At 36.8% G+C, this 105,095-nt stretch overlaps 3 protein-coding genes across 5 annotated transcripts; 1 reads left to right on the forward strand and 2 right to left on the reverse strand.

Annotated features, from left to right (window-relative positions):
- Positions 1-2,398: 2,398 nt before the first annotated feature.
- LOC145588592 (uncharacterized) lies at positions 2,399-5,442 on the forward strand. The gene is made up of 5 exons (XM_081645221.1): positions 2,399-2,621; positions 2,684-4,188; positions 4,287-4,544; positions 4,663-5,287; positions 5,357-5,442. The coding sequence occupies exons 1-5, from the start codon at positions 2,399-2,401 to the stop codon at positions 5,440-5,442; spliced, it is 2,697 nt and encodes an 898-aa protein (XP_081501347.1).
- A 7,160-nt stretch (positions 5,443-12,602) lies between these two features.
- LOC145589451 (ABC transporter G family member 28-like) lies at positions 12,603-69,983 on the reverse strand. Of its 2 annotated transcripts, XM_081646025.1 has the most exons (18): positions 69,688-69,983; positions 56,873-58,518; positions 56,468-56,791; positions 56,242-56,389; positions 24,670-24,752; positions 24,503-24,579; positions 22,914-23,189; positions 21,696-21,759; positions 21,460-21,606; positions 21,248-21,282; positions 19,460-19,533; positions 17,941-18,857; positions 16,901-17,197; positions 16,248-16,724; positions 15,512-15,660; positions 14,592-14,881; positions 14,260-14,393; positions 12,603-13,276 (listed from the first exon to the last, which is right to left on the reverse strand). In XM_081646025.1, coding segments are annotated over exons 5-18 (3,096 nt in total). In that variant the 5' UTR covers positions 24,672-24,752; positions 56,242-56,389; positions 56,468-56,791; positions 56,873-58,518; positions 69,688-69,983; the 3' UTR covers positions 12,603-13,119. The 2 variants fall into 2 exon arrangements, with proteins under 2 accessions (XP_081502151.1, XP_081502150.1); XM_081646024.1 differs by lacking the exons at positions 56,242-56,389; positions 56,468-56,791; positions 56,873-58,518; positions 69,688-69,983 and having other exon boundaries at positions 24,670-25,946.
- Positions 69,984-77,726: 7,743 nt separating this feature from the next.
- LOC145589452 (protein ENHANCED DISEASE RESISTANCE 2-like) lies at positions 77,727-89,746 on the reverse strand. Of its 2 annotated transcripts, none has more exons than XM_081646026.1 (21): positions 89,232-89,743; positions 88,652-88,726; positions 88,506-88,559; positions 88,345-88,410; positions 88,202-88,263; positions 87,678-87,808; positions 87,535-87,581; positions 87,359-87,459; positions 85,836-85,931; positions 85,659-85,723; positions 85,481-85,552; positions 84,116-84,262; positions 83,734-84,023; positions 83,084-83,144; positions 82,787-82,962; positions 82,118-82,219; positions 81,953-82,003; positions 81,704-81,844; positions 79,042-79,137; positions 78,458-78,559; positions 77,727-78,209 (listed from the first exon to the last, which is right to left on the reverse strand). In XM_081646026.1, the coding sequence occupies exons 1-21, from the start codon at positions 89,385-89,387 to the stop codon at positions 78,120-78,122; spliced, it is 2,181 nt and encodes a 726-aa protein (XP_081502152.1). In that variant the 5' UTR covers positions 89,388-89,743; the 3' UTR covers positions 77,727-78,119. The 2 variants fall into 2 exon arrangements, 1 of the variants encoding a protein (XP_081502152.1); XR_014101682.1 differs by lacking the exon at positions 77,727-78,209 and adding an exon at positions 79,224-79,279 and having other exon boundaries at positions 89,232-89,746.
- Positions 89,747-105,095: the final 15,349 nt, after the last annotated feature.

Genomic DNA, 105,095 nt, shown 5'->3' on the forward strand with positions numbered 1-105,095 from the left:
AAATTTATGGTCAAATTTCGACATAAAAAATTGTAAAATAGTCCGTATCAATTACTTAGTAACATTGTTGTCAAAATAGCGATCCGGATCGTAGGATCGTGCGATTCTACGATCCCATTTTAGCCAAACGATTCGGATCAGATGCAGTCGCAGAGCAAGCAGGATCACTGTAGGATCGGTCAGGATCGCATAGGATCGGTCAGGATCGCATAGGATCGGTCAGGATCGTACAAGATCGGACGATCCTGTTTTTCGCTTAAATTATTATTGGGGTTGTACAGGATCGGTTAGGATCGGACAAAATCGTGCAGGATCGGTCAGAATCGAGTAGGATCGATCAGGATCGTACGATCCTACTTTTTACTTAATAAAATGAGCCTAAAGCAATTAAACTTTTCTCTAAGCTAAGAAAATTACTATCTAACTACTAAACCTATAAATGTTACCATTTTTATGGCTTAAAAAATGTTATCTAATTATGTAGCAACCTTTTTATTACTCTTTTTATCAATTTTATAGGATCTTACGATTCTACGATCCGATTTTACCGATTCGATCCTAATCCTCTCACTGATCCAAAGTAGGATCCCGATCCTGACAACCTTGCTTAGTAACATTTTTTTTTTGAGGAAATTTATTTAGTAACATTATCTAGAATAACTAAAGCAAACACTTAATTATAAAATAGCTCCCTCAAAAAAAGGGTTTTGCTCTCTACTTGCCTAGGGTTTTGCTGCCGGTTTGCCGGATCTTCCTCCATTCTTGGTTGTTCTCTGGGCTATGGCGGAGGAAATTGTGTCTCGTTATGCCAATCTTCGTTTAGATGAGGATGAAGGTGGTGTTGTGGATCTTGGGGCGGTGGATTCAAATCAACTGCCGGAGAAATTTGACCTTATGCTAATTGGTAGACTTGTTACTGGTAGACCCTATAACGGGGAGGCGTTCAAATAAACAATGACAAAGGTTTGGACCCTGCCGGACAAATTAATTATTAGAACTTTAAGCCCTAATCTCTATGCATTCCAATTCTTCCATTGGGGGGGATAAGAAAAAGGTTTTGGCTGGGCGACCGTGGTGTTTTGATAATATGTTTCTGGTGCTTAAGGAGGTTGGGGGCAGCGAACAACCGGAGCAAGTGTTGCTGTTTCATTCTTCGTTTTGGGTGCGATTGAAAAATTTACCCTTTAATTGTCGTTATGACAATGATGTGCGAGAATTGGTGATGAATTTGGGGGATTTGCTAGAAATTGAAGAAGATGCTCTTGGTCTGGATAGTTTTCGACGAGTGAAGGTGATGATCAATAAGACGAAACCACTGCGTCGCATTCAGAGAATCAGAGATAAAGAAGGGAGGGAAGTCATAGTCGAATTCTCTTATGAGAGGCTCCCTTTTTTCTATTATGCCTGCAGTGTTATTGGACATTCGGAGAGGGATTGTGTTATGGTTTCTGAAGAAAATAAAAAGAAGCAATTGGGATGGGGGAGATGGCTAAAGGCCTCTCCTAGGAAGGGACGTATGAAGGAGCTGGAGGAGGTGGAAGCAGTAATGTTGATGAGAAAGAAACTTTTTATCACTCGTGACTTGGTTGAAAAAGAGGATGCTGCCATTAACAATGAGTGGGGGGGGGGGGGGGGAGATGGACACTGGAGAAAGGAGTGATGGGGAGGGAGTGCTAGTTGTTGCTGGGCAGGGGATTCATAATGGGGGGGGGGAGGTCGTGGTGGCTGAGAATTTGGGTGTGACATTGCAGTTAGGGGAGGGTATTATGGCAGGGTGGAAGGGGGAATTGGCAGAAAAGGGAAGCAGACTGTTGGAGGGGGTAGGGACTTTGTCTGGGGAAGTTAATGATAGGGGGACAGGGGGGAGTGAAGATGGCATGGGGGAGGGATTTATGATGAACATGTTGGGGCAGCAAGGAGTGTCGTTTTCCTTGGGGAAGGGGGGACTGGTGTTAAAGCTACTGGGAAGATTATGAGGAAAAAGGTGAGGGAAAAAGATGGAAAGGATGGTCGTGCGATGGAAATTGATAAGATTTTTGGGAAAAAGGATAGGGAGCATGAGGTAGGGGAGGAGGGATTGGTGATTAAGAAGGCTATGGTTGGTAATAATACTGATAGATGGCGAGGGGCGGAGGCTGCTAATGAGCAGTCCCGCCGAGGCCAATGAGTGCGTTATGTATTCATTGCATAGGGTTGGGCAATACCTCTGCATTTAATAACCTCCGGAACTTAGTACGGAGGGAGGCCCCGTCTCTTATTTTTCTTATGGAGACGAAGTTGAGTAGTGAAATTACGTTCGAAGCTTGTGGCATATGATGGATTAGCAGTTGATAGTTGTGGTAGAGTGGGTGGGATTGCGTTGTTTTAGTTGAAAGACATTAAGGTGGAGCTGCGTTCTATGTCTGTGCACCACATTGATGTGACGGTGGGGAGTAGGTTGGGATCTAAGAGTTGGAGGTTTACTGGATTTTATGGATGGCCAGAGGTGCATAATCGTCATTTGTCATGGAGTTTGCTTTTTGAGTTGGCTCATTCAGATGATGTGGAGTGGATGTGTGCGGGGGATTTCAATGAGATTCTCTCTGTATCGGAAAAAAGGGGGGTTGAGATAGAGCTATGTGGCAAATGGAGGACTTTAGAGAGGTGGTAGATTTCTGTCAACTCCGTGATGTTCCATTTACAGGCTACACTTTTACTTTTGACAACGGGCAAAGTGGAGAGGATAATGTGCAATGTAGGCTCGATCGTGCCTTAGCTAATCAAAAGTGGATGAATATTTTTCCGCGGAGTAAAGTGTTTAATTTAGACCGTGAGTGGTCGGACCATGCATCGATTAAGATTGTGTTGGATGAGCTTGAGAATGATAGTAAAAGGGCGGAGGAGAAGATTTTTAGGTTCGAGCAATTATGGACGGAGCATGATGGGTGTGAAGAGGTAATTTCGACAGCCTGGCAGCTTGGAGGTGTTTCTGTTGGGCATAAATTGGAGAGGTGTGCGGTTGAATTGAGCAGTTGGAGTGATAAGGAATTTGGGAATCTTTTCCATGAAATTAGAAAAAAGAGGAAAAGGCTTGGGGTGCTGAATAGAGGAGGCCGAAGTGTAGCTCGGGTGAATGAGAGGAGAATGGTGGTTCGTGAAATTAATGATTTGCTCCATCAAGAAGAAATCTATTGGAGGCAGAGGTCGAGGGCCCTTTGGTTGGAGGCAGGGGATCGAAACTCGAGTTATTTTCACAGGAAAACAACTCATAGGCGCAGCAAGAATAGAGTTCCTTTCTTGATGGCTGATGACGGGAGCAAATATACAGATGATGAGCATATTCGTGGGGCTGCTGCCTCTTATTTTCAATCGTTAATTGCTTCTTCGATGCCCGATAATTTTGACGATGCTTTAGCTGGTGTGGAGCGCAGGGTGACGGAAGATATGAATGAGGGGTTGTGCGCTCCTTGTTCGAAGGAGGAGGTTCTAGTTGCTCTCAAACGAATGCATCCCTTGAAGGAGCCTGAACTTGATGGTATGTGTCCCCTTTTTTTTCAGACTTATTGGCACATTGTTGGCCCTGCGATTAATACTTTAGTTATGAGTGTGCTTAATGGTGCTGCTATTCTGGAGAGTATTAATAAAACATTTATTGTGTTGATACTGAAAAAGAACGATCCGGAAAATATGTCAGATTATAAGCCAATTAGTCTTTGCAATGTGGTGTATAAATTGATTACAAAGGTGCTAGCCAATCGATTAAAATTTTTTCTCTCTGATATTACTTCGTTTAATCAGAGTGCTTTCACTCCTGGGAGGTTGATTACAGATAATATCTTGGTGGCGTTTGAATTATTTCATCACATGAAAAATTCAGGGAGTGAAAATGGGTATATGGCACTTAAATTAGACATGGAAGAGGCGTATGATAGGGTGGAGTGGAGTTTTCTAAGAGCGGTGATGGAGAGAATGGGGTTTATGCAGTGTTGGGTGGACCGTGTTATTCATTGTGTGTCAAATGTCTCATTCTCGGTCCTTATAAATGGTGCACCTTCGGGGGAGTTTACTCCGGCTAGGGGTTTACGGCAAGGTGATCCACTATCTCCATATCTCTTTATCTTGTGTACGAAAGCTTTATCTGGTCTTCTGAATAAAGCGGTTCTTGATGGTAGACTCCATGGTATTAAGGTTGCTCAGACGACTCCAGTTGTATCACTTTTTTTTTTTTTTTTTTTTTTCCTGATGATAGCCTTATTTTCTCTAAGGCTAATGAGGATGAGGTGAACACCATTAAAGAAATTTTGCAGATTTATGAGTTGGCTTCGGGACAAATGGTGAATCTTGGAAAAACGACAATGTCGTTTAGCAAAAAGGTGTCGAATCAGAGAAGATTGAAGTTAGCGAGCATTCTTGGTGTTAATGTGGTGGATGTTCATGACAAATATCTGGGTCTGCCGACGGTTATTGGAAGGTCTAAGAGAGTTCTTACTAGAGGTGTTAGAGAGAAGTTGTGGAAGAGACTTCAAGGGTGGAACGGGGGATTTTTATCTAAGGCGAATAGGGAGGTTTTGATAAAGGCGGTAGCCCAATCTATCCCTACCTACGCGATGAGTGTGTTCAAATTTCCCTCTTCCTTTTGTGATGAATTTTGCAATCTTAGTGGCTAAGTTTTGGTGGGGGCAGAAGAAGGGTGAACGGAAAATTCACTGGATTGCGTGGAAGAAGCTTTGTAAGCCTAAAGCGTCGGGAGGGCTGGGATTTTGTGATTTTAAATCATTTAATCTGGCACTTTTGGGGAAGCAGGCATGGAGATTGATACAATATCCCAATAGTCTAGTGGCCCGGATTTTAAAATCAAGATATTATGCTCAGGGCGATTATCTAAGCTCAGAACTTGGTAGCTTACCAAGTTATACCTGGCGCGGAATTTGGGGCACTAAGTGGGTGGTTCAGCGTGGAATGAGGTGGCGTGTAGGTGATGGTCTCAACATTCCGGTGTGGGGGAGTCCTTGGATACCAAATACACAGTCTAGAAAAATCATTTCTCCTAGGGGCAGTATGTCGAAAGATCTTCGTGTGTGTGATTTGATTCACCTTCCAACTGCTTCTTGGAATTTGGGCATGATTAATGAGATTTTTCTACCATTTGAGAGGGAGCGTATTATGAGTATTCCACTTAGTTGTCGCCTTCCGGAGGACTCGATTTGTTGGGACCTTGAGAAAGATGGAGAGTATTCGGTGCGTTCTGCTTATAGGACTATTTTTGGGGAACTTGATGCTAAGAATGTTGCTGCTTCTTCAGGGCGAGGTAATTTCTAGAATAAGCTTTGGCATGCCAATACATTACCAAGGGTGAATCTGTTTGTTTGGAGGGCAGGTAAGGGTGCATTGCCTACGATGGTTGGACTTAGGAAGAGACCGCTAGAGAGGGATGATATCTACTCTCTTTGTGAGGTTGAATAGGAAACCAAGCTGCACTGCTTGAGAGACTGTGTAATTGTGCGTATAATGTGGGATGCTAGTGGATTGGGGGGAGATGTGCAAGGTGTGTTCTGTAATTTTGGGGACATGACTGCAGCTTGCTTGGAGCGCTTACCAACAACTAAACATGGGCTCTTCATGACTGTGTGTTGGGCGATTTGGAATGCACGAAATAAGTGGATTTTCGAGGGAGAGGAGTGTGACCCGAAACGATCAATGGAGTATGTCAAGAAGCTTATGTGCGAGTTGAAGGGTGAAGAAGCTTGCAATGTAGGGGGTGGAAGAAGGGCTAAAGCTAAGGCTTTGTTTTTGGGGGTGGCTGTTGACTCGGGGTTTCGACGGGTTGTGATTGAAAGTGACTGCCTCAGCTTGATTAATGCAATTACATCACAAGAGATGGGGAGAAGTAGTGTTGATTTGATTCTAGATGATGTTCATCATTTTTGTTGTTTCTTTGATCATGTTAGGTGGAGTTTTGTTCGTAGGAAGGGAAATAAATTAGCACACGAAATTGCTCATTACTTGCCAGGGGCAGTGGGTAGTAGTATTTGATTGACGAGTTTTCCGTCAAACTTTGTAACTTTGGCTTTAGCCGATCTCCCAATTAATGAAAGCTAGTTGCTCCGTTGGAGCTTTTCCTCAAAAAAAAAAAAAAAAAAAAAAAAAAAAGCAAAAGAAGTGGGCTGGGCTCCATCGAACTCCCATCCAAGAACCATTCATCTTCACTTTCTAAATCAAAGACCCACTATATTTCTTGAAAGAACAAACCCACTATATTAAAATCAGCAAATCCATCAAACTCACATCAAAGTCCATTCATCTTCAATTATGTATAAGCATTTAATACATTATCTACATTAGTATAGATTTAGTAATTTATTGCAAAAAGATGCATTTACAGATGTAATTAATACTAATACTCCATATTTTGGCCAAAATATTTCACTTTTTTGGTCGAATTTCGGTTAAAGGTGTGTAAAACCCACTTGAAAGGTGTTTTTTTTTTCACAAAATGATTTAAAAGGAGTTTTTTCATAAAAAAAAAGAGAAAAAAAAAACTTAAAAGGTGCTTATTTGCAAAAAAATCCTTATTATCATAAAATGAGATCTTGAGATTAACCTGTTGTAATTTTTTCAAAGTACAATTTGTTGAGGTAGTGTGGAGATAACACGAAGGAAGTAAGTAGGAAAGCAGGGGACACAAACGTGTGGAAATGGACACATCCGTGTTGCAGGGAAAGCATGCAGGCAGTAGCGCATCAGAAGTTGCAGGAGCTCAGGCTAACTTACCTGTGTTGGCTAACACACTCGTAGTCTTTTTTTAGTTTAATTTTTTTTAAAGTTTCTTTAATTTGATCTGGATTTTTTGATTTGATCTAAGCATTATCACTATTGATTTTGTCCAAATTATGCAAAGACAAAATAGCCTCATTTTGTCAAATGATTTTATCATTTTATGTGATCATGCGACGCCTTGCAGGCCAAGTAACAAATTCATATTATTAAGCAAAATCAACTTTTTATAGAGATTAAGTAAAAATTAAAATCCAATCTTTTAAAAATTAATTAATTAATGAATTATTAATGCATTGCAAAAAGTGCATGTACTGTGTAATTGTGTACAATAAACCTTTCTTCCCAAAAAGTGACATCCCTGATTAGTGATAAAGGTTTTAATTACAATGTCTCATCTCCATGCAAGTTTTCTGTGTTCTCTATAATTTTGCATGAATCGTTTTTCGTGTTTAAGGGCCATTAATTAGTACTTTATAGCACTTTTGTCACTCGTTATGCAGCTAAAAAATGACCAATTTATGCAGGTCAAACATCTTTATATTCGTAGTCAGCTAGCATGACAGTCTCTTCCACTAGACCTCTTATGTGATCCTCTAATACAAGGTAGTCTTGAAACACATGAACAAGTTGCCCTTGTGGTTTCGCAAATGTGTACATATTGCCTTTGTATGATTTCGATGACGATGTTATCTCCTCCTCCCCCTCCGTCGGCAATTGCTTCTTCCTTCTCCACTTGCTGATTAGGGCCCTGACCCTTTGCCTGACCCAAAACACCATTCTCTAAAACACTATTGCCTTCTTCCTCTACTTGAATATTAATTGCATCATTTATTGCACCATTCTCGTGCACTCTTGGATTTTCGCTAAGATTAGGCTTCTGTCCATAAGAGTATAATCGATAAAAAGATGCATTAAATAGGACAACATTCGTATAAAAATCAACCCAAAAAAGATAATATGTCAAAATCAATCAATTTTGGCTAACTTTAAATCACAATTCGTTCAGTATCTTCAATCACTTCATTGTAACGTATCAGAATCTTCCTGAAATTATTCACGTTCTCTATGTTGTGCTCCAGTTGATATTCGTAGTTGGCTAACACTAATTCATTAGCAGCTTCATCCACTAGAAATCGTATATGATATTCTAATATAAGAAAATCTTTAAAAACATGACAAGCAACCTTTGACGTTCCTTGTTCCCCTACTTCTAAAACACTATTTACTGCATTATTCTTGTGCACTTTTGGATTTTCGCTTAGATTAGGCTTCTGTCCATAAGAATAAAATCGATCAAAAGATGCATTATATATGACAACTTTCGTATAGAAATCAACCCAAAAAGGATAATATGCCAAAATCAATCAAATTTGACTAACTTTAAACTTAATCTGATTATCTAAAAGATATTATTTGCATATATTTCATCTTAAATAAAATTAAATCATAATTTTATACTCAAATTGAATCAAAATTAAATAAATTATATTATAATTATTTATAAATTAACAAATTACATGAAATTACATATATATTATACTAGTTTTGTGCCCTGAGCGATGCCCGGATTGTCCTAAACTTATTAGCGTGAATGTTAAATACTATATGATCATATAACCCCTTCAGACAACGTAAAAATATTTAGGCATATGACATCATATCGCTTATTTATATTTTAGTTTACTTTTTGTAGTTTTATTTGTAAATAGATATATATAATTATTAATTTTGATATTGATTATTGCGCTTAAATTATTTCTAATGAATTGAAAGTATTTTAACCATAACAAAATTATTTTTGATTAAAACTTATTTTTACTGATTTCCAGTTTTTTTATTAACACATATTATAAATGGATCTCCTTTTAAAGAACAGAATGATGTCCATATTATTAATAAATTTTAGGATAAACTTTGGTTTTTTTTGTAGTTTTGTTTGTAAATAGATACCTATGTTATTGTTGACTAGAAATTATTGTTATTGAACTCAAATTATATTTATTGAACCGAAAGTATTTTTATCATACCAAAATTATTTTTACTAATTAAAACTTAATTTTAACTTATTCTCTATTATTTTTTAAACTAAATTAAATATATTATAATGGGATCTTATTTTAAAGAATATTTTTTAAGCGAATTTTATGATGGAAAATAAAACTGAATTATTGGATATTTATTAAAATTTATGATTAATTTTGTATATATACATATAATATAAAATTAAAGTGATAATAAAACTATATAAAACATTTTATCTTTAAAAAATCAATCCAAGAATATGTGTCACAATAATACTTACATTTTATCTTACTTACATCATATGTGTCACAATAATACTTATTTGTCACCTACGTGGCTCAACACTTGGCGAAAAATTAGAATGCCAAGTGTCGATGTCTCGTGGCCTGGTTGCGAGATCGGCTTTATATATTAGTGATATGATATGATATGATATATTGTGTTATTATATAGATTAACACAAATTTTTATATGTGGTTGGCCCACCGTGTGGCCGCGATTACTTATAAGTAACCCCTGTAAGTAACCCATGACCGACTGAGTAACCCCTATAAGTAACTCCTAAATGACTGAATAACCCCTGAATAAGTAACCCTCATAATAAAGTAAACCCTGATCGATTGAGTAGCCCCTAAATAAGTAACCCCTATAATTAAGTAAACCCTAATCGATTGAGTAACCCTTGATTAAGTAACCCCTACAAGTAATTCCAATCACACGTTGTGGCCAGCCACACAGAAATAATCCGGGCATTACCCGGGGCACAAAACTAGTTTTGTATAAAGTCGATCAATGAAATTATATATCATTATGTAGCAAACCTTTTTTATTTTCTTTTTTTTTTCTGGTACGGTCAAATTGAAATTATTTATTTTTAATGAAAAATAATGATAACAAAAAAAAAACAATGTTTTTGGCGGGAATTTTTTTGTGTGGTGTTGACATGTATAATCTACGAATTTTTCTAAGGGATTACTTTAGAATAATACTATTTTTGTGTCCTGTGCGATGCTCGGATTATTTATTGAATTTTAAGATAAATTTTTAATCTATATGTCAAATTTTAAAATATATCATTAATACAAAATTAGTTAGGTTTTGATGTGCTTTTGTGACGATTTGGTATCTACTAGGCATGTAATGACTAATAATAATGTTGGTGGAAATGTTCGATTTAATACATTAAAAAAAATAAAATAAATTAGCAAAAAATAAATTAAATAAAATAAATGTTCAAAACCCGTTGGGGTGACTCGAACTCAAAACTTTGGGCAAGGGTTGAACATTTCTTAACTCTTAACCTAAAGTGACCTAATCCGAGATGACTCATGACTAAACCCTAATTGACAGGTCTATATAGTAATAAAATTCTATTAGATTGTGAATATATTATTTTAACCGATTAGTATATATTATAAATGGATGTTTTACGCTTTGAACTACTTCCTTTGTTCCAAAAAATATTATGATATAAAAAATAAATTTATATGATAATTTTTAAGAATTATAATCTAACAGAGCCTTTTTGGTGCAGCAGGCCACACCAAAAATAACGGATCCATACGCGCACATAACGGGGTTACTATTCACGCGCATAACGGGTTACTGGTATTTTTTTTTTCAGGGGTTACTTGTATGGATTACTTATTCAGGGGTTACTTGCATTTTTCAAGGTTTACTTGTATTTTTTTTTCAGGGGTTACTTATATGGATTACTTATTCAGGGGTTATTTGTATGGGTTAATTCAAGGGTTATTTGTATGAGTTAATTATTCAAGGGTTATTTGTATGAGTTACTTATTCAAGGGTTACTTGTATGAGTTGCTTATTCAGGGGTTACTTATATGAGTTACTTCAGGGGTTACTTGTATGAGTTACTTGAGTTACTTTTTCAAGGGTTACTTGTATGAGTTACTTGAGTTACTTTTTCAAGGGTTACTTGTATGAGTTACTTGAGTTACTTTTTCAAGGGTTACTTGTATGAGTTACTTATTCAAGGGTTACTTGTAGGGCCCATACCAAACTAGTAACACCCTACAAGTAACCCCTGACCAAAACCAGTAACACCCTACAAGTAATCACTGACCAAACCAGTCGCACCCTTCAAATATTCTACAATCTACTCATATTACTATTGTTGTTTCTATTGCTGAATTTTTGACGAAGAATGTTTGATCTAAGATTCCATGAAGAAAACGAGCTCACATTTCTCCGGTTCTCATCGATTTCACTACTTCAAATGTTGTTGATGATCTTAAGGTTAATTAATCGTAATTTTTCACAGCAATTTGACACCCAATTTCTACAATTTCAGGCTTTAATTGCAGCAATAATTTGGCAAAGAGGAGAGAGAAAATGGGTGGAGTAGAGATATGGTTATTGGTGATGTGTGGTCTGGCTTGGAGGAAAAGCTAAGAAAAGAGGAGAGAGAAAATGGATGGAGTAGAGATATATTGTTGGTGATGTGTGGTTTGGCTTGGAGAAGAAGCTAAGAAAAAAGGAGAGAGAAGACTTGTGGTATTATAAAAAAAATAATAATAATAGAAATTATGACTGGCCACACCGTGTGGCCAGCCACATACAAAAATTTGTAATAGTCTAATATTTTTTTTTAAATAAAATTATAATTCAATTTATACATATGAAATATTGGTATTGTATCAAAAATAAAACTCTAACCTAACAATTTTATCCTAAAATTCTATCTAAATAGAATTCTAAACTAACTTTTTTTTTTTTTTTTTTTTTTTTTTTTTTTTATCTTATGAAGTCTATTTAAATATATCCAACGTGACGCGACATTTGGCGAAAAGTTGGAACGCCAAGTGTCGCTGTCTCGTGATCTGGCTAAAAGTTTAGCTTTATATATTAGTTATATGATATATACATTATACTCCGTATTCAAGTTGACTTTATAAACAAACTTTTTTTTTTTTTTTTTCATTATATGACTTTTTCTCATAAACAAGTTGACACTTAAAAATCTCAAAATAATGCATACATAAACATAGAATTCGCTATTAAAAAATATACATCTATAAATATAACTAAAGTAACAACCACTGACATCATCCCCTATTTAAATTGTACAGATATCAAGTTGTGGTAAAAAAAATTTCCCGCCTAAATCTATTGCTGAGATCATATTCTTATTTTTATTTTTACTTATTTTTTGAAACCTTCTTATTTTTTTACCTTAAATTATTAAATTATATATACGGAGTATACTTTTTTTGAAGACAATTATTATAATATGTTATTTCTATTTTTTAATTATTATGGATTTATAGAAAACTATCTGGATTCCAAATATAATTACTCTCGATTTAAGAGTACTCCGTATTGCATAATTTGGTTAAATTTTTACTATCTTTAAAATTATTTAGATCTAAATACCATTGCAATTAATGGTTATGTTTCTATATTTTTTTTCTCGTATGAGGTACATATATAAAATATATTTATTTCAAAGAAATTTATTATGTCATGCATCGCACGGGGCTAATTTAGTTTATAACTATAGATCACCGTGCATGGCACGGAATCTAACCTAGTTTACTTGTATAAATAAGAGGTTCACGTCTAGCGTATTATGTGTTTGGAAAAATAATACTTTGTATAAATTATTATTCATTTTATACTCGTTAAGTTAAAAAGCTATAATTGATTAATTAAAATTAAGGTTTTTTTCTTTTTTTTTTCTTTTTTCTTTTTTATTTTTTTGACAAAATTTAAAATTAAGATAGCTAATGAGAGTTTTAACGAAATTTTGTAAAAATAGAAATAAATTGCAAACAAACATGGGACCGAGGGATTACTTATAATCATAGTGTTGCTCTTCTCAAAATGGATGGAAATAGAGTTTACAAATATGATAATGAGTGCTGATTAAGATGCATGTACAACATTTGAAATTTTTAGCAATAGAATTAGATGCATATCTGTACACATAATATCACATATATACACAAATCCTATGATAACATTGATAAGACATGATATCTAAAATTAATAGTGTGCGCATGTTTCTTACATAAACACTATTACCATTGTTGTCAATCTAGGTAGTCTTTCCATACGTTTGGGAGTTGGAACAACAAAACAGAAACTGATAAATATAATTCAATCTTTCAGTCAGCTTGTTGGGTGCTGCTGGTTCCTTACTTCCTTCTGTATGTGTCCTTGTCGAAACAGACTAACCACCAGTAAACCACATCTTTTTTCGCCCTTCCCATGAAACTTTCTTATTGCATAAAATCAATCATGATGTAACTTCTAGGATTAAACAGGAACACTTTTCATGGGCAGGGGAAATGTATATATCATGAGGAATCGACTGCATTATTTCCTTTGAAGGAGTATCATGAAATTGAACGCAACAATTCTGCTTATTATACCAGTAGCAATGAGGAAACATAGGGCGAGTCCCCAATTATTAACATCATAACCTTTTTCGTAAAGAGCACCACAACGTGTTACCAGCCAAACTCCCGAATACCTGAAACTCAAAGAAGTATGCAAGTTACATTAAGAGATTTCCAAAATCATCACAAAATTCCGATCAGATACAATTATGCTGAAGATATAATGGCAGGCTAAAAAGTTTGTCATATAAGGACACTTCTTTATGGAAATCGTGATGGAAGAATAGAGGGTACAGTAGATGGTATCGTGTATGAGATTGCAAATAGATCAAGCTCTTCTTTTATCTCAAAAGTGCATGCCATCAACATCAAGTCTCTTTTATTTTGACAGCAAGTATACAAATGAATATGAATGGAAAATTAAAAAAAAACTGCTTCAGCATTTTTGAAGCAAAAGTCAGTATGAATAGGTTTCTCTATGATTCTATATTTCTATGGCTATGACTACTTTTCTCAGCCTTTTGAGAATAGCTAAGATCAAGTATGGTGCAAATATAGACCTCTTATCAAAAGAACTTATGGTTGGATGTTGCTTATGTTCTAAAAAAAAGTTGAGTTTTATAAAAAAAAAAAGTTACAACTTACGAGAGTATTACTCCTTTCTTATAAAATAAAAGTCTCATGTCTTTTGCAGGCATTTTAAGGAATATATATTAGAAAATAAATTAAAATTAACAATGTAGTTTGGTTGATTAAAAGGTAAAAAGTGAGGTTAGTTGCTTAAGAAGAATATATAAATTCATATGGTTTATTAAAAGTGAATAACATTTAAAAAAAAAAGAAAAAAAGAGAATTTGGATTGGAACTAATATTTAGAAACAGGTTTTTTGGGTGAAATGAGATTTTTTTTTTTATTTTTTTATTTTTAAAGAGACATGGATTTATCAAGCACACCCTTACTCTAATTGTCTACGTCCCAACTGTGTCGTCCTCTAGAAAAAATTTGAGTCACTTGACATTAGGAGGCATAATTTTCAAGACTAAAATTTGAAAACACAAGCCTAAATAGAAATATTAAGAGAAATTTAGAGGGGTGTATAGAAATAGCATCTCGAACCTTTGCGCATTTGCAATTACAAATGCCTCCAGGGCCCACTTTGTATAGCACAAAGTTTGTAGCTTCTTAAGAAACCCACTTCCATTTTCTTGACTTGCAATCAGAGTCAAGACAATCGGCAGCAGGACTGACCACTGCAACAGAAGAGAACCACCATAATTGCACAGAATGATCTTTAAAAACCACCAAATTTAAATTTGTAATCTACAAATCCACAGATAAACATGTAAATGGTTTCAAGGAAATGTAAATTAACAATTAAAAAAAAAGTGTTCAGAAGTCCCACATTCAATTAAAAATTGTAGCACTTAGGAAAGTAAGAAAAGACATACCAGTTGAGCTTGACCAGGTGCAAAGAAGATAGCAAGTACGTATGCTATTCCAGTTACACAATACACGAGACAAAGCAAAACAACATAATTTTCAAGAACGGAGGAACAAGGGTTGTTGAAGAAGTAAAACATTGATAAATAAACCAAAGGCTTGACAATCGTATTGAAATGGTCGATAGTGTCCTTAGCAAGAAAGAAAGCCAGGCTGCTCATGCCAGAAGCGCTCTCCCTCCAATAATGCAACTTATCTAGAGAAAATGATCTCAGGGCTGCAATTTTACATAGTAGAGCTGAAAACAGCAGTTCAAAGTGATTAGATTCTATATGACGGAAGGAAACCAATCTTATTAAAAGCAAAAATCATAACATCTAATGGAAAACTTCAAAGCAACAGAAGCAAAAAGACACAACAGGATAGAATAAGAGGGCTATGTAGTCATAAGCTTGAGATAAAGAACAGCTAAGAATTTACCACATCACACCAAAATGTCAGGGATGCATCACTTAAAGTGAGCTTTGAGATAACACATCTTTTCCCATTAAATTTTATTTTATACATGTTAATTTTAAAATCATTTACCACATAAATTTGTAATGGTACAAGTAAGGCCAGTTAAAAAGCTCGGATAGATCAAGACAAGTCATAAGAATATAAAATGTTAAAAAGAACAGTGAAAAAAGCAGCTGAAGATAAGTCCATAACCTCGGATTCATTTTTCACAGTGCAACCAGTTAAAAGCCTAGTTAAAAGAAACGATTGAAAAAAGCCATTGAATTAGTCTACCAAATGACAATCAGATAGACTTTTTGACTTCTTTGTGTCCACAGATTTGGATCACATTCCACAAAAAAATAATCAAATCAAAATTTTTCTACCCCTACATTTGTCAAATAAAAGAGTCTGGGATCGGTGAACTTACACACAGCGATAACAGTGTATGTGTAACCAACCACGCCAAATGTCACATCACTCACTTTTGCAAGGGTACCCAAGCAAGCTCCAGCTAGAAGCAGAATAAGGTAGTCCACAGCTTGGATCCTAGCTTCTCTTAACCGCTGCTTGCCAGCTCTGAAAATTACAATAAATTACACTTCGTATGAAGCTATGAGCTAAATCACTTTACCTTAGCACTGCACAAGATTCTAGCACTTAATGGCCATTAGCTAATCATATTCCAGGGCATGGAAACCCAAATTGGTTTGTATGTCTATTAATAAAATCTTAAATGCAAAATACATACACAATGCCACTGATTACTGTCAGTTATTGTTTTGTTAGCTTAAAAAGTTAAATTTTAATCATATACTGAAAAAATGTCCAAAATAACATCATTTAAGAAGTCCTTGATAACCCATGATTACAGAGTTGATCAAGCCTTTGAAACTGGACTCTTTCTTCCCTATAAATTCAACCAATGTCCACGTGAACAAAATACTTTGATTTTATTAATATATTTTTTCTTGTACTTTGGTATTACCAAATTTTTTTTGTTCCTGAAGATAGAAAAGCTGTGTACCTACTAATTATACATTTATACTCCAATTTCTGCAATAATACGTATAGAATAGGAAGCAGGAAATAACAGCAAAGGGATGGACCTTTACACTAGAGACTAGACCTATACAGGAAAAACAGTGAAGTGGATGGTTACTTACCGTCCAAGGAAGTATCTATATTGCTGGAAAATACCAGGAGTTTTTCTATTTGATTGGTCATTCAATTTTAGAAAATTATGCAGCATGTAGTCTTTTTTTAACTGAACATTACACTTCATGTCCTGCCAAAGGTCTCTAGCAAAAGACTTTCTTTCAGCAGCAGGCTTTTCATTGTCACCAGAACTTTCCCCTTGTGAAGATCCGGGAAGACCAACCTCACTCAGCAAATCAAGGGGAACAGGATATCCATTATGAAGCATCCACCTAATAGGAAGTTCTCTATAATTTACATCTGAGTTTGGCTTCACAACTCCTTCTAAGATGTCAATATAATGGTCTGGAGGATTGACACGTTCAGGGACAGTGATTCCAATGCTGGAAAAGTACTCTTCTACCTTCTTTGCTGGTCCAAGATAAGCAACAAGACCACCTTTTGCCAGAAGTATCAACACATCAAACATCTTGAACAAAGCGTAGCTGCCAACAAAAAAAAAAAAGAAAAAAAGTGATGCTATAAATAATGAAGAAAAACAGAATTTGCAATGCTACTTACCCAATATGGTAACATAAAATTAAAATATAAAAAACCTGAAAATATCAACTTATAATACAGTCTTTGTAAATGTGATAAGTGTCACAAATCTTTTAATTACCTTGGTTGGTGAACCACCATACAGATATTTACACCTTCGAGTGCTTCACGACGGAGCGCTCTTAGCAGCATCAGCGATGAGGAACTGTCCAATCCAGATGTAGGTTCATCCAAGATCAACAGTGAAGGCTCCATAACCATCTCCAGCCCTACATTAACCCTTTTCCTCTGCCCTCCTGAGATTCCCCGTTTCTCAACAGTGCCAACAAGGCAATCCCGTACAGTCTGCAACCCCAATGACTCAATTACCCTCTCCAAAACTAAGACCTTTTCCGCTTTTGACAGATCTTCCGATAGCCTACATAAAATTAATACAAGAAATTTTCATAAACACCCGTTTTGGGTTATAAAATCTACACAGATTTTAAAATAGCAACAGTTATACAAAAAATGAGCATATCCTCTGTATGATTCCTAGAATTCAAATTTCCACTTTTCATGAAAATTGAAGGTCAAGTTTTTAACTTGTTTTAACTCAAGAAAAATGGAATAGAATGAGCAATTAACTCTATATTTTTTTTTTTACTGCTTCCTGTCCCTAAATAAAATCCCTATTTCACCTGAGCACATAGATTAAAGATATGAGTGGTAGTGGGGTATACTGTTGATTAAAGTTAAGTACAAAAGGAAGACAGAAGAAATAATTTTCATCTTTAGGGGAAGTAAGAGAAAAAATGGAGGGGTTTCAGAGGTTTACTTGATTATAAGAGAATAAAATAAGAAGCTAGAGGATGATGAACCCCGCCTAAATGAGAGGTGGAGCTTTTATTAGAGACGTGAGTCTGGAAGAAATGGGGCTTTTATGACAAAGGGACAAGGAGTATTAATTATCTGAAATTCGATATTCTAACATAAAACACTGTAAAACTCAAATCCAAAAACAGAAACAAGAATTCCTACCTAGCATGACATAAATGTTATTTACATTGCCAAAGTTGCTGTTAATATTGACTTAGCATTGAAGAAAAACGAAAATTAAAATAGAAAATATTTTGGTATCTTAAATAAAAGTCACTCAAGATGATAATATATGATTCTTACCTACATCTTGCACTGAACCATAAATTCTCTTCAACTGTTAAATTTCCATGCACTATATCATCTTGAGGAACAAATCCAATAATTCGTTTGTATGAGTGGGTCAAATCAGCTTTTCCATTAATAAGAATCATGCCAGTCCTTTTGCAGCCAGTAGCCTTCCCAGCCAAAGCAGAAAGAAATGTTGTTTTCCCAGCTCCTGATGGTCCCATGACAGCTGACACTTTTCCGGGAGAGATTTTCCCTGTTACACATCGCAACAGAAGCTTCTTTTTCCCCTTTAAGGTAAGGGTTAAATCTTTGAAATCCACCTCAAGCGTGGGTCTCTTCATAATTTCTATATTATTGGCAGCTGAAAGTATTCCCGAGAAAGTGAGGTTATTATTCTGCTCCTGCAGAGCCTTTTCCTTCTCAATTTGACCATATGCATATTTAAAGATCTGGCTATGAGTATGAAATTGATTAGCCTTCACATTCTTCAGATTCTTATCTCCAATCTCAAAGTTGAAACCTTTATGGCCATCACGATCCTCCTCAGATTCAGTCATTATATTTGCAAGGTCACTGCACTCATGTTTTTTCCCTTTTCCAGCTTTTGACAATTCTTGAGATGAATTTGGTGTGTTTAAAGTAGTAGGCAAAGATGCATCTGTTTCAGGATTAGTTTGAGGAAGAGCTCTAGGCTGGTTTTCCAGCTTTGCAGATTTTTTCCTGGAAAATGTATGCGACAATTGTCTCTGTAGTCCAACTGCATGTTTTTTAGCAGCATCTTTAGCAGATTTCCATCGATCTCGTGCTTGAGCTGTTTCTCGTGCACTTTTTGCAGCAGCTTCCCTAGATTTTGCTAGTCTTCTATCTCGAGTAGCAAGAACTTGATCAGAGCAATTATAAATAAGCAGAAGTAAAGAGGTTAATCCAACCTATAAGCACATACAGACTATGTATCAGGGAGGTGAATAAAAGATTACCTAGAAGATAAATCTCTTAACTATGTTATGTTAGAAGCATAAAACTATTCATATCTAGAAGCGTACATAAAATATGTGGAAGACAAAATCTGCTCTGGAAAGAAGAAATCAACACAACAAAAATTACCATTAAATTTAATACATAAAAAATCAAGTGAAGTTCAGTGAATCTCATTAACAAGAAACTTAAGTGTATCTTATGCAACAGTCTTTGGCTCTGAAGGAAAGAGCCAAATCAGATTGCCAGCAAAGACTTCAGTTCAACTTTGCATGTCAAAAACAAAATCATTCGAAAAAATCACAAGGGAAAACAAAATGCTCCCAAGCATATCATCATTATCTGCGACATCAACAATAAGCATGAAAGCTAGTTCCCCCATGACTACATGCCATATAAAGAAGAAAAAAAATCTTTCTCAGGATCCCTCAAATTCATCATTGTTTCTAGCGAAGCAAAGAAGAAAATAAGGCTCTTCCCAAAACAAACTATCAACTAGCTCATGAACTTTGTAATAAACAGGTGTTGGTTAGATCTGTAAAATGAGTAAACTTACAAAAAGCAAGACCCCATAAACAGTAATATTTTGGTTTGAGCTTCCTGCATCACATTTAGTCATAAGCAAACATCCTGCATACGTTAAAAGGAACTTTATTACCATTAATAAGAAATAAAAAGATATATTATTACTACTAACAGAGGTAATTCAGAAATTCATCTAAGTGAACTTTTTTTTGGTCAAAATACAAGACGTGACAATGAAAACTACTAATTTGGGGAATATTTTAATTTTCTTTAATGTGGAGAAAGACCTCTCACAAGACTACTAGCCAAAGTCGCAACCAATGTAACAAAAAGGGAATCTTTTCATTTACAATACTTCATAATTACTAAAATGGTGCACATGCACCCAGACCGCAAGGTTAGATGCACTGACCATCACCCAACTTTTAAGTGGAATATCACAGTGAGTCAGATAAATTTGTTCATTAAGCACAGCAAATCATCTATAATTATGAGTATCTACAACTAACACAACTAAATGGAATTATTGCATCCCACATCCCAACAAATCAAGACAGAGTATCATCACACACTAGACTCATACAAAAAGCCACTCAAAGCAATATTTGCTTCCATAAAGATGTAACTCTAAAGTCCATTAAGAACCTTCCCACCCTCCTCCCACCCACCTTTCAATACAAACTTCTAACATAGGAGACCTCAACAAATATAGTCTCTGATCCCTTAACCAACTAATGTCTCTCAAAAATGCTGATTTCTCGATATAATGTCCATCAATCTTATAAATAATCTTAAAGAAGAATTTACAAGCTTTATCTCCCTCCACAACCCATTTAATTTTCACATTTGCTCTATACAGAAATACTCTTTTTCTCTTAAGACGATTCCGCTATCTAAATTATCACCCTTAGCTCATGAGACCAAGGACAATTTCTCTAAAATTAACATTTGAAAGATGTATTAGTGTTTCTTTGTGCTACTTAAGTCATTTATGGCACTTAATAGAATCTGCAAACAATTTGAGCCACCCAATAATCTATTCTCATTAATTGAATATGATGTATGGTACGGGAATTTCCAAGGCCCAAGGAATTAGAAGGTGGTTTACACAGCTAAACATAGCAAATGAGATTATAATACATGCCTGTGTATATTAATACTTGGTATACATAAAAAATCAAAAACCTCGAACTACTTTGGTCAGCTGAAGCCACAAACAGCACAAACAGTAAATTCTGAATAAGACTTTCAATCAATGATTTCTACAGAGCACCTCATAGCAAAACAAAAAAATAAGACACTGAAATTCTTAGCAATATCCCGATGATGCAAATTAAACAACAGCCTAACTGGTACGTAAATTATCATCCTCCATGTATGGTATGGGAATTTCCAAGGCCTAAGGAATTAGAAGGTGGTTTACACAGCTAAACATAGAAAACGAGATTATAATAACATGCCTGTGTATATTAATACTTGGTATAAATAAAGTCATAAAAAATCAAAAACCTCGAACTACTTTGGTCAGCTGAAGCCACAAATAGCACAAATAGTAAATTCTGAATAAGACTTTCAATCAATGATTTCTACAGAGCACCTCATAGCAAAACGAAAAATAAGACACTGAAATTCTTAGCAATATCCCGATGACGCAGATTGAACAACAGCCTAACTGGTACGTTAACTATCATCCTCCATGCGCTAACCAATAACTGGAAATTTAAGAATATTATATTATAAATTAAAAATAAAATATGTGTAATAAATAAATGCTACTTCAGTTTCTCATTCAACGAATAAAACAAGGAACAGAGCTTACGTAATTGAGATGTAGAGCCTGATCGGCAGTAATGCCTGCCATAAGATGATCAAACAGAAAGATCAGCATCCCACAACCTAAAGAAATCAGAAATCAAATGATGAAGTCAATCTATGTGAGAAATGCTACAGGTGCTAAGCCTAGGAGCTAGGCACACAAGTGAAAATCCTATTGCCCCAAAATTTTCGAAGAAATAGAGTAATAATCAATACCCACGACTGCATGGTACTTTCTCAGCAGTAGTTGGACAGTATGATCCTGCTGGACAGAAAACCTCTCCACTACTGCTTATATCAGCCCAGATATCAGCTCCACCACAAGTGTGATTAGGTTGCCCCTGGGGAAGTTGGTAATGATACCTACAATTGGTTTCCATGAAGATGTCAGCATCCATTACATAAAGGCAAAAAAGGTTCTGATAACAATTTAGGCTTTGATCTGAACTCACGGGTCACAAGCACCTGTAGTCTTGTTGAACGATCCTATTGGACAATACGAACCGAGTGGACAAGCTTCAAGTACAAAATCACAGGTAAGGATGCAAGCAAAAAAAATTTGAGGAGCCTCCTTCATGGAAGCAGATGAAAAGAAATGGGAACAGTAAAATCACACAACTTAATATCACTAAATTCTTATGCTAAAATAATCTGTGAATTCTAAACATGGAGATTAGACACTTCGAATGAAATACACACACTCCTATAGAGTAGGTTTCGGTAGAATTTAATACGGAGTATAAGAATCGTGAGAACCACATAAGATACACGTTACAAAATTATAAGGTACAAATCCAAAATTAAAAAATTTAATCCATGAAAAAAAAAAGAAGAAAAAAGTCAAAAACAAAATTAACTTCAAATTTGTTAGTTTTGAAGGTATGTTTCTAGCACCTTAATGTACCTAAACTTCTCACACTTCTCACATTAAGCAAGCTTCTCACCGGATCCAGCTATACCACAAGGAGTAGCTTATTGGTAAATGGAAGAAATCCAGCTAGTTGATATAGGTGTAAAGATGGAAGACATGTGGCGAGCCTATTGGCTGAGATAGAACTACATGTTTGTAGAAACTTATCATAAGTTTAATGTAGGGCTATTCATCAGTTGGACAAGACCATATTGAAGATCTGAAATTAATAATTCAAGACTTGGAGACTGGACCCAGTCAAAAACCCAGACCAAATCAGTTTTAGAATTTTTTTTTTTCTATGTTTTTATTTATAAAAAATAGGGAAAAAGAAAATTAATTGTTTATTATGTTTAATGCCTTTTTTGAATGCCAAATATAGAATAGCTTATGATATACTTCTTTTCCACATTAAAGCTAAAAATTTGACATTCTAGAGGTTTATATGCATAATTCAAAACAAAATTCTGGTCATTCCAAGGTCAAATTTTAAAGGGTTTTGGACAGGACCAAAGAGCCGATAGTCAAATTTCTCGACTCGGAGTCGAGTCCGGTCCAATCCAATCCATTTTTCTGTCCGTAGACCAGATCGGTTTGAACACCCCTAGTTTAGTGCATTAGCAATATAGACAAGAAATGGGAAACGTAGTTGAGATAACTAAATAGAAGATAAATATTGTAACTTGACACAAGCAATAAACAAAAGGCAAAACTGGTATAGCATACATTCCAAAATAAATAAAGGAGTATAGAAACTCACGTAACATGCAAGTTAATCCATGAGGGCAGAAGAACCCTTCACAACAAGGCTGGCAATTATCTGTTCTATCTGGAATATCCTTTGAATTTCTAAAATTGACTCTCTGTTCATTACCAGCACTACAGGCCCATCCTGGCTGACACCCAGAAAGCCATGTGGTCAAGTTACAGTTGCGGTTTAACTTCATGGGAAGAATGCCCGTGGAGCCACTTTCACGGAAACTGGAGAAATAATACTTTATTTCTGCTGCTGTGCACAAGCGCTGAACCAAGTCCCCTATCATTTGACCAGTTTCAGCATTAGCAATTTGTAAATTATTACATGGTCAAATTTGAACAAAGACATAGCCATATCGGATCCTCCTACTTGAGTCCTGCTAACATGGTGTTTGTGTAAAATCTTTAGGAATAATAAAAAAAAAAAAATGAAGAGAAATTTACCGAACTACAGCCGTGGTTCTTTTAAAAAATCATCAGCCATCTAGAAAAATAAATTTAAAAGAAAAATGCCCGCACAATTTTTGCAGGTTATGCATATTTTCAAGAAAGCTACTAAGTAAGAATAATTAAGTTTGACTCTATGACAGAAAACCACTTTCTGCAAATCTCTTCCCTCTATTCAAGAACAAACATCAATTTCAACGAATCAATAGCTGGCTCATTGGGATAATTTAAATGACCTATATATACCCCAACCCACCCAAAAGCAGACGTTAAATATGCTTGTTGTTTCAGCTGGTGACATAAACAACTATATGTTGTCTAGAATGGATTATATACACTGATTATTAGTTGGTACCTATGAAATGAAATATTTATAGTGCGATGAACTATCGATTTAAAATCCCACACCAATGAAAGTAATACAAACAAATTATCTTTTTACCACAAACCTTCCAACACACCAATAAACTCTTAGGGTTCTCAATAATCAACATAGAGAATATATGCTGAAATAGTGTGGTAATGAACTTTCCATCCACTTTCACTAACCCACAAAATCAGTAAGCTAGATGACTTTAACCACCAGGGATGGAGGGAAGAAGCTCCAATCATGCAAAAATTCTTTAAAATTTCAAACATAAATAATACCATATACAAAAAAACTCTCTAGATGAGAAATTGCCTACAAAATATAAACGAGCCTTAATTACTTAGAAAGTTTGACAACCCGAGGCCCTTCCCTAGTTACTCAAATGTGACCAAGAGCCGGGATCCCCTTAAATGTGTAAATATTCAAGAACTTATATTAGTAAGTTATCATGCTTAGGCACTCAGTCTTCAACCAAGCACCCACGTTCTCACAAAAATCTCATATATTTCTGATACTCCTCCATAATGATACAATGTAGCCATAAGAATCATTACCGAGAATAGAATTTTCAAAGTTAATCTTTGAAATGAAGACTTGTGATAGAACTGCAACAAAGAACTATATGAAACTTCAATACTTCATAGGTAGCGCACTTCAAGAACTGTAATTGACTTCTCAACAATATTTAAACTACCACATCACATTCAACAGCCTATTGTTACTGGACTACTTCATGTATTAGTATCCCATGAAAGTGAATTAATCAAACAATGTACCTTTGGTTTTGATAATGCAATTGGACAAAAAACTCAAATTCCTCGAGAAATCGAATGCGGAATTCCATTCAGCCTCCCTAAAACCAAATTAAACTTACATTAGTAAAAAAAAAAAATCACAACACATGAATTATATGATCAACAGGATAAATTGCAGATCAACTTACATATCTTTGATGCAAAATCTGAATGTTTTAGTAATCTCAGGTGTCAAAAACTCGGTGCTATTAGCAAATCGATCATAAATAATCTGCGTAACATAATCAACAGCAGCAGTATTATCAAGATTATCATCAGTAGAATTATTACTCCCACCATTATCTCCTTGGCAATTTATGGCGCGAAACAATGTCGTCAATATTAATGGCAACAACACGAAGTAGCGAATCAAGAAACCCATATTGCCTTTCGATTTCATGATTATCATGTTAATAAACCCGAATTTGAAAAAATGGGGTTGTAGAATTCTGAATTCGATCGGCTGAGGGTTTCAGTTTCACATTCTTCGAGTTGCGAAAATTAGGGTTTGTGATTAGAGTGAGGATTATTGAGATTTTGGAAGCCATGGTTGGAAGGAAATGGTTTAGGGATGATTGGGAAACCTGAATTTTAGGGGGAAGATGAGGTAGGGAGATGAAGGTGGCGAAGTAGCAGAGCTTTGTTGTTTTTTTTTTTTTGGAAATTATCTCCGCTAATCACGAACTTTTATTTTTTCACGGTGGTAAAGTTTGAAATTTTTTATTATTAATAGTAATCACAAATTAATATTACTAAGCAAATGGTAATTTAAGTTAAATAATTTATTAATCCTTAATTATAGTTTAGCTACTAGACTACAAAAAGACAAAAATACCCCAAAAATGACCCCCTTCTTCCTTCACCTGTTTTTCTTCCTTTCTCTTTCCTCCTTCCAACATCAATGGCAGCACACCTCCTATAACAAAAACACAAAGTCCATAACATCTTCGAAAATGAACCTATCTATACAAATCCCTAACTTCTCATTTCACCAATCTCCAACAATCAATCAATTCCAAAACCTATCCCAAGAATCAAACACCCAAATACTCGATTTTACCCACCTGAATTTCTCGAAGACCTCCATTAACGCGAAGCTTCAATCTCAGATCGATAACCTCTATCTAACTCAATTAATCAAAAATCCACCAAGTTAATCGTCCTCTGAAAACTACTATTACCCAGAAATGGTTTGGTAGAGAGTGGGCTAACAACCTGTAATTCGCTGGAGAATGATTATCAAAGTGTAGATGGCACAAAATCGAAATATGTTGATACGAGATTGAAGGGGTTTTGCAATTATTTCAAGGATTTCGTTCGGGAGATCCTCCCATTTGTTACTGATTATGTTGGATGAAATGCTCAATTCTACGCTTAGCATTTTTTTTATTTGTGGGGGTTTGTTTTTATGGAGAGATTAATTTGGATAATGTATGGCTAACCATGAATCTAGTACTAATTATCCATGGCATATTGTCGGATGTTTTGAAAACTCGAGGAGGGGGCGTTTTCTAGGGGAAAGGGAGGAGGTGGGAAGGAAAGGAAGAGGGATAAGGAGTGGTTCAGGTGGTCTCTACGCCAACGGTTCAGGTGGGTGGCGCTGGTGGTAGTTAGGGCAATGTGGAGGAGAGTGAAAGTAATAAGGGGAGAGAAAGAGGGGAAGCAGGGGAAGGGGTTTCGTGGGTGGTCTCTACGGCGGCGGTTCAGGTGGTTGACTGCCGGTTGGGTGGGGGTTTAGAGTTTTTGTTTTTTTTTTTAAATATTTTGAAGGGTATTAATGTAAATTCATTGTTACTTAACCAAGATTAACCCTAGTTAATAGTTTAATAATGTTTTATTATCATTAATGTTACCATTGGCTAAATAATATTAATTCGTGATTACCATTGATAATAAAAAATTTCAGACTTTACCACCGAGAAAAAATAAAAGTTCGTGATTACCAGAGAGAATTTCCCTTTTTTTTTAGAAAAAAAAAAAACTTATAAACATAATATTGATTATAAAAAAAAAAAATTTATAAACATAATATTGATAATAATAATAAAAAAAATAAAAAAAAAAATCATCTAATACTCCCTTAGACAGAAAATACAAGTTTCTTAACTTGAGAAATATTTTTTTAAGCAACTTGAGAAATACTTTACATATTTCGAAGAAGCAAATTTGTCATTTTTAGTCAATAAGGGCATGTTCACTTCAGCTTAATTTCCGTTCAGTTCAGTTCAGTTCGGTTCAGTTAAGCTCTAATCAGTTCAGTTAAGCTCTAATCAGTTCAGTTAAGCTCCAATCAGTTCAGTTTGGTTCAGTTCAGTTCAACTCCTAATTTCCTTCTCTCATAAAATATTCAGTTCAACTCGGTACATTTCGGTTCAACTCCAATCAGTTCAGTTTAGTTTAGCTCAGTTCAGTAAATGTGAACATGCCCTAAATTGGATTAATGTTGTAATTTTATTTTTAAAAAAGTGTATTTTCAAGCAAAACACACAAGTCTTTAATGGAGAAATGAAGAACTTTATTCGAAAAAGGAAGATTTTCAATGGAGAAATCGAAGACGACAAGTGGCTTTAATGGAGGAGGCGCAACCCTCTTTGAGGGCTACCCAAATCCTAACCTTGAAGCTTATTAAGGGGTAAATTTGTAATTGTATAGTAACACCCATCTTGCTCCCTTAACAGCTAGCAAATGATATGGATGAAAAGTCTACGTTTTGTTAACGAAGGGTAACGATGGATAACGTTACTAACTTTGAATTTTTGGGTCTTTTTTAATTATTTTATACAATACAGAAGTTCTTTTTATTTTCATATTTGTCACTTGATAAGTATATTCAGTGTTAGAAGTTAGGAATTTCCTCAAACCTTTCTAGTAGAGGCTAACAATGCCCTTCATTTCTCCGTTTTTGTTAGGATTTTCGTTTAATACGAAAATATGGTGGTGAAAGTCATAGTTCACGAGCCACTTCAATTGAGGAGGATGAAGAAGGAAAGCACAAAGAAAATGGAGGAGGAAGAAGAAGATGAAAGATGGAGCAAGAAGAAGGAAATGATTAAAAAATACTATCTATGTGCAACAAACTTGGTTGCACAAACCCCAAGTAAAAATTTCTTAAGAAAAGATGAGGAAATAAGGGGCATGGGGCAAATGGGGGAGGGGCCCAATTATGTGAGAAGTATTATGAGAGTACTACTATTTTATGTTTGGAATATGTTTCCCAAGAGGTCAAGAGCACCTATAAGAGCACTTACAACAAAGAATCTATTTTCCTCTAGAATTTATTTTACTTTTTTTTTTTTTTTTTTTTTTTTTTTTTTTTTTTTTTTGCCTAGAATATTACCCCACCAATGAAATTTCTCATAAAAATTCTAGACAATTTGGGATTTTTTTCCTCTTGGAGAAAAATTTCTCATATTTAATCTTACTGATATTTGCTGACAAATGGTGGGGTAGGTGCGCAGGTTTTTTTTTTTTTAAAAAAAAAATTAATTTCATGGGGGCCTCACCAAAAAAGTAACCAACATTTATTCAACAGTATAATTGCAAAGGTTGTAGTGAGATTAAATGTTAGACAATGATCTTCTTACACGTGTTACTTTTTGGAAGAGATTTATTCTAACAGTAAAAATGCTACCGTTTTAGTGTAAAACAGCTATTTTGTATATAGTAATTTATTTTTTTAAATTTATTTTTCAAAAAAAAATTCTCCATAAGTAGACACCCATTTTTCCATATTTTGATATAGATGCAAAAATCATTTTTCACTCTTTAATTCCTTAACTGTATCATTCAAGTGTTTAGTTAAATACTATTTGTAGACACCTAAAAATGTCTTCCCGAAACCAAACCCGATGATGAACAACCTTTCACCGCCATCATTGGTCGGGTTAAGTATTTAATCCCGGGAATGCTTAAAGTCCATGTTTAATTAAACTCAGTTCACAAAATAGTCAACGGATCATTCCTAATGTTTAGTCAAAGCATAGTCCAATTTGTATTTTGGCCCAAACCTTTTTTTATTCATTTCATATGATTTATTAATTTAGCCCAATCAATGAATAATAAACCTAAATAACTCGAAATTGTGAAACGACACTTAAAAATGCTGAGTGTAATTAGGTTAAAAATGAAGTTGGACGCAAATATGGAAAAAATGTACACCGTGTCACGGTGCCACATGCCGCGCCATGATGGAAATTGCCGCATCGCGGCATTTTCTGTCGTGTCACGGTACATGTGCCGTGTAACGGGACTTTTCCGTGTTTTCTTCGCGTATACTTGCACGCGCTTTATCCATCTGAACATGTTTTAGGGAAAATAGTGTCCCGCGTCATGGTACATTATACTGTGTCATGGCAGTCATTGCCGTGTCACGGTGCCCCAAAATTAGGGTTTTATCTTTTTAGGGTTCCGTGTATTCCCTCTACTCATTTCCCCTATAAATACGACCCTCATTTCTACAGTTTGGGGCATCAAATAATCTCTATTCTCTCCTCTATGCTCTAGCCTAAACACTAACCTACCTTATTCTTTCACAATACTTCCTTTAAGCACTCCAAGGAGTCCGTACTTTACCCAAGGTTCTATCCTTAAACCAAGGCGTGAAAGGTAGAACTGTTTGAGGGTTTGGCCCCAAATCAACTTTATTTAATTTAATTTTAATTATTTTTTTATTGATTTCCTTGAAGTTACTAACGCGTTTATTATTTTGTATTTGCAAGCAAACAAAATCAAAGTAAGGAATCATGTTCCTTTTATTTCTATTATTTTTCTAACAATTTTTATTACGTTTGTCATATATTAATTGTTGGATTATTGTTGAATTGCTTCCAATATTAATGTTTAATTTTATTATATTTATTGATCACCATATTGCATGTTTAAAGGGAATATGTAATTGAAAGTCACGCCTAATAAGATAATTTGGACGACCGGTTTAGATTCCTTTTTAATCTTGTTGTTTAATCAAATGATCACTAATATTTTAGAATTATGTGTTGCATTAATATTCAACCAATTTAGCATAATAATAGTTTGGAGTGAATTGAATCTTTGTTTACATGCTTTTGAGATCGCAGGAATACTTTTCACTATAAGAATCGAGTAGAGGCCAATATGGGCGAATGTGACTCCATGACTCACTTCGTACCATCATCCTCGATCCTCCTTTTGTGGTTCCGAACTATATGGAGTTAGTAATCTCATGGATTATGAATGGGGTGTAACCTTTACGGGTCAATCGTTGTTGCCTATCGTTGTCCCTTTATTCGTGGTTGCCTTTTATGACTCGTGAACGGTTTACAAGTTCCTTAAAAACTTGTTGGCGGCTCCCTAATTTATTTTTTCCTAATCGTATACGTCAATTCCCACTTTCTATGAGTGCCAAGCATATTCACACATGCTAACGTAGGCGCACTTCGAACGACGCCTACAATTTGACGACTCCACTGGGGAGGATTCTTGGTTATTTATCGATTTGAGTGATCGGTATTTAATTAAGATGAGTGGATGAGACTTGAAAAATTCTTGAAAAGTATTCTTATGATTAATTTGGCAAATTTGCATAGCATAGACGTTTCTAACATCGCATTCAAGTCTGTCCCGTAGGAAAAATTGGATAACCTGGTCGTGAACGAAGAAAACAGGGGCACCAGTCAGATTTCTAGACTGCCGCACCACGGCAGAGCTTGCCGTGTCACGGCGCAGGGCACTGTCATGCGGTGTTTAGCACCGTGACACGGTATATTTTGTCGTGTCGCGACAGTCCTGAAATCTTTCCAGTGGCTTTATTTCTCTTCTCATAGTCGGCTTCCTTCGATTTTTCTGAAAAAACGTGTGTGTTCTACATACGTATTAGCCCCGGGGGATTTAAGCTCTATCAACCTAAAAACGTGTTGGGGTTTGGTGAGTCCGACTCACCGCGGAAACAAACCCAAAACCAAGACCGCACTCGCAATAAATAAAACCATAAACATAATTAAATTAATCACAAGATTAAGATAAGCTAATTACCCTTGACGCGTGCTTCGCCCCAAATGAGCTCTTACTTGAAAGCTTCAAGTCCCGCTCGCACGGAGACCTCCAACGAAGTCCACCCGCACCAACAAAACCGACTAGGTCCAATGTCTTGGAGTTAGCAAGACCCGACCAACAAAACCCGAGTAATAATATTGAGTTCAAAGGTTTTCACTAATTGTGATGCCTTTTCCAACTCTTACTCAAGCATCTTTCCCAATGCCCATACTTGGGTATTTATAGGAAATGATTGGAGTATCATTTACTCTCCCATCAATGTGGGATAGTATGATTTTTCCATTTTATTTTAAAGCTAAAATAAAATCAATAATCAAGCTAGTAATAAATCAACAAGTGGCAAGCTCATGTGAGTGGTTAGGTGAGGACCATTTGGAAAGGGGGGGGGGGGGACCAAACTTGCTCCCCACTCCCTCTCCCATAACCGGCCATCTCACTCTCCACACACTCAAGGACCACAAGCCACATGGCACCCACCCTTGGGCACCAAGGCAGCCAAGGTGGGCTGCCATGTGCTGTTGTCCGTGGCAGCCATGCCCAGCAAGCCCATCACTTGCATGCGGGCTGCTGCTGCTGCTGGCCAGCACGCCCAGCATGCTTGTGCGGGCTGCTGCTGCTGGCCTTGTGCCTCGGCCAGCGCTGCTAGGCAGCAAGCAATGGCCTAGCCATGCTGCTGCTAGCTGTTGCGAGCTGGCGCGCCTAGCGTGCTAGCTCCAGCAGCTTGTTGCGGCATGGCTTGCTAGCCATTGCGCGCACAAGGCTGCGCCTAGCATGCTAGCACGCACTAGGCAGCGCCTAGCCTTGCGATGCTAGCATGAGTGCGCTAGCACGCACCAGCCAACCTAGGCTCGGCTTGGTGCGCATGCTAGCCACCATGCTAGGCCATACGCCCTTAGCACTCGGTTTGCTTGGGCATTCCGATGCTAGGGGTATTTTGGTCTTTAGTTGATTTATTACTATTTCTCGTCTCGTCTTTCACTATTTTTCGACTCGACTTCCGACGCTCGGTTTCGACGCTCTAAGCTCGAATTTCCGACGTCTAAATAAATATTACTCGGTCGACTCATTAATTCCTTCCGAATTAATTCGTCGTTTCGGTTTGTTGAATGCTTGGGTGTGACCCGAAGGGTTCAGTCAAGATTAAGCTGTAACATTAATTATCCATTAATATTACTGATCGGAAGCGGCCTCCACCCAGGCATTCCGATCACTTGACCTTACTGAATATATTAGCTTTCTAATAATTCTGAACCCGCTAACGGAATAGTACACTTGTTCGAAGGACACCATTCCTTTCAATCTCCCACTTGTCCTTCCGGACAAGTGCTCATTTTGTGTACAGCCTTTTCCTATGTCGCTTAATGTCTCTTCATGAACTATAAGGTAAGATTTATTTTGTCATCCTTATTACGTCCAGAAGTGTTTCCCGATTCCGAGTCCGACTGTCAATAAACAGATGATTTCTAAAATCCATCCGAGCACGGCCATGCATTTTACAGTCTCGCGCTACGAGAGGCCTTGTATACAACAAAGACATCTTCCCTATTTTACTAGGGGGACATTCCCAGTCTTGTAATGTAGCTCCTCTTACTGAGAGGACCTAGCTGCCCGAGTGTTGCCGTTATAATCCCCTATTACGGCAGACGTTTGACAACATCAAAGCGAACTAGTACTCAAACAAGAGAACTCACACTACTCATGGTCGAGGAAATAGGTTCCGATAGCCATAATGAGAAGTATACTTATGACAAATTTTTAATTTCTTAAAGTATTCTCATAGGTCGATCCAGTATGGTTCTAAACCAATACCTGTGCAAATGATTTATGACAATCATGTCCTCGTAGCACATGAAACGGTGCTATAAATCAGACTACACATTAATCTCAATTGGTCATTAATCGTCCATCGTTTAAATGACCTTGATTAGGGATAATTTTCGATTATAATATTCAATGTTCACTTAATAGGTGTTTCCTTACCAAGACTGGTCTTGATACCCTATTTTGAATATTCTCAGAATCGAATGGACTCATTATTTAATCCTAAACCACAATTAAATAGCATAACGGAGTAATAAAATGTTGCATGAAATTTTATATTACTCCAAAACATGAATGGTTTTCCTTAGTGTCTTACATTAACTTTTCTCAAAATTAACTAAAACACTAAACAAGGAAATCAAAGCCAGTCTCCTACATGCTTGATTCCCATTGCCTCAACGTGCTTGTTGTGTTTCACTTGAGGCAAAGGTTTAGTAAGTGGATCGGCTACATTGTCATCCGTTCCAACTTTGCAAATTCTGATTTCACCCTCTGATTTCCATTCTCGAATCATGTGAAATCGCCGCTTGACATGTTTGACCTTCTGATGTTCTCTAGGCTCTCTGGCCTGAGCAATAGCTCCATTGTTGTCACAATAGAGGGCTATTGGACCCTTTATAGAGGGTACAACATCAAGTTCGCCAACGAACTTACGAATCCAAACAGCCTCCTTAGCCGCTTCAGCAGCTGCTAAGTATTCGGCTTCAGTTGTAGAATCTGCAGTTGTACTCTGCTTTGCGCTCTTCCAACTAAACGCCCCTCCATTTAGACAGAACACATATCCAGATTGCGATTTGAAATCGTCTCTGTCTGTCTGGAAGCTTGCGTCGGTATAACCTTCCACAACTAAATCCTTTGTACCACCATACACCAGGAATTTATCCTTGTTCCTTTTCAGGTACTTTAGGATATTTTTGGCCGCAGTCCAATGCGCCTCTCCTGGGTCTGATTGGTAACGGCTCGTAGCACTCAAGGCATACGACACATCTGGCCTAGTACATATCATGGCATACATGATAGATCCAATAAGCGAAGCATATGGAATCTGATTCATTCTTACCCGCTCATCAGGTGTCTGTGGACACTGCTTCTTGCTTAGGGTTATGCCATGTGACATTGGCAGGTGACCTCTTTTGGCCTCCTCCATACCAAATCGAGCAAGTACCTTATCAATATAAGTACTTTGACTCAATCCAATCATCCTTTTCGATCTATCCCTATAGATCTTGATGCCTAGTATGTACTGAGCCTCTCCCAAGTCTTTCATTGAGAAGCACTTTCCAAGCCAGGCCTTTACAGACTCTAACAACGGAATGCTGTTTCCAATGAGCAATATGTCATCGACATATAAGACTAGGAAGGCGATGTCACTCCCACTGACCTTCTTGTAAACACAAGATTCATCTGGATTCTTGATAAAACCAAACTTACTGATGGCTTCATCGAAACGCAGATTCCAACTTCTGCTTGCTTGCTTTAATCCATAAATGGACTTCTTAAGCTTACAAACTTTCCTAGCATTGTTTTGGTCGACAAAACCTTCAGGCTGTGTCATATACACAGTTTCTTCCAAATAACCATTAAGGAAGGCGGTTTTGACGTCCATCTGCCATATTTCATAGTCGTAATATGCAGCAATCGCTAGGAGGATCCGAACGGATTTAAGCATTGCGACTGGTGAAAAGGTTTCATCGTAATCAATACCATGAACTTGTCTGTAACCTTTTGCCACCAATCTAGCTTTGTAAATGAATACATTTCCATCTTTGTCGGTTTTCAACTTGAAAATCCACTTACATCCGATCGGTGTATAACCTTCGGGTAAGTCAACCAAGTCCCAGACTTGATTTTCAAACATGGAATCCATTTCAGATCTCATGGCCTCTTGCCATTTAGCAGAGTCGGTGCTTGCCATCGCTTGCTTGTAGGTTGCCGGTTCATCTCCATCCATAATTAGGATGTCCTGATTCTCGGTTAATACTAAACCAAGATATCTATCAGGTTGAGATCTCGGCCTCAGAGACCTACGTAGGGTAATGGATTGAGCATTTGCATTGTCGGTTCGACTTTGCACAATTTGATCATTTTGACCTGCGTCAATAGATGCTGTTTGAGCACTTTGACTGTCATTATGATTTTGTTGCTCATCCTCACGAACTTCGTCGAGTCCGATTTTCCTCCCACTTGTCATTTTGGAAAGGTGCTCCTTCTCCAAAAAGACACCATCGCGAGCAACAAACACTTTGTTCTCCGATTTGTTGTAGAAGTAATACCCTTTGGTTTCTTTTGGGTAGCCCACAAAGTAAACCTTGTCAGATTTGGGATGAAGTTTGTCAGAGATCAATTTCTTGACATATGCTTCGCATCCCCATATCTTTAGAAAAGATAACCTAGGAGGTTTCTTCGTCCATAATTCATATGGAGTCTTTTCTACAGCTTTTGATGGAGCACGGTTCAGTGTTAGTGCCGCGGTTAGAAGTGCGTGTCCCCAGAAAGAGATAGGAAGATCACTAAGACCCATTGTTGATCGTACCATGTCTAACAAGGTCCGATTTCTCCTTTCGGATACTCCGTTCCATTGTGGAGTTCCTGGAGGTGTCAATTCTGAAAGTATACCCTTTTCTTTCAGATGGTCATCAAATTCTTGGCTCAAGTATTCACCACCTCGATCCGATCGAAGGGCTTTGATTTTCTTGCCAAGCTGATTTTCAACTTCACTATGAAATTCTTTGAACTTTTCAAACGATTCAGATTTGTGCGACATGAGGTAGACATAGCCATATCTACTATAGTCGTCTGTGAAAGTGATGAAATATCGATGTCCATTTCTTGTGGTTGAGCTCATTGGTCCACATACATCGGTATGTATAAGACCCAATAAGTCGCTTGCCCTTTCTCCCAACTTGGAGAATGGCTGTTTAATCATCTTGCCTAATAGACATCCTTCGCAAATCTCAAACGATTCTAAATCGAAAGAGTCAAGAACACCTTCTTGTAGAAGTTTCTTGATGCGTTTGATGTTAATGTGGCCAAGACGACAATGCCACAAGTAAGTCTGATTTGACTCCATGGTCTTAGCTCTTTTGGTATCATTATTCACATTATAAACTTGTTTGTCTAATGAAAGCACATAAAGACCATTTTCAGAATGTGCAATACCATATAAAACATTATCGAGATAAAATGAACATTCTTTGTTCTTTACTCGAAATTCAAAACCTTTGGCGTCCAACGCCGAAATTGAAATAATGTTTTTGGTAATGTTAGGAACATAATAAACATTATCGAGTTCCAAAACTAGCCCGGTGGGCAAAGACAAACTGAGAGTTCCTACGGATACGACACCAATTCTGGCTCCATTGCCGACCCGGAGTTCAATCTCTCCCTTCTCTAGCCTTCTAGCGTTCCTTAGTCCCTGGGAATTGGAACAAAGGTGTGAGCCACATCCGGTATCTAATACCCATGATGTTAAGCTAGTGAAGTTAAAGTCTATAACGAATATACCTGATTCAGAAGCAACGGTTCCGTTCTTCTTATCTTCCTTGAACTTGAGGCAATCTCTCTTCCAATGTCCCTTCTTCTTACAGTAGAAACATTCGGAATCAGATTTAGAAGACGCTACCCTCTTATCCTTGGTAGCTTTAGACTTAGGCGGAAAAGTTTTCTTCTTACCTTTCCCCTTAAAGCCTTTCTTCTTCTTGCCCGAAAATTTGAATGGCTTGCCCTTTTTAATCATGAGCATATCATGCTTTCCCTCATCCTTGAGCGTTTGCTCAGCTTGCTTCAACATACCATGAAGCTCGGTGAGGGTTTTCTCCATGCTGTGCATATTATAGTTCATCTTGAACTGATCATAGCCTTTGTGCAGCGAGTGGAGAATGATGTCAATTGCCATCTCGGTTGAATACCCCGCATCAAGCCTTCCCATGTTTTCAAACAATCCAATCATTTTGAGCACATGTGGGCTGACTGGCTCTCCTTTCTTGAGCTTGCTCTCAAGGATCTGCCTGTGGGTTTCAAACCTTTCAGTTCGGGCCTGCTCTTGGAACATATTCTGCAATTCAGAAATGATCTCAAAAGCCGTCTCCTTTTCAAAGAAAGTCTTTTGAAGCTCAGGAGACATTGTGGCCAACATGATACATTTGACATCTCGATTGGCACTTTGCCATCGATTTAGGGCAGCTTGAGTCACCTCCTCATTGGGAGTCTCGGGCATTTCCTCATCAAGGACATATTCCTTTTGCTCTTGCATGAGAACAATTCGCAAATTCCTTTGCCAATCAAGAAAATTTGGCCCACTTAGTTTCTCCTTGTCGAGAATTGAGCGTAACGAGAATTGGTTGTTTGAGTTATTTGAAGACATGATTCTACAATTGAAAGAATTTAAAATGAAAAACCATTCATTATACTTAAATAAGATTGAAATCATGCATTTTAATCAAACTTATTTAAAACGTCTTATTCACACATTAAAGATTGTCCCCAATTTTGGTGAGAATAAGTCGATTCCAAGATCCAAAGAAACAAAGAGTGGTTAAGCATGCTTTGGCTTGTCTTAACACTCAATCTCCTAAGGTAAGCAACGCTTTGCTAATGGCTCCAAGCCACTCTTGGTTGAATAAATCGTCGCATCCCATGCTCTCTAAACAATTTATTCACTTTGCCACGACATGTTAGGACTCCATCACTCATATCGTTGAGTATAACCAAAACCACTTGCATACCTAGTATGCCTTACGTTCCTTGGAGAAGTAGTGATGCCTCGCTTTGGCGTAGCCCACCACTACCCTCGTTCGGTTGGTAAGTGTGTTTTGGAATGGCAAGTTTTACTCAATTTTAAGGGACCTAGGGTTTCTATGTTGGTTGATTTAAGTGAACTTAATTAATCATCTCAACATTCGAAATCCTAACCATGCATCTAATATATAATTCAAATATATAAACATAAATATATATCGAAAACATAAATAGAGATGCATTTGGCAACTAGCATGACCCCTTGAGATCTTCAAGTCTTCAAAAGGTCTTCTTTTGCAACTTCATGGCTTCGTCTTCTAAGAACCCCGTCTTCAAGACTTGACCAAATAATATAATTGCTAGTATCTACGATTAGGACTAATCTAAATATTAAGGTACAAAAATACTCAACGGTTCGCAGACCGTATTTAGATTTACAAAATACATCACGGATCACAGTCCGTATTTTCTATCCTAATCGGGCCCCACTAGTTGCCATTTCATAAAACCTGTGAGAGAATTTTACATTCCATTCATCCATTCACTATCTGTGAATGGCCCATGCATTTTACAACGATCAAACAAGTAACAATGCATAAAACCGCGCGAGAACTAGTAATTAATCTAGGTGGTTAATTCAATTAACACGCCTAATTAAACTAGTCAAAGTTGTTTTAACCGGTTATGGTAATAACTAAGAGACGCTCCCACTAAATTCCGCATCCAATCTTAACTAATCCAATTAATTAAGTCGGTGAACCCAAATATTTGTCAAAATTAATTTTGCAAATGTCGCTCAAAAACCCGAGGCCTATCCTCCAAAATTTTAATTAAATAAACAAAATAATTAAAATAATTAAAACGACAAGTTAAGCAAAATTACGTATTCCATAATGTCTAAGTGCCTAGCACTAAGACTTGGAACCCAAAATTACCCTTATTTACATATTAAGCAATGCTAAAATTAACTTTAAAATAGCATCGCCTTAATAAGCCGGGGTTATTGTGCCAATTATGGGATCGTACGTACCGTACAACAAGCTCGTAACATACCCATTCGCACTCCCGCAACACCAAGCATGCCCATGGGCTGCTTGTGCTCGCACACGCCACGCCCAGCCAAGCCAAGCGTAGCAGCACGCACAACGCGCACAACACTATGCTGCTGTTGCGCCATGCTGCTGCTTGCTGCTGGCTGGTGCGCTATGTGGCTGGCAGCGAGCAGCAGCCCACGCCCTTCCTCGCACACACAGACGCACAGCACCACGCACCTAAGCACGAAGCACCCAGCAGCCTCGGCAGCCACATATGGGTTGCGTGAGCAGCCCAGCTGGCCGAGAGCTGGCTCGGGGCTCTTAGGCCTCGTGTTGCGTGCTAATGCTTCGAAAATTATCGAATTTTGTGTGTGACTTTATAAATCAATTCTAAATTAATTTTAGAATCAATTTTGAGGAAAAATGAAAAATAACAAGTCCAACTTAAATAATTCATCCAAAGCAATTAACCAAATTTATTACCAAGAATCATTCTTTAATAAAATTGGTTTAACTTGGTGTAACAAAATAAATTAGGGCAATTCTCACTATTAATTTAATCACTTTAAATTAATCTTGAGATTTTGACAAAATAAAAGGGAGTTGGAAAAATGAACATAAGTTCAATAAAGACTCCAACTTTAATACTTGTGACTCCATGAAAAATTATATCTTCCAATATGAAGATAAACCAATTTCTATCACAAGTTTTAAACTTTATGATTCCAATCAACTAAAAAATGATTAAATCAACAAAGTTTAACCAAAATTCATGGAATTTAGTAACTCAAAGTTTCAATCACTTATCATAAGTAAAGATTGAATCTTTAATACTTGGAAGCATCAAAGAACAACTATTTCACACTCAATGCAATTAATTTGCAATTATGTGAAAAATAAAACCAAACTTTCAAGCACCAATTACTACCAAGTAATCATGCTTAAATTGGTCTAAAATTGCATATAAAATAAGGAAAGAACCATTTACATAACCACCATAAATATGCAATCAATTTTCAAGGTTAGAAAGACTTAAAATTTTTCGTCAAAACGAAAAATCCCTCGAAAAATGCATTTCTGGTCGTTTTCTGGCTAAAAACCGAGCCCTAAAAGGGTAAAACCATTTCCAGAACACCTTTTCCACCCAAAATTCACTATTTTTGGGTCGAAATCTGGGTTCGGGGCTGAAGATAGCTCTAATACGAGGTAAAATTTGAAAAACGAGTTACTAATCTAATTAGCAACTTAAAACCAGAAAAAATAAGCCATAATTACACCTTGAAAATATTATGATTTTAAAAATAAACGAGCGAGGCTCCGATACCGCTGTTGGGGTTTGGTGAGTCCGACTCACCGCGGAAACAAACCCAAAACCAAGACCGCACTCGCAATAAATAAAACCATAAACATAATTAAATTAATCACAAGATTAAGATAAGCTAATTACCCTTGACGCGTACTTCGCTCCAAATGAGCTCTTACTTGAAAGCTTCAAGTCCCGCTCGCACGGAGACCTCCAACGAAGTCCACCCGCACCAACAAAACCGACTAGGTCCAATGTCTTGGAGTTAGCAAGACCCGACCAACAAAACCAGAGTAATAATATTGAGTTCAAAGGTTTTCACTAATTGTGATGCCTTTTCCAACTCTTACTCAAGCATCTTTCCCAATGCCCATACTTGGGTATTTATAGGAAATGATGGGAGTATCATTTACTCTCCCATCAATGTGGGATAGTATGATTTTTCCATTTTATTTTAAAGCTAAAATAAAATCAATAATCAAGCTAGTAATAAATCAACAAGTGGCAAGCTCATGTGAGTGGTTAGGTGAGGACCATTTGGAAAAGGGGGGGGACCAAACTTGCTCCCCACTCCCTCTCCCATAACTGGCCATCTCACTCTCCACACACTCAAGGACCACAAGCCACATGGCACCCACCCTTGGGCACCAAGGCAGCCAAGGTGGGCTGCCATGTGCTGTTGTCCGTGGCAGCCATGCCCAGCAAGCCCAGCACTTGCATGCGGGCTGCTGCTGCTGCTGGCCAGCACGCCCAGCATGCTTGTGCGGGCTGCTGCTGCTGGCCTTGTGCCTCGGCCAGCGCTGCTAGGCAGCAAGCAATGGCCTAGCCATGCTGCTGCTAGCTGTTGCGAGCTGGCGCGCCTAGCGTGCTAGCTCCAGCAGCTTGTTGCGGCATGGCTTGCTAGCCATTGCGCGCACAAGGCTGCGCCTAGCATGCTAGCACGCACTAGGCAGCGCCTAGCCTTGCGATGCTAGCATGAGTGCGCTAGCACGCACCAGCCAGCCTAGGCTCGGCTTGGTGCGCATGCTAGCCACCATGCTAGGCCATACGCCCTTAGCACTCGGTTTGCTTGGGCATTCCGATGCTAGGGGTATTTTGGTCTTTAGTTGATTTATTACTATTTCTCGTCTCGTCTTTCACTATTTTTCGACTCGACTTCCGACGCTCGGTTTCGACGCTCTAAGCTCGAATTTTCGACGTCTAAATAAATATTACTCGGTCGACTCATTAATTACTTCCGAATTAATTCGTCGTTTCGGTTTGTTGAATGCTTGGGTGTGACCCGAAGGGTTCAGTCAAGATTAAGCTGTAACATTAATTATCCATTAATATTACTGATCGGAAGCGGCCTCCACCCAGGCATTCCGATCACTTGACCTTACTGAATATATTAGCTTTCTAATAATTCTGAACCCGCTAACGGAATAGTACACTTGTTCGAAGGACACCATTCCTTTCAAAACGCTCATGGAAATAAAGGGTTCGTCCGAGTTATTAAATCCACCCAAACCATGGAGTCGAGTTCGATTTCATCACGAACTCGCGGAGCCGCCCGTTGGCATACACCCTCAAGGGAGGCTGCCTTGCCAACGCGTCCAAACTATTAACCATGGTACCCTTTGACACCAAAAAGCTTGACCATAGTTGAACATAGATCTTGACCTTAGGTTGCGAACTTTTTTTTATTTTTTTTTTGTATCATCGTGACTAATGCTACGTGGTTTATTTGGTGCTAACCTCACATGTGTGTTGTTCATTTTGTTTTTGGACTAACCTGTGACCGAGGGTTTTTATCCACATATAATTTAATACGGACTTAAATCGAATAAAATCTGGAAAAATCACAAAACTTGACCAGGAATTGTGTACCGTGTCACGGCAGATATGCCGCGCCACGGTGGGCAGTGCCGTGACACGGCGCTTTGTACCGTCTGACGGTATGTAGCACCGTGTCACGACAGTTAGCACCGTGACACGGTGCCCAGGAATAGTGCTCTGTCAGTCCTTTTTTTGGTTTTTGTGCGCACTTATGTGGTTCGTATGTCCGGTTTAGTACCATGTCTAGCTGTACGGTTATAACATGCGTCCATAACCTAACTTAAACACTCACAAGTCATGTTGAGTTCACACACTTTTTCTTGATTCGTGCACCATTTCATTCATGACCGTACATTAGGAAGGTCTTGGTTTTTTTTTTCCCTTTTTTTTTAGGGATTAAGTCGTATGGTATCCTCCCATACTTTTATTTTCGAAAAATTTCTTGCCTTTTTCTTTCCGGATGGGTCAAGGTTGAGTCTAGTCATTAAAGGTGCGTTTGTTTTAATATCGCAGCGCTTGTAGCAGAGGTAGATTGTTACGGTTCGAATCATTACCTTAACAACCTCTTAAACCTAAGAGGCTTACAAGGAAACCTCCATAATCATATCCACAGACTCCACCTTCGTCTCCAGTTCATTTTGAGTTCATTCCAATGGCCACTAAGGAAGACGTCGAGAACCTCAACAAGACCATTAAAGCACTCGCTGCTATGGTGCAAACTCTCACTACTAAAGTCTCTACCATGGAACAGACTAATATCACTGTGGCTGCAATGGACAAGATCAAAGAACAAGTGAGTAAAATTTCTGAGGACTTCACCTATGTGAAGCAATCTACCACTTCTCTGAATGTCAAGGACAAGCTTCCTGAGAAGTTTTCTAATGTGGACATCCCAAAGTTCAAGCCTACTGATAACCCTATGTTTCACTTGAAGGCTTTTTCTGCAACTATGGCTCTCAAAGGATTAGATGTAGCACTCTTTCCTACTGTGTTCCCTCTTTCCTTGGAGCACGCTTGTCAACAGTGGTTTTATTCTTTGGATTCCAAGCATATTGTGACTTGGGAGGATGTTACTGAAAGCTTCATGAGTCGTTACAAATGTAACATCCAAGTCAAGACTTCTGAACGTGAACTCTCCATTCTCAAACAGAAGGAGAATGAAGGCTTCACTACATATCTGAACAGGTGGAGAGAAACAGTTGCACTCTTAGTGGATCCTCCTAAGGAGAAGGAGATGGTTCGCCTCTTCATTCAGAATCTGACTCATAAGTACAAGCAGTATTTGAAGTTTCTGCCTTTGAACACTTTTGAAGCTGTGTACGATATTGGTATCAATATTAAGGACGAGTTGATGAAGACTGCTAGTAGCAACAATAACAACAACAACACTTGGAAAAACAAGAAGAACGACAGTCCTTCTTCTTCGTCTTCTAAGCCCAACAATGCTACCAACAACATTAACCTCAATGATGTGCTGGCTCTTAGTGCTCCCACTCATAGATTCCAAAGGAAAAGGAGGGTTTACACACCTTTGGGAATGAGATATGATACTACTTTTGATCGCCTGCACAGTCAAGGATTGATCATGTCTATCGGACCCGTTTTCAGAGCCTAGGCCTGAGAACAGAACTGCTAGCTATGACCCCAATGCTCATTGCAAGTTTCACCAAGGCAAGGGTCATACTACTGAGCAATGCTGGAAGTTAAAGGATGCAATACAAGACCTGATTGATGCTAATCAGCTTCCTGTCTCTCCAGGGGCCAAGAAGCCTAATATTTAAACATGTCCTCTTTTTGATGCTTTGGCTATCACAAGAGATGAAGTCTCCTTTGATCCGTCATTACTCATCCAATCTGTGGATGAACCTCTACCAGAAGTTGTTTTTATTTCAAGCTATGAAGAAGTTAATGGAATTTGAGATAGCGACGATGAGGACGTCTATCTCAAAGATATAGCCTGTTCATCTCTTGGCGTTGTCAATCATGAAGATAGAGAAGATGTTTGGGGTGAGGTCAAGGTTCTCACCAGGAATGGAAGGTTACAACAACCTAGTCCACCTCCACCTCTACCACAAGCACAACCAATAGTTGATCCCATCGACCCTGTAAGCAATGATGTGATTAAGCAACTGCAAAAGACTAAGGTGGAAATGAATGTTTGGAAGCTTTTAGCTACCTCCCACGAGCATCAAAAGGATGTAATGAATGCTCTTGTGAAGATAGGGGTTGATAGTGACGTGACTCCTCAAGGACTAGTCAACTTTCTCACTATTGAATTGCCAAGTACCAATAATCTAATTTCCTTTTCTGATAAGGATTTGCTCCTGGAAGGGGATCAACATAACAAGGCCTTACACCTTACTGTGGTGTGTAGGCAGATGAATGTTCCCATGAGCCTAGTTGATAATGGCTCAACAATCAATGTATGCCCGTTGTGCAATGCGAAGAAGCTGGGCATAAAAGATGAAGAATTGATTCCCTCTACCCAAGGGATTTGTGCTTATGATAATACCCGCCGTCAAGCCGTGGGTACTATCATGTTGAATATCATTATTGGAGCCATTGAACGTCGCACCAAGTTTCAGGTGGTGGACATTAAGGCTTCTTTCAATCTATTGTTAGGTCGCCCTTGGCTTCATGATCTAAAGGCAATCCCATCATCGCTGCACCAGATTGTCAAAGCCATAGTTGGAGGGGTTTCAATCACCATTAATGCCTCTCCTATGCGTATTCAAGTTATTGACACTCCCATTGTTCATGTCGAGCATGATGAGGAACACGAGGATCTCTAGGGGTTCTCTCTAGAAGATGTTCTCATGATTGAAGAAGAGGAGAAGTGTCACCTTGATTTTGATCCTTATTCAAATGTCAACATTAATGAAATCATGAAGAAGCAAGGGCATTTCCCTAGAATGACCCTCGACATCAAGAAAAAGATGGCTGAACTTTGGGGCCACTTAGGTGCACCCAAGAAAGACACCTTTGGCTTGGGATTCAAGCTAACAAAAGAAGATATGAAACAAGCTCTCTTGAAGATGAAAGCTCGCAACAATGCTCGAACCATGAAAACATAAATGACCATGGATCCTTATCCCTTCACTCTCAATGGCCAGTACATCAAAGAAGGGGAAGACTTCCCATGCTATGAATTTCCCAAACCTTTCATCCACAATGGGAAACGTGAGCCAGGGTTTGAGGTGATCATGGATTGTGATTTCATCGACGAAGGTGATGTGTTCTCAACAGCTGAGAAACTAACTAGTCCACGCTCTGATGATATGAATATTAATCTTCTTTTCGGGCTGGAAAAGAATGAACCTAAGTACATCGACAATGATAATTCTGAGCTCATTCAAGCTGTCATGTCAAGCAAAGATTTCGAACCCTCTGAGTTAATTGTCCCAGCTGATGGTGTTCTAAAGGGGTGGCGCAAGACAGTGAAGATCACTACACCGAGTGGAGAAAAGCTGGAAGTGACCACTGGCGAAGGCCCTATGTTTGATGAATCTGAATAGTCTGGGTCCGAGTCTGAGTTTGAGTCTGTTGATGAGCCTGTAGGATCTAAGGCCGACCCCTTTTCTGCTATTGAGTCTTTTTCTGTAGTTCCTTCTAGTGTTGAGCCTCTTGTCAAGTCTCCTCCCTCTATCCCAAATAATTCCGGTGAGGTCGCAACTGACCTCGCCCTCCCTGATGTAATGTTTAATGAATTCAATAAGATGAGTACCTTTGCTTACGAAGCGAGTCATTCCCCTAACCCTGATCAATATTGCTTTGCTAATGATAAAAATGACAAAGAAATAATAAAAGCAATGGAAGAACATGAAAATAAAACTGCAATCATTGAAGATAAAGAAACAGTTAATATTTCCAATGATACGACTATCAAAGAAGTTAAAATTGGATTAACGCTAAGTCAAGACGAACGCAAAGAGCTAATTAACTTACTTAGTGAATTTGTTGATGTATTTTCTTGGTAACACCAAGATATGCCAGGCATTGACAGGATATAGCTCAGCATATGATACCACTCATTCCAGGTATGAAGCCTGTCAAACAAAAGCTACGTCGTATTGTAGACACCCAAATGTGTCTCCCCAAAACCAAACCCAGTGATGAATACCTTTCACGTCATTTGATTATCGAACGAAGTGAAAGTGTGAAAAGTCTAGTGATGAGGATGTTTTTATTAAAATATCTCTTCTTTCTGTTTTTGAAAATATTTCTTTTCTCACCCTGTTTTATGAAAACGTCCATTCCAGTTTAGTTTGGTCCATGATAAGGGTCCAATAATAGTGTAGTTGGATGGGCTTGAAAAGACCTTTCCAACGATATATTATAAGCCCAATTCCGATGAATAATGAGGAAGTTATGGCCAAAATACTAAACTGGGCTCAAACCGGATTTTACCTACGGCCCAATGATCATGTGGAGGGTCCAAAGGTTTAATCCCATTCCTAAACTAATTAGGATTAATTAGAAGCTTCCATAAGTTTCTAAAAGATCTTAATTATCCTTTTTGAAAAGATAAAATCAAAGAGTTTGAAATTGAATAAAACTTTCCTTTTTTAAAACTTTCCTTTTTTAAGTCCTAATTCAATTCGAATTTAAAGATGTTCAAAGACAGTCAGATATTATTTTCTTGACTCATAATCTTTATCCAAGTCTTATATGGTTGGATAGATCTTGAAATTATCTTTCCAATGATATATTATAATATTAATTCCGAGCTATAAAGAAAAAGATATGAATGGAATACGAAACTCTATCCAAAACTGACACTCTTCCACTATTTTGGCCATATCTTTTTATCTAAAAAATATTTTAATCTGATTCTAATTGGATTGCAAAGTAGGCTTCAAGATCTTTCCAACGACATATTATATGCCTTATTTGGACTTTTGGATCAAAAGATATGATAAAAACAAAATCCGCAAAAAACTGTCTTGCAGCGCCGGACGACAAGCTTGTCGCACGGCGTTGCACTCTGTCGCGCGGCGACAAAGGCTATTGCGGCGACAGTGTCTTGTTTTATTCCTTTTCGAACTCTGATTCCTTTTTTATCATATTCCGGACTGTTTTTATTATAAATAGCATCCTTAAATCTACAATCTACAATCAACTCTCAACAACATCATCTCTTTCTCTCTCTCTATTCTTTTTCTAAACCTTCTCTCACGAAATTCCTCATACATTAGTTCTAGACACACCTAGCCAAGTTCGAAGTTGCCTTCACCCTAGACGTGAAAGGTTTAATATTTCTGAGGGTTTGGTCCCAAATCTCTATTTCAATTATTTAATTTAATTGTTTGATTTTATATTTTCCTTGAAGTTACTAACGTGTGTATTTTGTTATTAGAAAGAGATACGAGGCATCCAAGTAAGTACTTTAATTGTTTAATTGATCTTATGATATAGAAATCATGTTGAGATTGTTATTTTGGTTCCTAGTATCATGTTAGGATGTTTTCCTTAGTATGATATTTAGGGTGATTTGCTTATATTGATCATGAATTCTAAGATGCTTCCTATTTTCTTTCCTAATAGCATGTTAGTATCATGTTAGGGCTAAAGTTTTGATTTTTATTGTTTAGTGACATGCTAGGGTTTGTTATTAATCTTGTTAGTATCATGCCTAGGATCTTGCTATTAATATTATGCTTTAACATGATTATGATAATTATGATTATTATGATTGTTATAATGATTATTATTATGATGATTATTATTTTTATTATTTATTATGTTGCTTGATATATTTTATTATTGTTATTGCTTGATCACGCCCTCTCTTGCAGGTTTAAAGGGAATTTGTACTTGTAATTGATCTTAATAAGATAATTAATAATCTTATTTAGGGCTAATATGATTATAATTCGAGTGATCGCCAATAATAGTTTTCTTGTGCATTAAATTCAACCAACATAGATAAACAAGTTTAGGGTTAATCTATTGAAAGCGCACATGAATACGAGAAGTAGAGGCCTATTTAGGGCAGGTTCAATCAATTTTAGGTTGGATTTGTACCTTCATCCCCAAACTTCCAGTCTTAGTTCCAGACCTATTGGAGTTAACGATCTCCTGGATCGTTAAGGGGTGTAACCTTCACCCTATGAACGGTTTACAAGTTCCTAAAACTTGTTGGCGACTCTTTTGCTCTAGCTTCCTTCCCTTTGAATGCCACCATGCTTAAGTGTATGATCACAGTGGGGTTTAAGTTTGGGGTAATGCTTAAAATATTCCCTACACGTATGAAACCGGATGTGGCTCTCAAAATCAAGGAAGAAATCAGAAAACAACTGGCTGTAGGATACATCAAAGTATCCAAGTATCCAGAGTGGATAGCTAATGTGGTTCCAGTCCCAAAGTAAGATGGAAGGGTCAGAATGTGTGTTGATTACAAGGATCTCAACAAGGCAAGCCCAAAGGATGGGTTCCCTCTACCTCACATTGACATTCTGGTCAACAATACAGCAAACCATGCACTCCTCTCCTTCATGGACGGCTATGCTGGATATAATCAAGTACTGATGGCTGAGGAAGACATGGAGAAAACCACATTCATTACACAATGGGGTACATATTGCTATACGGTAATGCCATTCGGGTTGAAAAACGCGGGTGCCACCTACCAAAGAGCAGCCACAACATTGTTATATGATATGATGCATAAAGAGGTGGTGGTCCATGTTGACGATATGATCGTCAAGTCAAAAGATCGACCAGGCCACATCATTGCACTTCGCAAATTCTTTGAACGACTCCGCAAATACAACATGAGATTGAATCCAGCAAAGTGCGCATTCGGAGTTACATCAGGCAAACTTCTTGGTCATGTGATCAGTTCTAGAGGGATTGAAATAGATCCCACAAAAGTCAAGGCAATCATGGCCATGCCACCACCCAAGACTGAGAAAGAGATTCGAGGTTTTATCGGAAGGTTGCAATATATAAGCAGGTTCATATCCAAACTCACTGCGATATGTGAACCTATATTCAAGAAACTAAAGAAAAATGTTCCAGTTACATGGGATGATGATTGCCAAAAAGCTTTCGACAAGATCAAAGAATACTCGGCAAATCCTCCCGTGCTAGCGCCAGTAATACCTGACTTTCCTCTTCGACTCTACCTTACGGTCACAAGAGAAACGATGGGAGCAATGCTAGCACAAGAGATCGAAAGCAAAGAGAATGCAATCTATTATTTGAGTAAGAAGCTTCAAGGTTATGAGACCAGGTACACGCCACTCGAAAAGTTGTGTCTCGCACTCGTGTGGGCCGCACAGAAATTAAGACATTACATGCTCACTCATACAGTGCATGTCGTATCAAAGATGGATCCTCTTAAGTACCTGTTCGAGAAAGCAATACTTAATGGCAAATTATCAAGGTGGATAGTCAATCTTGCCTAGTTTGACTTAAAATTTGTACCACAAAAGGCCATCAAAGGTTCTGCAGTCTCTGACTTCTTAGCAAATTTCCCACTGGAAGAAGTTGAGAAAGAAGAAGAAGAGTATGATTTCCCTAACGAAGATCTACTCATGACCGAAGATGATAGATGTACACTCTATTTCTATGGAGCTTCGAACCAAAAGGGTTGTGGTGTAGGAGTCTTTCTCGTATGACCCAACGAAGAGCACATCCCAATTTCCATGAAGCTCGACTTTGATGTCACCAACAACGCTGCAGAATAGTGCATCTTGGGATTAGAAATAGCTGTGGCCTTGGGAATTAAGAAGCTCAGAATCTTTGGCGACTCGTCATTAATCATCAACCAGGTCTCTAAGAGATGGAAAGTGAGAAGTGAAAGTCTCGCTACGTATCAAGCTCATCTAGAAACTCTCACGGAGTAACTAGATGAAGTGGAATACACATACTTGCCTAGAGAGGAGAATCAGTTTGCCGACGCACTAGCTAAGTTGGCATCAATGGTGCGAATCCCAAGAGACACAGTGAGAATGACATTGACTATAGAAACAAGATATGAGCCGGCGTATATTCATGCACTTGATGATGAACAAGAATCACAAGAAGAAGGTGAAGAGCCATAGTATAAAGATATCCTTAACTACGTGACAAAGGGTGAATACCCTCCTAACACTGATGAAAGGGCACGCCGTGCTTTGAGACTCCTGGCCTCACAGTATGTGCTCCTCAGGGAAGAACTCCACAAGAGGACTGCACAAGGGAGAAATCTCTTATGCATGGGTAAGAAAGAAGTGCACAGAACCATGGAAAATCTTCATGCCGGAATATGTGGAACGCACATGAACGCTAAAATGTTAGTCCAAAAGATTCAACGACAAGGTTATCATTGGACTACCATGGAGAGAGACTGTCACGAATATGTCAAGAAATGTATGAAGTGTCAGGTCTACGCAAATTTACAACACGTTCCACCTTCACTTCTCTACACATACACTTCTCCATGGCCTTTCTCTACTTGGGGAATCGACATCATTGGGAAAATAACCCACTAGGACAAGGGGGACACAAGTTTATTCTTGTAGCGATCGACTACTTCACCAAATGGGTCGAAGCGACTTCATATGCTAAACTTACAGCAAAACATGTAGCTCAATTCATCGAGAAGAACATTATTTGCCGCCACGGTGTACCGCATGAAATGATCAGTGATAATGGGACGCATTTCCAAGCCGAGTGCGCTGAACTATTACAGAAATATCATATCAAGCATCACAGATCATCACCCTACAGACCACAAACGAATGGTGCATGCGGTTAAATCGACCAATAAGAATGTGAAAACTATCATCGAAAAAGTGACTGAAAATTACAAAGATTGGCCAAACAAGCTACATTTCGCTCTTTAGGGTTATCGAACTTCCGTTCGTACATCAATGGGGGCTACACCTTTTTCTTTAGTCTATGGAGTTGAAGCCGTACAACCAATCGAGTTAGAAATCCCTTCTCTCTAGATTGCGTTAGAAAGCCAACTAGATGAAGTCGACTGGATTAAAGTGAGATATGATGAACTAGTCTTACTTGATGAAAAACGCTTGGCAGTTTTGTATCATGTCCAAATCTACCAACAACGTATGGAACGACACTTTAATAAAAAGTCAAGACTAGGAATATCAAAGAAGGCGATTTAGTGCTTAAGGCACTGCGCAAAAATGTGTTAGATCCAAGAGGAAAATTTAGACAAAATTGGTCAGGTCCATACGTTGTCAAGTCCATTTTGTCGGGCAGAGCGGCACAATTAGTAGACATGGATGACAACGGCTTCCATAATTTAACCAACTTGGATCAACTCAAGAAATTTTATGCCTTGTTGCATGGGTTCAAGACCCGTTAGAGCTACGTCTGGCCTGATTCCTTTTAAGGATACGTAGGCAACCCCTCAAGGGGGCCCGACCATTTAAAAAATAAAAATCCCTTGTTCGATTAACCAAATACAACACACAAGGCATCAAAATGCGACAAAGCCAAGAAAATCGCACAGTGGCAACCATCGCGCCATGTCAGACGACACCGCGCCACGGCAGAAAACGCCGAACCATCTTGTCTTTACCCTTCCCTTTTACCTAACTCTTCTTCTTAGGCATGATAGGAGTCTTAAACTTAATTCCTTGTGTTCTTGGACCAAGACGATCCTTAGGAGGTGCCTTATTACTTCCATGTCGTTCCTTCACATCACCGTCAAATCTACCCGATCCAACTCGCTCTCTCCTACTTTGAGGATTCAACCATGACTTGTATACACTAGACAAGGGTGGAGGAGGTTGATTACTCGCAGAAACGGTCCACAAGGGTCTTCCAATCCAATACGTCTCATACTTGTGAACATTACTTTCATGCAATGATACTTCACGAGGGCTATCATTATAGCGTGGAACTACCTGTTCAAGTCCGTATTGTCACATTAATCGGGAAGGGCAATAAAAAGTCAATTTAGAGAGACTAGGAACACGACAATACGGGTATCATTCGTCCCAACCATCTTAGTCAGCCTCCACCAAGGCACCACCCATCGAATGGAAAATTATCTCTTCGCAAAGAACAACTTCCAATCATCATAAGACATGTTTGCAGAGTATTTTTTCTTTCTACGAACTAGACAGGGACCATACTTTTTGATACCTTCAGGGGCTTCAAAGAGTTCCAAACGCTCCATTAACCAAATCTTAAAAAAAAACACAGATGATCAGTAAAAAAAAAAAAAGATGGAGCACCGTGACACGGCACACAACACCGTGTCGCGGAAAGCAGTGCCGTGGCACGGTGCCAGCCACGTGTCACGGTTATCAAACCGGAACAGTACTAGAGAGCCCTTCCTGACGGCTTTCCGGTCAGAGTTTGCTTCGTCGAGACCACGCAGAGTTTCTCCAAGGCATGTAGGCATAGGGGATCTTCCAGATTCAATATGTTCAAGCACAGATGCTAAGCTAGCATGTCCTACTCTACCGTTTGCAAATAAAAGCTTGCTAAATATGCAAAAGCTCTTCTACGGTATACATGGTATGACTCAGAGACAGGACGATTGAAATATAAATTTGCAAGATTTTCTAGATCTACCTCGTTACTAGACATAATTTTATTTAAATTTGGATATGTCAGATTTAGATGACGCTCAAAATCCTGGTAATAATATTCACGCAGAGTAGGCATTGCAACGAGAACTCTAGCAGGGAAGCCAAAGATAACACCAAATTCCTCTGGCAGAGGACATATTTCATCATAATCGAACTTGAAACAATGGATTTCCGAACTCCAATAGTCTATGGCCGCTCTCAAAAACTCATGTTCAATTGCAACATGCCTTAACGCCGATAAACCTCTGACATGGAACAACTCTAGCTCTCTTTTCTCTGCACTGGTAAAAGAATATGACCAGTCACGCAATGTATTATCAAAATTCTGAGACATTATTATTGAAATATGAAATTTTAGTTATTTTATGTTTCGTAATTATGCATATCACGAATTAACTGGTCGTAATTTATAACCAAAATAGTCTAGAAACGCAAAAAATTTATCCTGTCCCACGCGCAAACACACCGCTGCACTATTTGTGCTCCGCGACACGGTAAAGTACACCTTGTCACAGGACAAATTACCGTGACGCGATAACATCTACCATGACACAGCACTGGCCACGTGTCACGGTGGTTACGCGTCATCAATTTTTTATCTTTGACCTCTTTTTCCGGATTTTTCTTTTATTTTTCCTTAATCGTTTATCCTTTTAACTCTTTTTTCCGAGAGTTTTATTCCTAATAAAACTCTCCCTTTATTTTATTTTTACTTTTATTTTTATTTTCTTTTTATTTTTAGGGAAGTTGTAAAACTTGTCCCATTTTTTTTCTTTTTATTTTTGGGGAAGTTGTAAAACTTGTCCCATTTTTTTTTATTTCTTTTTATAATTTTTCCATTCCTTTTTCGTATTTTTTTCTTTTGGGAGAAAGTCGGTACCCTCCACTTACGAAAAAACTAACAGTTTTTTTTGTCGTGTCATTAATAAAATACACAATCACACACAAACAGTCACAGTTACACACTAACATACACACTAATCGAATAGATAAAGTGTCAAATACAGAGAGTGTGATGACATGTACAAGAGTGAGTGATGGTACAAAAGTAGTGTCAATGTACATAATAAAACCCTTGGTCAAAAATCTGAAGAACTAGGATCAATGTCATCACGAGACTGCGAGTAAGGGAATGGCAGACCAAAAAGACCCTTCATCATCCGAGTACGAGGAGTAGTGTCCCTACTAGTCCCCACAAATCCTGTGGAAGACATAGTCAAGGAAGGTCCTGTCCAGCTGGTAAACTGCATAGGCTGACTCCAAGATGTAGGCATCGTCGGTGGAGGCATCGTCCCAGACAATGGAACCGAAAATAAGCCCTGATCCACAGGAGGAATGATCGGCCTAAACTCAGGTTGTGAAGGCTGGAATGGCTAGGAAAATGGAGGACGCTGCCACTGGGCCTGAAAATGCTAGAATGGCTGAGAAGACTGAGGCTATTGGGTCTGAGAGTGATGGAATGTCTGGAAAGATAGAGGACGCTGTTACTGAGTCTGAAACTCCTAAAATGGCTGAGAAGACTGAGGCTGCTGCCATTGGATCTGAAAATGCCGACGAACCTTTGGGGATATGTAATACCTCGTATTTTTATACGTATTTTATTTAAAATAAGTATTTTGTGGAGTATTTAAATAAATTGAAATGTTTTATTTATGGCATTTTAATTATTCATTTTAAATAAGTTTGGAAATATTTTATAAAAGGAAAGTTTATTTAATTAATTATTTTATTAAAGTTAGGGTTTAATTTAGGAAAGTTTTATTTTAGTAAAGTTTTATTAGGAAAGGGATTAGGAAAAAAGTAAAAAGGAAAAGTTTAGGTAACACGGGTTTTTAGAGAAAGAGGTATAAATATTTAACACTTGGGCAAATTAAACTTTGCCCAAAGTGGAGAAAACCCAAGGCAAACTTTCTCTCCCTTCTCCTTTATTTTTCTTTTCTTTTTCTTTCTTTTTCCCCTTCCCCTTTTCGACTTGCACCACCGCCAGCCACCACCACCATCGGTGGGCCGCCGGCCGCCACCAGCACCAGTCGGCAGAGGCGGCAACTGGCAGTGGTGCCGGCCTGCTGTCTGGCTGCTCCTTCTCCCTTTCGAAAAAAAAAATTAAATCTTTGTTTTTAAATCTTGTTTAAACCTTAGATCTAATTATAAATTAAGGGTTTTGTGTTAATATTATGATGTTTGATTATAAGTAGTATGTAATTTAATTTTCAGATTTTAATTCTAATTAAAAGCCCCAATTTTGAAACCCTAGATTCACAAATTATTAATTATTGAAGGATTATGATTTAGGGTGGTTTAAACCCTTTAATTTAAGTATTTTAAAGCATAATTACAGTAAGTTTTTATTAATATATAGTGCTGGAATTTTTGGTAGTATGCTAAAAATCAAGTTTCTTTAAGGAATTTTAATTACCCATTAATTGGGATTAAAGTATGAGGTTTTAAATAAAATTTCAGCTTGTTTTAATTAAATTATGAGTGGTTTAATAAGAGTATATATTGCTGGAAATTTGTGTAAAGTGGATTTTAATACTCAATTATTATTTTAAATTGTAGGAGACTTTGAAGTGAGTAATTTTTATTAGTCGTGGCGATATTAAGATCGTTTTCAAGGTACGTTCACGTACTTAGCATATTTTTGATGATGTAGTAGCATGCTAGATGTGATTAATTGATTACAAGTAGTATCATGCTAGATTATGAATGGAAATTGTGATTTGGTTGATATTGGTGATTGAATTATGAAGCATGATTTATTTGTGACTGATTAATGAATGGAAAACACACTAAATGTTGAGTATGAACCACACTTTTATTTATGGCATGATAGAAAACATGTTTAATTAAACTAAATGTTTAATTTAGATTGGAATATTAAAAGGGAATTTTATTATGGTTCATATAATTTTTATTGATGCTATAAGCATGGGGAATGAGCTATGTAAGTGTTTATGTACACAAGGAATAAATATGTTGGTGCCTTAGTGCACTTAAGGTGTTTTTAACACTGAGGGATAGGATTTTGGTGCATTAAGCGTTTAAAAAAGGATTCAACATTAAATATTATGTGGTCACTAATTATTCAAGAATCAAATTGGAGTGTTTATTTGTTTGAATAATTATAATGTTTGATGTTATTGTGATTTGTGAATCATCACCAAGTTTAATAATATGTAAAGAACGTAAAGTGAAAGAGATTACGCACCAAAACACTTGAAACGTATATACCTTGAGTATGAACATATGGGCGGAGTTATGCGACTTTATATTTGACCATAACTTCTACTGGGAGTACAAGACACTATATTTTCCTTTTTATTATGCGCAGTAATTCCGCCACTTACGAGTGGTTCTTTTATACTGGCACGGTTAGCTCCCGTGTTAAAACCCCTTTATTAGGGCAGGTTAGGGGGAAACCCATTCGATGCATAATCAAAACTAAATAATTTATTTAGTTACTTAGTTAAGAAGTTTTGTTGTATGTTGTGAGCTTGAAAACAGGTGCAATCAGGTAAGTTGAGTGTTGATAGGTAAAAGCATGTTAGTGTGTTTAATTACACTTATGTACTAAGCTTTGCTGATTGTGTTTGTTTGTGTGTTTGTTGGCCTTGTCTTACCTTGGCCCTATGATGACCCATTTTTAATGGAGAGTAGTGGAAAGAAGTAGAGAGAAGCTTTTCAGGTGATGAAGCATATTCATGATGGGCATGAGTGAAGAGCGAATCATGCTAGTTTCCATAAGTTTATGATGTGTTATTGCTTTAATTATATTATGATATTTCTGTTGCGAGACTAACGTAAAGGTTTTTAAGTTGAATTGATTTTGTTAAGGGCCTACAATGGTTCCAAATTGTAGGTTTGACTTTATTTTACTTTGGTTTGACTTTGCTTTTGATTGGTTAACTTTTTAAGTTGAGTTGTTTGAAATATTTTAAAGGAGAGTCTTCTGCTATGTATCTTTGATAGTTGCCTTAGCCATTTTCACGGTGGCGATAATATCTTAGATTTTCCTATTTAAAGTTTTAAATAGGGAAAAACAGGTATTTCAAAAGAAAGGAATTTCTGGGGTGTTACAGGATCGTTTGTGGCGACTAGTCTCCCCTCCGTCCGAGCCTCTATGCCTCGAGCACGAGCGAGACTTCCGTCACCTCCGTCGCTCCTGAAGGTCACAAAATGAAAAAAAAATATCAGTGGTGTAAGATAAAACAAAAGGTAAACATGGGAAAACATGTGAATATACCTCATGAACATCGTCTGAACCACTCTGACAACTCGCACCGCGTCGTAGCTTGATGACGCAATGTTTTAGAGCATCAACCAGCTTCATTATACCCATCATATCCAAGTGCGTAACCCGAAAGCAAAAAAAAAACCAGTAACAAGCAATATTAAGAAGAATGCAAGTTGTGTTAGAAAGCTTACTGGCTCGAACTCATCAGGCAGGGACTCTTACGCCTGTTTAAAACCCTCTGGGGCATTAGCAATATGCTCCTCGACTATACCAATCGGTCTCGGGTAACGGACGGACTGAGGCGGGATCTCGACCTTCCCCCCTACGACAAGCAGTCGCCTAAAACATGATCGAATAATCAGGTTATTCGACGGTTTAAACAGGGATTACCATAAAAAATTCTCAAAAAATCAAAACCTCAGGAAGACGGGGTGGAGGAGCCAAGTAAGGATGCAAGTCTTGAGAATAATCGCCGTCGATGCGCACAAGCTCCTGCCAAGAAAACTGATAGTGCTCTCTTGTGTTCAGCAGCTCCTCCAACAAGCGTGAGTGCAACATCAACTCAGGCGGAGACAATGGCAACACAAAACGATCAACGATGTGCCGACGGACTGCACGCTCTCCGAGGTACCAAACAATACGTGATGTACCAAAGAAGACGATATGACATGTCGAGCGCTCCAAAGCCTTGGGAAGTTCAGTCAAGCCAGCCTATGGCCGATACTAGATCTCGATCGGGACCTGATAACCATAAAAGAATGCAGTGAATGCCAAAAAAATAACATCAAAGTGAAAGAAATACACTGTGAAGTCGATCCTTACGCCAACAGTAGAGGTACCCCGACGCAACAGCCCTCGCAGACTCGGTACTGACTCCACTCGTGACTCGTCCCGCTCACGCCAGCTGGCATCGATAGGAAAGTCGTGGACTACTCCGCGACGCTGTCGAGGGGCTAATCTTGGAAAGTACTCATAAAACCACAGTTGCAACAAGAATAATTTTTAAATACATGAGCCAAACCAGTAAAAGAAAAACATGAAGAAAAAAGGATCGTCACCTCTACGACTCTCCAAAGACCATAAACGGCGACAAGGGATTGATCGTTCAGCTGCCTGCAGCCATGACGCAGAGACTAGAGTACATCAGCATACCCTACAATAGCCCAACTAAAGGATCCTATCTCAGCGATCCTGGTTAGAGACGGCAGGTAATAAACGAGCGCGCGAGAACTCCTATCATGGAAAGAGTCCTGGAAATTAGGATCAAGATGAAGATCCGTACTCGCTGCTCAGGCGTCGTCTCAGCAATATCAAAACCATGAGCGAGAACAAAAGTCGACTTTGATCGTCCACTCCGAGGACCACCCCGAGGCACCGGTCGAGTCCTGATATGGTGAACGACAAGACCTAACAAGTCCACTGCTTCACTCGCCCCCGAAGTGAGGTCAGGAATTTGCTAAACAGGCCGATCGGTGAAACGCAAGCCGCTGATCATGCTGAAATCGAGAGGAGTCACAGTCATCTCCCCCCAAGAGAAGTGGAAAGTGTTGGTAGTATCCTAAAAATACTCCAACAACGCTTGGACGACTATCGAACCACAATCTTGGGGACTGCGAAATCCCACAACTGCTGAATAAAAATCTCCTAAACCAGCAGACTCCCACAAGGCGTTGGTGATGGGATCCCCTGTGATGACTCTGTATAGTCGGGGAATCAAGTCTCCAGCTCCTGAACCATGATGGTGACGTACGCCATTGACTAATCCGGCAAGCAGACGGTGAGAAATATGGTTCTCACGACAGAAAACTAACTCGTCTGGTGTCCACGAGGGTGGAGTCCACTTACCCCGGCTCGTAAAGGGGCGAGGCTCGGTCTCCAAGGCATCATCTATGTCCTCAGGAACCGAGGGAGTGTCCTCTCTGAAAGCCTGACGCCGGCCAATAGTAGAAATATCTCAATCTCGTTGTCTAGGCATGCTATTATGTTCAAACAAAAAAATAAAAATCTAAATACTTAGCATCATTTCCTAAGTTATTTAGTTATTTATTCAAAAAGAAAAAAAAAACAAAATAACTTAACAGCTACTGCAAATTGCATTTTCTGTTATACGCTAAATTTTTACCTCAAGGCTAAAAATTTGCAAAATAATAGAATCATTTCTAGTATATTGTTTCTCCATGAAAAACTTATACTACAGTTCTCTTAATCGCGTGATACTATGTTTTCCATGACAATGTAGTACATGCACACACACACACACACACACACAAAAAAAAAAAAAAAAAAAAAAAAAAAAAAAAAAACAGAGCATGTTCGAAATTGCACAAAAACAATAGATCGGCACATCATAGCATGTTTTACAAGATCTACAACAATTATATCATCATTTCAAGTGCAAGAAACAACAAGGAAAAACAAGAACACTATTCACGCACAAAGTAGTACCAAAAATGGTGATTTGCTCATTTCTTCACTGTAGACACCCATTTGTGTCTCCCCAAAACCAAACTCAGTGATGAATACCTATCACGTCGAACCATAATAGAATAAGGTGAAAGTGTGAAAAGTCAAGTGTTGCGGGTTAGTTTTTATTAAATTCTCTTCTTTCTGTTTTCGAAAACCCACTCTATTTTATGAAAACGTCCAATCCAATTTAGTTTGGTCCATGATAAGGGTCCAATAATAGTGTAGTTGGATGGGGCTTTAAAAGACCTTCCAACGATATATTATAAGCCCAATTCCGATGAATAATGAGGAAGTTATGGCCAAAATACTAAACTGGGCCCAAACCGGATTTTACCTACGACCCAATGATCATGTGGAGGGTCCAAAGGTTTAATCCTATTCCTAAACTAATTAGGATTGATTAGAATCTTCTATAAAGTTTCTAAAATATCTTAATTATCCTTTTTTGAAAAGATAAGATTTTTGAATTTGATTTAAATATAAACTTTCCTTTTTTAAAACTTTCCTAATTCTATTCGGATTTAAACATGTTCAAAGATAGTCAGATAATATTTTCGTGCCTCATATATTTTATCCAAATTTTATACGGTTGGATAGATCTTGAAATTATCTTTCCAATGATATATTATAATAATAAATCCGAGCTATAACGAAAAAGATATAAAAGATATACGAAACTCTATCCAAAACTGACACCGTCCTACTATTTCGTCCATATCTTTTTATCTACAAAAGATTTTAATCTGATTCCAATTGCATTTGAAAGTAGACTTCAAGAGCTTTCCAACGACATATTATATGACTTATTTGGGCTTTTAGATCAAAAGATATGATAAAAACAAAATCCGCAAAAACTGTTTCTGTCGCCAAACGACAGGCTTGTCGCCTCGCGACAGACTCTGTCGCCTGGTGACAGGATAAATTTCTGGTGACAAGGTCGGTTTGTTAGCGACAGCGTGGAGTTTTATTCCTTATCAAATTCTATGATTTTCTGGACTTTTTCCTTATAAATAGGGTCTCAAACCTCCGTTTTTATTCATCAATTCTCTTAATCAACTTTCATCAATCTAAGATCAACTACTATCATTTCTCATCTATTCTCCCAATCAATTCTCTCTATTCTCTCTCTTGAGCAATATATGCTTTCTTTCTCTCTCTCTTTCTAAACTAGCTTTTTACAAAACACAATTCCGCATTCACAAGACTTAGAATCATCTAACCAAGTTCGAAGTTGCCTTCGCCTTAGACGTGAAAGGTTTAATATTTTCTGAGGGTTTGGTCCAAAACTAGTCAAAACTTTATTTAATTTGATTTTAGTTTAATTCTTTAGTCGTTCTTTATTATTTTCATTGAAGTTTACTAACTTGTGTATTTTGTTATTAGAAAGAGGTACGAGGCTTCAAAGTTAGTAGATTAGCTTACTCTCTATTTCTTTCACAATGTAGATTGCATGCTTATTATTGTTTATGATTCCTATTATCATGTTAGGATGCTTTTAATGCTTTCTAGTATCATGTTAGGATGTTTTTATGCTTTCTAGTATCATGTTTAGGATGTCTTTACTCTTTCTAATATCATGTTAGTACTATGTTAGGTTTGAAGCTTTGATCTTTATTGTTTAGTGACATGCTAGGATTTGTTATTAATCTTGTTAGTATCATGCCTAGGATCTTGCTATTATTATTGAGCTTTATTATGCCTTATCATGCTATTATCATGATTATTATTATTTCTTGATTTATTATTATGTTGCTTGATATTATTTATTGTTATTGCTTGATCACGCCTTTTATGCAGGTTTAAAGGGAATTTGTACTTGAAACCACGCTTAATAAGATAATTAATAATTTGGTTTAGGCTAATGTGATTTTAACTCAAGTGATCGCCAATAATAGTCTTATTTGTGCATTAATTTCAACCAACATAGATTAAACAGGGTAGGATTAATATAATGTTTGTATGTTATTCGAAAAGCGCACATGAATACGAGCAGAACAAAGTAGAGGCCTATTTTATAGGGCGGGTCCTTTCTTTTGTAGATTGGATTCGTACCCTCATCCCCGAACCCTGTTTGGTTCAAGACCTTATGGAGTAGTTGACGGTCCTTTGGATTGTCTTTTGGGTTTACAAGTTCCTAAAACTTGTTGGCGACTCTTTTTGCTCTTTGTCTTTCCCTTTGGAACGCCACCGTACTTTAGTGTATGATCACAGTGGGGTTCAAGTTTGGGGTTATCATAATGCTTGAAATATTCCCTACAGTTTTTGGCGACTCCACTGGGGAGGATTTCTATTTATATTCCTGAAATTTATTTAATTTTGGCAATTATTTAGAATGAGCGGATGAGACTCGAAAAATTCTAAGTATTTCATGTGCGTGATTTGATTAACATTATTGTCATATGCATTAAAAGGTCCTCATGGGAGTACCCCATGAGTCAATCCATAGGAATTTTACACGTAGGAAATTTGAGAAATATCTTTCATGCCTAGAATCGAAAAGATGATGCGAAATCTGGAAAATTCGAAGAACACAGAAACTTGCCAAGGCATGTAGGAACTAGCGTCTAGAAAACAGGGCTTGTCGCCCGTAAAAAGTTTCTGTCACCTGGCGACAGTTCTGTCGCTTGGCGACAGAAGCTTTTTTACGGCGACAGTCCCTGTAGTCTGGCGCCAAGTTCTTCCAATACCGAGCCAGGGGTCTGCCTTCTTGCTTTGACCATTTCTAGTGTTGTTGGCTCGATTTTGCTTATTGATTGAGTTATTTTCTCACTTTTCTGAACCCCATATGTGTTCTACATATGGAAATAACCCTCTGGGGGTTCCTGCTTCACCTGCCCAATGGAATATCCCACTATCATGTGCAAAGTTCAGATTTGGGTACGTGTAATGTTTGTGAATCCACCAAACCATGGAGTCGATTCCGATTTCATCTCGCACTCGCGGAATCCTGTCCATTCGCTCCAACCCTCCCGGTAGGCTTGTGTGCAATGCATATGGATTCTTAACCATGGACCTTTTTTACTTAACCCATATCCTCGAACTTTAGAGAACTAGAGCCATGGTTAGGTTGCAAACTCATCTTGTGACTATGTGAACTACTTGTGCACCCTTGCTTGTATATATTATATATGTGTTAACCGTTTGTTTGACTTGTGTTAAAAACTAAATAAATTGACTAATGACTAAAAGGACTTTGTCTAATTAATTAATTTTGAATTAATTCAAGGCTAATAAATCAATCAATTCGACTTAGTACGACTTTAGGCATGTCCAATTAGAGTAAAATTACTGGAAACAGTCCAGATTAATGTTCCAGCAATGGCACAGGAATTTGGACTATGGCGCTGCAGTTTAGTGTTTGTCGCCTGGCGACAGTTTTGTCGTCTGGCGACAGGCTCTAAACAGTGGCGACAGTCCTGTTGTTTTAGCGACACTCCAGTTTTCTTGCTCGAGTCATCACGACGAGTCTAATTCACAGTCTACTAATCAGTTTATCATTTTATTAATGGTTCAAACCATGTTTAAGTCTTTAATTGAGTTTAGGCACTTAAAGTCCAATGGTCATACACTAAGAGTCAAAGACTTTGTTTAAATTAATTAATTAATTAATTTGAACTAATGAATAAGCCTTAAGTCGAGTCATAGTTCCTTTTAGTCAACCCGGATTTTTATTCCCGCATACTGCACATGCGTCAACTTGTTTTGGTCATAGCCGGAATCTAGGAAGAACCACGAGTCGTATAACCTATGGATCTGTAGCCCCGAGTTTTATCTTTAATTTGGCGTTGGTTTCGTCCCAATCAGAGTCACAGATTAAAAGTTATGACTAAAATACCACAGCCTGTTCAGTTTAATGCACATACGTGAAGTCTTAATTTAGTCTTTGCTTAAGTCTAGTCACATAGTCTAGCCACATGGTCATGACACAAGTCTTAACATGTCACCTAAACTCACTAGTCTTAGCACACACTTTGTATATGTCGCCGTGACCATGTCTTAGGTCCATGCATGAGTCGTTCTTCCGTCATTTGATCTGGGGGTCCATTCTATTCTTAATTCTTCCATATTTCTCCATCTCCATTATTCTTTCCCCATGCATATCATACCTCTCACTCTTCCATAATCTTTTCCCATCTATTGCATGTTGAATAAAGCTTGAGTCAAAATAATTGGTATAAAACTTATCCTTAATTTCCCTTTCTACAGTACTTGGTCAAGGAAAGAAGGGCGTTTAATCAAGGACAACACCTTTGTTCAAGTTTTACTTTTTGACAAACCAATCGGTAGGAAAAGGAAAGCTAAGAAGGCAATGGCTAGTCAAGAAGAACTTAATGAGGTCAAGGGACAGGTAGCCAACTTGGCTGAGATGTTACAAAACTTATCACTGCAAATAAGTAATCCTGAAAAACAAAAACAAATGGACCTAATCCAGGAAAGCTTGGGCAAACTGTCCAACGACTTTAGATTTCAAGAGATTAGCTCCCAAGGGGTCTCGGTGGATAAGGACCTTCTCCCACAAAAGTTCAATCCCAATGACATCCCTAAGTTCAAGGCTATGTACAATCCTTATTTTCATTTAAGAGCTTTTGAAACTGTAATGAGTATTAAGGGGATAGATAGAAAAGCATTTCATTCTGTATTTTCATTATCCTTAGAAGCTGTATGTCAACAGTGGTACTTTTCACTTGATAAAGAAAAGACCTCTAGTTGGGAATCTATTGTAAGTTCTTTCATTGAAAGGTATAAATGCAATATACAAATTGAAACCGACCATAGACAGCTTGAGATGCTAAGACAAAAAGAAAATGAAAGTTTCACCTCCTTCTTTAATAAATGGAGGGAAACTACTGCAAAAATGATTGAAGTCCCTACTAAGAAAGAGGCTGTGAGGTTATTTATCAAAAATTTACAAGAGAAGTATTCGAAGCATTTGAGATATCAACACAACTTGAACACTTTCAAGGCAGTCTACGACATAGGCTTGAAGATGACCTTGCAAAACAAAAAGCTACTAACAATAGTAACCAAAGTGGCTGGAAAGGAAAGAAGAACGACAATCCTTCTTCTTCTGAAAACACCCACTCTAGTAACAATGTTAGTACCTTTGACCTCAATGAAGTCTTAGCCATGAATAACCAAGAATCTAAGAAAGAATTAAGGAAAGAATTCACTCCTATTCGGATGAGCTATGATGTTGCCTTCGATCGACTCCATACTAAGGGGCTCATTACTCCCATTGGACCTATTCAAGATCCCGCACCTGAAAAGAGATTGCCTAGTTGGAATCCGGATGCACATTGTAAATACCATCAAGGTAGGGGTCATACTACTGAGAGCTGTTGGAAGCTAAAGGAGGCCATCCAATATTTGATCGACAATAACAAGCTTCCTATACCTCCAGTCGACAAGAAGACCGAGTGATGATAAAGCACAAGACAAGAGAAAGATTTCGTGACATCTTTTTTCTATTTCATTTTTTATTCTTTTCCCCAATAAGTCTAGCATAGGCACCCTTTGTTTACCTTAGATTTATTACATAGTTTTTTTTATTTACTTTTTTTTCCCTTTTAATAAAATGAGCATTTTAATTTCTTGCATATGATCATTGCATTGCAAAAAAAAAAAACAAAAAAACAAAAAAAAAAAAAAAAAAAAAAAATTCTATGTCGAATTAAGCACAAGGTATACCCATGATTAGAGGCACCTCTTGTAGCCATATCATATCTCTTACCCTTCAAATATATAATCCTTTTCTTGATAAACCACTTTGAGCCTCGTCTAACGATAGACCTTTCATTTTTCAACCCATATCTACCTAACCTTGGGATGGGATGGTGTGTAACTTATGCAAGTTTCAAATATGAAAGCTTGAGTGATTTCAAAAATAAGCAAAAATGAATAAAAGTGTACAAAAGGGCAAGTGTTCCAATGTCTTGGATATAAAAATATCTTTGATAAGAACATGTCTCAGATTGCGTTTCTTATCGAGTGCTCGGTACCGTGCCTGAGAAACATGAATGCCAAGTGAGTGATAGACCGCATGATCGAGATTGTCCACACTTATAAAAAAAATGCGAATATGAAAAATGCAAAAGCGAAAAAGAAGAGCAAATAAAAAAAAAGAAAAAAAGCTCAAAAATGAGAAAACTCAAGCATAAAAAATAAAAAGATTTAAAAGCAAGGTTGCACACCTTGGGGGCTTATCTAGGGTCTTGAGCCTTTATCCCCTTCTTCTCTAACCTTTAGTCTAACCACGTTACAACCCTTAAAAGACCTTTTGAGGTATACACACACTTGTGCGAGGTTCGGCTAGAGCTACGTTTGGCCTGATTCCTAACGGATACGTAGGCAACCTCATATTGAGGTGCGGCCATAATAAAAATGCATTCATTTTCACATTCACACACTTACACCATGATCATATCAAGGGATTTCCAATGCTCATCCCTATTTACTTAGAGCTAGACTTGGGGGCTTTATCCTTACATCATTAGACTACCTAGCCTAAGAGTCATCATTATTTGACTCTTATCAAATAATACTTTTCCATACACTTAGCCTTTGTAGCCTAACTTTAGTGTTACTTTCACACACATCACAGATACATGACTAAATAGACTTCCAATTAGGAACCTTTTGTCATGAAGTCTTAGCATAACGTTGAAGCATGCTTTGTCATATCAACATCACTCATCACTTATAATCATCATTGTATCAAGAAGTATGAAGTACTTAGCCTCCATGCCTAAGTTACCTAAATACTTTCATAATCGAGTCAACTAAGATAGTTTAGGATGAATTAATCCTTGCACCTTGAGGGATAGTATCAAATGCATATACTTGATTAAGCTCATTCAACATGCACCATTAAACACTTCGATTCTTTTTCGCGTCTTTCTTTTTCGGGAGAAAGTCGGTACCCTCCACAAAAATGACGGAAAATTTTTGCTTTTTTGCATTTTCAAGTCGCACTTTACACACGAGTCATGTACATTGAGTCATGTTGTGTCATATCACATCGAGTGGAGTCTAACACATGTGTCAAACGATTTGAGTTAAGTCATGTCCAACCAATGAGTCAAGCAACACTAGGCCTTAGGTCAACCCTAAGATAATAAAAGATTAGCAAAGTCCTATAGTCATAAATATAGATGCAGGTACATTCCAGCGAGCAAGAATATTCCCGGATTTTTTCGAAAAACTGCGAATATAGATGTATGAAACTTTTCCAAGATGAGAGAAGTTTGAGCAAAATTATATGGAGATGAAGAGCCTTGATTTGCAAAAGATTTGAGCAGATTTGGTTGTAAGGAAACGACCAAATTGAAAGTTCAGAACGATATCGCGGCGACAGAAGGTTTTGGCTTGCGCTGGTGCGGCGACAGGTCACGTGGCTTCATGATGTGGTCATATGGATCTTATACAGCAATTTCGGGTTCCTTGGTACGCCAGTTAGCCCCTCTAAGCAATTTGACATGATTTAGTGATCGGCTCGATTACAATCACAATGAGTGATCGACCTGACAAAAGATCGTCTCACTTAACTTAAAGCGCCTAAGTATTGGCTCATAACAAGGCACCGAAATAATGGTTCAATAGAGGCACCGAAATAATGGTTTACAAATGCAAAAAGCACCAAAGTAACGGTTCACAACGATTTCCTAGGATGGAAGAAGATTTGAAGATTCGAGATGACGAAGCCTTCAACAGGGGGCTTTAAGATTAAAAAGTGTCTATTGCTTGGATTTAAGAAGGACGGTTTGAGATGAAGCGACCTTCAATAGCTTTCACTATGATTGGGGAGGTTATTATTAGATTTGAGAAGAACGATTCAAGATGAAGGTTCTTTGATAGCTTTCGCTAAGATTGTGAAGGTTATCACTTGATTTGAGAAGATAGCACGAGATGAGCGATCTTCGACGACCTTCGCTAAGATTGTGGAAGTTGTCATCAAGATTTGAGAAGATAGCACGAGATGGGCGATCTTCGACGACCTTCGCTAAGATTGTGGAAGTTGTCATCAAGATTTGAGAAGATAGCACGAGATGCGCGATCTTCGACAATGTCCGCTAAGATTGTGGAAGTTGTCACTTATATTTGAGAAGAGCGGCACGAGATGGGCGATCTTCGACGACATTCACTAAGATTGTGGAAGTTGTCACCTATATTTGAGAAGAGCGGTTCGTGATGAGGCGGTCTTCGACAACATTCGCTAAGATTGTGGAAGTTGTCACCTAGATTTGAGAAGAGCGGTTCGTGATGAGGCGGTCTTCGACAACATTCGCTAAGATTGTGGAGGTTTTCACCTAGATTTGAGAAGAGCGGTTCGTGATGAGGCGTTCTTCGACGACATTCGCTAAGATTGTGAAAGTTGTCACCATGATTCAAGGAAAAGCTCGAGATGATAGACAACGTTCCCTAGGATGTGGAGAGTTGTCAAAAATCTTGGAGATGGCGAAGTAAGGTCACCTTCGACGGTCCCTCAAGGTAAAGAAGAGATTGTCTATAGCGGCGATGCACTGCCGTGGCGATGTACGGCCACAACCTAGAAGATGACGACATACAGTTATTTTCGACGATGTTCCCGAAATACTGTGGAGGATTGTCACCAAGAATATTGAAGGCGACGACATACGGTTATTTTCAATGATGGCGTTCACGAAATACTGTGGAGGTTGTCACAAACAACAAATGAAGTAACAGCAAAACGGTTACGCTCAGAGACGTGTGCTCGACGGTGCAAGATACGCGTTTCTTAACTCTTTTATCTGTTTTAACAAATGATTAGTTTGCAGGTACCGGCGTTATAAGAATGATTTGGAATCGCAGAACGTTCTGAATCATTCTCCGTCCCTATCGATACTTTGGCTTTCGTTTTTTCGAAACATAAGTTTCTCCAAACTCAGTCAAAGTGGGGGCTTCTGTAGACACCCATTTGTGTCTCCCCAAAACCAAACCCAGTGATGAATACCTGTCACGTCGAACCATAATCGAATAAGGTGAAAGTGTGAAAAGTCAAGTGTTGCGGGTTAGTTTTTATTAAATTCTCTTCTTTCTGTTTTCGAAAACCCACTCTATTTTATGAAAACGTCCAATCCAATTTAGTTTGGTCCATGATAAGGGTCCAATAATAGTGTAGTTGGATGGGGCTTTAAAAGACCTTCCAACGATATATTATAAGCCCAATTCCGATGAATAATGAGGAAGTTATGGCCAAAATACTAAACTGGGCCCAAACCGGATTTTACCTACGACCCAATGATCATGTGGAGGGTCCAAAGGTTTAATCCTATTCCTAAACTAATTAGGGTTGATTAGAATCTTCTATAAAGTTTCTAAAATATCTTAATTATCCTTTTTTGAAAAGATAAGATTTTTGAATTTGATTTAAATATAAACTTTCCTTTTTTAAAACTTTCCTAATTCTATTCGGATTTAAACATGTTCAAAGATAGTCAGATAATATTTTCGTGCCTCATATATTTTATCCAAATTTTATACGGTTGGATAGATCTTGAAATTATCTTTCCAATGATATATTATAATAATAAATCCGAGCTATAACGAAAAAGATATAAAAGATATACGAAACTCTATCCAAAACTGACACCGTCCTATTATTTCGTCCATATCTTTTTATCTACAAAAGATTTTAATCTGATTCCAATTGCATTTGAAAGTAGACTTCAAGAGCTTTCCAACGACATATTATATGACTTATTTGGGCTTTTAGATCAAAAGATATGATAAAAACAAAATCCGCAAAAACTGTTTCTGTCGCCAAACGACAGGCTTGTCGCCTCGCGACAGACTCTGTCGCCTGGTGACAGGATAAATTTCTGGTGACAAGGTCGGTTTGTTAGCGACAGCGTGGAGTTTTATTCCTTATCAAATTCTATGATTTTCCGGACTTTTTCCTTATAAATAGGGTCTCAAACCTCCGTTTTTATTCATCAATTCTCTTAATCAACTTTCATCAATCTAAGATCAACTACTATCATTTCTCATCTATTCTCCCAATCAATTCTCTCTATTCTCTCTCTTGAGAAATATATGCTTTCTTTCTCTCTCTCTTTCTAAACTAGCTTTTTACAAAACACAATTCCGCATTCACAAGACTTAGAATCATCTAACCAAGTTCGAAGTTGCCTTCGCCTTAGACGTGAAAGGTTTAATATTTTCTGAGGGTTTGGTCCAAAACTAGTCAAAACTTTATTTAATTTGATTTTAGTTTAATTCTTTAGTCGTTCTTTATTATTTTCATTGAAGTTTACTAACTTGTGTATTTTGTTATTAGAAAGAGGTACGAGGCTTCAAAGTTAGTAGATTAGCTTACTCTCTATTTCTTTCACAATGTAGATTGCATGCTTATTATTGTTTATGATTCCTAGTATCATGTTAGGATGCTTTTAATGCTTTCTAGTATCATGTTAGGATGTTTTTATGCTTTCTAGTATCATGTTTAGGATGTCTTTACTCTTTCTAATATCATGTTAGTACTATGTTAGGTTTGAAGCTTTGATCTTTATTGTTTAGTGACATGCTAGGATTTGTTATTAATCTTGTTAGTATCATGCCTAGGATCTTGCTATTATTATTGAGCTTTATTATGCCTTATCATGCTATTATCATGATTATTATTATTTCTTGATTTATTATTATGTTGTTTGATATTATTTATTGTTATTGCTTGATCACGCCTTTTATGCAGGTTTAAAGGGAATTTGTACTTGAAACCACGCTTAATAAGATAATTAATAATTTGGTTTAGGTTAATGTGATTTTAACTCAAGTGATCGCCAATAATAGTCTTATTTGTGCATTAATTTCAACCAACATAGATTAAACAGGGTAGGATTAATATAATGTTTGTATGTTATTCGAAAAGCGCACATGAATACGAGCAGAACAAAGTAGAGGCCTATTTTATAGGGCGGGTCCTTTCTTTTGTAGATTGGATTCGTACCCTCATCCCCGGACCCTGTTTGGTTCAAGACCTTATGGAGTAGTTGACGGACCTTTGGATTGTCTTTTGGGTTTACAAGTTCCTAAAACTTGTTGGCGACTCTTTTTGCTCTTTGTCTTTCCCTTTGGAACGCCACCGTACTTTAGTGTATGATCACAGTGGGGTTCAAGTTTGGGGTTATCGTAATGCTTGAAATATTCCCTACATTCACCAAATCATGCAAACTTGGTCTCAAATTGCTCAGAAACCAACATACATTCATAACAAGCTGATTCATGACAAGAATTTCGACATAAAAGCTCAAAATCAAAAACTCCCAATTTGACTTTTTTAAGGGTTCCATACGAAAATGGATCATTTACAGCAAAATTTGAGACATAAGGCAAGGAAACTTACATAGATCCTTGTAGAGATTCGAAAATGAGGAAGCTAGCAAGAAATTTGAGTGAATTTGATGGAGAATTGAGTGAGAAAAGATCGAAAATGTTGGCGGCAGTGGCGGAGAACACGAGCAGCAACAACAAAATGAAATGAGGAAGAAAGCATGCGAAATTTCGAATTTAAAGGCAAAATAAAACTCCGTGACACGGCGTAATGTCCCGTGTCATGGTGCTAATCCTCGTGACGCGGCAAAACAGTTAGTCAACGGTGCGATCGAGCACATGTGATTGCTGCAGCAAAAACAGAAGCTTCGTGTCACGAAAAAACATACCGCGTGACGACAAGTATTACCGTGTCACGACAACCAGCCACGTGACACAGTGCTGACGCGTGGTCTACAATTCCAGGAATTTCCCAGGGAATAATTCCTGGTAGCTTTTGACCAATTCAGCAGCAGAGAACAAGCACGTGTCACGAAATAGTTTGCCGAGTGACGGCAAAACACGCCGTGTCACAGCAACCGCCCATGTAGCACGGTGCATGTGCGTGACTTACACACCACAAGGACTTGTTCCTGGAATATTCCAGGCATCTTTGACCAATTTGAATTATTTTCCACAACTTTGTGATAGTTATTTTTCCACTGAAAAACTCGCGGGAAATTCTAATTGATATTTAAATAGTACCAAAATCACCATTTTACCCCTACCAAGCATCAAAGTCATATTTCAAGCACCTTATACGGTCGGATAGTCGACTAAAAGGTCTAATCATTTACGGCCCACGGTCGGGGACAAGCGAACCATCTACCGCCCACATTTGGGGACAAGCGAACCATCTACAGCCCACGTTCGGGGACAAGCGAACCATATACGGCCCATGTTCGGGGACAATCGAACCATTATCATTTTTAGTGATCATCTTCCAGGATAAGGCGATTCACGGCGCAAGGTTCTTGGTACACAGAGACTTGCAATCTCATCATCAGACAAGTTTTTCCTCAAGCATGGAAAATTGTCGGTCGTTGCCAACTCTCAAGGCGAAGAAGTCAGCGATTATACCATCTATCGACTTTCCTCAAGCATGGAAAGTATCTCAATGAACATCATCCAGTGGATTTCTTCAAGCGTAGAAAATTACCAAACTCGTTTGCCACCGATACACTGGTGTCAGATACGCATTCTATCCCTTTAATCTTTTATCTTTGGAACTAACGCTTTTCTGCAGGTATCGACGTATACAAGAGTGATTTAGGATCGCAGAACGTATTAAATCATTCTCCGTCCCAATCGACTACTTTGACTATCGTTTTCGAAACTGACGTTTCTACAAACTCAGTCAAAGTGGGGGATCTGTAGACACCTAAAAATGTCTCCCCGAAACCAAACCCGATGATGAACAACATTTCACCACCATTATTGGTCGGGTTAAGTATTTAATCCCGGGAATGCTTAAAGTCCATGTTCAATCAAACTCAGTTCACAAAATAGTCAACGGATCATTCCTAATGTTTAGTCAAAGCATAGTCCAATTTGTATTTTGGCCCGAACCTTTTTTTATTCTAATTCTAAACCTATCTTTGATTCTTTAAGCACTAATTAACCACAATCACACTATTAAACTGCTAGCACAACACATAACCCAAACACAGTCCATAATCCTTCTCTCATAATGGAATGTACATCAGACGAGCGATAGTCATACTAGTCATAATAAAACAAAAAGGGAAAATTAAAATAAGAGCAAAGCCATTAGCTTACAGATTATGAATCCAAAGATATGAAAGAGAGCAAAATATCTCCACTTTTTTGTCACTCTACTTAGAAATATATTTGCATAAACAATTGATACCAACTCAATTATTGTAAGGTTTAGTATCATAACTTCTAGCTTCCTGGTGGCTTAGCTATTGTAATTATCTATAATAAGAAATTAATTTTATTTTCCCACAACCAAAATGAACTTCATTTTCCATTGCAAAACAATAAGAAACCTTCACTTTCCATCATTCTCCCCAAGAGCAATGCCATTTTCGTACCATAATCTAAGTATTTATCTCAAATTTTGATAAAAAATCGAACAAACAACAAAATTTGATCCGATAATACTAGCAATAATTGAATTCCACAATAGCATAGAAAATGATTACTAATTATATATACTAGTATTGTTTTCTCCAACTAGTTTGCAAGTCATCTTCTCTACCTATTTAAGTAACTTCAGTTAGTAATGTTAAGATGCATGCATGCCTGTACTTTCTGCTGTTGTTTGTCTTTCAATAACACCATCCTCTATTTCATTTGTACGATAACTTCTGATTAACTCTATAATCCCAAACCGTATATCATATAATCCCATATTCACCCGTAATCATCCAATTATATATCAACGATACATTAATCTAACAATAAAAAAAAGTCGCACAAAATTGCCCAAAAAAAACGCACATAAATCGCACAAAAATGGTAAAATGACGCCAAAAAAAATCAAACAATATTAATTAAGAGTAGCGCTGAAATTACCTAATATCGCTGAAATTTGAACACTAAAATCACAGAAATTCGAACATTAAAATTGCTTAAATTCGAACCTTAAATCCGTTGAAAGTTCCAACAAAATCGTTGAAGTTTGAACCCTAAAATCGCCGAAATTTTATGAAAAACAAATCAGAAAAATCAAAATCGACTTGAACTCATGCGAAATTCATGAAAATCGCAAAAATCAAAATCCCTAAATCACAGTCATCGACTTGAATATCATGCAAAATTCATGAAATTTGTACAAAATCGAAAAAAATACGTACCTAATTTGAGCAATTTAGGTTGTTTATGCAACAATTTGTGTTAGATTTTGGGATCTGAGGAGAGAGAAAAGGGTTTAAAAGTTTGAGGGGAGAGAAAATTTTGGACAGTTGGTTAGGGGTTTGAGGGAGGGTTTTTGTTTTAATCTAAACCGTCCAAATTAACCTAATCCTACGGATGAGATTGGTTCTTATATAACTAAGGTTCTTATATAAGGATGAGTTCTTACCAGATCCCTCCCCTAATATATATATATATATATATATATATATATATATATATATATGTATATATATATATATATATTAAAAAAAAAAGTGAATGGAAAAACTACACCAAGGTTCAATGACAATCGTAATTTAGGGATTTTGTTCATGCGATATTACAATTACAATTATGTAAATAAATTAGTACTTGTTAATAAATAAAATGGAAGGATTCTTCACTTGAAAAAAAACACAAAAATGGAAAGAATATAATAGCAAGGTTCAAACTCTGGTGTCTTGTAATAAATTCCACTGTACACACCACCACACCATCCACTTTGTATCTCATAATATCCTTCACAATAATATATATATCTGTTTTTTTTTTTTTGGGAAGTGGGGGGACAGGTATCCCCTCTGGCTCCGCCAGTGATTGAGGGTGCTAGTAAGCAAGACTTGTCTACATTTCTACAATGTGTATTTTCAAACATTTATTAGGTTGAATTCCAACGTATTGGAACATTAAAAGACTAGGAATCTTTGATATCTATAATACTTTCATGTACATATTTGTAAAAGGTTTTTGAACCTAAGTATTCTTACAAGAGAAATATTAACATACGAAATACTTCACAACATTTTTAACTTTCTCAATGCATACACCATGCTCTTCAATGCCATTATAAACAATGAGATTAATGATATGACCCAATAATGCATGCATCTAATGTGAATATATTGCCCATCACTAATACATCCAGCTCTATGAGACTATAAACCATTCTTCTCAAGTACAATGTCCACAAACAACATCATCAGAGCTAGCCTATTATCATTTTTTTAAAAAAAAAAATTGCAAAAGAGGAATACAATCAAAGAAAAGAATAACAAAATAAACTAGACTATCATCAAGGAGACACAAGGCGTGGGAAAGCCACCCTTCCTTACATCTTCATCAAGGATCCTACAAACTTTATAGGAGCACTACACCAGTACACCACTACCTTGAATAACAAGTCTGATTGATTATTGATATATGTGTTTTATGTGCTATTTTATCCCCCGTTCCACGGTCATTTATATGTGTATTTGAGCTCTTCGGAGCTACTTTTAGTATTAATGTGTGGTTTCAAGTGTTTTGTAGAGTTGGCATTTGTTTTGTAGGAATTTCCCGAGTTTAGCGGTAATTCTTATGGTTTTCCAGCCACTACGAGATATCGAAGCTTGTAGTACATTCATGACCGTTGATTGTAGGCCAAGACCGATTGTATCTGTGACTAAGGGCTTGGTTCGTGGAATTGGTCCGAGCAATGGACCAAGAAGAAGTTGGGCTTTTGATAATTGAAGCCCAAAGAAAACAAAGAAGAGAAGAGTCGGCCAAAAGAGACCGGGCCCGATCGGGCAGCCTATGGCTCGATCGGGCAGTTGCCCAGAAACAAAGAAGAAAGAAAAAAGGCTGCCCGACTTCGCCCGATCGGGCGCGTATAAGTTTAGGCGGCTTAGTATTTTCGTTTTGGTTAATTTTCGAGCTTAGTATTAAAACTCTTCTTGTAATCTCTTTTAGCTACGTTTTTCATTATTCCTCTTACTTAACTTTAGAGAGATTCTTAGTTGGTGATTATTGTTGAACTCAAGTTTTCCTCTTTTAGTGCAATTTCATATTTCCTTCTTTCGGTATTCTTTGTTCTCTCCTTATTGCTTATTTTCTTTGCTTTGACTTTAATTGCTTTATTAATTTGTGGTTTGATCTTAATCATGTTTATATGCTTTGATTAGTTTAGATATAATTATGTGTGAGTAGCTTCATTCTAGGGTTCTTGGGGATCCGTAATTAATATGAAGGGATAAATTATTATTGTTGATTATTGGCATTGCATGATAATTTCTTATTGGATTGTTTTAATTCTTTACAATTAGATGATGAATCAAGCAGATGTGATTTGATTGTAAAAGTATAGCAATATTAAATAACGAGCAGATGTTAATTTGATATTAAAAGCTATTTTCAATAGGAACTTAGATCTAGTAAATTGCGAGAGCCTGTTAGATCTATGTTGATTAATAAATTGCGGGAGCTTGTTAATCATGTTATATGTGCAATGTTAATTATTGATTGTTATGTTTTATCTCGTAATATTAATTATTGGTGAACCTGTGACCCTATGCTTTTTATTATTGATTTATCCCTATTTATTCTCCTTAATTTAATTCCCCTAAAACAATTTGGTTACTTGATAGTTTAGATTATATTAATTAGGAATAGAAAGACTTATTTCCCCGTGGATTCGACCTTAATTCCGTATCTACATTAGTCAGAGGATTTAGGCAATACTTTTGATTAGGTGATACGATTTTAGCCTATCAATTATGCCACCCCTTGATTAGCAAGCCGAATAGTTGCAAGGTTTCATTCATGAAAAAAATAAATCATCTTATATTCTTATCCAATCATCCTTATTATGCAACATCATGCGACAATAATTGATCAAGTGAGCACACTCACTACTTCCTTAGGGATCTAAATTGAGAGCTTGCACACACGTTAGATTATCAAGTTGGATTATTAACTTTCCTATGAGAAGGTTTCACGCTAGCCCAAATAAGGCTAATATAACAATCGCACTTTCTACTTGAGATTTTTTATAACCATATTGTATAATGACCCTCTACTTTTGCATATACTTCAAACATACTCTTATATATATATATATATATATATATATATATATATATATATATATATATATATATATATATATATATATGTATATGTATGGCTAACCAAGTCATAGAATTAAATGGTTAATTTTTTGGAAAATTTGTTAATTACTACCTCAAAAAGGGAGCCTTTGTGAATTACTACCCCTTAAAAAAAAGTTGTTAATTACTACCCATAAGACTGATTAATTCTAGCAACTACTACCTTTTTTTACTAATCAGCCAACTTAAACTCTTAATGATATCATTATTCATCTAAATTCTAATTAGTAACTCTTAAACCTTAATTAATTAAATAAACTCTTGCACCATCTACCCACCACCTCCAGCAGCCCTCCTTTACCACCTCCGACAGCTCCTCCACCACAAAATCCACGCCCTCTTGGTCATCCACCACGAAACTCACTCCCACCGCAATTATCGCCCCTCCCTTTGCCCCAACCTTTAAAACCCATCCCCTTACCTCTCCTCAACCCCGATTACCGCCCCTTCCCTTCTTCTAGCCCCCGAAAACAGCCCAGCCACGTGATAGGGCTTTGTTTTGTTGTGGGGAATGGGAGGAATATAGGTTTTGTGGTGATGGAAAGTAAGGGGGTGGGAATTGTATGTCGAGGAAGCGGAATAGAGGTGGAAATCGTGGTGGGAGAACAAGAAGAGGGTGGATCTTGTGGTGGGGGAACGGGAGGGTGGGTTTCGTGGTGGGGGATTGAGCGAGGGAGTGGGTTTCATAGTGGAGGAGTTGTCGGAGGTGTTAAGGGGCCAAAGGGGGGCCGCCGGAGGTGGTGCAATGGTGGTGGGAAGGTAGTGCTACAGTTTATTTAATTAATTAAGGTTTAAGAGCTACTAATTAGAATTTAGATGAATAATGATATCATTAAGAGCTTAAGTAGGCTGATTAGTAAAAAAAATAGTAGTTGCTAGAATTAATCAGTTTTAATGGTAGTAATTAACAATTTTTTTTTTAGGAGTAGTAATTCACAAAGACCCCTTTTTTGAGGTAGTAATTAACAAATTTTCCTAATTTTTTAACCTTAATCTAAAATTAACTAACTTACTGCTAATTAACACCATATCACCCACCTAATCTTAGTAGGTAAGCCACCAAAATCACCACCACCGTTGCCACCCAATAGCCACCACCTCTAACCCTAATCACCCTACAACCACTCTAAAAACAATCCCATTCTCCCTCACACCCAAAACACCCAACCCAAAACCACCTAATTCACTTCGAACCCATCTCAGTTCAAAATCACCCACCCCTATCCTATTCAAGTGTTTTCAGGTGGTTGGTTTTCAATGGGGGTGGGTAGTTCTTAGGTGAGCAGGTTGTTTCAAATTGGGGAGGTGGTCTCGAACCTTAGGGTTGTGCAGTGGTGGGGCGGGTTTGAGGCGGAGTTGGGTGGGTAGGGTAGTTACAGGGGTAGGTAGGTGGGGTTAGGCGGTAATGGGTTGGAGGTGGTGGTGGTGGTGGGCTCAACGACACATCGACAGGGTATTTGCGCAGATTAATCAAATTAAGAGGTTATTGTGTCAATTTTTTTTCCCACAAAATAGAAATGACAAAAACTAGAGGTCGCCATGTAGATTCTTAATGAACTAAGTTGTACTAGACCTACTTGTATTAAGGCTATGTTTGGCAAAATCTATTAACTTATACTAAAAGCGTATAACCAATGATACTTGTCATAACCTTCTAGAAAAATTTCCCGTCTTAATTGCTTTTTTTTTTTTTTCCAAAATCTTTAAGTAAACTATTTATACCTTATAATATTTTCTTTCCAGTTTGACAGTCATATTCCATATATACCCAAATAAAATAATTCTGCAAATCTTTTTACAACTGTGCATTGCACGAGATTTTAATCTAGTCATCAATATTGAGTAGCTTTTAGCTTTAACTGGCATTGGGTAAAAATAAGTTGTAAAGTAGCAAGTATCAAATTTTTAACTCTTGCGCAAAAAAATTATGAATTTTGATGCAAGTGTGCCCATTTACAAGGCCTATCATTAGACACTTTATGCAGAATTCTTGTGTAAATAGCAAATGTTAAGAACATTATGAATTTTTCATCATTAAAAAAAAAAAAATAAATAAAAAAAACATTTTGAAACTAAGGTATATAAAATACTACATATAATCCAATACAAATTTTTGAGGCGCAATCGAATGGCTTTTGGTAGAGAGGATGAGATTTCGGTTGATACAGGATGTCCAATATCAATCCATACCTTTTTCACTACAGCTAGACCTTTTTCTTTGCTAAAATAGTAAGATCCTATACTACATAGTACACCCTATGAGACAACAAAGAATTGACTATCCACTATAAATTAGTAAAACCCAACAAATCAGTTATGTACATCAAAGAACTAGGATATACATGTGAAAATTTTTGGTTTAAAATCAAATTTTCACTTCATCATGGTAGCCTCATTGTAGACAATGAAGAACACCAAATGCTTCAATCTCAAGATAATAAGGCGCCTCATCGGAAAAGTAAATGAATAAAACCCTGATTCTGATTTTATTATGTTACTTGAACCGCGTTAGAAGCATCTACATGGTTGAGACGACAGGTTCCAAGAAGTTGTTCAGGGAGCTCTTCATCTGTATCAGCCTACAAACAACAGTTCACAGAAGATCAACAATTTTAAAATGCTTCCAGTTCCAGTTTAGTGTTCCATAGTAATTGATTAATTAATCAAGACACAACATTTTTCAATAAAATGATAAAGTCGTAAAATCTGAACTCGGACTGTAAATACAAGCCACATTCTAAATGTATTACTTCGTATATAACTTCCAATAGTTTAATAATTTGAAAAAGATAAGTTCCTTCTGCCTGCGTATATAACCAAGTTGTACCTGAATCAAGAATGCCATTTCAATAACCAAGTTGTTAAGGTAGCCAAGAACAAGACTAACTACTCCTCTTGCCACTGATGATGAGCCAATATCAATTCCAAGCTGCAAGGATTGCAGAAAAAAACAGTCAGAGCTCCACTTTACAGCCTCGTAAAAACTCCCACCAATGTGATCCAAATGACTGAAAGCAAACATAGTCTAAAATGTTCACTTTCCATAATTGCAAAAGATATACTGAATCACTGATGTTAAGAAGTTTCTAGCCGACTACCAGCTTAAAGTCTTACATTTTTACAGCTTAAAGTCCTACATTTTACAGCTTATAGTCTTGGTAATTGATGATAGGATGACACATTCCAAGTAACAAAGTCTAGATATCAAGGGATTCAAGATTAATGAACATGCTCAGATGAAGTCAAAAATGAACATAAATAGAACAATTTGCAGAGCTTTGATAGTGAATTTAAGAATTAAACCCCAATATGTCTGCCAATTACCAAGGGTCGCCACGAGAAAGCTCCAAAATAAACAAGCCAAAATCCAACATAATTACAAAGATAATATTTTGATTGTCAAGCACCTACCTCTATGTAATTCGTCCCTTGGAAATAATTAATTTCCAATGCTTGGCCCACTAAGCATGCTTTCTTTCCAACACTTTGTTTGACAATCCATGAGCCCTGAAATAAATAGACTGGGTTAAACAGGTGGCATTCCAGAAGAATAATATTATAAATTTCTGATGAAAACCCTTCCAAAAACTCACTGACAAGACAATGACATAAGATGCCGTGTTTTCCAGTCTCTCTCCCCAAGAGGATTCTACACTTCCAGAGGCATAGAACATTATAGTAAACATCTAAACAAAATTGTATTGTGGTATGAGCTTAAAGTTTAGACACAAGCCGTAACAGTACAGGGCAAGATGGCACACATGGACCTTCTCTGCACACAGCAAGAACAGTACGCAATGGTTCTTCCTTTTTTTGTAAAGGTTAAGACATTAATATGCATGCAATGTAATTGATACACCATGTTAAAGCAGCGAACAGGCTCATTTCTAGAATATAGTTTTGACTAAATTATAAGGAAAACTTGAACATTTTCCAATCAAAGATTTGCACAAACTTGAACTTCTCCACAGGATTAAGCACACACAAGGAACATATAGATTTGTTAGATTCCTGAAACACATGCATTTTGAGTCAATCAATAGAATTTACTCTTTACCAGATTACACTGTCTACTACAACATTACAAATCAAAGGGTAAAGGTTCACGGCAGGGAGAAATTAGCAAACACTGTCTATTACAAGTCTCTAATTTCTCTGCAGGAATAATTTGCAGGGTATCAGTATTTGAAGGGATGACCCTGTATTTCTCACCTCCTCAGTGCAAATGATATTCTCATATTTTGCTAGGGAAATACAAGAACTTTTATTTTTATCTTAAAGGTGTTAAAAACACGAAGCATCAGGACAAAAGACTAATATCTTCTAGTTGAAAGTTTTTAATGTATCAGCAATGGATAGGCATAATATGGAGATTCCTCACGTGGTAGCGGTGGAATATACTTTTTTCAAGTACTTGGGAATGCCAACAATCGCAGAGAGGTACAGATAGTATACTTGAACATTTGCAAAAGAATATAGAAAAGCTGCAATTAGCATCATTGTTGGTAGAAATATCCTCACACAGGTGGAGGCCCAGTCGGTCCCTGCCTATATAATAAGCCCATCAAACTTCCCATCTACAAATGAAATGAACTACAAGATTTGGTCGCTCATTTTTGGTGGGGAAAAAAGTGAAGAATATACATAAATGCACTTGATTTTTTTGGAAAATTTATGTGAAACTAAGAATAATGGTAAATTGGATTTCTTTCAAAAGAATCTTGCAATGAGGCTCTCCTTGCTGAAAATCCTGGCACAATTTAAAGCACCAAATTCCTTGGTTGCTCAATTGTTGATATCACAATTCACAATACTTAATTGTGAGTAGCTTGATGGTGTTTTGGGCCTACTGAGCAACACTTAAAGTTGAATAATTGGTTCCTAGAGATTATTAAGGATGGTTGGGGACAGGTAGTTGAGGATTACACCATAATCGGAATTTGAGATGCAAGACAAAAAAAACCTGTTTCTCTTTAGCATTCTCCCCCCCCCCCCCCCCCCCAAAAAAAAAAAAAAAAAAAAAAAGTTTAGTTACGGAGATTGGGCTTGTGGCATCTTTAGTTGAGCAATATGGCTGTCATTGGCATGAGATTGTGAGAAACTAACTCAAGGGAAATCTTTCTGTTTAAGGCTGAAGAAATTTTTAAAATTCTGGCTTGTGGCATCTTTAGATGGGCTGGCTTGGCAGTTTACCAAAGATGGACACTATTCTGTAAGGTCAGGAGAAAAGTCATCAGGTGGATGAAACGAACCAGATCTACGAATTCCAGTTCTGTCAATGATGGGTTTATAATATATAAAAATAAAAAATCTGGAATTCATAATTCCCCTTGAAAGTTAATTAGCCTCACGATTGTGCACAAGGGCATTTCCTTCGCATGGGATTAACTGAATAACAGTAGGATGGAGGTGAATAACAAATGCAGAGGCTTATAGTGGGAGGATTCCCTGTACCTCTGCAAATGACCTCTATGCCATCCAGCTATCCATCTGCTGCTAGTTTCAGCGAGGAATCTGGGCACGGTAAAGATCTGTAAATACTTTTAAGGGTTCTCGTGAAAGTGTGATAATACTAAGACTAACGTTTTTGAAAGCGTGATCTTGAAGGTGCATTGATAATACTATGAAACTTTTTGGTGAGATGCTTCAATAAATCCCTGTGGTAGTAATACAAAATCTTCTGGCAGTACGAAGCAGTACCACTGTGACACTAAGTAGTAAGTGCCACCAGACAGGCAGAAATGTCACTCATTTTGGAAGTTACCAGCATGCACTTGTGATTGTCTAATATGGACATTTTCTGTTCGTGATTGACCACTTCTTACCTTTTAGAGTCTCACAATAAGTTAGTGTGACATGGTCACACCCAAGACTATCTACTCTTCTATGGTAAGTATGAGAAGGCAGTCAGCTTGACAGGATTATCGGGCAGGATAAGCACCATAGAGTCCACGAAATATTCAATGGATGAAATCATCAAAAATGCACAAAACAAGTTTTAATTGCACAAGATAGACAGGATAAAAAATCTAAAGCATTTCCCAGAGCAGAGACCAGTTTTGTACACACTGACCTTGGATATGTATGGAATAAGTTTGAATTTTGAATTTCTGTAAGCATCGTCTCTGTCAACAAAACTCTTCAGCCGAGGTGCATCTTCTAGATTATTAATCATATAGTACAGTACTAGATTGTATGTCTTTGATCCAGGGACCTGGGTAATATAACCTAGAAACTTAGTAATGTAGTTCTGTAGATTTAGGATATTAAAAATTTCTCATAACTGCAATAATAATCAAGTTAACAAACTGACAAAGAATACCTGTATATTCACTATGAAAAAGAATTCAGACCCGCCCTTCGCTGCATAATTCTGTGAGCCAGAAACAAGTATCTTCTATTAATTCAAACTATCTACTTGCAGTTTAAGCTTTCATTGACATTAGACACATTATCAGCACAAAAATAACAAAGTGATCGCAATAACCTGCACAATACTACCAGGGCGACCCCCAAGATCATCTTCTCTTTTGTCAGATGATAGCCAGTCAGCAGCAACCATTTTCATCAAGGTATGATTTGCTTTAATCTGCATACCATACATAACCACTTAAGTAATTGCATAAAAATAGTGAGCTCTGAAATACTCCAAAAATGCATCAGCGATTGTGCGGAATAAGATTATCTTATAGGCCTACAAATCCTTTTCTCTTAGTAATTTAATTCATATGAAGTTCTATTAATAAAAGCTAGCACTAGAAAATGGAGGAGCACGCGTCTCATAACATTGACACACTTGTGAAAATCCACCATATTAAGCTGGGGATGCTGTCTTTTTCAGAGATGTCAAACCACTACATGATATAATTTTCACAGGTTATATATGATCCATGGTACCATGAAGATGATGACATAATGACCAAATTTGGTAAGAAAAAGGAAAGAAGTAAGATGTCAGGCAATGAAATTGCTGAAACCAAGAAAATAATTTTAATTTTAAAAAAAGGGAGCCTAATATTAGTAATCTATCTAAAAGCTGCATCTTGCATTCAACTTGCCACAACTTTATCTTAAGACAAGAACCCTAGTCAACATTACTTTTTTTCGAAGACCAACATTAATAATCAATCATTATCAGCATTCTTTACCCACATACTTTTTTACTGTCTTTTAAATAAGTCTTTCCACGAATCAGAAATGTAGATGGTTCGGCTGTTGTCCAACTGGAAGCAATGGTACATGTTGGATCCTTATTAAGTGTTGCACCATAGCAAGAAGATGTTCCATCTTTGGCAGCCATCTCTACCAAATCGACGTAGCCCTTCTTATGCACTGAATCAAAAGAAACCAGTTCAAGACTTCTAGTATATAGGAGCACTTCTTAATGCCATTCGTGATAAATTTAGCTTGCAGTATGCCTTAAATTCACAATTAATTCAAACATTTAACTGACCTGCTAACTCATGCAATTTTTTTGCAAACACAGCAGCAGTTGATAGCTTTGGCCGTGAATCCTACCAATTCAGAGCAGAAGTAAGATGACATGATGAAGCCAGCAGATAGTATGAATAAAATCCAAAGTAAGACTAACGGTTATATTAAGGAGGGTCCTATACTGCTATGAAAATTATAAGCTTGATAAAGATTATAATTCAGTTTTATCACACTTTATTTAATTTTTTAGGAGGAAACCCAAATTGAAATATTCTGATCACAAATTTCTGATCAGTTTTTATGAAACCTATAGTTTTAAAATTTCTCATTCTGCCACTACCATTAAACTTAGGGTAGTTACAAAATGATCCGGTCAGAAGCAATTTTGCTAAAAACAATTATGAACTTCAATGACAATAGTATGTAGCAATGGCATAGACAAGGAGTCAGGAACTGATTACTAATGAGGTGATTCAGACCAACCAAGAGTAACTTTATTAATTACTAGAAAAAGAAAGATTTCATAGTTCTTAGTGATTAAGACGTGGAGAATAATTTTTTATGCTGGCCCAAGGAGAACGCTACTATAAGCTACATCAGATTGAAATTAGTTAAGTTTTCACTGACTCCCATACATATACTAGGTGAAATTAATAAGAGTTTTTATACCTGCAAAATTGTCTCTGGACTGCAATCAGAAGGCCAACCATGATCTGGTAGATCAAAATCTGATCCTTCTGGAGCATCAAAAAATTCGTCACTAACATCATTGAGTTCAGCAAGGCTACCAAGTTCAGCTGTTTCGTCTTTTTGCTCTTCCATATTTTCTACCCCGTTAGGAGAAGGTGGGTAAATTTCAGTCCTATTCTCATTCTGTGTGTTATGGCAAAAAGCCAAATCACCAGATATTATATTAGAGAAGCAATCTCCTGCCCTTGCTTTGAAAAGTTCCCTTAATGCTGTAAACAAAACTCTCTAAGGCATGGACTCATGGAAGATATTTGATATGCACAACCCAAAATCAATATTGCATGTTTAGAAAAAGCCATACCAGCAATTCTTCCAAGCATATGTATAGTAGTAGATCGGGCTAAAGAGGGTGCCAAATAAGCTGCCCACTGTTTCCAATCAATGGCAAGCATATGTTTCACAACAGACTGCTTCCCATGGCTGATAGGAGTTATTACATAACCTCCACCTGCAAAAAGAGCATCCCCTAATCAAACTACAGTTTACACATGACATGAATTTGGACCTTAAAAAAATACTATATATTAGAAAATAGAAATGATTCTATTGAAATATTGTGTAGTCACTAGTATCAAATAGACTCTTCATCTAAATAACCAAAGGACTCAATACAAGAATTCATAAATATACAATATAAGCAATATACTTCCTCCTTTTCACTAAAATTACAACACTGTGCTTATGCACAATTCACATACTCTACTCTGACTAACTTTTATGATTTATATTTTCATAATGTCAGTTTTTTTTATAATTTTTACTTACTGATGATTAAAGATATTAGTTATTGAAACAATTCATCAACATGAAATATGAGGTGTTGCATTTTTCGTAAAATGGAGGAAGCTATGTTACTCGGACTTGGGTACCCATGTCCGACATAGGTATGTGTTCAAGTGTCCGACTCGGCTATTTTGTTAAAAAATTCTATGATTTTGAACTAAAATGAAGGTCCAAGTGTCATATCCATGTCTGAGTGTTGAGGGTCTGGCACGGGTACATGAGGTGAAATGAAGAGTCCGAGTAACATAGGGAGGAAGTATGATAATAATTCCTTCAACAGTTATTTCTTAGCTATTCCTAGTGTCATTAATCAAACTCCTAAGTCCTTGCAAGGTAATAAATGCTTCCTCATTTCAAGGTGTAAATAAGAAAATTCAGCACAAAGGCAAAAACCGCAACCAATACAAAAGATCAACTTCACTGCATGTCACGTTAACTGGAATTTTGGATGAAACATGATTGCAGCATTAGAACAGTCCAATTAAAAGGAATTTCATTTTTGTGCCCCAAATAGGCAACGTTCTACTTTGTTGACTTTCCACAATGGTGACCTTAGCTTTGTAGACTTGATGCTATAGACATATGCTTCCTGATAAAAGAATGAAGCAGAACAAATTTTATACCTGGGATATTTTTCTAACCATGTCTAATGGCCAAACACTTCTTACACCACTGTTCTGTAAAATTTTAGGATGTTGCTTGAATTAATAAAAAGATGGCCAAAATTAATGGGTCAGGAAATAGAGCAGAGTCAGCAGGCATGTGCATTCTTCCAGAAAACTAGTAAATAGTCAGCTCAGAATTATAAAAATTGGATTGTAGAATGAACATAGCAGTAGATACGGTAAATTCTAGATAAATGTGTAGCTCAAAAGTACATTACTTTTAAGGCACGCACGAACAAAGCCTTTCTGTTGAGGGCACTTTTTGTGATATACCGAATGATAAAGGATCACTGTGAAACAAAAATCAGAGAAACTATGAGCTATGCAGCTATCAGTATGGAAATAATAAAACTCAGCTTGTAATGAAGGTTAAGCACTAAAGCAATATATATGCACCATATGTTCCATCATCATCCCTTCTCCAATACCGTCTCAACAAGAGGTCTCTTTGTTTCATTCCCCTGGAAAGCATGAAAAACTATTTAGTTGGTAATTTGGTATCATGAAAACCAAAATAACCTCAGAGTAATTTAATAGATATAACCATCATGTAGCATTCAATAAATTTCTCACCAAGGTAGCCAAGAAGCACATAGCTCCTTGTGAACTATATCTGTATGGCCATCAAGGTTCTCAACAACATTCCCTCTATAAAAAGAGTAATCCCATCTAAAAATAAATTAATAAATCAAATTAGTTGCTGAAACAATACAAAGAGAAAGATGTGACAATTCCTATGCTCAAAAGATTTTAATAATTCAAAATAATAATTAGAAAAATGTCTCTCTTCAGGACCAGACTTTAGGACAGATTAGTCACAGGAACAGCCCATTCTAAAAAGTTAGTTTGGACCACATTGATCATACATATTAGCCAAAAACCAAAACAAGTTCCCATGTCTGCTAATGAAGGGTATCATAAGCTTCCTTTCAGCAAGTATATAGCCACAGCTTATGTTGAATCTAGAGGTACCCTCGCATTAGTAAATTTATTGAGCCACAAAAAAAATAAAAAATAAAAAAAAAAGAATAAAAAAAAAAGAAAGAAAGAAATATCTGCTTATCAAGCTTCAATGAGGGGGCACAGGGGTCTATTCTCATCTTAGTCAGTATTAAAAAAAAATATTAAATCAATGGTTTCTCAAGAAAGTGAAGATAAAAACTGGGAACTTCGTAGAAATGTCAAGCAAGCTCTCCACTTATTGAATTGAAATGGTGGAGAAAAGAAAGCAGGAACACAACCCTGAGATGAATCCCAGATGAAATCTTTATATGAAGCAAAGAGCAAATGAGTTGGAATTTATAATTCAGATAGCAATTAGTCATAAAACATACAGCTAATTTTGTCAATACCTGTCGCACTATTCAAAACTATTTAATTGTATATCTTTTTTTGTTAAAAAAAAAAAAAATCAATTTCCCGCATAATTAGACTATCGATTCAGTGAGTGACATCACTCTTCACCACTGATTCAGCAATAGTACACTCTTCATCACAGATGCAGCCAAAGATCACTCTTCACTACTCATGCAACAGCTAGATTATAGATCTCTTTCATGCTAAACATTTCCAATTGATTCTCTTATATGTTACACCAGGATCATAATTTATTTATTAATTTATTTTCACATACATACTTTCTCATAAAAAAGTTTAACAGGTTGCATTTCACTGCCTTGCAAAATAATATACGTATTATTCATCTTATTGTTGCTTTCTAAATTTCCTGCAAGGGCTACAACTTTTAGGGTCATATATAATTACGTTGTGGATCCACTATGCCCCTCAGACCTCGTTTCTTTATTAAGTTTTTTAATAGATCATATTGCTGTGCTTAAAACAAATGAGAGACAATAATGTTTGATTAAATTATCATCTCTCCTATTCACCATATGAAGGTACTAACATTTTCAGAACAGTTAGCACACCTATACACTATCTTGTTGATAAAAATCCATAGGGAAAGAAGCCAACCAGAAAAATAATACTCATATTATGATGTATCTGTACAAGTATGATGAAATATGCAAAGTGCAAGAAAAGAAAAGCTCTATCATATAAAAATATGTTACTGTACAAAATTTCACCAAGCTTACTGTGATCTTAAGGAACCGAGAGACATGACAGCCCGGAATATGTTCTCTGACGTTCCATCCACAACACCAACAGCCATGATTGCAGGATGGTCATCCCACCGCTGAATAAAAAAGATGAATCAGCGAAATATTTCAGGTTAGAAAGCAGAGATTTGGAGTTTCAGAAGGCTACCAACCTTTCCATGAATATCCCTGTCTTTGGCTTCTTTAAATAGTCGTAATCCTGCAACAAGATAATTAATACAATTATTTTCCTTGTTTCTTGTGTGTGTGTGTGTGTGTGTTTTAAAAAAACTTCATGGAAAATACCAAGTCTTACCATTCTGACATCCAAAAATTGTCCATGCAGAAGGTGCGACAACATCAGTAGTTATAAGATCCATTTGAGAAGATGAACCAGTAGGCCAATTTGTTGAACTGGAATGATGTATCCTCTTAGAACTGTTCAATCTGTTTCACAGAAGATTTTGCACTAACGTCAACTTTTTGGCTCATAAAATTTTTAACACACACAATCTCAGCTACAAGCGCTAAACTAAGGCAAGGGTCTGGGTCTTAGATTAGACTAAAATTGCCCACCAAGTATCCTTATCAATGTGGAAGTGTTCAATGTTCTGCATGGAGATTTGAGATGAAATGTAAAATCTAATAAGCATAGCAAAACTATTCACTATAAGATAGCACCAGCTACTACAAATATCCTTTAAATCTTTTGGAAAATGTAGGAAAGCTACCAATAGTATGAAACCAACTGCCATACTGATATGATCAGAACAGCGTATTACAAACTGTATAAGAAGTTGATCAAGTAAACAAGACACATCTGCATGACAACCAGGTTACCTGTAAGACTGCCATGTGTTCTTGGGACAACCCAAACCACTAATCTCATCAATGGGACACACCTACATAGAGGAAAGCCTGTTTACTTTAAAGGGCCTCAAAATCTCAGTTGATATAAAAGACATAAAAAAACAACTTTAAACCTTAGATACTGCTTCCTGAAAGAAATGGATCCATCTGGCTGCTACTTCAGGACTACTTGCGCCCAACTATAATTTTGTCTTCCGACATTAGGATATCTCACTATGATAATAAGATGACAATAATAATAGCAACAACAAACTCTGATAGAAAATCGGTATACCTTTAGCTGATCATTGTGATTAGAACTATTATAAAGTGTGAAAATAAAGAATACCTGCAAGCCAAACATAGAATTTTGATAAAAGGCATTAGAAAGGCGACAATATAGATCATCTCAAACCCCATCTCAAACCTAATCATCCTTACTTTTCTGTGAATACTCTCTCTGCCATTATCTGCAACACGAATGCAGGAGTCTACGATCGTGCTTTTGACAGGATGCTGAAACAAACCAAATCACAAGCAGAGGGTTTATGCAACTTAGAAAATTATGGCTCCTCCTACAAAGACAAAATCAAATTCCAAAATAACATTTTGAGAACACGACTAAAATGCATAATCTGCAGCAAACTTCAGACAGCAATTAGTTCAATAAGTTATACTAGAAATAAGCATATAGATGGTCTCATCATAGGTAGAACAACTATGACCCAATTGAGACCTTATAACATTACAACATACAATGTGCATCATAGATAAATTGTTTATAACCGTTACGAACCCGACATTCATCCAACAAACAGTGTATGCATGCAACAGATAAAATAAATTAGTTCAAGACACATCAAATATTAAAATTTCCAGAAGGCACAATTCTACATTATCATTAAACCTTAATCACAGCAAAATTAAATAAAAATTCCCCAAAAAATAGTGCAGTTATTCAGTTATGCACAATCAGTATAGTAAAGATAAATCTAATAAAACAGTTTAAAAATTTCATTACCAACTCATTTTGGGAATTAGGGATTGATTTGTAGCATTTGAAATGATGATTCTGAAGAACAAAGTAGCGTTTTCGCGAATTCTTCAATCCCAGACGATTAGAACTAATCAAATACAACCAACCCTCAATTTTTTCTCCAGTTTCAGACATACCCATTTGAGTAATTACTGCAAATCTGCAATACCCACTTCTTCAATCGTGTTAGTCTTCCAGAAAATTTCAGTTATAATTAATGGGTTTTTTTTAATAATAAAGCGCTTTTAATCTTGCTAATATTCAAAGTTTTTTTGGAATAATTTTTGACCCAATTTTAAGAGGGAATCAGAGAATTATTAAGATAAACAAGATTAAAAATTGTTAATTTATGATTAAAGCGAATCTAATTGAGAGTCTTGTTGAAGAAGGGGAGTTGAAGGGAGTCTCTTTCTCTTTACAAGTTTAGTCTGTCAATGGCAGTGATTGATTGGCTGACTGTGTAAGACAAAAGATTGACAGATTACCAGTGATGGGCCTACCATTAATTAGTGGCTGCAACTTCATTACCAAGTCTAGTTGTTTTTTTCTCTCTTTTTCTTTTGCAAGTCAAGTTGGTTTTGTGGATGGGGTGAGAGGTAACAGGTAGTTATGAAATTAAGCGGATTTGATCCGATCCGAATTATAATTGACACCTATAAATACTTCATAAAAAATTGAAAATAATTGAAACTCCGAGTGCTTTAAGAGTATTTGGAGTCAAAGGCTATATAATATAGGGTAATTCATTTAAAAAGCGACTTATATCTTGAATTTAATACTATGCATTAGTGGATTTCAAGTCGAATTAGTATTAACTCACATATTGTATTGATTAAGATAAAGTTTTTTACTTATTATTGATCAAACCTATGATATAATAATTAGTATTAACTCACATATTATATATTATATATTTGTGTTGGAATTTTAGATTTCTTATGAATTGTTTGTAAATGTCGTTTGATTATTTTATAAATGAAATGTATTTTCTACTCGTTAAAAAACGAAAAAAGAAAGTTAGAAATTGAATAATAAAATTAATAAGACACTAAATAAAAAAAATTAAAAAAAAAGTTTTTTTAATTACTTTGATAAGTTTTTTTTTTTTTTTTTTACCCTTGTAATAAAAACAAGACTAAAGAAGTTAAAGAGCGTCTTGTGTGCGGCTAACCACACCGTGTGGTCGTATGCAAAAGAACAAAGTAACCCATAAAACACTGACCGAGTAACCTCTAGAACATTGTCGAAGGCCCCTGTAACACCGACGAAGTAACCCCTAAATATTGACCGTGTAATTCCTATAACACTAACGAAGTACTATAACCCCGTGGCCAACCAAATATACGAATTTGTGAAGAAGTTATTATTTTGTTAAAAAAATGAGATTAGTAGATACGGAGTATATTTAGGCATCAAAGCAATAACCATTACGACTATTTTCCCTCCCAAAATCCTTTCTTTTTTTTAAACCGTGTTCCTTATATCTTTTACTACCATTTTTATTTTAGTTGTAACTGTTTTTATTTTTTTATTTTTTATTTTAAATAACAATTTACCTCATCAATCATCAATAACTATATCTAGAACTAATACTAAAGTAGTAACCACCGACATCGTTTTGTTTTAAAATTAGACACATGTCATGTTGTGATTAAAAATTTTGCCTCCAAATCTATAAATGATGTAATTGTTTTGTGACTTTTATTTTATTTTATTAAAACTCACGTCAATTACATCATTATTAGACCTGTTCTCTTCAGCTTATTTTCAGTTCAGTTCACTTTCTAATTTCCTTCCCTCATAAAATATTCAGTTCAATTCAGTTCCATTCAGTTCAGCTCATTTCAGTAAATCAGAACAGGCCCTTAGTATCAAATTATGAAAAATGGTCTATTCTATTTAACAATAATAATTAACTTGTCTTCCTGGGATACTCTTTAATCATTCAATTTTTCTACTAGCTTTATTATTATTATTATTATTATTATTATTATTATTATTATATTTGATGTTTTTATTTAATTTGATTTGGGAATATTTTTGTTTTTAATATTGGTATGAAAAAATAAATTTAAAAATTTTTATTTGATCAAATCGTGTATTGCACGAGACTAATCTATCTATCCATCTATTTATATGGGTACACTAGCTGCAAAGCTGACACATGTCCCAATTTTAGTGTTTTTTTTTTCATTTTTTTGGTAAAATGTATAATTGACAAATATCCTATTATTAAGGATACTCCAAGATATATAATATACTTGAATTGCTTAAAAATGTTTTTTTTTAACGGGCTTAATATTGTTTCCCAATCGATATGATTCACGGATATTCAGCATATATTTAGTGATGTAGTCCATATTATTTGACTTTAGATTTCTTAATCAAGGAGAGTATATTCTCTTATTTTGTATATATTTGCTTTCCTTATTAGATCATGTATGGCTATTGCATATGCTCTAGACTTGTAATACTTCCTCCGTTTCTTTTTAGTTACTATACTTTCCATAATTTGGAAATTGTGAATTAGTTGCAACCTTTCCATTTTTGACATTTCTTTCTCTCTATATCTCTCCTACCCACATAAACCCCTCTTATTTTTCTCTCTATCTCTCTCCTTTTAAAAAAATTTCTAGGAGACTGTGAAAATAAAGTGTAGCAATATAAGAAAAACAGAGGAACTATAAATAGATGTGATGCTTTGTGAATAATACAATCAACAAGATAAACTATATATAATTCAATTTTTGCTATAATATTTTGTTACAAATTTCCTAAACCCGAAATATCTGAATTATTATAACAAGTTTTTAAACTTTTTGCTACATCTATAATCAAACCATTTATTCGACAACTAATTTAAAGTCAAACTCACAGCACACTCATGCATGCATAATATATATACTATTATACTTTGCACTATGTATCTATTCTAAGTGATGAGTGTGCATAAGAATGAATTTATTTATTTAACTTATATAAATTTGCATGATAAACATAAATAAATGCATATATATATATATATATATATATATATATATATATATATATATATATATAATATAATTATTGGTCGGGTTGAGTATTTAATCTTTGGAGTGCTTAAATCCATGTTCTATCCAATACATTTCATAAACCAATCCATTTCCTAGCTCATTTCCCTAAACCATAACTTGTTATCCACTTTTCGTGTCCACATCGCAAAACCGAGAGAAACTGATTTTTTGGTCTTATAATTTTGATCCAATTATTATTTCGTTGGATAGGCCTTGAAATAATCTTTCCAACCATATATCATAAGCCCAATTCCGAGCTATAACGAAAAAGATATGAGCCAAACACTAAACTCGGCCCAAAATCGACACCCTTCCACTAAAACGGCCATATCTTAAAATATACAAATTATTTTGACCTGATTTAAATTGGGTTGGAAAGTAGACTTGATAAGCTTTCCAATGATATATTATATGCCTTATTCCAAGTTACGGATCAAAAGTTATGATGATTTTAAAAACGTGTAAAAAACTGGAATTACTGCGCACGGTGTAAAAGCACTGTGTCACGGCGCCTGATGACGTGGCACGGTGCCTGGTGCCATGACACGGTAATTTACAACGTGTCACGGTGCATTTTTCCATGTTTTTAATCCACCGTATCACGGCAATATTGCCGCGCCACGGGATTTTGCACCGCGTAACGGTACAAGTTCCCGTGTCACGGTGCCCATTCAGTGACACGAGGCTGTTCCGTGTAATTTTCGCGCACTTTTTTTTTACCGTGACACGGTGTACTGTACCGTGCCACGGTGAACACTGTCGTGTCACGGTATGTGTGCCGTGTCATGGAATTTTCTCGTGTCTTTTCCGTGTAAACCCTTCACGCATTTTCACTTCCCGTAGGTCAAATATGTCCCGCGTCACTCCAATTTTCCCCGCATCATGGGAAATCCCCCCGTCTGACGGTGCCTGGAACCGTGTTACGGTGTTCACTGCCGTGTCGCGGTGTTAATTTTTAGGGTTTTTATCTTTTTAGGGTTCCGTGTGTTCCCTCTACTCATTTTCCCTATAAATACCCCCTCCTTTCTGCAGTTCGGGGCACAAAATCATTCTCTCTTCCTCTCTTTTACACCAAAAATCATTCTATTCTTTTTCTCCCATATTCTAAGCCTTAAACCTATATTCCTAATTACACCATTCTTCCCTTAAGCACTCCAAGGAGTCCATACTTAACCTGAGGTTCCGTCCTTAAACCAAGGCGTGAAAGGTACAAATAACTGAGGGTTTGGACCAATACAAATCTACATTTATTTAATTATTTCCATTTGATTTATTATTCATTGAAGTTACTAACAGTTTATTCATGATGTAGCAATTTAAAGGAACGCGCGTCATGTGAGTAATTAATTAATTTAATTACTTATTTTATTTTTATTGCTAGTATCATGATTAGGTTTATTTATATTTGATTTGACTAACGCTATTATTGTTAAATTGCTTCCAATATTAATGTTTATTCTATTATTATTTATGATCACCATATTACATGTTTAAAGGGAATATGTAATTGAAAATCACGCCTAATAAGATAATTTGGACAATCGGTTTAGGTTCCTTTTTAATCTTGTTATTAATTCAAGTGATCACTAATATTTTAGAATTATATGTTGCATTAATATTCAACCAATTTAGTATAATAATAGTTTGAAGCAAATTGAATCTTTGTTTGTATGCCTTTGAGATCGCAGGAATACTTTTCACTATAAGAATCGAGTAGAGGCCAATACGGGCGAATGTGACTCCATGACTCACTTTGTACCATCATCCCCGATCCTCCTTTCGTGGTTCCGAACCATATGGAGTTAGTAATCTCATGGATTATGAATGGGGTGTAACCTTCACGGGTCAATCGTTGTTGCCTATCGTTGTCCCTTATTCGTGGTTGCCTTTTATGATCCGTGAACGGTTTACAAGTTCCTTAAAAACTTGTTGGCGGCTCTCTACTTTCCTTATCCCTAATCGTAATATGTCAATTCCCACTTCCTATGAGTGCCAAGCATATTCACAACATGCTTTAACGTAGGCGCACTTCGAACGACGCCTACAGTACCACCCTATAAGATAAACTATAATTCACATTTTTAAATACAAAGTTAATTTATTTTTCTCTCTATAGACAAAAGTTAGAGAGAGAAAGTGGAAAATTGTACAAGGCATGTGCAAAATTCAAGGGTAATGTAGAATAAAGTTAAAAAAAGTGAGGGTATAATGGTCTTTCATATCATCTAAAAATAGAAACAGGAACAACATTTCGACTCTCCAAAATAGAAAACACAAAAACTATATTATGGAAAGGAGGGAGAACTTTATATTATTTATCCTAAAATTCCGTGCATGAAGAAATGAAGCAAGAAATAAAATGCAAAAGATATATTAGATTTTGATGTTTTATATCAGATTTGTAACACCCTAGGTTAACATGAAGCAACTAGTAGATATTGTCCTTTCTGGACCTTACTCGCAAGAACTTGCTTTAGTGCATGACAAAAGTCCTACTCAAAAGAACCCTACTTTTGGAATCTTAAGGATATGAGGATCTTGTAAATTGAAGGTGAAATTTTGCAAAGTGTTTTTAAGTGTAATTTCTCCTATTTTTTTATTAACAATAAATTATAAATTATTGAGGAGGGTAAAATGGTCAACTCAAAAACTATCAACCAAATCCCCCTTTTACTTTATAAACTTACACCCCCTCGAACTATTTATTTTTTTAAAGTAACTTTTAAATAACTGTGTTATTTGTGTATATGAAGAGTGGTATTAGGGATGACGGGTGAGTTTAAAAATAACACAATTATTTAAAGTTATTTAAACACCACCTAGTTTTCTCAAAAACCTAAAAAACTCCCACCGCTTTTGCCCAACTTCCCTATATGATGTCACGGCGGGTCCCACAACCAATTGTTCCTCTCTTTTCCCTCGATTATCACCTCTGTTTTTCCTTCTTCTTCCTCTTTGTCTAACTTTAATATCAATTTGCAAATCAATTAGGCGTTATTTAGGGTTTTTATTCGCTAATTTGTTTTTCAAGCAAAACGACAATGCAAAATCGAGGATATGTAATTGGTTAATTAGGATGATTAGGGAAGAAGAAAGGTGAAATTCGAAGGAAATTTGGTTAGTGGGACCCATCGTGACATCATATAGGGGAGTTGGACAAAAGTGGTGGAAGTTTTTAAGGTTTTTAAAAAACAAGTTGGTAATAAAAAAAAATTAAAAAAATTAAAAAAAATAAAAACAACTTGAGGTGGTATTGTACAAAATGTGAACAATATATGGTGGTATTTTTCAAAATTTCTTAGTCTTAAAGGACATTATATTTCGTCAATTAAAGTCATATGACATCTACAATTTACAATCAACGATAATGAAAACAGATTTAACAAAATCAATCAAAAACTAACTTGGGTGCTGAATTGGGTGTGAATTTACTCTCCATGCATGGGTGATATATATGGGTGTGGGAATAGAATTTTTTGGCAGATACGGGTGTGGGCAAAGGGAAACCCGTACACGCTCTGCCCAATTGCCAACCTTAAGTGGGAGAATGGACGTAGGTGGGTTAGGTATTTGAGGGGTATATATAAAATCTACCACCTTGATTAGTATGACCTTTTAATTAATATCCATATCCGCTCATTACCCATCAAAGTCATGATAGGCTCTAGCCACTTTAATTGAGGCGAGTGTAGCGTAGAATCCGCGAAATTATACCCGCTTTCCTTACCAATTTTTATTATCATCTCATTCTAGCTATTTGATAATGGTTAATTCCAAATAATTGCACATACATATTGATAGATATTATATTTATGATAATATTTGTTGCATATTAGGATAGATTTTATGTTTATTTTTGTATCCTTATCGTATTAGATTTCCTAACGTGATTAGGACTAGTATTGTAAACTCTATATATATTGATCAATGGTACACACTCCAATTTGAGGAGTTTTCCCGAAATCTAACATGGTATACAGCCTAGGTTTTAGATCCTGCTTTCACAAGTTTTATTTTTTTTTCTCTTTTCCTTTGCATCCTACAGACCTCTGCACTCCCACTTTCCGCATCCCTCTTTTGTGCACTTCATTGACGTTCATCAATGGAAAAGGACGACGAAGCCCCCAACGTCGGAATTTCATCCGGCTTTAGCCGTCAATAACATCAAGAATGCAATACCCTTTGTTCTTGACTATGAGAAAGTTCAATACTCCAATTGGGTGGAATTATTTGAGAATCATGGGTGTGCGTATAATGTGTTAGATCACATGGACTCGACTGTTTCACGGCCGACGGATGTGTCAGACTCCTTGTGGAAGCGACTGGATGCAATTGTCAAACAGTGGATATACGACACAATCTCCACCGACCTTCTCAACACGATTTTAGCCCCAAAATCGACTGCTTAACAACTTTGGGATCGCATTACAGAAATCTTTCAAGTTAAAAAGAACACTAGTGTAACACCCTAGAAATTCCTTTCTTTTTAAATACCTGTTTTGCCCTGTTTAAAACTTTAAATAGGAAAATCTAAGATATTACCGCCACCGTGAAAACGGCTAAGGCAACTATCAAAGACACACAACGGAATACTCTCCTTTAAAATAAATTAAAATGACTCAACTTAAAAAAAAAGTCAACTTGGAACCATTGTAGGCCCTTAACAAAACCAAATCAAATCTCAAAATCTTTACGTTAGTCTCGCAACAATAATATTATAATGTAATTAAAGCAAGGAAAATTTGCCAATTGCAGCCATTTAAAGTTCGTATTTTGCAAATTGCAGCCATTTAAAAAAAATTGCAAATTGCACCCCAAAAGTTCATATAAATTGTAAATTGCAGCCCAATTCAACTTTTTCATCGGTTTACATGTTGAAAAATCTTCGGTTAAGGTTTTAGGGGTCATTTCAGTTATTAAGGGTCCGAATTGAGCTCAGAATTAACAAAAATATAACGCAAGTGCCTCGTTTTGCGTAATTAAAATGTATCGATTTGTGAGAAACTGTAAAAATGAGACACTTACGTTATTTTTTTGCTAATTCCGAGCTCAATTCGGATCCTTAAGGGCTCAAAATGACCCCTAAAACCTTAACCGAAATTTTTGTGACATGTAAACCGATGAAAAAGTTGAATTGGGCTGCAATTTACAATTTATACGAACTTTTGGGCTGCAATTTGCAAATTTTTTTAAATGGCTGCAATTTGCAAAATAAGAACTTTAAATGGCTTCAATTTGCAAAATTTCCTTAAAGCAATAACACATAATAAACTTATGGAAACTAGCATGATTCGCTCTTCACTCATGCCCCATCATGAATATGTTTCATCACCTGAAAAGCTTCTCTCTACTTGTTTCCACTACTCTCCATTAAAAGTGGGTCATCATAGGGCCAAGGTAAAGACAAGGCCAACAAACACACAAACACACAATTAGCAAAGCTGAGTACATAAGCGTAATTAAACACACTAACATGCTTTTACCTATCAACACACAACTTACCTAGTTGCACCTGTTTTTAAGCACACAACATACAACAAAACTTCTCAACTAAGTAACTAAATAATTTATTTAGTTTTTATGACGCATCGAACGGGTTTCCCCCTAACCTGCCCCAATAAAGGGGTATTAACACGGGAGCTAACCGTGCCAGTATAAAAGAACCACTCGTAAGTGGCGGAATTCCTGTGCATAATAATAAAAGACAAATACAGCGTCATGTACTCCCAGTAGAAGTTTTGGTCAAATATAAAGTCGCATAACTCCCCCCATATGTTCATACTCAAGGTATATACGTTCCAAGTAACGGTGTGTAATCTCTTTCACTTTACGTTCTTTACATATTATTAAACTTGGTGATGACTCTCAAATCATAATAACATCAAACATTATAATTATTCAAACAATTAAACACTCAAATTTAATTTTTGAATAATTAGTGACCACATAATATTTAATGTTGAATCCTTTTTAAATCTACCTCGGTGTCAAAGACACCTTAAACGCTTAATGCGCCAAAAATCCTATCCCTCGGTGTTAAAAGCACCTTAAGTGCACTAACATAAAATTTATTCCTCGTGTACATAGACACTTACATAGCTCCTTTCCCATGCTTATAGCATCAATAAAAATTATATGAACCATAATAAAATTCCCTTTTAATATTCCAAACCAAAGACATGCTTCCTATCATGCCACAAATAAAAATGTGGTTCATATTCAACATGCCAAACGACTATTTTCAAATCATTAATCCATCACAAATAAATCATGCTTCATAATTCAATCACCAATATCAACCAAATCACAATTTCCAATCATAATCTAGCATGATACTAGTTGGGATTAATTAATCAAGCCTAGCATGTTACTACATCATCAAAAATATGCTAAGTACGCGAACGTACCTTGAATATGATCTTAATATTGCCACGAATAATAGAAATCACTCACTTCAAAGTCATCTACAAATTAAAATAATAATAGAGCATTAAAATCCACTCTACACAAATTTCCAGCAATATATACTCTTATTAAACTACTCATAATTTAATTAAAACAAGCTGAAATTTTATTTAAAACCTCATACTTTAATCCCAATTAATAGGTAAGTAAAATTCCTTAAAGAAACTTGATTTTTAGTATACTACCAAAAATTCCAGCAATATATATTAATTAAAACTTGCTGTAATAGGCTTTAAAACACTTAAATTAAAGGTTTAAACCACCCTAAATCATAATCCTTTAATAATTAATTATTTATGAATCTAGGGTTTCAAATTTGGGGCTTCTTAATTAAAATTAAAATCTGAAAATTAAATTACACCATACAAATATCAATCATCGTAATTTTAACACAAAACCCTTAATTTATAATTAGAACTAAGGTTTAAACAAAAAAAATTCAAAACAAAGATTGAATTTTTTTTTTCGAAGGGGAGAAGGCCGGACAGCAGGCCGGCGCCATTGCCGGCTGGTGCTGCTGGTGGCCGCGGCCCACCGGTGGTGGTGGTGGCCGGCGGTGGTAATTCGAAAACAAGGGGAGGGGGAAAAGAAAGAAAGAAAAAGAGAGAAAAATAAAGGAGAAGAGAGAGAAAGTTTACCTTGGGTTTTCTCCACTCTGGGCAAAGTTTAATTTGTCCAAGTGTTGAATATTTATACCCCTTTCTCTAGAAACCCTTCTTACCTAAACTTTCCCTTTTTACTCTTTCCTAAACAAACTTTACTAAAATAAAACTTTCCTAAAATAAATTCCAACTTAATGAAATAATTAATTTAAATAAAACTTTCCTTTTATAAAATATTTCCAAACTTGTTTAAAATAATTAATTAAAATATCATAAATAATTCATTTCAAATTATTTAAATACCCCACAAAATACTTATTTTAAATAAAATACGTATAAAAATACGGGGCATTACAACTAGGGCCGTTTATCTTGAAAATCTATTTAATTCCCTTCACATATACAACTTTTCTAGTGTAACAGCAGACTATCAGCAATTGAAAAGTGTGTGTGATCAACTTGCTAATATCGACTAACCTGTGACGGAGCAAAAGATTGTCATACGACTTGTTTCGGGGCTCACAAACTCTGATTTTGATATTGTTGCCTCAATGATACAACAAACAGTCCCACCCCCTTCCTTCAACACTACAAGATCCCGTATTTTACTAGAAGAGTCACGTCGTTCGAACGATCAAAGCCAATCGGCCCAATCTTCTTTCGTTGCTCAACAAGACTCCTCCTCCACCTTTGGCGCCAATCAATCGCCGCAGTCCTCCTCTCAAGGTAGTCGTGGCTCAGGCAGTGGTCGCACCGGTGGCAAAGGTGTTGGTGGCAAAGGGTGAGGACGAGGTTGCGGCAACACAAACAAGTCCAACTCCCCGCAACAACATCAACAAGGTCAACAACAACAGCCTCAGTGGGCCGGCCCACAAGCTTGGCCTGGATTTCAGGCCACCCAATGGCCAGGAGCTTGGGCCATACCTCCCTGCCCATATCCCACTACACCAATTGGGAAACAAATACGGCAACCTTCACCAAGTGAGTCATCAGCTCCAAACGGCCCACCTCAACATGCTTATATGACGGGCCCGCCGCAATACAGCCAACTCTACACCCCAACAGAATTGGGTTCGGCTTTCTCATCCATGAACTTGACAAGCCCGGACAATGGATGGTATATGGACTCCGGTGCCACTTCACACATGACCAATAACTCAGGTACTCTCTTGCCCTTATTTAATTTGAGCACTAATAATCATATTTTAGTTGGTAACGGTCATCGCATTCCAATTACGGGTTATGGTCATACCACTCTTCCTAATAATAAATTAACTCTTCGTAATGTCCTTTTAGCCCTTCAAATCACTAAAAACTTAATTTCAGTTCGTTAATTCACTTCGGACAATTCAGTTTCTATTGAGTTTGACCTATATGGCTTTTCTATGAAGGACCTTCGCACGGGGAGGATAATAATGAGATATGATAGTTCGGGAGATCTTTACCTAGTCACCACCACTCCACCATCCTCATGTCTTGCCTCAACTCTCATGGTTACTTCTCCAAACACGTGTCATAGTCGCTTGGGACACCCTGGAGCTAGTTCCTTAAGTTTTCGTGGGAGTAATAATTTCATTAATTGTAATAAAGAGCATGACTCTAATTTTTTGCAATTCTTGTCAATTAGGGAAACATTTTAGACAACCCTTTTATGAATCTACTAGTTTTAATACTTGTGCTTTTGATAATATTCATGTTGATTTATGGACATCTCCAATTCGGAGCTCTAATGGTAATAAATATTATTTGGTTCGTATTGATGATTTCACTCATTTTGTATGGACTATACCCCTAACATACAAATCTCAAGCTTTTTCCACTTTTGTCAATTTTTCTAAGTATGTACAAACCCAATTTGAGAGGCCCATTAAGGCTTTTCAAAGTGATCATGGCCGAAAATTTGACAATGACCCTTTCAAAAAGCAATGCTTAGATGTTGGAATGATTTTTAGGTTCTCTTTCCCACACACATCTTCTCAAAATGGAAAGGCCGAGTGTATGATCCGCACCATAAATAATATCAAACGCACTCTCCTATTGCATGCCTCTTTACCACCCTCCTATTGGGGTTATGCTCTTGAGACCGCAACATACCTTTTAAACATATTGCCAACTAAAACTCTAAAAAACAAAACTCCCACCCATGCTTTATTTCATAAACAACCTTCGTATGATCACTTAAGGGTGTTTGGGTGTCTTTGTTTCCCTAATCTTTCCTCTACTGCTCCTCATAAACTAGCTCCTCGCTCCACACCGTGTGTCTTTTTGGGGTATCCTCCAAATCCCACAAACTCCACTACAACAAGTTGGCCCACAGACTCCAATACATCAAGCTAGCCCACAAACTCCCAGTAGCCCACAAAATTCACGTAGCCCACATTCTCCCACTCCCCCCCCACGATACAGAACACTTCGCAGGTGGGTTGCGGCTCGCCACCTTCAGCCGCGGAAACCCTGCGGCCTCCCCTGACCACACCTCTCACGCCTACCACTGCCACACCTATCGCCCCATATACTCCGCCACCTCAGCGTGGTGTTCCACCCATTCAACCCACCCGGCCACCACCTGGCCTCCCCTCGTATAACTCGTAGTCAACGAGGTATATACAAGCCAAACCCGAAATATTGCAACATTACCGTTCACAACTCGGGACCACCTCCTCATAAATCACCTCTACCAAATTCATATAAACAAGTTTTAAATAACCCAAATTGGAATGCGGCAACGAATAATGAGTGCTTTAATTAAAACAGAGCTCTGGGACTTGGTACCTAGGCCTACGGGGGTGAATATTGTTAATTGTATGTGGCTATTTGAACACAATTACAAATCTAATGGTGACCTTGAAAGGCACAAAACTCGTCTTGTTTGTGATGGCAGATCGCAGGAAGTAGGTATAGATTGTGATGAGACTTTCAGTCCGGTGGTCAAATCGGCGACTATTTGTACTGTTCTCAGCCTAGCTTTGGCTAAAAAGTGGTCAATTTATAAATTAGATGTCAAAAATGCATTTTTACATGGTGATCTGCAGGAAACTGTTTATATGCAAAAACCCCCGGGTTTTGTCGATCGGAGAGCTCCCTCTTATGTCTTCCGACTTAGAAAGGCTCTATATGGTTTGAAACAAGCTCCCAGAGCTTGGTACCAGCGATTTGCAAACTTCCTGATCAAATTGGGTTTTGTCATTGCCAAGAGTGACAACTCTCTTTCTACTTTCCGGCAGGGTGATGATATGGCATATTTGCTTCTTTATGTTGATGATATTATTTTAGCTACCTCATCTGATAGGTTGCGTGCAGGGATCATATCTCAGTTACAAACTGAGTTTTCTATGACTGATTTGGGTCCACAGAGTTATTTTTTAGGGATTGTGGTGACCCGTACTCCCTCTTATTTGCTTCTTTCACAGGAAAAGTACGCACAGGAGATTTTAGAGCGTGCATGTAATACCCCGTATTTTTAATGTATTTTATAAATTATTTATTTATTTGTAAAATATAATTTTGGGTCAAATTATTTTTATTATGGGATTTAAATAATACAAGGTTTAATTTTTGGGTTAATAAGTATTCAATCCGAATTTAGCCATCTTCATAATAAACCCAACCATTCTATTTTCATATTTGGGCTACCTATTCTATTATTCAAGTCCACAATTTTTATAAAGCCCAAACCTACCCTAAACAACCCTACACTATAAATACTCATTCAATATCCAAAATTTTCCCCACACAAAAGTCAAATAGTCCAAGTAAGTTATTTCTTTTCTTTTCCCCTTTTTCCTTTCTTTTCTTCTTCTTTCTTTTCTCATTTTTTTCTTTCTTTTTTTTGGTTTCCCTTGTTTCACGTGGGATTCACACAAGGAGGAGTTGGGGTGCTTTCTTCCTCACGGCCCCACCCATCGGAGTCCGCCACCGACGCCGGACCACTGGCGGCCGGCGACCACCCCGCGCGACCAGTCGGTCACCACCGTACCATCTTCACTCTCTCTCTCTCTTCTCCTTAATTTTAATTATCTTGACAATTATATGTATGAGTTTTGGTTTTCATTGTTTAAAGTATGTTTGAGTAGTATTAAAATCATGTTTTAATAGTTTAAATTTTATTTTCAGATTTTGATATGATTATAAGTTAGGGTTTTAATTTATTCAAGACTTGATTTTTAGGGTTCTTGTATAAATTAATTTGGGGCTTTTATATACTCAATGTTTCTATGAATAATTAAGGTATAAAGATGTATTTTGATGAAGTTTTTAAAGAGTTTTTATTAGTTTAAAATGCTGGAATTTTATTTAAAGTAGTATAATTGTGGTTTTATGAAAAGGGTTTAATTACGCATTAAAGAAGAGATTAATTAAGGGTTTTACTATAATTTTCAGATTATTATAAGTTGTTTAAAGTGAGTTTAAGTTTCTGGAAATTGTGTATACAAGGGTAATTAATATAGTATTATTGTCCCTTTATGTAGGAGACTTGGTTCGAGAGGTGTTGGAGTGTATTTGGCCACTTTAAGGGCTTAATTGAGGTACATACGCGTACTCAGAAATTTATTAAGCGTGTAGAAACATGCTAGGATTAACTTAAGTGATTCCAAGTTAGTGTCATGCTAGGAATCGGTTGGAATGGTTGAATTGAAATGAGATTGGTGATTTGAATTGGATTGATCAAATTGAGAATGGTTTTGGTGAATTATTTTTAAAGCATGATCGGTTGAAATAAATTATTTATTGGAATTGGTGATATTGGAATATTGTCATTGAACCATATTTTTATTATTGACACGTTTGAAGTTTTATTTAATTAAACTAAATGTTTAATTTGGTTTGGAATATTGAAAAAGAATTTTATTATGGTTCATATAATTTTTATTAATGCTATAAGCATGAGAAAGGAGCTATTTAAGTGTCTTTGTACACGAGGATTAAATTACATTTTGGTGCCTTAGTGCACTTAAGGTGTTCCTAACACCGAGGGATAGGATTTGTGGCGCATTATGCGTTTAAGGTGTCTTTGACATCGAGGTAGAATTGAAAAGGGTTCAACATTATATATTATGTGGTCATTAATGATTCAAGAATTAAATTGGTATATTTGATTGTTTGAATAATTATTATGATTGAATGATCATGGTTTGAGAGTCATCACCAAGTTTAATAATATGTAAATAACGTAAAGTGAAAGAGATTACGCACCAAAACTCTTGGAACGTATACACCTTGAGTATGAACATATGGGGGGGGGGGAGTTATGAGATTTTATATTTAACCATAACTTCTACTTGGAGTACAGGACGCTGTATTTTCCTTTTATTATTATGCGCAGGAATTCCGCCACTTACGAGTGGTTCTTTTATACTGGCACGGTTAGCTCCCGTGTTAGTACCCCTTTATTGGGGCAGGTTAAGGGGGAAACCCATTCAATGCGTAATCAAGCTAAATAAATAAATTAATTATTTATTGGATAGTTATATCGTATGTTGTGTGTGTTTCTGAACAGGTGCAACACGGTAAGTTGTGTGATGATAGGGTGAAAGCATGTTAGTGTGTTTTATTTATGCTTATGTACTCAGTATTGCCGATTGTGTGTTTGTATGTTTGTTTGGCCTTATCTTTATCTTGGCCCTACGACGACCCATTTCTAATGGCGCGTAGTGGGGACAAGTAAAGAGAAGCTTTTCAGGTAATGAAGCATATTCATGAAGGGCGTGAGTGAAGAGCGAATCATG

This window comes from Chenopodium album, chromosome 17 (assembly GCF_948465745.1).
Source record: "Chenopodium album chromosome 17, dcCheAlbu1.1, whole genome shotgun sequence".
NCBI lineage: Eukaryota > Viridiplantae > Streptophyta > Magnoliopsida > Caryophyllales > Amaranthaceae > Chenopodium > Chenopodium album.

Bases quoted from the DNA above. Each gene is read 5' to 3' on its own strand.
- LOC145588592 (XM_081645221.1), top strand. From the start codon at position 2,399: ATGTCTGTGCACCACATTGATGTGACGGTGGGGAGTAGGTTGGGATCT. The intron at 4,545-4,662 runs GTTTTGATAAAG...TGGTGGGGGCAG, and splicing joins TATCTAAGGCGAATAGGGAG to AAGAAGGGTGAACGGAAAAT. The intron at 5,288-5,356 runs GTAATTTCTAGA...TTTGGAGGGCAG, and splicing joins TGCTGCTTCTTCAGGGCGAG to GTAAGGGTGCATTGCCTACG.
- LOC145589451 (XM_081646024.1), bottom strand. From the start codon at position 24,929: ATGATAATCATGAAATCGAAAGGCAATATGGGTTTCTTGATTCGCTAC. The intron at 21,760-22,913 runs GTGAGTTTCTAT...TTGTACTTGAAG, and splicing joins TGGATTAACTTGCATGTTAC to CTTGTCCACTCGGTTCGTAT. The intron at 14,394-14,591 runs GTATGTCTTTTC...CTTCTGTTGCAG, and splicing joins CACCTGGTCAAGCTCAACTG to TGGTCAGTCCTGCTGCCGAT.
- LOC145589452 (XM_081646026.1), bottom strand. From the start codon at position 89,387: ATGGGTATGTCTGAAACTGGAGAAAAAATTGAGGGTTGGTTGTATTTG. The intron at 88,264-88,344 runs GTTTAAAGTTGT...TCCTCTATGTAG, and splicing joins TTCAGGAAGCAGTATCTAAG to GTGTGTCCCATTGATGAGAT. The intron at 85,553-85,658 runs GTGCATATATAT...TTTGTTTCACAG, and splicing joins GGATGATGATGGAACATATG to TGATCCTTTATCATTCGGTA.